The following is a 142,765-nucleotide window of genomic DNA, read 5'->3' as shown; positions in this document are numbered from 1 at the left end:
TAATTGCCTTGCTATAAGTTTCAATGTGTTGATGATGATGATGATAAGCCACTTTTTTGGAGCTCTCATTTTGTGTTGGCCGGGTCGAATCTAAACAACAGAGCTGCATAGCTCAGTCGGGCCTTAACCCGGTAAAATAAAAAGTTATTTTTGTTCGTTGGTGGCCGGGGGAACTCCTAAATCTTTGGCTGAGTTTTTTCGCTCGCCCAGTGACGAGCCACGGAGGCCACTGGGGGGGGGCCCTGGGTATAATACTCAATAATAACAATTTAAATTTCGATTTAAAGCTTTCGTGACTGCAGGGATTCATCTTCTTGGTTCTTTCTGAATGTTCAGACGCTGTCTTTCCGACAGACCTGTTCTTCACCTGAGGACGGCTGCTTGCGTTGTGGCCAAAACGTCGTGAGAATTGTATTATTTTATTATGTTTTATTTTTATTATTATATTATCTCCCTTCTACGTGACTTTACCGAAAGAACCAAGAAGAAGAAGAATTTACTTGTTTATCCAGGAAAGCCACAATACCAACCCGTGCCGTGCGTTATAACACACGGCAGCTCGTGGTGTGTTGACTCTGGCTGGGCGGGAGGGGGTTGGGCGGCTGATAACCGTTGGCGTGTTTCGTGTAACCCGCCCGCTCGCTCGCTCGCTCCACTTTAATAATTTTCTTATTCTGCCGACTTCCTGCCATTGAATGTTGGCCCCAAACGAGTGGGCGGGCCTCCAACGGGATAGTGGGGAGGCGTGGGTGGTGGGGGGGCTCTTTGTGTGTACGCGAGAGTTACAGATTAGCGGCGGTGCGATCGCTCTCTCCGGCTGCACTCGATGGACGCGACGCTAAGCAGTGGGGGAGGGGGGGGCCCCCGCGCTGGCGTCCCCCCGCGCCGGCGTCCCGGTGACTGCCGGAACCGGATGTAGAGCGAGAGAGAGCGAGAGGCCTTTCTTGCCATCCGCCGTTCGCCGTCGGCTCGTGCGACTCTCACTACTTTTGGACGCCCCCCCCCCCCACCATCTCCCGTCTCGATGCGCAAACTCCTGCAGCGGAATTGCGCTCACTTGGGTCTCGCGGTCGACGTTCAAAGTGTCGACGTGAGAGAGACTGCGGCCCTCGTAGGAACGGCGCCACCCTCACCCGTGGCCGCCCCCCCCCGCCCCCCCCCCCCCCCGACGTGATCCGCGGATCAAACAAAATCTCTCGAGACGCCGGCGTGTAGCAGCCCGGAGCGGTTCACGCGAAGGCCGTCGCAAGAGGTGGCGCGTTTTGGCGCAAAGCTCCTTCGCTGGACTACGCGTGACGAGCGAATGGCTTCTCCTGCTACCTGTCTGCCAACCTGCGTTCCAATTGATATGCCGACCTTACCCGGCACACGTGGAGTGGTAGGCCAACGTTGAGGCCAGCCGCGGGCCCGACATACCAATGAACCTACCCACCAATGTCGCTGCCCTCCAATGTACCTACCCGTACACTCATCTACGTTAACGACGTAGCCACCAACTTGCTGGCACGCTCGCACGCTAACCGCGCTGGTAAGCGCACGGCGCAGCGTTGCATTTTTTCGAACGCAAAACACAAACGGCCCATTGCGTGATGTTGTTATTTTTTGTGGAGGAGGAGGAGGAGGGAGTTCCGTTGCGTGCGTATCCACGTACACACGCGCACGTGGATATATGCGTGTGCACGCACGCACGTACGTACGTGAGCCTTTTGCCGGCCACCGCGGATCTATCGGACCCCGGCCCGGATATGTTCTCATGCGGTGTGTCCGGCCTGAAACTAAACAGACAGTTTCCATCTCGCGAGCGAGCTCCCTTTCGGCTTCTCCAAGTCCCCCGCCCTCAAAGCGAGACCCCCCCCCCACCCCCCCCACCCCACCCCCCCCCCACCCCCCCCAACAAACAGCAGCCCCCTGCCACACGGTGCCGGCCGCCCGCCCGATTGTTCCCACGCCACGACCCGTTTTCAAAATAAGAATAGTAAAAAAATTTTTAAAGTACCGGCGGTGAAAAATGAGCGAGGCCGACATTGGGAGGGGGACATCAAAGCGGCCCCGGGAGGCCGACGCCGCGGGAGACGGGAGGCGGGCAGCGAAGGGAGACGGGAGGCGGGCAGCGAAGGGCGTCGCGGTGCCGACGCGCCAGTGGCGGTGGCGGTAGCGGCCAGCGCTCTGACCGGATTAACGGAACCGCTGCCGCGGGTGGACGGGTCGCCGGGAACGGCTCCAGGACCTCGGAATCGCCGAGAATCTCATTTGGCGGGAGACTCGGGAGTGTCGAGTTTGGACGATACACGACAAGTGTGGGTGACCTCGCGGTCAAAATGTCAAACTTGGTCATCATCATCAATCACAATCATCATCAATCACAATCATCATCAATCACCATCATCATCATCAATCACCATCATCAATCACAATCATCATCATCAACCGTGCACCGTCCACCGCCGCGTGGATTCCTCCCCGAGCCGTCGCCATCTCTCATCGCGACGCGATGATCCACCGGGTTCCTGCGCCACGCGTGGATTAACTCGCTCCGCCTCCGTGGTGGACGTCCTCTGGAAGCGCGTTCCGTTCCTCCCCCCCCCTCGTCTCTCTCGCTCTCCGAGGCTCTGTGAGAACCCATCGCGAAAGCGGAAGCCCCGACTTCCGCACAGAAACAAAGTCGTGAATATATATTTTTTAAACGTTAAGGAAAGTCGAACGAAGAAGGAATGGCTCCTTCCTAAGGCCCTCCCTTGAAAGCTGCTTCCTTCCTTCCTCGCTCCGGCTTCCTGCCTCGGTGGCTCCGAGTGGAAACATCTCCAGCGCGCCTCTACGAGCGGCGATGCTACCGCGGGGGTCGCGGGGTCACGGGGTCGCGGCGTCATCGTTTTGGGGGGGCGGTCGTTGGGGGGGGTGGTTGGTCGGTGGTGTCGGTCGTCGGGCGATCGTTTGATGACCGCATCGCCTGACCTAAAGTCGTCGTCATCGCGCAGAGCCCGGCGCTGGGCACGCTGACGAAGTAACGACGATGGATCGATCCTCTGGCCCCTGCCCAGAGGATCGGTAAACGTTTCGTGCAATCGAACGAGATGCCGATTGTTTTACTTTGAGGCCGACAAGGCGAAGGAGACCCGTTGGCCACACGAGATGGCGCCGATGGGATCGGTTCTGTGAATGGCATCGCGATTCCGCCCCAAGCGGCTCATCACGTTGTACTGTACTGCTTCGCTCCCTGCCCCGACAAACTCTCGCACCGACCGGCATCATCAATTCTAGTCGACGACAACGGCCGCCCGTTCGCTACTAAGCGACTGTGACGTCACTGAGGCGTCTGTGCCAGGCTAGGTGCACGTTGAGGTCACGTGAAGTGTGGAAGGCTCGCTGCTGGCAGGAGGTCACGGGACAGACCCGGGTGCATGTGCGTTGAACTTTTTTCACACCATACATAGCCAACCGTGCTAATCGGAGGTGCAGTGTTGAGCCTATGGGCAGTGTTGAGTCTGTGGGCAGTGTTGAGTCTGTGGGCAGTGTTGAGTCTATGGGCAGTGTTGAGTCTATGGGCAGTGTTGAGTCTATGGGCAGTGTTGAGTCAAACAACGACCCACGCAGGAGCGGGGAGAGGGCCCCCCATCCATCCAGCAGTGGATTGACAATGAGTCTGGGGGGGGGTGGGGTTGGGTGGTGGGGTGGGGGTTTCTGTTCGACTCCCGTGGGGGTGCTGGCGATCTGAGTGGGTGGGGGTGGTTGGGGGTTGGGGCGGCCGTGCTATTGTGTTTGCCGCGGTCCATCCTGGCGCTCGCCTTCCTGCGCCGTCCATCGCGGGCCGAGCGAGAGTCCGCAGAGGAAGGGCGTGGGGGGGGTGGGGGGCGCAAACGCTCAGTCGGAGCTCCCCTCGGCTCGCAAGCCTCCACCGCACAACCACGGCCAGATGTTGCCCCCCCCCCCATCCCTACTTGTAGGTAGGCCCCGGGGGTGGGGGGCGGGGGGGGGACAGGGAATCTGCCGACTTATTCGGAGCCCGAATGACTTTTCAGCCACCTCCGCCACCTTGGCGTTGTTCAATTTTAACGCAGAATAAGAATCGGGGCTCGCCGACTTGCAGATGGCGGAGTTGCGCTAGAACTAGAAGCATCGGTGTTGCCCGGTCAAACTTATCCTCCTGCCTCCCAAACTCTCATCCCTGATTGTTGGGTGCCGTGGTGGCGAGATGTTAACTCCCTCGCCCGGTAAGCAGGAGGTCGTGGGTTCGAGCCCGGCCCTCTCTCTCTCCCCATGGTCGTGTGGATTCTTCTCCGGGTCCTCCAGTGTTTTCCCTCCATATTTAGAATCGACACGCGCGATAAATTTGCACGCGATAGCAAGCCACTTGGACGAGCTATCGTTTGTGATAGCCAGCGATACAGCTCAGTGGGGGCCTACCTTACCTGGTCAAATAAAAACAGTTGAGCTCTTAGTTTGGTCGATGAGCCTGGTGGCCGCGGAGTGGCGGCTCATCGCCGCCGTGGTGCCTCCTCCTCCTGCTTCGTTTCTTCCTCCTTCCCCCGCACCTGCGATTAGCACGGTCGGCTAGGCATGGCGCGAAAGAAGGTCTACGTGCGTACGTAGCCCTCAATCGGCCCGCGAGTCGTCTGTTCTGGGTGGGGACGACGGTCGCTGTCCACTGACCGGAGAGATTTTCAATTTCCGACGTGTGCATCAACGTCGTCGTCGTCGTTGTCGACCTCGTGTCCCGTATCGGCTGCGTGGATGATGCCGTTCACGGCTTTTGTGGCCTCCCGGAAGCTTCAGGAGGCGGGTTGATGGAAGCCCCGAGGGCGCCTCCCGCTTCGTCGTCCTCGTATCACGTCTCTCTCGCGACGACGGCGACGACGACGAGGAGGAGTTTGTTTGTTTGTGGCTCGGAATTCTCGACCGCTGGCCAGGAGCGACCTCCAAAACCGTCGCTGGCCCCTTCCCCTGCGCCGGCTCGTGTCGTGCCGGGTCGTGTTCCTTCGTCGGCACTGGGGAGACAAAGGTGGCCGGGGGGGGGGGGGGCGGTGCTGGCCACACGCCACCCCGCCACGCGCCGTCGCCGGCCTCCGTCGGTGCTGCTCGCTCACGGCACTTGCCCCGACGCTCCGTTGAGGCTACGCGGGGCACCTTTTGTCTCTTGTCACAGCACCTGCCCCAGCGGCCTGTAAGTCTACACAGATCGTTGTTCTCCGTCTTAACGCAGTTTCCTTAATGGAGGTTCCGCAGCGCTCGGGTAATAACTTTAAATGTAAATGTTTTATTTAATTATCGTGGCCGGGATCGAGTTAACAGCTTTAACTACTTATCGTTCCGCTCGCCGTTACGGGGTGACAGGTTCAGCTCTCGCTGTCGTCATTACCATCCCCACTCCGGGTTGGATAAAATACCAAGTACCAATTTGTGGGCCCGCGGTCGTCAAGTCAGCCGGAACGCATCCGATCCCCTCGGATGTCGGAGGCTAAGTGGGGTTGAGCCCGGTCAGGGCTTGGATGGGCCACTAACAGAGGGCGGTGCGGCAGAACCATCGTCGCGCTGTCGTACGTTCCTCGGCGTTCGCCAGCCCCCCCACGGTGACCAGCGTGGTGAAGTACGGCCGGGGGGGGGGGGGGGAGTCCCCCGACCGGCAGTGGATCGCCCGCAAAGTGCCCGCGTCGAATTCCGTTGACTCGCGTGTAGATGACATGAAGGGAAGTGCACCACCGAGTGTTGCTACCACTACTACCCCCGCTGCTGCCGCTGCTGCTGTTGTTGTCAATAACAAGGCAGGAAATGACTGTACAGGTCATTAGCAACAACAATGGGGGGAATGTTTTTGCTGAGAATTTGGGGCGGTGTTTGTGCCGACGACGTCGCTGTCGTTGTCTTTGTTGTTGTGACGCCAAAACAACAACAACAAGCACCACAACGCAACAGCGTACAACAGCACAACAACACCACCACATCACAACACCACCACAACAACACACCACAACAACACCACACAATAACACAACAGCACAACAACACCACCACATCACAACACCACCACAACAACACACCACAACAACACCACACAATAACACAACCGCACAACAATACCAATAACACCACAAAACAACAACCACCACACAATGCAACAGCGTACAACAACACAACACCACCACAACACCATCACAACACAACAGCGCACCACAACAACACCGCACCACAACAACACCAATAACACCACAACACAACAACGCCGCACAACGCAACAGCACCGACACCGCGCGCTAACACCACGGGAGAGAAGGCCTGGCGAGTTCCCCCCTTGACTCCGTGGCGGCGTTGGCGGCGGGGCTCACGGCTTCCTGCGCGCGGCGCTCGAGACGCACAGCAAGCTGGTGCAGCAGCGCGACGGGATGGACCGGCGCTACCGCGAACTGGGCCGCTTCTACGCCTTCGACATCGCCAAGGTGCCCCCCGAGGAGTTCTTCGCCGATCTCGAGGAGTTTCGCTCCGCCTTCCAGGTACGGGGTCGCGGGGGTGGCGGGGGTCGTGGGGGTCACGGGTTTTGTGGGGGAAGCGAGGGTCACGGGGTCGTGGGGTCGTGGGGGTTGCGTGGGACGTGGGGTCGCTGAAATTGTCGCCGCCATAGCCACCGTCAATATCACCATCGACAGCGGTGGTGGGAATCGAACTCGGTTCACCGAGTTTGTAGCGCAGGGGGCTAACCACTGCTCTGCCGCTCTCCACCACAATAAACATCACCACCACCACACCATCACCACCTCCACACCATCACCACCATCAACACCACCACCAACAACACTATCACCATCACCACCATGACACCATAATCACCATCAACACCACCAACGACAACAACACTATCACCTTCACCACCATGACACCATAACCACCATCAACACCACCACCAACAACACTATCACCATCACCACCATGACACCATAATCACCATCAACACCACCAACGACAACAACACTATCACCTTCACCACCATGACACCATAACCACCATCAACACCACCACCAACAACACTATCACCATCACCACCATGACACCATAATCACCATCAACACCACCAACGACAACAACACTATCACCTTCACCACCATGACACCATAATCACCATCAACACCACCACCAACAACACTATCACCATCACCACCATGACACCATAACCACCATCAACACCACCATCAACACCACCAACAGCACCACAATTTTCGCCTCCGCGGTCGCTGCGACGTCTCCTCAACTCGATCGCCCGCCCCCGCCTCCCCCTCCGCCCCCCCGTCCCTCGTGCCTCGCTCACCGCGCGGGGGGCAGGACGCTCTCCGCGACAACGCCAAGCGTCGCGAGACGGAGGAGAAGATTGGGCGTGCGCGCATCGCCAAGGAGGCGGCAGAGAAGGAGCGCTCGGAGCGGCGGCAGCGGCGCAAGCACCTGGCGGACATCGAGCGGCCCGGTACGCGGCGCCGGCGTGGGCCGTGGGCGGGTCGCGGCGCTCGGCGGGAGCGGCCCAGGGCCCCGGACTGGGCCGTCGGGCGAGCGGCACCAGCTGGGCCCGGCGGGCCGGTCCGCGTGGGGACATTGCAGATGCGACCGGAGGTTCATTAAACAGCCACGGCGAGATTTCTTCAAGTATTTGATTGCATCTTTTGCACGAAATGGCGCTATACAAATAAAGACGTGATTGATCGGTTGATCGCTTATTTACGCTCTCGGTTGGCATTAAGCCCCCGATATTCGGCAGCGCCCAAAAGTTCTTCCTCACCGGCGACCCGTTTGGTTTTTCTTGTTTGGACCCAGCCCCAAATTGGGGCCCGGTGAGGATAGCCCGGCAGTTGGAGCCCCGCTGTGAGATGGCCCGGCGTGGCTTACAAACGGCCTGCGCCGATTTTTATAGTCCCCCGGTCCGTCGCTGGGACCCGTCGACAATGCGGAGGCTAAGCGGGGTTGAGCCCGGACAGGGCTCGGATGGACCAGTAACGGATGGCCGTGCGGCAGAACCCATCGTCGCGCTGTCGCGCTTCTACGCTCCCGCGCCGTGCGTTCCTCGGCGTTCGCCAGCCATTCCCACGGTGACCAGGGCGGCGAAGTGCGGCTCGGAGCACACGTCCGCCGAGTTTCTTGGTTTGAAGCTGAGGTGGGGGGGGGGGGTTACGGAGGCAGTCGGGGTTAAGGGTTCTGAGGTCCTTGTGTGATGGTCATGTCGGAGAGAGCCCGGGGTTCAGGTCCTGAGCCTTGGGTGTGCGTGTTGTGTGTGTGTGCGTGTTGTGTGTGTGTGTGCGCGTGTTGTGTGTGGGTGTGCGTGTTGTGTGTGGGTGTGCGTGTTGTGTGTGGGTGTGCGTGTTGTGTGTGTGCGTGTTGTGTGTGTGCGTGTGTTGTCTGTGTGACAGGCAGCACCCGTGTGTCTGGAGGAGCGGTAGTGTAGCAGTTTGCGGGCTGCTCACGGTCACCAACACCAATGACGATTGTCTGAACCGGTCATGGGCCTCCCCTAGGTCGGCTCAGCCTCCGATGAGTACCCTGGTGCGGTGTGTAAACATCGCCACAGGGGAGACAAAGGCGTTGGCCACCCACCCACTCGTGTGCCACAACGCTGGCCTTCACGGGCGCTACTCACGGGACTATCTTGAGGATCTTAGTCTCGTGGAGTTCATAATGGCTGGGTCACGGTCACGGCGCCGGTGACATCCTGCGTCTGGATGTGGCACGCTGGGCACCGCAGGGGGTTTGCGATGGCCGTGTTGTGCGTCACCGATCACCACCGTGACTTGGAGTCTCGCCTTCTCCCACGTGTTTCACGATGGCCAGCTTGGAGACACTGAGCCGGCATCGCTGAGTTGTGTGGTTGTCATCTTGGAACATCCTTGTCACCATGTGCTCACGTTCCTCAATATCTGCGTGTCTCCGTGTCCTCACATACCCATGTTCCACTTTCCCTGTATTTGTGTCTCCGTGGGTCCCTCATGTCTCCCCGTGTCTCCCCGTGTCTCTCTCTGTGCCCCCCGCTTCCCCCCATGCCCCCCCCCGTGTCTCCTCATGTCTACCCTCTGTCCCTCCCGTGTCCACCCCCCGTGCTCCCTCCCCCCGTGTGTCCCCCCCCGTGTGTCCCCCCCCCCCTGTGTCTCCCCCCCCCACCGTGTCCCCCCCCCACCCCCCCGTGTCTCCCGGCGTCTCAGAGGGTGGTGAGACGGGAGTTATGGACACGCTGCTGGAGGCGCTGCAGTCCGGCGCTGCCTTCCGCGAGCGGCGCAAGCGGAGCCCCCCCCAGACAGGTACCGCTGCGCTGGAGCACCGGTGGCACGGGGGGCACGGGGAATACGGAGGGGGCATGGGGGGCACGAAGCACACGGGGAGAGAATGAGGGGGGGCACGGGGAGTACGGGGGTGGGGGGCACGGGGGGCGCGGACGCTCGGCGATCGCCGATGAAGGCGACGACGCCCGCCAGTGTTACTCTTGTTAACGACGTTCATGATGGAAATGTTCGACGGGAGTTTTTATTTTTTATTTAAACAAAACTATTAAAAATTACACTATTTTTTTATTTTACCAGGTTAGGGCCCACCGAGCCGATTTGGTCGCTCCATCTCCGCGGCCGCCGTAATCTCACCTCTCTCTCACCTCTCTCTCTCTCGCTCGCGAGTGATTCAATCTTGTTCCGTGACTCGTTGCAGGAGAGGAGAACTGCGCTCCGATTGGTGCAAAGAAGCAGGCAACGGAGAAAGCGGCAGCCAATGGTATCTGCCCGTTAGTGCTCTCAGCATCGCTCTTGTCACATAAGCAAAGTTTGTGGGGAGTAATTAAAGCCATTTTCTGTACTTTTGAGGCATAAGCCATTAAAAAATAACACTTCGTACACAGGAACAAAAATTGTGTTACACAAAATTACTCAAGAAATAATCGACTTAAATTGCGGTAACCTGGTACAAAAAAATTACACCTTTTAAACTGTTATTTTAACTTGATTTTAATTAAGAATTTTTTTTTTTTTACAAATATTGAGGCTTTAGGTGGGCTAACTGCCGCAGCCTGTTCTGTGAAAACCGTCGAACTCGTGATGGCGTCGTTACTTGGCCATCCCTCCCGTTTCACCAACATTTTTTTGTGTCCTCAGCGACGACGACGGCGACGAAGGGCGGTCAGAAAGCCCAGGATCGGAATCGCGCCACGCGGACTCCGGCATCGAATGCGGATCCGTCCGCTCGTCCCAATCGCAAGGCCGATCCGGTCGGGAACGCCGACTCCCTGCTGGCACGGCTGCGCAACCTGTGAGCCGCGGTGCATTCTGGGACGAACCCCGCGAGCGGACGCGTCGCGGGATCTCCCCGGGCGGTTGAATGATCCGTTCGGGGATGTCGCGGGAAGTGGCTCGGGAGGTGATGGGACAAAGACGCGGCCTGGGATGGACTTGCGACGAGATGCGGCCGCCTGCCGCTCCTCGCTGCCGTGGGCACAGTTGTACGAAGACAAAGAGACGCCTCGTCGCCTCCGGAGGCCGTCGGGCCGAGTGTCGTTAGCTGGCTGTGCGCGGCGCTGTATCATAGGACACGGTGATTGTAGGTCAAATTAACGTGGGTGAGTGGTGAGCTCGGTTCGGCGAGTTAATTAGCGGCTCGGGAGGCTAATTTATTAACGAAGGAATGTATCATTACCTGCCGAGTCGATTATATACAGTATAAATATATAGGATGATTAGTCCACTCGTGCTGACGAATTCACGGGACCAATTGCTTTGCAATATTCGGTTAACGCGTCTGCACGACGCGCAGATGCCACAAACGTTACTGCGGCTGCCACTTTTACAGCCTTCGAGGGGGTCACGGCCACAATTCTCTCCGCGCGTGTAACGATGCCGTGTGTGTATTGGAGGTGTAATGATGCTTCGGTCGTTATTATTACTACTGTTACTAAGATCGTGTTGCGTAAGAATCGGGGAGTCAGATTCGTGTGCGTCGACCGCTGGTGTTTTCAGAGAATGGGTTATAGAGTCGCGGCAATTCGTGGAATCAACCCCCCCCCCTCCCCCGTTACCACCGGTGCCGCTGGACGGGAGGTGATGGGTCGGTCCTGGGTGATGTCATCGTTGACCTCGTAGGGGGGGGGGGTTTCCCGCCTTTGGAGGGTGGCGGTTATTTGGCGGCCGCCATTTTTAAAGGGGCATCTCCGAGTAATCGCCGTCGATGAGCGGGAGTTGTTTACAAAAAAATGTTTTAGCTCGTCCGATTTTTATATTGTCATTTTTATTAAAGCTGCCAACACCAGATTGAGAGACCACCTTTTTGGAAAAGAATCGATGAAAACAGCTCGGAAGCCCACGCAACCCGGCTCCACTTGGCCTGGAGCTGACGTGGCATGAGCTCAACCGAAGCGACTTCCGTGGGAAGAAAAAAAATCGACTTTTAAAATCGTGGTCTGTGGTTTCGGCCGCAATTTTATTTTAAAGGTATCCCTCGATTAACGAACGTTAGGTTTACGAATTTCCGCTTGAAAGCAGTTGACATTATGGACGCCTTTTGATGAACGAGATTGAATTCTCGCGCGGGCCAAATCTCACGACGGCACGCCGGGCACTGTGAGATCATCAAACGCGTGGAGGCTGCGTCATCATCCATCGGATACAGCGTCACGGAGTCCCTGCAGTGCAAACGTGACGTCTCCACATCGCCTCAGCCTCACTCCAACGTGCAGCAGATCTTTTAGCGAGTTCCCTGAAAAGGCGAATTGTTATAATTGTTAGAAATTGTGATTCGATTGATTTAATGTCAACGTTCTTAATTACTATTTTTGGATTGCGAAACGTGATAGAGGTGGTGTATATTTTCAGGTTAGGAGTCCGAGTTGGAATGACTGTCCGAAACACATTCCGAATGTTCTTGTATTAAAGTCACGGGAAGAGCCATTCTGCGACATTTCCTGCTGCTCGTGGTTTTCGAAGGACGCGCGTCTCTTTCGTGAACCGAGGGATACCTGCAATTGTGTCTGTGCCGATAACACGGATTGAACCTTGGGGCGGATTATTATCAGACTCGCGGATTAACAACCCGCGTCCGTTCCGCACGGCGTACGCGTCCGTCCCGGTTCAATCTGTCGGTCGCTCCTCACTCGTCGCGGGCTCTGGAACCCGGTTTCCCACGTGGACCGGGCTCATCTGGCACTCGAATGATCGCCGCGAGCCGGGACCGGTGTGCGCTCGCCAGATCTCTGAGCCTAAATTTCGATTTAAAGCTTTCGTGACTGCAGGGATTCATCTTCTTGGTTCTTTCGGTAAAGTCACGTGACTTTACCGAAAGAACCAAGAAGATGAATCTCTGAGCCTCTCCTCGATTTGAGTTTCCCGGTGTTCCGCGGAATGGGCAGCGGCCGTCTCGCTCGCGATTGGCGGGGATCGGATCGTCGAGTCTTCTCGGCGAAGGGTTGACCACCTTGTCATTGGTCGATCGCAAGGGTGGATTTAAACCGAGATTGCCACCACGCGCTGCTGGGAGGACTTCACTAAGCGGGGAACGTGTCTCGGTTGTTTTTATGGAATTGCGTTTTTATTCAAACTGTTCTCAAACTTTGTCGTTTGTATTTGTTTTTATTACCTTATGTAGGTTCATGTGGCACCTAATTCCAAGGCGCTTTACAACAATGATGAAATTGTACGCAAGAGTAAACTTCCCATTCTACATTAGGCAGCCCCCCCCCTCTTCCTTAACCGCCTTCCGTTCCTCTCTTAAAGCCTCAACATCAACATCTTCTCCATCGCCCCGTCATCCCTCCCCACGTGATCCCTTTTCGTGATTTCCTAAGCAACCCCCTCTATCGCTGCTCTCACTCGTCCCTCAATGCCACGTGGCATGCCCCCCCCCTTGCATCACCCGCATCGTTCCAACTTGTGGCACAGAGAGAGGGGGGGGGCAGCTGGGATCGGCGTGGACTCGATGGGACAGAGCGGTGATGGACAATCCACTGCCCCGCTCTGTCGTTGAGGGTCCGTTTTGTATTTGGACCGGGGAGGATTTTGCGCTTACTGTTTTAAAGGCGGCCGCTCGCTTGTTTTGACACTGAAGTGCATTCGCGTGTGTACGTGCTTTTTTATTTTTAATAATATCGCAACAGTTTTAAAATCGCTTGTAAATTTAAGCGGTAATGGGCACGGCCATTGTCGTCATTTTACTACCAAGCCTAATCCTTCGCATTGCACTAGAATATTGTTTTTATTATTGGTAAAAAAATATATATTATAATGCAATACCTATAGCTATATTGTTATTGCTACGTGTCGGGTCCGATGCCAGGTTGAAGTCGCCAAAGTCGGGTTGAGTTGACCCGATGGGTTTTTGCGCATTGCCAGGCTCTCGCTGTGGATGGTTCAAAGCCATGGGTTTTCAACAAACCTGCACGTCCTGTCAGTTCTCCCAGCGGGACACGATACAATAAAACTTAACAATAAGCACGCAGACGCGTGTGTGAGAGAGCTTTGTTAAAACGGCGTGCATTGAAATTGTCTACACTACATGCTACACTATACACTACACACTACGCTACACGCTACACTATACATGCTACACTACATGCTACACTACACCAGTGGTTCTCGAGCTGGGGGGGGGAGCCCTGGGGGTCTCTGCTCCGCAAAAAAGTTCAACTTGGGTACAAAATAAGTGGCGGGATATCTTTTGTACATTTTTTTGTTTTTAATTAGTTTTTTCTTTGGCTGGCTGCACAAATGTTTCCATGAGGTACAAACTGTTTCTCACGCGACTGTGAAGCCTCTTTAAATCGCAACGTCCTTGCAGCCAACGGACAAAATGTCGTCTCAGGTGTAGGCCATTCCGTTTCAAACACGATTGCGGATGTTAGGATGATCAGAGCGTGTTTGTTTGCATGCTTTTTTATGCCACAAGTGCGACGATGTGTGGTTAATGCAGTAACTACGAGAACATTTAAATCCAGATCGTAGCCTATAACGATATAAAAGACCGTTCTAAATCATTGGTCGTAAACAACGCGCTTTCCAAGAGTAACCAGCGAGATGAGCAAATTACATGACGCATACAGTGTCCGTTGAATTGTAATTAATTTGCTTGCAATTACTTCCGCTAGTAGTTAGGACACACCTCGCTATAATGGACAGTTGGTAAACGCAATATTGACGTGCATTCATTGATAAGTTTATTTCCTCATTACCACGTCGCCAAAATCGCCATCACCCAATGACAGAGCATTGCAAAATAATTTTCGATAATAATAACAAACATGATGAATGCGTTAAAGCCTTGAAGTTAGCGGGCCGTGAAGTCGGTGCCGGATGAAGCCAGTGTGGGGCCTGTAGCATAAAGGGACCCTACATTTAAAAAACACAAATATCAAAACACACGCATTTTCAGCTTGCATAGTAAAGTAATTGTATTTTTTAATTTGCTATACAGCCAAATATTACGACAAATCTCTAACCTTAAACACCCGGTCGTTCATAAAAGTCGAAGGCGGTATAGTACTATAGTAATAGAACAAGTGCAGAATCACTGAACCGGAATTGATGGCTTTAAAGCATTTAGCGCGGGGCCCTTAGCTACATTTGTAGCCACTTTTGCCGCTGGGATAATGCGGCACTGAGATCAGCAAACACAGTCGCAGGGGGCAGAATCAATCCCACTGACGGAGTCAATCAGCGTGACCAAGAGGCTCACTTTATTGAGTGGCATGCCCAGCCTGCAAAAGCGGTCCAGTCACGTGGTGGTGCCCAAACACAACACGAAACTCGACACAAAACAGAAAATGTCAACAGGCAACGTTTCGGTCAACGGCCCTTCTTCACGGCGCACGAGAAGCGTTTGTTCGTGAGAAGAAACCGCCACCCTCGTCTGGCTGCTGTCGAGCCCCGTGAAGTCGCCTTTAATGGCACGGCATTTGGCCATGAAGTAGGCCCGTGTCCTGAAACGTTGCCCATTATATTGTTTCACTTTCAAGGCACCGTGGTTATTCAATCGCCCTCCGTTCGCGCTGCGGTTACAAAAAAAACGAAACAAAAATCACGGCGATATTTTAATCGGTGCGAGAGTAGGGGTATAAATACAGTGAGAATGTAAATAGGTGATTAAGTGATGTCGAAAAATACGAAGATATATATAAAAAATATATAAGTAATAAATTAGGGTTGGGAAGTTGACTTTATACAGCCATGCGAATGCAGGTCGTGCTAACGGGGAGCGGGGTAATGGACCACGTTTCTACAAGAGCCTTCAGTAGGCCTCAGGTTCACTTGTTGACACTTCGTGTGATAACGATGATGATGACGACGACGATGACAACGATGATGACGATGACAACGGCGATGACGATGATTATGACGACGACAATGATGACGATGACTACGGCGGCGACGATGATGATGACGATGAGCGAATGAGCGTGGAAGGAAGCCTCTGCGTCAAGGAGGCCGTCCCGTCCACACTTCAGATCCTCACCAACCCACCGCCGTCCACCTTTACAAGTTTGCCGATACTTTTTTCTCAAGCAAACGTAGCCGTTGTACACACACTGCACTTGCCCGATGATTGGTAAACACTTCCCCTGTGACGGTACATCATGTGGAATAAGGACAAAGATCTCCCCCCCACCCACCCTGTGTAGCCTTGCGCAGGCTGTTGGGGCAAGTGCTGTCCGCAAGCGCCTATGAAGGCCGGCACGGCATGCGAGGAGGTGGTGTGGCCAACACCACGCCCGGCCGCCTTTGTCTCCCTAGTGGTGATGTTTTACACGTAGCACCAGGTACTCATTTGATGCTGAGTCGACCTAGGGGAGGCCCAGAACCGATTCAGATAATGGTCTTCCTTAATGCGAACCGGCGCTCTCCACGTCACAGGTGCCGTGTTTCACCAATCATCAGGCGCGGTCGGCATGCGACTTCAGCCGTGTTTGAGCGGAGAGCCAAACCCAGTGTCGCCTGCTGCTGAAGGAGGAGCAGGTCACATGATGGCAGTACAGCAAGTGGGTTTTGTGAACCATCCCCTCACGGATGAACCTCGCAATCCCCATCGCCGTGGCGTTAGCTTTCTCCGGAATCTCCCAATCACCAACCACGCGGAAGCCAAACTTCAGCAAGTTGCCCCGTGTAGCAGGACCCTCCTGCACAACGAGTCTTGAGCCTCGGCGAGGCTGACCTGGATCTATATAAAGTTGCACCGAAGTGGTGTAATCGTCATCTGCAACTCGAACTGGACGTTACGCATATACGTGAAACCTCACTCCGTGCGCGGCTTCTTAAAGACTAAACCAGCATCATCGCCGGCACCGCAGCTCGCGTATGGAGACACCGAGACACCGAGCACCACTTACATTGAGCTAACCGCACAACAACTTAACAACAATTACGTTTGCAACCACAACGTTTAATTGCAGACCCGCGGCGATCCACTGCTGGATGAGGGCCTCCTTCCCCCGTGCCGGTCACGGGGATTGTTTGTTTGACCATACTTCACCACGCTGGTCGGTCTGACGATGGCTTCGAGGGAGAATGTCAGTCGTGCCCAGCGGGTGTGGGGGGGGGGGGGGTGTGCGCTAACCGCAGCGCCACCGCTCCCCGCGTCCAAATTGCGTGCAAAGATACCGTGAGTCATGTGGACATTACCGGAGCCATTTTTAACCAAGACGCGTTTCGCTTTACGCGAGTTGGGTGAGCGCTGTATATGCGGCTAACGCTGACGACAAAGGGGGGGATTGGTTTTCCACGTCCCGGTATTGAAGGAGGCGCTCGCTCGACTGGCCCTGAGCCAGCGGTTGAGCTTTCCACGTTCCCATGACAAGTGCTAGTCTATCCATAGGACAACACACACAAACAGTGAGCACTCCGCGCATTATACAATTTAATAAATAATCACCGGCACGTCAAATCTGTCTGTCCGTGTGGGAAATGTCGTTCTTTTTGCTCAGTCCATCATTGGCCATGTCGGCCTTCCAGACCAACACTGAACAGAGGCAGCAGCGTTCGTCTTCAGCGGACGATCACGTGAAGAGGTTTTCGACCGCTCTTAAGGCTCATCGGCAGAGCGCGGCAGGCTAAACCACACAAACAACAACAACAAATAACCCGACGCCAGCGTGCGCGGGCTGGAGAAATCGTCGCGGGGCTGGAGAAAACGTCGCGGCAACGTTGCTGCAACGTCGGATTGAACGTTGGACAAAAAGTGAACGCCTGAGGCGTGGCGGCCATTGCCGAGCGTCCCACATTGAAGCGACGACGACGACAAACATCAACAAACATCAACAAGCCGGCATTGCCACGCGACAGCAGCGAGCGAGCAAGCCGGCTCACAGCGCCAGCGCGTCCCTCGCCCCGCGCGCCGGGCCGCCTCCGGCCGCCCCCCGCACTCCGTCGACACCGGCGGCCACCCCGCAGCGGTAGAACCTCACGCTCCGGCCGCCCCTTCCGTCGTCTTCGCCGCCGCCGCCGCCCTCCTCGTCGGACGAAGAGGACGACGACGAAGAGGACGACGAGGTGCGCCGGGACGCGAGGGCCTTGCCCGTGCCGTCGGCGAGCGTGCCCGAGCTGTAGGCCTGCATGCACTCGCCGATGAAGCGGCTCATCTCCGGCACGGCGGGGTTGACGAGCGAGCGGCGCTGGGGCCCCGAGTTGGCGCGCTTCACGTGGTGGTAGCGCGCCGTCGCGTGGTGGCGCGGGATCGGCAGCTCGTCGTCTTGCAGTTGCTGCTGCTGGTAGTAGTTGTTGTTGTTGTGGTAGTTGTTGTTGTTGTTGTGGCGAGGGTTCGACGCGGACACGTCTTGGTGGGAGATTGCCATGCGGCGCCGCCGGCCGCCGTCCGCTTCCGCCGCGTGGCCGTGGTGGTGGTGGTTGTGGTGGTGGCGACGGCGCTGGGCGGGAGATCCGCCGGGAGTGGCGGCCGCCGAGGCGCTGGGCAGCGTCGGCGTGGGGCACAGGCAGCGGGCGTCACGGTGCGGCATGAGCTCCCACGTCGGCGTGGTCGCCTTGCGCCGCGCCAGGTCTGCCGGGGGAGAGACGCAGGAGGAGACGTTCAGACGAACGTCCGTTCAGTCCATCGCACGGACACACAAGACGCATGGACAAACGCACGGACGGACAGACGCACGGACGGATTGGCGAAAACCCCCTCGCTCGGCCACCACCCTCGTCACGTGGAGTCCACCTCGGGTCCCACTGGCGGCTCGCCGACGCTGCTGACCCCGGACGCCCCAGGCTGGCGGCCTCCCTCGCAGACTTTCCCCGCTGCCACACGCGAACCGCGCCGGTACGAGGCCATCGCGCGTTTCCCGCCGGCCCATCTCAGTGGAAGGAGGAGCTGGCGCCTGCCAAGCTGCGCTGTGCTGGCTCAGCACGGCCTCGGCCCAGATCGGTTGCGCAGTTTTTTGGGAGGTTAGATTGGGTAGGAATAAAGGTGTCGTGAAACCCGACACCACCCGACACAGCCAATTAGGAAGGTTTGTCACGTCAACAGAACGTGCCAATTCGTTACTGGTTCAGCACGCCGGTGTGTTGGAGAGTAAACCCACAACATTTACAATTGGTTGCAAAAGCCGATGTGTTGAACTAACTAAGCTCCATAAGCATCGCCGTCTAGCACCACTTTCGTCACTGCTGCCACCGCCGCAGCTACCACCACTACCACCACCACCACCGCTGCCACCACCGCTACCACCACCACCACTGCTACCACCACCGCTACCACCACCGCTACCACCACTACCACTGCCACCGCCACCACCACCGCTCTCAAGCGTTATCCCATTATCCGGGTCCACCACTCGGCCTTCTGTCACCGCACGTACCGGGGCGAAGTGGCCGCGACGAGCAGAGCGGCCCGGCGCCGAGTGCCACGCGGCGCCCTCCGGCGGCGCCGTCGGCGGCGGCGACCGGCGGCGGCGGCGGCGGTGGCGGCATCGCCGCCGCCGCGCGGATCCCGGCCGCGGCTCCCTCCGCGTCGCTGTCCGCGTCGCCGGGGTCGCTGTCCCGTGGGTCGCTCCCGCGGCCGCTGTCCTTGCCGCTGATGCCGTCCGCTTCGGTGCACACGCGCCTGGCTCGCGAGACACGGGGGGACGCGATGATGACGACGACGACTACGACAACTACGACGATGACGAGCTGCCTTAAACGAACCGTAGCAACAACTTCAACAACGACACCAGGGACGGCAGCCTTCTTTAGGGCCTCGTCAGACCAGAGAACGACGCCAAAAGGCGAACAGGACAAGGGCAATGCCACTATCAGGGCACTGAGAGCTCGGGGTGAGCAGCTACAACATGGGACCTCTTTTGCCAGTGTCGTTGTCTCATATCATTTGTCCCATCTGTATGGGATCGAGCGTTGCCTCCACGCATGCGTGGGGCTTCTACGGTTTGCTCCCGCGTGTATAAACGATGCTCGCTGACAGGCTGGAAACATCTTACTGTGTAGAGAACTGCAGAGCAAGGTATAGCAATCGGGTTTACCCTTCCTGGCAATAAAGCACTGGCAGGAAAGGTCCCACATTGCAGTTGATAGCGCACGCTCATCGCCTCGTAGCCTTCCAGCTTGGTCTGTGGCGATTGTGAGATGCAATTTTCACGAACGATGCCGCCGTTTAAAATTAATCACGAGTTTTTTTTTAAATCTTGATTTGAAGCTTTCGTGACTGCAGGAATCCATACTCTTTGGTTATTTCAGTAAAGTCACATATACATACGTGACTTTACCGAAAGAACGACCGTATATTCAACCATCACCAACATCACCATTGCCTTCATCATCGACATCACCAGCTTTATCACCGTTATCATCAATCGTCAAGATCATCATCACCACCACTGTTTTCAGCAGCAGCTGCGGTCGATGCGTTCCAGGCAATCTAAACTCGACTACGAACTAAAGTATTGAGGCGAGGCCCACAGAGTTGCTCTGTAGCTCTTGCTCAGAAGCGACCTGGCGGTCACAAATGACGGCACAACAACGATGACGACTCCCAATCACGTAGAAACTTATCGCAGCCAAATACTCTAAACGCGTGGTGACGTTGATTCCAGATGTGGAGGGAAAACCCGGAGGACCCCGATAAAAATCCACGCGATCACGGGGAGAGAGAGAGAGATGCAAACTCCAAATATACAGCAGCAGGGGTCAGGGTCGGGATTGAACCCTCGACCTCCTGTAGACCAGGCGAGGTAGTTAACATCTCACCACAGAGAGAGAGAGACACGCAAACTCCAAATATACAGCAGCAGGCGTCAGGGTCGGGATTGAACCCTCGACCTCCTGTAGACCAGGCGAGGTAGTTAACATCTCACCACCGTGGCGCACCCCGAAAGAGAGAGAGACACGAGAGAGGTAAAGGTACTGCTGTATGTTTGTTGGACTTCTTTCGCACCGTACGTAGTGGCCCTACCGTGCTGATCGGAGGTGCAGGGGCAAGCGCCGAGTCTTGAGTTCTCGAGTGGATACCCGCAAAGTACAACTTGACCATCGCAGTGCTAGTCCGAGACAAAACTACGACGGCTGCTACCCCGTGGTTGTTATGCCGTGATGCAGAACTCCGCTTAGCACGGCTCGCTACGTTCGGTGGGGGAGAGGTTGAACGTGCACACAAAAATATATAGAGACACACATACAACTCCGGCGCAATCACCTGAAGGCGTCGGTGGGAAACTTGAGGCGGTGTTCATTGCTGGGCATCAGCTGCTCACGCAGACACAGGGCGACAGCCGGGCGGGCGTCATGGCCACGCGGCGACACAACGGGGACACGGCGCAAAGGTCAAGGGGTCATCGTGGGGCCAATGCCGCCGCCTCCACAGCACAGGGTCAGGAGGCGTAGCGGTCAACTCACGGCCACCTCGCCTCGGACAACTCAGCTTCAAATGAGTACCTGGTGTTGCGGTGTGTGTGTCCCCCAATATCTATGATAATGACGGCCTTGTCATACGTCAATGATCGACGCCGCCTTACCAAGGCATACATGGCGGCGTTGTCTTTTCATTCTGATAAAGTCCAACGATGACGATGAGGACGATGTTGATATTGTCACTCAATGTGTGACATCACAGTTTATCGCTACACATCACCGCTACGAACGCGTGAGCAAGTTGTACCCCCACGCAACAGACGGAGCCAACCGTGCTAATCGGAGATAACATTGACACTGAACGTACGATACCATCATCACCATCATCACCATCATCATCACCATCAACATCACCACCATCATTATCACTATCATCATCATCATTGTCGTCATCACCTCGGTGCTACCTCTCCCCCGTATCTCTCACCGTCTCTCTCACCGTATCTCTCACCGTCTCTCTCACCATCTCTCTCACCCCGTATCTCTCACCGTCTCTCTCACCGTCTCTCACCCCATCTCTCTCTCACCGTATCTCTCACCGTCTCTCTCACCGTCTCTCACCCCATCTCTCTCTCACCGTATCTCTCACCGTCTCTCTCACCGTCTCTCTCACCGTCTCTCTCACCGTATCTCTCACCCCGTCTCTCTCTCACCGTATCTCACCCCATCTCTCTCACCGTATCTCTCACCGTCTCTCTCACCCCGTATCTCTCACCGTCTCTCTCACCGTATCTCTCACCGTATCTCTCACCGTCTCTCACCCCATCTCTCTCACCGTCTCTCTCACCGTATCTCTCACCCCGTCTCTCTCTCACCGTATCTCACCCCATTTCTCTCACCGTCTCTCTCACCCCGTCTCTCTCACCGTCTCTCTCACCGTATCTCTCAACGTATCTCTCACCCCGTATCTCTCACCACGTCTCTCTCACCCCGTATCTCTCACCGTCTCTCACGCCCTATCTCTCACCGTATCTATCTCACCATCTCTCTCACCCCGTATCTCTCACCGTTTCTCTCACCGTCTCTCTCACCGTCTCTCTCACCATCTCTCTCACCCTGTATCTCTCACCGTCCGTCTCACCGTTTCTCACCGTCTCTCTCTCACCCCCTTTCTCTCACCACGTCTCTCTCACCCCGTATCTCTCACCGTATCTCTCACCGTATCTCTCACCGGCGAGCCGTACCGCGCCGCAGCGCCAGCGGCCGCCGCCGCAGCGCTCGTGGCCTCGTCCCAGCAGCGGAAGGTCCGCATCGACCCGCGGGCCGCCCCTCCGAGCGCCGGGTAGCACGCCGGCAGCGACTCCGTCTCGTCGGCCATCCAGGCGTGCTCCCGCGCGATGTCGACCTGCGAGCCTCCCCCCCTCCCGCCCGACGTCTCGGCCAGCAGGCGGGACAGCCGCTCGAGCGAGGCCCTGGCCCCGAGGCCCAGCATGACGTCGGGCGGCGGGGCGCCGACGCCGCCCGGCTCGGACGACGAGGGGAGGCCGCGCTCCGCCTCGCCGCCACCGGCTCCGCCGCCGTTCTTCTCGGGCTTCCGGCAGTACGTGGTCTCGGCGGCGCGGCAGTTGTAGGTGCGCATCTCCTTGTTCTCGCGCTTGCACACGACGGCCACCACCACCATGGTGATGAGCAGCACCGAGCAGACGGCCGCGAGCGCCACGATGAGGATGAGCGGCAGCCCCATGAAGAGGCCGCCGTCGTCGTCGTCGTCGCCGTCGTCGCCGCCGTCCCGGTGGTAGTGCGCGGGGATGATGTCGGTGAGCACGACGTGGATGGTGGCGAGCGACGACAGCGACGGCTTGCCGTGGTCCCTCACCTCCACCAGCAGCTCGTGGCTGGCGCGGTCGCCCTCCGCGAAGTCGCGCGTCGTCGCCAGCTCGCCCGTGTCCCCGTCGAGCCGGAACAGGCCCCCGTCGTTGCCGCGCAGCAGCCGGAAGGCGAGCTTCCCGTTGTCGCCGGGGTCTTCGTCCACGGCCTGGATCCTGGCGAGCTGCGCCTCGGCGGGCGTGCTCCACAGCGCGTACACCGTCGCGTTGCCGCGCCGGAGACGCGGCCGGGAGACGGCGGGCGCGTTGTCGTTGCGGTCCAGCACGTCCACGGCAACGGTGGCCGTGGCGCTGAGCGCCGGCGAGCCGTGGTCCCGCGCCACCACCTCGAAGCTCAGCGACTGCAGCCTCTCGTGGTCGAAGGGGCGCAGCGCCCGCACCTCGCCGCTCCGCTCGTCCACCGACACCAGCGCCGCCGCGGGCAGCCCGCCAGCCTCGCCCGCGCCGATCGAGTAGCTCACGCGGCCGTTCTCGCCCTCGTCGGGGTCGCGGGCCGACACGGCGAGGATCGGCGCGTTGGCCGCGTTGTTCTCCGACAGGGACGCGCGGTACGACGGCGCGCCGAACCGCGGCGCGTTGTCGTTCTCGTCGGCGACGATCACCGCGATCTCCTTGGAGGACTCCAACGGCGGGTGCCCGGCGTCGCGCGCCACCACCGTCACGTTGAAGCGGCCGGCGCGCTCGCGGTCGAGGGCGTCGCTCGTGACGAGCGCGAAGCCATTCTCGAAGGACGGCCGCAGCGCGAAGGGCCCCGCGCCCCGCAGGACGCACTCCACCCGCCCGTTGTCGCCCGCGTCGCCGTCCGCCACGCGCACGAACGCCACGAACGAGCCGGACGGGCGCGACTCCCCGACGGTGACGACCGCCGGGGAAGACGGCGCGCCGGCTCCGGCTCCGCCGCCGTCGGTCGGCGCCGAGACGAATATCTCCGGCGCGTTGTCATTGTCGTCCAGCACGGCGACCGTCACCTTGCAGTGCGCCGCCACGCCGTCCGGGCCCATGTCGCGCGCCTCCACGTACAGCTCCTCGACGGCGCGCCGCTCGCGGTCCAGTGGCGCCGCAAGCCGCACGACGCCCGAGAGCGGCTCGACGGAGAAGAGGCGGCGCGCGCGCTCGCCCGCGTGCCGGCTCAGCGCGTACGCCACGCGCCCGTTGGTGCCCTCGTCCGGGTCGATAGCGCGCACGCGCGCCACCTCGGTGCCCAGCGGCGCGCCCTCCCGCACCTGGGACGACACGGAGGAAGGGGGGGGGGTACAGGAGGGCGACCGTCAATCGCCGGCATCGTATCGAGCCCCACGGATTTCCGCGAGGCTCAACCGGGACGCGTGCAACCGCGCCGAGGCTCGGCACGGCTAGGGGAGTCGTTTTTTTCCACCGCGCAAAACCGAGTCGTGCCACAACTTCACGAACTTCTTTCGCACCGTGCGTAGCCGACCGTGCTAATCGATGACACGGCATCTGTGCGTGATGCACCAACCATCGCTGCTGCTGCTGCTGCTGCTGCTGCCTGAGAGCGCTGGATCACTACAGGTGTAGCCACCACCACCACCTACCGCCGCCCGGTCACGTGCCCCCTTAACCAGTGACGAGTTAGAGAAAACAAATATTGAGCTATAAATTCCAGATGATGTTGTCGCAAGCCGAACGACGCTGGCTACCCCGGCGTGACACAGCGCCAGAGTAATTAATCACGACAGGAAGCCGTCTCTCGTGCGCGCATTTGTGGTGTTTTGTTTGCAGATAACGAACGTGACCTAGGAAGTAGGCGGAGTGATTCACATCTCCGAATGAGGATCGTGACGAAGGCCACGCGATTCATCATCGGCGCCCGATGGTTGGGGCGAAGTCGGGGGTGCGGGGTGTGTGTCATCACCGCGAGCGGATTCGCACGGCGCACGTTTCGAGGAACGAGACGCGAGTGGCAAGAAGGTCAAGGTCCGCGATGGCCAGCTGAGCGACGTGGCCGCTACGGCCCTCCCTTGGCGACCCTTGCTGCGCCCGCTATGGCTGCCCACCGCAGTGCTCCTGCATTGCGAGGCCCGCGGGGCCACTGGGCGGCCCCCGGTGACCTTTGTAATGCGGCCCCCGACGTGCGGCACCCCGACAATGCACAACATGTGCGGCGGCCCCTCGCACCGCTGATGTCTTATCTGCGAAAGTGCCCCCCCCCCCCCTCTGAAATTTAGTGTGGAACGCTGGCGCGCTCCGCAGTCCCCGGACTGGAGGACAAATTCGTCACTCTGGGAACTCCCTGGACGGCAGCAGCAGGCAGCAGCAGGCAGCAGCAGGCAGCTACCTGCTGCAACTTCCAGCGAGATGTCCGCACGGACCTGATCGTTCGACGCTCCAGCGGCATGAGCGAGAGGAGCTGCTGCTACCTGCTGCTACCTCCTTCTGCCTGCTGCTGTTGCTGCCAGTTGCTGCTGTTTGCCGCTGCCTGCTTCTGCCTGCTGCTGCCTGCTGCTGCTGCCTGCTGCCTGCTGCTTTTGCCTGCTGCTGCTGCCTGCTGCTGCTTGCTGCCTGCTGCTGCTGTTTGCTGCTGCTTCTGCCTGCTTCTGCCTGCTGCTGCCTGCTGCTGCTTGCTGCTGCCTGCTGCTTCTGCCTGCTGCTGCTGCCTGCTGAAGCAGTGATAGCTCGGCCGCATTTTTCTTCATCACGCGACAACTTCGCTGTCGTGGATTTGCGAATGGGTGTTACGAGACACACGCACGCACGCGCGCTACTGTTTGCTCGCTCCGCGGCGATCAGACCCAACCGAACAAAAGAATTACGAATCCGTTTGCAGTCGTTTGGTCAATCCGTTGCTGGCTGAAGGCCTCCCCCCCATGCCGTGCCGAACCAGGAATCCATCTCAGGCTTTAGGTCGGTCCCGCGCATTGCCTAGCGGCAGAACGGCCGCATCTCCGCGACGGATTCCTGCCAAGTTTGCTACGCTACCTTGCGAGCCTTCGTCTGACCCTGGGAGTGGCCCGCCGGGCCACGGCCACACCGAGAGATGAGGCTCGGCTGCGACGCAAGCAGCGTACGGATGAGTGGGATGAAGCGATAGATAAACAGCGTACGAGAGAGATGAGAGAGAGACCTCGAGGGGCCTAGATAGAGATCAGTGCGATGCACCGGAGATAAGAGGGAGAGAGATGGGGGAGAGACCTGGAGAGGAGAGATATAGATCAGTGAGATGAAACAACAGATAAACAAGAAAGAGAGGGAGGGGAGGGAGGGGGGCTGGTGAGCCGCAAGAGTCGAAGGCAAAATGAGAATGGAGACCGCGGCGTGCCCCAGCGTCGAGATGTCGCGACGCCGGCTCTCCGACGTGCCGCCTGCCGGCACGCGGCCGCTTTCTGTGACGCTGCCCGCCCCCCCGCCCACCGTACAATGAAGGGCGTGCGGTTAATTGTGTCGTAGCATCAACGGCACCGCCGCCCAACGCTGCCTCTGCTGTCCCCACCCCCTCCTGCCCGCGAGCGGCAGCCCCTTTATGAAGGCCGGCACGGCAGCAACACGACTGGGTGGCCTCCCTGGTGGCGATGTTTTACGACACACCGCCCCAGGGGAGGCCCACGGATCGGTTCAGCGAATCGTCACCGGTGCCGGTGGTGGCCAGCGATCGGGAATCGGACTTGGGTCTCTGCCGCGCCGCCGCTTCCCGCGCGCAGGGGTCAGAGATAGGGGTCATGGGGTCAGAGATAGGGGTCATGGGGTCAGAGATAGAGCTCATGGGGTCAGAGATAGGGCTCATTAGGTCAGAGATAGGGGTCATGGGGTCAGAGATATGGGTCACGGGGTCAGAGATAGGGGACATGGGGTCACGGTCAGCGAGCAGTGCCTCACCTCGACGCGGTAGTGCGGCCGCTCGAAGGCCGGCGCGTTGTCGTTGGCGTCCAGCACGCGCACCACCACGCCGCACACGCCCACCCGCGCCGGGGAGCCGCCGTCCGTGGCCGTGAGGCGCAGCCGGTGCTCGGCCTGCCGCTCGCGGTCCAGCGGCCTGCGCAGCACCAGCTCGGGGAACCCTCCTCCTCCTCCCCCTCTCTCTCCGTCGTCTCCGCCGTCGTCGTCGCCGTCTCCGCCGTCGTCGTCGTCGCCGCGAGACACCCTCAGGTAGAAGGCGTCGCTGGCGCTGGCGTTGAGGGCGTAGCGCAGGTGCGCGTTGGGCCCCACGTCAGCGTCGTGGGCCGCGGGCAGCGCGAAGCGCGTCCCGGGCCGCGCCGACTCGGACACGGCGACGCGGGCGCAGCCTTCTTCTTCTTCTTCTTCGCCGTCGTCGTCACCGTCGTCGCCGTCGTCGCGCCGCGAGCTAGCATCGAAACGCGGCGCGTTGTCGTTCACGTCCAGGATGTCGAGCACCACGCGCACCGCCGAGCGCCGCGGCCTCTCCAGCACGGCGTCAAGCACCACGGAGCACGCCGCCGGCTCTACCCGGCCGGCGGCGTCGGGGCCTCCGACGGCGGCCGCCGCCGCGCCGGCGGAGAGAGACGCCGGTGGCGGCGGCGGCGGCGGGGCGACTTGGGCGGCCGCGGCGGGGCAGAGTGCCTCGCGGTCGAGGCGGCCCAGCGACACGAGCTCGCCCGTGGCCTCGCGCAGGCGCACCAGGAGGCGCAGCGAGGAGGAGGCGGCGCCGCCGGGGCCCGGCGGTGGCAGCAGCCGGAACCCGCGGTCGCGAAGCTCTCGTGGCGTCAGCCCCAGGGCCTGGGCCAGGCTGCCCAGCACGGAGCCGGGCGGCTGCTCCTCCAGCACCTGGCGAGGGCGAGGCGAGGGGGAGGGCCGGCGGGGGGGTTGAGAGGCGCCAGACCACCACTGACCCAGCCGCTGGGTTCTAATCCAGGCATTGGATGGGGTGGGCTGTGCGAGTGGAGTCTAAACGTACCTCCTCTGGCCTATTGATTACCGTTGGGCAATCCAAATAAAATCTGCGATGCACGTCGGATTGCCTGTTGACATTTCCCCAGATTTTGCACGTAATTTGGATGATCAGTTTTTTTCATGTAGCTGCTGCTGCCCAAAAGTTTTTGGAACCCACCCGGTTTGTTTCTTGGCATCTCCATTCTGCTGCCATCTCTCTCCTCGTTTAAACCGACTCTACGGTTAAAATCACTAAAGTCTGAGCGTGAAAGTGATTTTACAACCAAATTGCTATTATTATTCTTCACTTGTTTTTTTAAATGTGTAAATTGTGGAATGATTTCATGTTGCCTGGCAGCCGAATCACCCTTCAAAAAAGAGACTCTGAGCTCAATGGGCTATCCAGGGCACCACAGTGGTGAGATGTTAACTACCTCGCCTGGTATGTGGGAGGTCGTGGGTCCGATCCCAACCCTTGACGCCTGCTGCTGTATATTTGGAGTTTGTGTGTCTCTCTCTCCCCGTGGTCGCGTGGATGTTTTTTCTCCGGGTCCTCCGGTTTTTCTCTCCACATTTAAAAACGTGCATTGACGTTGTTTTGATTATTTTGTCGCTTTAAATGTTCAAATGATGGGCCACTTCGTTCAAACTCTCATTTGTGGCCAGGTCGCTTCTGATAAATAAGCGAATACCTCAGTGGCCCTTATCTGGCAAATTAGACATCGTGAAAGAGTAATAGTCATAACATTTCTGATGCTGATGCATGTGCGTGGAACTTGGTTCAACGCCGTACGTAGCGGACCGTGATAGTCGGTGTGGGGGGAGTGGGGGGGGGGGGCGCCCGTGCTTAGAATCGAACCTGGAGCCGTAGTTCCGTGAGGCTGGCGTGGCAGCAGAGCAGCGTGGCGAGGCAGAGGGACACGAGGCGGAGTCCTCGGGCTGCTGCCATCGCTCTCCCTGGAGTCGAGAAAGAGAAATATGTCATTTAAACAGGAGGCGGGGGGGGCACATAAAGCAAAGCATTGAAAAAAAACAAAAAAAATCGAAATGATGAACGAAGCAAAGTGCCGACTACACCGAGCATCTTCTTGTTTCCTCTGATCGTACAAAAAAAGGAGAGAGGGAGGGAGCGAGGATGGGAGGGAGGGTGGGAGGGGGGAGGGAGGGTGGGAGGGAGCGAGGATGGGAGGGAGGGGAGGGGAGGGACGGGGGAGGGTGGGAGGGGGAGATGGAGAGCGAGAGGGGGGGGGAGATTTACTTGGACTAAGCCCCAACAATTCCAGCCCCTCCCCCCTCCCTCCCCGTGTGTGTTGTGACAACACCGCGCGCTCTGCAGCCGTCCGTCTCCGCGGAGTGAGAAGGAGCGAGAGCCGCCCCACCCTGCCCCATCCACCCACCCTGCCCCATCCACCCACCCTGCCCCATCCACCCACCCTGCCCCATCCACCCACCCTGCCCCATCCCATCCACCCACCTTATCCACCCACCCTGCCCCATCCACCCATCCCCCCATCCCATCCACCCACCCTGCCCCATCCACCCATCCCCCCATCCCATCCACCCACCCTGCCCCATCCACCCATCCCCCCATCACATCCACCCACCCTGCCCCATCCACCCATCCCATCCACCCATCCACCCTGCCCCATCCACCCATCCCATCCACCCACCCTGCCCCATCCACCCATCCCATCCGTCCATTCCTCTTTATTGGCGCATCGCCCCCAAGGTGGCGGGGCAAGCCACCGTGGAGTGGGTCGCGGGCGCGGTGCTAATCCGAGCAGGGAGCCGCGTCTGTGCGAGTCGTGGGAGGTGACCTGGGCAGGTGGGCACAGTGCCAGATTATCCCAGCAGCAAAAGTGGCTGCACGTGTAGTAGCTACTACACGTGTAGTAGTAGCTACTACACGTGTAGTAGCTACTATACTACATGGTAGCTACTACATGTGTAGTTCGTAAAAGTTGAAGGCAGTATAGTACTATAGTAATAGAGCAAGTGCAGAATCACTAAACCGGAATTGATGTGTAGTAGCTACATGTGTAATAACTACATATGTAGTAGTAGCTACTACACGTGTAGTAGCTACTACTACATGGTAGCTACTACATGTGTAGTTCGTAAAAGTTGAAGGCAGTATAGTACTATAGTAATAGAGCAAGTGCAGAATCACTGAACCGGAATTAATATGTGTAGTAGCTACGTATGTAGATATGTAGTAGCTACATATGTAGTAGCTACTACATATGTGGTACTACATGTGCAGTAGCTACAGGCCCCGCACTTTCAAGGGCCCCGCGCTAAATGCTTTCAAGCCATCAATTCCGGTTCAGTGATTCTGCACTTGCTATATTACTATAGTACTATACCGCCTTCAACTTTTACGAACGACTGGGTGTTTAAGGTTGGCGATTTGTCGTATTATCTGGCTGTATAGCAAATGAAAAAATACAATTACTTTACAATGCAAGTTAAATATTTGTGTTTTGAATATTTACGTGTTTTTTTTTATTTTATTTAGGGCCCCTTTATAACATCGTGCTACAGGCCCCGCACTAGCTTAATCCGACACTCGGTCGGCATGTGTTGATGGTTGCGTGTTGAATGTTGGAGGTGGGTGAGGTGACAGACGTGAAGGTGGGTGGGTGGGTGTCGAGATGGGCAGATAGGCAAGTTGACATGTAGGTGGGTGGCTACGTTGGTCAGTATGTAGGTGGGTGGCTTGGTTAATCCGTGGGTGGGTGGATAAGGGTGGGTTGGTAAGTGGACTGGTGAATGGATAGGTGTGTGGGTAGGTTGGGGCAAGTGCTGTTAGTAGCGAGTAGCAGTATCTATGAAGGCCGGCACGGCACCTTTGTCTCCCGGACCGCGATGTTTACTACACACAGCACCAGGTACTCATTTGAGGCTGAGTCGACCTAGGGGAGGCCCACGACCGGGTAAGATAATATAATCGTCACTTTGTGTTGGTGGCCGTGAGCGGGAATCGAACTCGGGTGGCCTAGTTAGTAGCGCTGACCGCTACCAGACCGCTCCACCCACGGCGTGCAGTGTCAAAGATCCCCCGTGTAGCCTTAACAGACTGTAGGGGCAAGTGCTGTTAGCGAGCACCTATGAAGGCCGGAACGGTACACGAACGAGGGGGTGGGTGGCCAGCACCACGCCCGACCGCCTTTGTCTCCCCAGTGGCGATGTTTACACACCGCACCAGGTACTCATTTAAGGCTGAGTCGACCTAGGGGAGGCCCAGTACCGGTTCAGATAATCGTCACTGGTGTTAGCCGTGAGCGGGAATCGAACCCGGGTCGCCAAGTTCATAGCGCAGCGCGCTAACCGCTACGCCACCGCTCCCCAGCGTCCCACACCGTGTCACAGACATGCCCATGATCAATAACAATAACAACCACAGCCATAATTCCCACACAATGACCCTCCGTCAGCACTGATTGAATTTGACGCAGCATTGTGCATTGTTCCCGTTCAAGAAAGCCACTAAATTTAAGCTCAAAGGTAAATGATTGTCGCGACGCGGCCCTTTGACTGGATTCTGTAATTGTGTTTCTCCCGCAGGAAGGAAAATAGATGAACTTGTGAGAAATACTCGTGAAGGTGAACTCTGCAGTTAGGGGATCACACCTCGACACTGTGCACAGATTTACTGTGTGTGTGTGACTGTGTGTGTGACTGTGTGTGTGTGACTGTGTGTGTGTGTGACTGTGTGTAGTGGTTAGCGCGCTGCGCTATGAACCTGGCGACTAGGGTTCGATTCCCGCTCACGGCCAACACCGCCAGTGACGATTATCTGAACCGGTCCTGGGCCTCCCCTAGGTCGACTCAGCCTGAAATGAGTACCCGGTGCGGTGTGTAAACATCGCCACTGGGGAGACAAAGGCGGTCGGGCGTGGTGCTGGCCACCCACCCCCTCGTGTACCGTTCCGGCCTTCATAGGTGCTCGCTAACAGCACTTGCCCCTACAGTCTGTTAAGGCTATACAGGGGATCTTTGTCTTGTGTGTGTGTGACTGTGTGTGTGACTGTGTGTGTGTGACTGTGTGTGTGTGTGTGTGACTGTGTGTGTGTGTGTGACTGGCCACCCACCCCCTCGTGTGCCGGTGTCCGACCTTCACAGGTGCGACTCGCCAACAGCACTTGCCCCAGCAGTCTGTTAAAGGCTACACGGGGGATCTTTGTCTTGGCTGACCGCGTGTGTGATGTGACAGCCGAGGGCTGGTGGATGTCACGTGGAGACGTTTGCTGTCTGCTGTAATTTAGACGTCAGTCACGAGCTCTTTGCAGCCAAGGCCTCGCTCACATCTCAACACTTCTTTTCTCAAAAGTGGAAAAGTGGCTCTGGGCTACGAACGATCTAATAACAATTATTATATCACGATAATGATGATCACGTGCTTCATGCGTCACAGAATGTGTGGATCGTCGCACTCGGGCGATGCCACGTCACGTGGTCATCGGCGTCGCCCGGTTTTTTTGTGTGAACGGCATTGAATGGCTTAGATCGTAATTGTCGCCGCTTGTTTAGCTACCAACAACAACAAGAACAAGAAAACAGACATGAAATTAAAAAAAATCCTGGCTAAATGTTTGTGAGATTTAAACAAACGACGATTAAAATCCGTGAATAAGTAGCTGTTACCGATTAGTCAGACTGTGTATTTATACGGCAGGAGGAATCCGATGAGCTATAAAGCTCGTTTTTCACAGATGTTCAGGCCAGGGACGAGTCAGAAAGTAACACCAACAAACAGTTTTTAAAAAAACACAAAAGTAGTTGCAAAGTAAAGGAGAGGTAAGCGCATCGCAATGTGTTTTTTTAGTGAACTACATTTTTATTTTACCAAGTAAAGCCGATTTCACCACTCCGACGAGCGCGGTTGGCTATGCATGGTGCTGAAAGAGGTTCAACCTTCATGCATCAGACTCAGGCGTTCATTAACTGTTATCACTATTTAACGATGTTTATTTTTGCCAGGCGTAAGGCCCCCAATGGGCTGTGCAGCTCAATCTTTTTTGCAGAAGCGACCCATCACAAGTGTTTTCTATTTATTTTATTTTATTATTTCCCTTCTACGTGACTTTACCGAAAGGACAAAGAATATGAATCCCTGCAGTCACGAAAGCTTTAAAACAAAATTTGACGTTTAAGTGATTATAAATGTATGTGTATGTATGTGTAGGTACAGCTGGTGGTGCATCTGCCAGTCATCTCAGTCAGCCAACCCATGGCACTTGCTGGGTCTGTCCCGAGACCTCCTGCACCTAGCCTGGCACAGTAGGGGGGTACAGCTGGTGGTGCATCTACCGGTCATTTCAATATCGCTCAAGTTAATATCGCTTCGATTTGCATTGCTTAGATTGATATCGTTTAGATTAATATCGCTTCGATTAATATCGCTTAGATTAATATTGCTTAGATTAATATTGCTTATATTGATATTTCTTAGACTAATATCGTTTAGATTAATATCGCTAAGCTTAAAATTGTTAAGCTTAATATCGCTTAGATTATTATAGTTGAGATTAAAATAGTTTAGATTAATATAGTCGAGATTAATATATTTTAGATTAAAATAGTTTAGATTAATATCGCTTAGATTAATATCGTATCGCGGAGAGAGAATGACATTGCAGAAACTCTCCCACCAAGCGAAGCCAAAAGTATCACGATGCTTTTTCCCCCAGGAATGGTTCTGTAATTTTTTCGGGTGTTTGACCAATTCATTGATCGAGTCTAACATTTAAGATAAATGTATACATAAGTCGAATGATAAACTAAACGCGCGGTTAGCAGACAGTCAAAAGGGTTCTTTTTGTTGCTTTTGAGCATTCCATGACCCACAGAAAACATTTCCCGACAAAAAGGTTTTGGGGATTAAAGCGGACCATTACCGAACGCTGCCCTATAATAATGCCGATGAAGAAATAGATGATGATGATGATGATGATAAACCCAAAATTACCGTTCGTGTGAATCTAAAGGTGCCGGGGGTCAATTGGCACCCGCTTTGTCACAGAAAGCCGCGTGACGGCACGTGCGGGGTGGTTACCGGCGATAATTGCCGTCAATTGCAGCCCGCGAGAGAGTGGCTCTTCATGCCGGGCTGACGCAAAGCAGAGTTGAGCCGTGGTGGCCAACCTCATCTGAGACATTCCACCAACCAGCGCTCCAAGGTTCTCTGTTTACACAAAGGCGGCTGATTGTTGCAGGCCGCCCCTGAGCGCGTGCACACAGCCAGTGTCGGATTATCCCAGTAGCAAAAGTAGCCACACGTGTGTAGTAGCTACTACTAGATATGCAGCTACTACACACGTAGATATGTGGTAGTAGCTACTACACGTGTAGTAGTAGCGACTACACATGTAGTAGCTACTACACATGTAGTAGTTACTACTACACATGTAGTAGCTACTACATATCTAGTAGCTACTAAACATGTAGCTACTACACATGTGTCTACGGGCCCCGCACTTTCAAGGGTCCCCGCGCTAAATGCTTTTCAAGCGATCAATTCCGGTTCAGTGATTCTGCACTTGCTCTATTACTATAGTACTATACCGCCTTCAACTTGTATGAACGACTGGGTGTTTAAGGTTAGCGATGTGTCGTATTATCCGGCTGTATAGCACAAATGAAAAAATACAATTACTTTACTGTGCAAGTAAATTTTGTATGTATTTTAACATTTGTGCTTTTTAAATGTAGGGCCGCTTTATAACAACATATGTTACACTAGCACACACACACACATAGATGGACTCTTGCACATCGACGTTGAGGCCACGCGTGGCAACATTCACGCCCCCGTACGGGGCACTCAACAGCAACAATCAACTGCGCAGAACCAACTATGCACAACTAACTATTCACAGCCGACTATTCACAATCAAGTGTTCAGAACCAACTAACTATTCACAGCCAACTATTCAAACCAACTATTCACAACTGACTGTGCACGCGCCTATTTACAAACTGGTCATCCGAAAATATATATATATTTTTTAATTGAATTATCATCAGCCGCTCGCCCCACACGGTGTAAACTATTAAGCGAAACTATTTTTACGATTGAAACAATTGTTTTTATTTTACCAGGTAAAGCCCACTGAACCACTCGGCTCTTTGTCAGAAGCGACCTGGTTACCACAAACAATGGCTCAATCAACTGGCTTATCACGTGGGGATCTATAGCAGTAGACAAACTATCTCAAGTCGCGATGTTGAGTCTAAATGTGGAGGGATAAAACCAGAGGACCCGGAGAAAAATCCACACGACCACAGAGAGAGAGAGAGACGCAAACTCCAAATATACAGCAGGCATCGTCAGGGTCGGGATTGAACCCACGACCTCCAGTAGACCAGGCGAGGTAGTTAACATCTCACCACGGGGAGAGAGACACGCAAACTCCAAATATACAGCAGGCATCGTCAGGGTCGGCATTGAACCCACGACCTCCAGTATACCAGGCGAGGTAGTTAACATCTCACCACGGGGAGAGAGACACGCAAACTTCAAATATACAGCAGGTATCGTCAGGGTCGGGATTGAACCCACGACCTCCTGTAGACCAGGCGAGGTAGTTAACATCTCACCACCGTGGCGCGCCCAGAGAGAGAGAGAGACGAGAGAGGTAAAGGTACTGCTGTATGTATGTTGGACTTCCTTCGCACCGTACGTAGTGGCCCTACCGTGCTGATCGGAGGTGCAAGCGCCTTCAGCTCGAGTCTTGAGTTCTCGAGTGGATACCCGCAAAGTACAACTTGACCATCGCAGTGCTAGTCCGATACAAAACTACGACGGCTGCTACCCTGTGGTTGTTATGCCGTGATGCAGAACTCCGCTTAGCACGGCTCGCTACGTTCGGTGCGGGAGAGGTTCAATGTGCACACAAATATATAGAGACACACATACAACTCCAGGGACAATTAGCACGCAAAGACAACGCAATTGGTTGATCACGCGTTGAACAAACCCAACGCGTTCGTCATTCACATCGCTGTGCGTGGCCTCAAAATAATACGATGATATAACATACGACGTTTCGGGAAATGTCCCTTCTTCATAGCACCCAGACTGCAGAGAGACTAGTGGAGAAACCGAGGGGATAATAGGAGTTGGAGACCGCTGGGGTGGTGAGATGCTAACTACCTCGCCTGGTCTACAGGAGGTCGCGGGTTCCATACCGACCCTGACGATGCCTGCTGCTGTATATTTGGAGGTTGCGTGTCTCTCTCTCTCCAGGGTCGTGCGGATTTGTCTCCGGGTCCTCCAGTTTTCCCCAACCTCCACGTTTAGAATCAACATCGCGCGTTCAGAGTATTTGACTGGCTCTCATTTTCTCCGTGATTGTTTTCTTGTAACAAGTCCGAGAAGTCGAACTAGCGCTGCTTGGCTTGAGTTGCACAACGATCTTTAAACCGCCTACCAAAGTCAACTCATGCACGGGTCTTTGTTAGTAACATTAAATAATAATCCTAATAACAACGACGTCTTAAACGCATCCGTCAGTGATACGTGGCTGCAGTTGCCCTTCTTCATCGCACGTGCACGCGAAGGGCCAGTGACCGAAACGTCACCCATTATTGTTGAGACTGCTTAAGCATCAAGTCCTGAAGCAGCAGCAGCAGCAAGTCTTCAGATGCTGCTTCTGCGGCCGTCTGGAACGCTCTCTTCCTTCCGACATTAGGAAGCCACAGGAGCTGGGCACTTGTAAATCATCATCATCGAGCTTTGACAAACTAATTCCTCTAGAGCTGCTTTTTGTTGTGGCCTTCCCCCGCACCTCCGATTAGCGCCGTTGGCTACGTACGGTGCAAACGAAGTTCAGCATACGGTACATACATAGTTGCAAAAGCCACTGTTTCCTAATCACCAGACATTTGGTGAGTGAATGACACCGCTGCAGACAGATTGACGCACAGGCGGACGGACGGACGGACGGGCAGAGCTAACAATGCATCGATGCCTTCACGAATTAATGTAAAAATGTAAAACAAAAACACACGCGCACACACATTACTTTACCTTGTCAGAGATCTTCGTAACCGCAGAGACACGGAGATGAACACGAAATGAATCTCACGCGAGGAGTGGGAGTTTAGAGGCGGGCCACGATCCGCGCAGGTATGCCGAGCATTCCTCCTTGCGGGCGAAATAAAAAAAACAATGAAATAAACAAAACTCTTAGAGGCAACTTTTCCTGTTCGACAACCCCACGCCGCAAGAGATCTCGGCGAGCGATTTGTGGAGGTGCAGCTCCCGTCCGGGGCTGTTGGAGGACCTCTCCGCTGCTGCCACTGCTGAGTTAGAACCACACTGACTGGGAGCGGCGTGGGCGCACGGAGGGACTTTGAGAAGGGGGTTGATGGCCAGTCACCCACCAAGCACCACCCCACGAGGAAGGAAACGACGAGCTGCAGGGCTGGGCTTGTTGCTGCTGGCGCTTTGCTGCTCGTGACGAATTGTCATTGTTCTTGTGTGCGTGTGCGCGTGTCTGTGTGTGTGTATGTGTGTATGTGTGTGCGTGTATGTGTGTATGTGCGTGTCTATGTGTGTATGTGTGCGTGTCTGTGTGTGTGTGTCTGTGTGTGCACGTGTGTGTGTTTCTGTGTGCGTGTCTGTGTGTGTGTCTGTGTGTGCGTGTATGTGTGTGTATGTGTGCGTGTATGTGTGTGTGTGTCTGTTTGTGCACGTGTGTGTGTTTCTGTGTGCGTGTCTGTGTGTGTGTCTGTGTGTGTGTCTGCGTGTGCGCGTGTGTGTGTGTGCCTGTGTGTCTGTGTGTGCGTGTCTGTGTGTGTGTCTGTGTGTGCACGTGTGTGTGTCTGTGTGTGCACGTGTGTGTGTTTCTGTGTGCGTGTCTGTGTGTGTGTCTGTGTGTGCGTGTATGTGTGTGTCTGTGTGTGTCTGTGCGTGCGTGTCTATGTGTGTGTGTCTGTGTGTGTGTGTCTGTGTGTGTGTCTGTGTGTGTGTGGGGAGCGGTGGTGCAACGGTTAGCGCCACGCTGCGCTACGAACCTGGCGATTCCCGCTCACGGCCAACACCGGTGGCGATTATCTGAACCGGTCCTGGACCTCCCCTAGGTCGACTCAGCCTCAAATGAGTACCTGGTGCGGTGTGTAGTAAACATCGTCACTGGGGAGACAAAGGCGGCTGGGCGTGGTGCTGGCCACCCACCCCCTCGCGTGCCGTTCCGACCTTCATAGGTGCTCGCTAACAGCACTTTCCCCTACAATCTGTTAAGGCTACATGGGGGATCTTTGTTGTGTGTGTGCGCACGTGCGTGTGTGTGCACGTGCGTGTGTGTGTGCACGTGCGTGTGTGTGTGTGCACGTGGTGGACTTCATAGGTGCTGCTCGCTAACAGCACTTGCCCCGACAGTCTGCTCAGGCTATACGGGGGGGAGCTTTTTGTCTTTTTTTTGGTGCGAAATAAGTTCAATCGCACAGAGCACGATCCAGCCAAAACCTGAATCAGCCACTCTGCAGGATAGCGACGATGCGAGAAGATAAGGAAGGAGGAGGGCAACCCCGCACAGGATCTGATGACACCCGGCAGATATAATCGACGAGGTCGCGATGCTTATGTCAGACAGACGGGTGCCCGCTTGCCATGCCGGAGACAGCTGCCAATGCCGCCCGTCTGAATCCGAGGTTGTCGTGACCCGTGGTGGGACCGGACGCCTTCAACTTGATGATGGTCCCAGAGAACGCGGCCACAAACTACAAGCATCACAACAACAACAGCAGCAGCATCAGCCCATTATCACGTGGGATTTAGTGTCTTTTGGTAGCAACAAGTAGACATGGAAGCATTACCCAGGCGTAGTCATCCTGCTCGGTTGTTTTCCGAGACCTGACGAGATCTGGTCCATTGGGGGGGGGGGTGATTTTTGGTGAATGTTCACAGACTCGTTCATAGGAACGTGGAATTTCCACCGCCGGCTCGGACGAGTGCCAACCCAGTGTGTGACAAAGTTTACAAACTTTCACCGGTACGCGGTGCACACGGTAACCACACACATTGCAAAAGTTCCTAGTTTGTTTGACGTTGTATTTGAAATGTGTTTCATGTTTATATGTACACACACACACACAGGCACGCGCACACACAGGCACACACACAGACACACACACATGCACGCACACACAGACACACACACACAGGCACGCACACACACACAGACACACACAGGCACGCACACACACAGGCACACACACACAGGCACGCACACACAGGCACACAGGCACGCACACACACAGACACACAGACACACACAGGCACGCACACACAGACACACACAGGCAGACACACAGACAGACACAGACACACACACAGACAGACACACACACAGACACACACACAGACACACACACACACAGACAGACACACACACAGACACACACACAGACACACACACACAGACACACACACAGACACACACACAGACACACACAGACAGACACACACACACACACAGACACACACACAGACAGACACACACACAGACACACACACAGACACACACAGGCACACACACAGACAGACACACACACAGACACACACACAGACACACACACAGACACACACAGACACACACACACAGGCACGCACAGGCACAGTTATTGCGGCTCTGCGGTGAAGGTTCACAGTATAGACAACATCGCACGCGCATTTTCTTTGTTGACATCGTCTCTCCTCGTGTGTACAAAACAACGAAAGTTGCAATGGTAGTGATTACATATTGTGCGCAGTGATTTGTTAGTCCACCTGGATGACGATGGCATCCTTACTCGACCTCGTGTGGGTCTTGCGAGTTGCATGGACATACTTCACCACGCTGGTCACAGCGGGTACGGCGAAGTGGCAGAAGGAATGGTGCAAACTTAATTAGGAGCTTTCGTGACTGCAGGAATTACTCTTTGGTTCTTTCGGTAAAGTCACGTATAAAAAATTAACCCGTAAAAACAAAGTTTTTCACTATAAATCCTTTATATGCATGGCGGCTAGAGTCTTCTCGTCCCCTGGCTTGAGATGGCTGCCACCTATGGGTCAGATGAGTGCCTGCCATCATTAAGCAATTGGTAATTAAATATAAAAATAATTTCCCTAAAAAGTGTAAAGTTAGGGAAAAAAGTTTCACGAAAATAAACTATCACGCACAACGAGTCTGTGTGCAAAATGTCAGCTCGATTGGATCACGGGAAGTGGGTTAAAAAACGACCGAAAGATTTGCACGGTCGTAAGCGCGCAAGCAAGCAAGTGAACTTAATATAAAGGATTTAAAAAGAGAAAGTAATAAATTAAATATGAATGTAGGACTTTTCTTTTCAAGATTGCAGCTGCTTTCTTTAGCATACAAATTGAACTCGTTCGCCTTTCGTAAAATGTTTTTAGTTTTTTAGATGTCATCTCGTGCTAATGGCAGTGTTCAAATCAACGGAATTATCCTGCGTGTCCTGAATTCTGGGCCACCCTCTGTGTGTGTGTTATACAATTGGAGGAGGCTCGTGAAGGACGCTGCTGCTGCTACTGGGCAGCTGGAGGCAGTCGCCCTCCAGCAACAACGGAGGGCAGAGGAGCGACGCTCACAACAACGAGCGGAGCGCCGGGCGATTAAAACGCAGCGAGTTGGCACAGTCTGGGGCACGGGTGGTGCATCGGCCACTCATCTCAGTCAGTGAACCCGTGGCACCTGCTGGGTCTGTCCCGTGACCTCCTGCCAGCGGGCGTTCGACACTGCACGTGACTGCCTCAACGTGCACCTAGCCTGGCACTTAGTGGCGAATGGCGGCTGTGGTTGTTGTCGTTGTGCTCGCTAACAGCACTTGCCCCAAAAGTGTGTGAAGGCTAATCGGGGATCTTTGTCTTTAGGGCCGTCCATAAATGACGTCACGCACCTGGGGGGGCGGGGTCAGACATTTGTGACGATGTGTGACGAGGGGGGGGGGGTGAGAAATGTGATGTCACATCAAAATGCGCAACTTTAAATAAATATAGACAACACGTTCTACTTAATTAAATAGACTTTGTAATAAATGTTTTCTCCTACAACATCAGAGTGCAGCGCCACATTAAATACGCACTACAATGACAATAGTTTAAAGCCATTTGAAGCATGTTTAATTTTTTTTTTGGGGGGGTGGGGCAGAGCTTTGTGACGTCATATTTGAGGGGGGGTCTGACTTTTTGTGACGCCGTGTGACGAGGGGGGGGGGTCAAAAATCGTCCAAAATCGCGTGACGTCATTTATGAACGGCCCCTTACCTGGTAAAATACAAACAGTTTAGTTGTATTGTTGTTCGTGGTTTGTTTACCTTTCCTATACTTTGCACTCCTGCCGTGTCATTGTGTTTATTGTTGTTGTTGTGACGTTCTGACCCCGTGCCCCGAACTGGACATCTGTGACAAAAAGAGCTTCACAGCTCATCGGATTCCAAACCTCCAGTCTCAGTATTCTCGTTCTGATCCTGACCACGTGTCGGAAACTACCCCCCCCCACGTCACGTGTCACCCCCACGTTGCCCCCCCCCCCCCCCCTGGTCACATCACGTGTCACCTTCACGTTGCCCCCCCCCCCCCCCGGTCACGTCACGTGTCACCCCCACGTTGCCCCCCCCCCCCCCGGTCACGTGTCACCTTCACGTTGTCCCCCCCCCCCCCCGGTCACGTCACGTGTCACCCTCACGCCCCAGTCACGTGACGCCGGCAAGCGCGTCCGTTGCCACGGCGACGTCTCCGAGGCGACGACTGTATGTACAGTGCGGTCGCTATGAAGTTGTGAGTGAATGTTTCTTGGTTCGGAGCGACTTTAGAGAAAGTCGCGAGGGAGGCGGGGAGGGAGGTGAGTGTCCCCTGGGAGGGTTTGCCTTCAAGCTGCCGAGTTGTTAACGTTTTGTCCACTAGCCATTGTAGATTAATGTATTGTAATCATTGTTATAATCATCATCATCATCGCTGCAATCAGCAGCTATTGTCACAGCGCTGCTGGGCGGTGGCGTCTCCCTCCCTCTCTCTCTGGGACGGAAGATCTCTCTCTCGGAATCGTGGCATTCGTTTAACGAAGCGTTCATGCTGCTCGGAATACGAAACTGTGCCATCGCTATATAGCAGCGCCTTATTCCAGGGCGGTTTGCAGCAATTGTAAAATTGTACATGAGGTGATAGTGGTTGAGATTAAGAGTGGGGTTATTAGAATGTGGTGGTTATGGTAACAGGAGAACAGGCGGGAGAGGTTAAGGAAGGGGAGTGATAGGGGACGTGATAGTGATAGTGGTATTGATAGTGGTATTGATAGGGGTATTGATAAGGGTTGGGGTAGTGATAGGGGTTGGGGTAGTGATAGGGGTTGGGGTAGTGATAGTGGTATTGATAGAGGCTGGGGTAGTGATAGGGGTAGTGATAGGGGTTGGGGTAGTGATAGTGATAGGGGTTGGAGTAGTGATTGGGTAGTGATAGGGGTTGGAGTAGTGATAGGGTAGTGATAGGGGTAGTGATAGGGGTAGTGAAAGGGGTTGGGGTAGTGGTAGGGTAGTGATAGGGGTTGAGGTAGTGATAGGGGTAGTGATAGGGGTTGGGGTAGTGATAGGGGTAGTGATAGGGGTTGGGGTAGTGGTAGGGGTAGTGATAGGGGTAGTGATAGGGGTTGGGGTAGTGATAGGGGTAGTGATAGGGGTTGGGGTAGTGATAGGGGTAGTGATAGGGGTAGTGAAAGGGGTTGGGGTAGTGGTAGGGGTAGTGATAGGGGTTGGGGTAGTGATAGGGGTTGTGATAGGGGTAGTGATAGGGGTTGGGGTAGTGATAGGGGTTGTGATAGGGGTAGGGGTTAAGCCTGGTCGTATCAGGAAGCAAGGTAGCAGTAACTTGCATGATAGGCTGGGCAGGGAACAGAGATGGGGGTTGTTCTAAGGGAGGAAGGCAAGCTGCAGGTTGTAGTTCTAGTGAAGATGGTTGCCCTGTGTGCCCGCACGGGCTGTTGATTCCAAGTGGAGGCGAGCGAGAAGGGAGTAGGAGCGTGACGAAGGGAGGTGCAGAGATATGGGGAGAGATTGGGAGCGCACAGGACGGGCCAGGGACATGAGGGGCGAGAGACGCGAGACTGCAGATACGAGCTACCGTCGGAGGCCGTAGGACTGCGAGAAGGGCTGGGTGCAGATGCAGCACTTGTCGTAGTAAACAAAACATCCATAGAAAACAGGGCGAACATAGACATGGCTTAGGGAGAGAGGGGGTAGAGAGAGAGGTGGGGTAGAGAGAGAGGGGAGGTAAGAAGGAGGAGAGAAGAGCGTGAAATATTTTCTGAAATCTTTCGTTTAAAAAGGGGGGTGGGGGGGCACATAAAGCAAAGCATTGAACAAAAAAAACCGAAATGATGAACGAAGCAAAGTGCCGACTACACCGAGCATCTTCTTGTTTCCTCTGATCGTAAAAAAAAAATGAGGGGCGAGAGAAGTTGGAGCAAGATCATCAAAAGGGATTTGTAGACTGGAGTGAGACGGTTTAAAGAGACGGCGATGATTTGTGTGTAGTAGGGGGCACGGGTGGGAATTGTGGGGGGGGGGGGTTAAAACGATTCGGGCTGAGGAGGCCTTTTTGCATCTGTTGGTCTTTAACCGTGTGGGAAGCGCCGTGTGGGAAGCGCCGTGTGGTTATCTGGGATTCGGGATAAGGGGCCGTCCATAAATGACGTCACGCGATTTTGGACGATTTTTTACCCCCCCCCCCTCGTCACGGTGTCACAGAAAGTCAGACCCCCCCCCCCTCAAATATGACGTCACAAAGCTCTGCCCCCCCCCCCAAAATGAAACATGCTTCAAATCGCTTTAAACTATTGTCATTGTAGTGCGTATTTAATGTGGCGCTGCACTGATGTTGTAGGAGAAAACATTTATTACAAAGTCTATTTAAGTAGAACGTGTTGTCTCTATTTAAAGTTCCGTCACACATCGTCACAAATGTCTGACCCCCCCCCCCCAGGTGCGTGACGTCATTTATGGACGGCCCCTTAACCCCTTGGCGTTGCAGACCTTGTGCTCGGCAACCGTGAATTAAAGACAATGTACAGTCATTGAATCGGAATATTTCTGAATATTTATTTAGACTGCTGGAGGAATCCGATGAGCTTTCAAGCGTCAGGCGTACGTGCGCAGGTGAGGGGGGGGGGGGAAAGTCCGCGTGCGTACAGGGAGGTGGGGAGCGGTCAAGTTTTGACAGATTTTTGCGTACGTACTAAATGGATGGCCCCTAACATCACACCACCGTGGCGCCCATTTAAATTGATGGCGTTTACTAACATCTCCTTTATTGCGGATTCCGGTGTTATTCGTCTTGTTAAGACTTAGCAGGTTCTACGTTTCAAAGAAAATAAAGCGACTTGGAAAAAAACCACACACAAGCGGTTGAAGATGGGGTCAAGTTCGGACGAGTGGAGTCTGCGGCCGCGTTCAAGGGCCTTCGTGCGGCAAGAGGGCGAGATGAAGGACCCCACGGGGACGCGCGAGTCGAGGCCCGGCAGCAGGGAGGGGGTGACCCCCGCGTGGAGCACCGAGGCCACGCTGCAGCTACCCTCGTCGGCCTGGATCGCTCAGCACGGCCTCAAGAGGCAGAGGCTGTCACTCCGGCACGTGCTGGCCAGGATCGGATTCAGACAGCGCGAGAGTGAGTCCTGCTTCTCGCAGAGATGTTAACTACCTCGCCTTGTATACATGAGATCGTGTGTTCGATCCCCTGACCCTGACACCTGTTGTATATTTGGAGTTTGCGTGTCTCTCGCCCTGTGGCCGCGTGGATTTTTCTCCATGTCTTTCGGTTTTCCACTGCATGTAAAAAATATGCCTTTAGAGTATTCTTTGGGTCTTTTGGTAAATTCACTTAAGTAAAGTAAAAAAAAAAAAGAAAAAACTACGATGTTTCGATTTTACTTTTTTTACCTATCTACGTGAATTTACCGAAAGACCCAAAGAATATGAATTCCTGCTGTCACGAAAGCTTTAAGTCAAGAGTATTTGGTTTCTATCCATTTCCACATGATAAGCCACTTCGTTGATCGATCATTTGTGGCTGGGTCGTTTTTGAAAAAGAACTGTTTAGCTCTTTGGGCCTTACCTGGTAAAATATATTTTTTTAGTTTAGTTTAGCCGATCGCTCAGGTGTGCCGATCCCTCCAGTCTGGCAGTGTGGAATAATCATTTACATTCCTGCGTTAATCCACTGCCAGATGAATGCCTCCCCGTTTGGTGTCAACGAGGTCAAGCTGTCAGACACTTCCAAAGTGCCGGTGAGCCTACGGGACGCAGAGTGTGACGTGTGAAGTGTCCCTGTTTCACGTTTGTGGGAGCCGCCTCCACCGTGGAGCCGGAGAGTTGCAGCTCCTCTGGGAGAGACGGCGAGCGAGCAGTGGAATAAACTTTCGTTGTTCACGACGCAGCAGAATCGACATCGGGTGGGTGTAGACTTCAGAGCAAAATTCCATTATAGTCTCATTGGCGCCGTGCGGTCGCTAAGACATTTTTACCTCTGAAAATATGTTGATGTTTATGCCACCGCTCGCTGTCTTACAGTGGAGCTGTCAGTCTCTTGGCCCACAGTGGAGGAAGCTCTCACGACGTGAAACGGGGAAACTTCAAACGTTACACACCTTGTCCGATAACCTAACCGGTTACTTTGGATGCGTCTGATAGTCTGGCTTCAGTTGTGGTTCTTGGGGGGGGTTGTTTTGACCATGCTGTCCGTTGCAATATGGCAGAGCTGGAAATGTCCGGTGATTCTAATTGTAACGCATAAAATAGCAGTTTTTTTTTTAAACGTGTTACTCAAAAAAGTTACGCTTAAGCGATGCGTATCATGTATGTGTATGTATGTTGAACTTCTTTCGCACCGTATACGTAGCTAACATCGCGCTAATCGAAGGTGCGGCAGAAGGACGGCGAAAAAGGACATTGACGCTGAAATTGCCATGACGGTGTTCCGTGTGCAGACTTTGAGCCGTCCCTTGGCCGGTTGGTGAGCTCGCGGTATGGCGAGGGTCGTTTTCTGGAGTACTGCCGGCGAGATGGGACTCTCTATAGGGTAAAATTCACACCACTATAAATTCTACAGATTCTCAATATGATAGATTATATATATTCTTACCACTGTAGATTCCAAAGATTCACACCACGTAAGATTCGACATTCTTCATAAAACTATAGGTGCTGTAGTTTCACAACACTATAGCTTGTAGTCATACTGCTACAGATTATCTAAATCGCACCATTGTAGCTGGTACAGGTTCTAGATTCATACACCTATAGATTCTATAAGGGAAAAACGTCAATCAATTCATGATCCAAACTCGTGACAATTTGATTGAATTATGCAACCCTATTCTTAGGTTTTCGGTAAAGTCACATAGGTAAAACATTTAAATTAATAAAAGTAAAATAAAAATCACGACGTTTCGGAGGCAACACGAGCTTCCGTCTTCAGGAGGAACCGTCACAGCACGATAGCTGTATCACTTTATTTTATTTGTATTTTACTTTTATTAATTTTAATTTTTCACCTACGTAACTTTACCGAAAAAACCTAAGAATATGAATCCTTGCAGTCACGAAAGCTTCAAATCTAGAATTATGCAACCCTATTCGCCGTCACTGCCGACCATATCGTACGGTGCCCGGAAGCAGCTTAGGCCAAGGCAATCCGTCGTGGCGCCGAACACATTAACAAGAGGTATTTGAAAGCTTGGAAGGTTGCGTTTCAAAGCGCTGGCCATTGTGAGGCTGCATTGCAACCGAAAATAGCATTGAGTGTAATGCCTGTCACGACAGCCCCCCACCAGAATCCTACATAATCTGGTTGTTGCATGGTGGTCACCCATCTGAGCCATGTTGAGACACAATCCTCCATCCGAGATGCGTGACAAACCAGACACGCTCCAAGTGTTTTGTACCGTGTTGGTTTTTTATTTCTCCCTTTGCTCTCATTTGTACCAAAAAAGAGACACGCTCCTGCAGAGGATTGTGTGCGGTTCTGCTATGGAGCTCACCGATGTGGTTTCGGGTTGTACCGCGGGGAGCTTCTCCGGGAGCGAAACGTCAGACGTCATGCCGGACAACACGCGAAAACGCACCGGAGAGCTATCGGGGAGACTGCCAGTCTCGCTGGACGACCCTCGCGTGGTGATTGATCGAATTAATGATCGATTGCACAGCGGGGCCGCTGACGGGGCCCGACCGCGTGTGGTTTGTCTTGCAAACACCAGCTGACGGTGAGCCGCGCGGAGCTGGAGAGCCTGGCCGAGGCGGTGTGGCGCTGCGAGCAGCTCTATCGCGAGCGTCTGCTGTGGCTCGGCTCAGGCTCGCGCCGGGCATTCGGCGTCTTTCACGAGCGTAGCATCGCGCTGGTGCTGTATGACGGCGGCGGCGGCGGTATCGACGTTGGTGGCACCGGAGATGCTGAGGGGGGCGCACACGAGGGACGATTCCGGGCCCTGCGCCAGGCGCTCGTTCTGCTGGTTCAAGAACAGCTGGCGCAAATGGAGCGGTTTAACGTGATCCGGTACGGATGGACGCGTCGTCGCATCGTGAAGTGAAAGGGGCGGCAGCGCTGTAATGATCCATGCTTTTCGTGGATGACATTAATCGTCTTGATATGTACGAGTACGGCCCCGTGTCAAGCCACTGCTGGATGGGAGCCTCTCCAGTCGTGGGATATATTGGACTACATTTCACCGCGCTGGTCAGTGCGGGCTAGTTAAGGTGGCTTGTACTGTTGACCGTGATTTATCATCCCAACACAATCCGGGCTCAAAACCTGCTTAGCTTCTGAGACCCGACAAGATTGGGCGCATTCAGGAAGATTTGGTTATAGGCTTTACACTACTCTCTCGTGATTCGGTGGCTTTGTCGTGAACCCAAGTAGTGATACGAATCAATATGAAGCTATGAATCACTACATCCCTTCGATCTGGCCAGTTGTGTTTCCCTGGCTGTGCGTGCGCGTGTGTGTGACACAGAGACAAAGAGGAGTGGTGGTACAATAGTCAGCGCAGTGCGCTACGAACCCGGCGACCCAAGTTCGATTCCCGCTCACGACAGCTAACAGTGGCGAATATTTGAACCGGTCCTGGGACTTCCCTAGGTCGACTCAGCCTCAAATGAGTACCTGGTGCAGTGTGTAAACATCGCCACCGGGGAGACAAAAGCGGCCAGGCGTGGTGCTGGCCTCCCACCCCCTCGTGTGCCGTGCCGGCCTTCACAGGTGCTACTCGCCAACAGCACTTGCCCCAACAGTCTGTGTAAGGCTCCACGGGGGGGGGATCTTTGTGCATGTGTGCGTGTGACACAGCGCGGGTGACACTCTGGAGGCGTGGCAGGAGCGTGCCGTGTCGGTGACGCCGCGGTCGCTGCTCTCCGCCTCGTCGTGGCTCCACTCGCTGGAGGCGCAGGCCATGCCCTGCGGCGGCACGGCCTGCGCGGAGGCGCTGACGCACGCGCTGGGGGACCCCTCGGTGAGAGGCGAGCACCACCAGGCTCTCACCGGTGTTCGCAGCGTGTGGTCGGTCAGCAGAGGCGATGCACGCGGGCGTACAGTCGGAGGTGCCGCGGAAGGGACAACAAACTGAAATGCTTTTTGCGTCCAGTCTGTTGTCCTTCCCCCTCCCACCCCGCACCTCCGATTAGCACGGTTGGCTACGTACGGTGCGAAAGAAGTTCAACGTACATACATACAAAGACGAAGATCCCCCACCTAACCATTTAGCCTATAGGGGCAAGTGCTGTTGAATAGGCGTTATTTTTTTAAACCGTGCTCCCAAGTCCCCCTGAATGCTTCGAAAGGGTTTCTGCCCTATGAGATAATAATTTGGGAAAATATGGCAAGACTAAACCAAACTAAACTATTTATATTTTACCAGGTAAGGCCCACCGAGCTACATAGCTCTTTTTCAGAAGCGACCTCGCTATCACAAATGTGGAAATTTATATCAGCCAAATACTCTAATCGCATGCTTCCAAACGTGGGGAGAAAAATCCACGCGACCACGGGGAGAGAAACACGCAAACTCCAAATATGCAACGGGCGTCACGGCCAGGATCGAACCCGTGACCTCCTGTATGCCAGGTGAGTTAGTTAACATCTGGCCACCGTGCCGCTCTGGGCCCCCCCTCCCCCGGCCCGCCAGGTTGAAGCGGTGTGCCTGGTGGTGGCCGGGCCCGTGGAGGGCGTGTTCCGTGAGCTGCTGAGGAAGGCGGTGCGGACGGCCGGGCGTCCCGTGCACGTCGCGTGCGTTGACGCTGCCGCCCCGTCGGCCTCGCGCGACTTCTTGCGGGAGATCGCGGACCTCACGGGGGGCAGGTGAGAGGCTCGTGGGAAGGTGGGCTTCACCTGGTCAGATACAAATATCTATGGGACCTTTGTTGCCAGTTTCAAAATGATTCTGGTCTAACACTGGTGAGACTATGCCGTGAAGAAGGCTGCTGGCTCTGGTGTAGGCCAATCAATTTAATTATCGGAGCATGTTTTGTTTGCATGGTTTTGCCACAAGTACTGTGTGTGGTTAATGCAGACTTGATGCCTTGCAAAAGTTATCGATTTGGTGTTTGAACATCTTAACACCTCCTGTTTTATTGCCAGAAAGGGTCAAACCTATTTTGATTGTTTAATAATTTTTGTTGTTGTATTTTTTAAAAGTTATTTCCTTACCATTTTCTCAATTTTGCACTCCTATCGTGTTTCTCTATTGTTGTTGTAACGTTCTGACCCGCTCCTGCTGGACATCTGTGAAAAATAACTTTATCGCTCATCGGATTTCCTCCAGTTAAATAAACATTCTTAATCTGATTCCACGTCAGGTTTGTTTTGGAGTTTTACCCCACGTCGTAGTGGGATAGAGGCGCTGATTAGCATCTCCGTCGGTACAACGTTGATGCCGTCCGTTGCCGCAGGTTCCACACGTGCGTGCTGACGTCTTGCGCCCAGTCTGTGTCCCTCGCCCGCGACACCGCCGTTTCAGCCTCCCGGCCGCGTTCTTCTCAGCAGTGCGGTAAGGGTGACTCGAGCGACAGGACAGCCCTTAGCGCTCGCGTATTTTTACCCTCCCCACCCAGCCCCTCCCCACCCTCCCCTCCCCACCCAGCCCCTCCCTGCACGACGGACGGACGGACACAATAATCTCCTGTGGGTTGGTGTAACCAGGAGGTTCCTACCAGTATGAGAAAAATAACGCAAACTGGAAGCTGATTGAAATTTGAAAATGGTAGCAGACTGTCACCACTAGTTAAGTGCCCATTGTGGGGGAGAGGGAAAAAAAATCTCATTTTAGTTTAGGGAGATCATTACACATTTGGTCATATTTTATATATATATGTGTGTGTGTATGTGGACGGGATTTTTCCAAATGTTGTAATGGTTCACGTACTGGACCTGCAATGCAGAGGTCTCCGGTTTGGTCTCCCTGGCATGGCAGTTGCAACAACGGTCGATCGACAGGTTGCACTTGGTGGACGGACGTGTAGGTTTCAGTTTCATTTATTAGGTGTAGCTCTGTGAGCCATTCGGCTCTTGAATCGGGTGCAACCGCAACAAACAAAAACCAAAACACGAACAAGAAAACATCTTAAAGTGACTATGTGACTAAGTGCATACAGAAAATCCAAGAAAAGACAGCAAAATATTGCAGAAAAAGCACCGTACACCAACGCTGTGCACCCCCATCTCTTCCAAGATGTCAGCCTCGTGTGGAAGAGTAATCCCAATACCCCCTGGAGGGGCTCTCGAGTGCTCGCTCTAGTGGGGGCTGCGCGTTGACCTTCTTAGTTAAAGAAAATAAATTAAAACTTTCCAACTGGTGTAAACTGAACAACCGCAGGTCGCTGCAAGTTGACCGTCGCATGGAACTAAGATAACGCTGGTGTCTTGCGACCCCCCCCCCCCCCGCCTCGCCTCGCAGTAGGCGTTCAGCAGGATGTGTGGGAGGTTTGGAAGGAGAAGGAGGAGGCATCGCAAATCCTCGGGGAGATCCGCCTCATCCTACGGGAGATCTCCGCTCCCTCCGCCACCTCTGGTCCGTCCACTACCTCCGCCGCTTCCCCACAACGTAAGGCGTCGTGACAATGCAGCATAGGCCTTTGTCCATTATCAAAACTTAACTATAAACTATTTTTATTTTACCAGGTAAGGCACACTGAGCTATGCAGCTCTTTTTCAGAAGTGACCTGGCTATCACAAATGATAGCCCAACGAAGTTGCTTATCACGTAGAAATTTCTAGCAGCCAAATACTCTAAACACATGTTTTTAAATACAGAGGGAAAAACCGGAGGACCGGGAGAAAAATCTACACGAGCACAGGGAGAAAGGCACACAAACTCTAAATATACAGCAGCATGCGTCAGGGATGGGATCGAATCCACGACCTCCCGCATACCAGGCGTGGTAGTTAACATCTCGGGGGAGCACGGCGGTGCTCCCACGGTGCCGATTTTGCCAGAATCACACGGTGACAAACCGCATGCCGCAGTCGCCGCGCGCCACGTCCACCACGCCATCCGCGTGGATGAAGGCGCAGCAACCAAGCGCCATGTGCAGTGATAAACAGAAGGGGGAAAAGGAAAGCCCTTCACCTGGACTTAAACGGGGGCCCGGGAGTCAACAGCACTGAAGGTTGGAGGAAGAAGAGCGAACGACGCGGCAACTGCCGCCTGCGGGCTTCTCGTTCCGCAGGTCCAAGCCGGAGCGTGTGCCAGAAGTCGTGGCCGTGCATCCCCTACAATCGGTGCGACGCCGCCACCACCTCCGCCGTCACCACCTACGCCACCGCCGCCGCCGCGGATGATGGCGATTCGTGGAGCGAGGACTGCGCGAGCGTGCGGAGCGATGAGGCCGAGCAGAGCTCGCGCGCGTGGCTCGCTCGCTACGGGCTGGAGGCGCGCGGCCTCGCGCTGCACACGGCACTGGGGCGCTGCGCGTTCCGCCACGCCGACGGCGTCGTGGACTCGGCACACGGCGACTACGTGAGTGTCCGGGGGAGGGGGGAACGCTCCCCCGTTGCCAAGCGGTTTGCCCCCTCGGCGATTCGGGCAAAATTGCCACTGTGACACCACCACGGTGGCGATGTTAACTACCTAACCTGGTATGCAGGAGGTCGTGGGTTTGAGCCTGACCCTGACGCCTGTATAGTTGGAGTTTGCGTGTTCTCCTTGTGGTTGCGTGGATTATTCCCTCCACATTTAGAATCGAAATCACGCGTTTAACAGAATTTGGCTGCTATAAACATTTTCACGTGATTAGCCACTTATTTTGTGGCCAGGTTGCTTCTGAAATATAAAAATAGTTTATAGTTTAGTTCAGATTACGAGTGAAGGCCCATGCTGATTTGTTTACCTTTCCTACACCTCGCCCTCCTATTGTGTTTTTTGCATTGTTTGTTGTAGCATTCTGACCTCATGCCTCCACTGGACACCTGTGAAAAAGAGCTTTACCGCTCATCGGTATTCCTCCTGCAGTGTAAATGAATATTGTGCTTGTGCCTGCACGCAGGGACGGCGGCGGCGCGTGCTTGTGAACGCGCGCTACTGCTCGTGCTTCGTGCACACGCTGTGGGCCGACGGGGCCCTGGTGCACGTCTATGTGCCCGAGCGCGTCTACCGAGACTACGCCGTGCGCCTCACCGCCGCCCTGCGCCTCATCCAGAGCAGGTGGAGTCCACCACGGCGCCGACAATCTGTGTGCGTGTGTGTGCGTGTGTGTGCGTGTGTGTGTACGTGTGTGCGTGTGTGTGTGTGTGCGTGTGTCGACTCAGCCTCAAATGAGTACCTGGTGCCGTGTGTAAACATCGCCACTAGGGAGACAAAGGCGGTCGGGCGTGGTGCTGGCCACCCACCCCCTCTTGTGCCGTGCCAGCATTCATAGGTGCTGCTCGCTTACAGAACTTGCCCCAACAGTCTGTTAAGGCTGTACAGGCGCTCTTTGTCTTTGTTTTATCATGTAGATTGTTGACTGCCTTGTGTTGTATAAAGTGTTGGCTTTTGTAAGGTGTTGGTTGGCTTGTGAAGCTGTTGATTTTCATACAGTGGTAAAAGATATATATAAAAAATATATTACTTATGATGAACAAAGCAGTGATAGTAGATAAAGGAAGAGATCCACACCGATTAGCTGACGGATTGTACGGACGATGGGTTGTGTATGCATGGGTTGGATTGTGTTTGTGTGTGTAGGTGTTGGGTTGTTTAGGGGTCGCTCTGTGTGGGCGCAGGTGAGTTGGTGCATGTGTTGCCTGGCCCTGGAAGGGTCCCGTGGTGGCCACGTCGCTGCCTGTGTGTCGCCACGTCGCTGCCTGTGTGTCGCCCAGGCTGGAGTGGCTGCAGAGAGGCAGCCGTGTTCTATTTGGCTCGATCGTGGAGGACCGTGTGTACGTCCTGATCGACACCTCCCTCTCGATGGAGGACAAACTGGACCTGCTCAAAGAAAAGCTCTATCTCCTCATCGACGTGAGTCAGTCGACGTTTTATGGCCACCAAAGTGTTTTGTGTTTTTCCCCCCCAGGTAAATGCTAATGGTGTTATCCGCATCACGTCACGAGTCAAGTTTGCATTTTTAACTCTCGGAGCAAGCAGTGCAACATCCCAATACTGATGATAATGATGATGATGATTTGATAATGATGATACCGATGAGGATTTGATGACGACGACGACGATGATGATGTGATCGATGAGAATGCTGAGCCTGAATGGACCCAACAGGAGCAGCTCCGGTACAAATCCGGCTTCAACCTGGTGAGGTTCGGTTCCCGCGCCGGGGCCTGGCGGCGCCAAATAGTGGACACCACCGAGAGCCACCTGGACGACGCCAGAGCGTGGGTGGAGAGTTTAGAGGTACACGAACCTTCGGCAACAACAGCTGCGTACCTTCTCATTCACTCGTGGAGTGTATATATACATACGGTAAATATTCTTGGTTCTTTCGGTAAAGTCACGTAGAAGGGAAACAATAAAATAACAAAAATATAAAACAATAAAATTATCACGACGTTTCGACTGCAACACACGCAATCATCGTCAGGTGTGAAAAACACGGCAAGAACATTTGAAAAAGTGGCGTTTTTTTCTTAACGTCAGCACCACGGACAGCGATTTTGGCAGTTGGCCAGATGGACGAGTCCATCTATGTTCGGAAAAGAGGAGGGGGGAGAAGAAGAGAATGGAATGCGGTCTGAAAGTCACCGTAAGCATGAACACAATCAATTAAGACCCGAAATGGTTGATCAAATCCTTCCAATGATTGCTAAGCCAGAATCCATCTTCTCGGTTGAAATTGTCTCTGTGTTTGTATATGTGGATAGCCTCATGAACGAATCTCTCATGGTAGCCACTTTTTTAAAATTTTCTTGCTGTGTTTTTCACACCTGATGATGATTGCTTGTGTTGCAGTCGAAACGTCGTGATAATTTTATTGTTTTATATTTTTTTTATTTTATTGTTTCCCTTCTACGTGACTTTACCGAAAGAACCAAGAATATGAATCCCTGCAGTCACGAAAGCTTTAAATCAAAACATACGGTAGATAATCCGAGGGGAAGGGGGTGCCGGATTTTCAAAAACGCCGGATAATCACCACATCATCATTATTTACAATAGCTTATTTTTGTACATTCTTGCATAGCATTACGTTTTCAGGTGTCGCACATACGTTTGTTTTCTTTAGTGTCTTAATTGTGTTTACAGTATAACATTGGCAACAAGAATAACATGCATGTAGACACAAATAAATATCCCAAAAGTTACTGTGTTTACTGTACTTACCGCTCCAATCTGGAAGGTTCTGTGTCATGGGGTGATGTGCGTAGAACTTCTCCGCTCTTGTTTCAACAACTTGATGTGTTTGACGATCACCAGCCTGATGCGAACACTTTTCGTCGAATCGCACCGTGCATTATCTGTTTTTATGACTGTAGTTATTAGTCATGTAATATACATACGTGTGCAGTATTTTCATTGTTTAAATTGTTGCATGCAGTTTATAATCTACCGTTTATAATATTTGACACTGAAATCAAGCACGGCTACTTTTTTTGTCACGAATGTGGTGCCGATCGCCTTTGTCTCCCTAGTGGCAATGTTTACACACCGCACCAGGTTCTCATTTGCGGCTGAGTCGACCTAGGGGAGGCCCAAGACCCATTCAGATGATCGTCACCGGCGTTGGCCGTGAGCGGGAATTGAACTAGGGACGCCGGGGTCGTAGTGCAGCCCTCTGACGCCAACACGACCGCTAACAGCACTTGTCCCAACATAATTTAAAGTAACAGGTTATTCTGGGGGGGGGGGGGGGGGGTGATCTTTGTCTTTTGTAGGCCGGAGGATCCACGGACACCTTGGGGGCGCTGAGGCTGGCCCTCGGAGACCCCGCCACTGAGGGGGTCTACCTGCTCAGCGATGGACGCCCAGATCAGGTGCCAAACGCCCATGAAAGAAATTGACCGAACATCGCGGTCCAGCAGGGCCCTCCTGAACAAAGTTCATTTCAAAGTTCATTTATTAGGTGTAGCCCTGTGAGCCATTCGGCTCTTGAATTGGGTGCAACCGCAACAAACAAAAAACATGAACAAGAAAACATTATAAAGTGTGGCCCCATACCATTATCTTAAAGTGACTATGTGCAAAGAGAAAATCCAAGAAAAGACAGCAAAATATTGCAGAAAAATCACCGTACACCAACCCTGTGCAAATATCCCAGTGGGATGCAAGTCAAACAACAACAACCACAAGACAACTTAGATTAAGGCCATCAGTCTATTGTAAACAACATGTACTACCAAAACTCTGCAGCCATAGCTGGCTGCATGAGTCACTCCACAACAGAACAAGGGTCTCGACACTGAGTGAGACCTTCCCGGGTGAACAGGTGGCAGCGTTATTGTTGCACATGTGATTGATCTGACTCTGCGATGGAAAATTAGAGCGTGGTTGTTGTGAGTGCATGCAGAGATTGCATTTGCATGTGAGGTTAGTCCCAGTGTGGCCCCATACCTGTCAACCCACACGGTTTATCCCGTATTCTTGTAGAGGGAAATTGAGTTTTCAGGTCCATACGGCGTACAGCCGTTTCTATACGGGCCAAAAAAAAGTCTCTTTGTTTGTGTTTCTCCCTTGTGATGGACTTTGTAGGATGAATGTTGACATTTATCAGGGTACAGGGTGACCAATAAGGTCTGACTTGGTCTGTAATAAGCTGGCACTGATAAGGGGTTGACAGCTACGTGGATCTCACCTCTTTCGTATGTATGGGATAGAGCGTTACCGCCTTGCACACCTGAAATTTGTGTTACTTCGGTTTCCTCCCACATATAAACACTCATTAATTGGCCGATTATTCCTTACTATTATTATTCCTCGCTATATGCTTGTGTGGCGATCGAAACGTCGTGATCTATGATTTTTTCTACCTACGTGACTTTACCGAAAGAAGGACAAAAGAGTTTGGGTAATTGTTGGTGACGGCTGACCACATGGCTTCCATTCCCACCTGTGAGTCATTCTCTCTCTTCAAGAGCTAGTGAATACTCTTCGCGTTACAAGTTGAAATTTGTGTTGTCTTTTTTGTGTAATGACTGTATTTGAATGGAGAAGGTTGGTAAACCCCTTGGGAACGTGTTGGAAGGAGGTGCTACTTCAACCCTATCCCTGCGTTTCACCGTTAACCCTGTGTTTAACCCTTACCTACTATTTTACCCTAACCCTGTACTTAACCCTGACCCTTTCCTGTTATTAAACCTAATCCAGCTTCCCACTGCAGTGCTCTCCCACGTGCGCTACGACGCTTAACCCCTGAACCCTCACCTCCACCCTACCCACATACCTTAACCCTGACCCTGCATTTAACTCTGAATGCCGTTTTGTGACCCTTGCATTTTTAACCCCCTTCAATCCAGCCTCCCAGGACGGTGCTTTCGCACGTGCGCTACGACCCGCCGGTGCCCGTGCACACGGTGAGCTTTTGCTGCGAGGACGCGACGGCGGCAGACTTCCTGCACAGCCTGGCGAGCGACACGGGCGGCCGCTACCACGTGTACCCGCCCGGCGGCGCTCCGCACACGCCCCCCCCCGCCGCCAACGGGGACTCTGACGATGACGAGCCGTACGCAGGCGAACCTGCGCAAGATGGGCTGCCGCGCCCCTACACGGTACGAGGGCCGGCTCATCAATATGATCTATTATAAAGGTCCATTGGGTTAGATGGTGTAAATATAAATGTGCCGTTAAACCCGCCACCACCCGACATCGCGTAAATATCTCACCGCCGATCTGCTTAATTTTTATATTCTACTGAGAAAACTTGTATCTGCTGATTCTGGACCACGATCCGTTATGGTTCCAAAGGCCAGACCTTATTCTATGGAAGATGGAGCTTTTTGCAGCCAGGCTCCGCGATTGTGGAATTGCCTTCCTCCTCGGTTCAATTGGGAATTTTTGAGTTCTGTTACACTTTTTAAATCGCGTTTTTAAAACTCACCTGTTGTTACAACAGGCTCTCTCCATCACTTAACCCTTTACCGTTCCGAGACGTCTGCAAGTTGCAGAGGGGGTGTCCACGTTCACTGCAGAATCTTGAACACGCACAAGCGACTTGGCGTTAGTTTTATTTCGAGAGGCGTAGTAGCGCCGTTGTTTTTAAAGACATTGCACTCACCGCAGAGAACTGTAGCGACACGACCGCACTCTATGATAGCTGGCGCAAAACTGTTGCCACACGCCCCTCTCGCATGGCCTTGTGGGAGCCCCGGTGCGCCTCCCGACTTGAAGACGTACGTGTACGCAGGGCAAGTAAGGCTGCCTTGTCTTCCAGAGCGAGGATGTGCGCCTGCTGGAGGAGGAGCTGGCGAGGGGGGGCGCGGGATCTGGAGCGAGCCGGAGCTCTCCGTGCGGAGTGCGTGCTGCTGGATTGTTACCACAACGGGCTGCGCACACGGTACAATGACAGCCGCCGCCCGTCACTTGTGCCAGGCTAGGTGTGCGTGGAGGGGCACGTGAATTGGCGAAGGCTTGTGAGCAGGGTGCCGCGCGACAGAGCCGGATGTTACAAAGTAAAATATTTTTTGACAATTTAGAAGATAAAAGTATATAACAGAGGTGGCTGTGTGGCTGCACAACTAAGGACGTCTCAAAGGAGTGAACGAGCACCATTGAGATCCTGGGTTCGAATCAAGGTTTTAGCCGCCCGTGATTAAATGGCAAGCCTAATGACTTGGCAGTCCCAGTCACCCAAGACTCCACAAAAAATGATGTGGTCTGTGATGGTGAGGAGTCTGACGAAGGAATTTGAATCGATCTGGAGTCTGGAGATGAGCGGAGAGAGTCGGCACGCGGAGTCGGGATGCGATCTGAGACGCGGTGGCCCCCGAGGGACCAGCCGATGTTGTTGACGACGAAGCTGGCGGCACTTTTTGTTACCCCCTCTGCTCGTTTTTTGTCCTCCCACAGTCCAGAGAATTCCCGCGGCTCCGCCAGCCCCGACTGCGGCCAGGGCAGGAACAGGCACCCCCAGGGCCATCCTCCCCATACCAGGGACACCATGTGTTGGGGCTCGGCCCCACCTCAACCCCCTCCGCGCCGCCCGTCACCCCAAGAGCTGGCGCACAGGAAGCACAAGTGGCGCAACTTTGCGTTGGAGGAGCTGGCGACCAACAGGGGATTGTACCCGGGTGGGTTTGTCACAACCGTCGCCCATTGGACGCCGGCTAGCCGGGATCTCGGTGTCAGGACTCGTACGAGTGATGTGATCATGATGGCGATGGAGGCGTTACCCAAATTGCTAGGTACCTTGTGGTAGAAGGAAGAGAGTCAGTCCGCAATTTTTTGTTATTATCTGTCACTGCGAGCATCTTGGCCACACTGATTGGTAATTGGAAGAGGATATTTGACCTGGCAGCGCCGTGTTTGTAATCTTAGCCTGTTCAGTCACTGCAAGGGGCCTCTCTGTACTCGGATTGCTGTTCCGTGACCGTGAGGGCTGCACCGTGTGTCGTGCGCATGCCTGTGGGGTGTGTGCGCACGCGCGTTGCACTTCAAACCGAATTGTTCTTGGACAATGCTATGGTTCGTGTTAATGTGGTTGTCCGCCAAAACGGTAGCGTAGCGGTTAGCGCGCTGCGCTACGAACCCGCAGCCCGAGTTCGAGTCCCGCTCAAGGCAAACACCAGTGATGATTATCTGAAATGGTCCTGGGCATCACGGAGGTTGACTCAGCCTCAAATGAGTACCTGGTGGTATGTAAACATCGCCACTAGGGAGATAAAGGCGGCCGGGCGTGGTGTTGGCCACCCACCCCCTTGTGTGCCTTGCTGACCTTCATAGGTGCTACTCTCAACAAAGTTTTACAATTTTTTTTTCTACCAGGTTAGGCTAACAGCACTTGCCCTAACAATCTGTTAAAGGCGATATGGGGGATCTTTGTCTGCCAAAGGCTTTTCTAAGTTATATTCAGCCCTCAGTAGGGAACTGGCTCCCCACCCCTGCACTCTGCGAGACCATCCTCCAAGGATGGCATTACTGGATTTGTCTGCGATCGTTCTGTCATTCCGACGCAGCCCACACACGCTCCAGCCTCTTGCGGGCCCTGCACGGAGCTGCCGGTGGCTCTGAGGTCAAGGCGGCTGGGTCACGGGCTGCCCTTCCCGAGCCACAGTGGTTGCTGCCAGAAAGTGGACGGCTGCTGGACACGAACCTCCGCAAGGAAGCTGTCGCGCTGGGCGGTCAGTAATCTACGCGTGGATTCGGGCGATTTTGTGTTTCGTAATGGAATGAAGTTGATGTTTGAACTTAAAAAAGGAAAAGTTGGAAGTGTTCCAGCTGGCTCGGTTTTTGGTCGAGCCTGGGTTTCAGCTGCCTTTGATTAACCTGAGTTCTCCATGGTGCTGCCTTTTGTCAATCCGCTGTTTGATGAAGGGCTGATCTCACGCCGTGTCGATCGTCGGAGGTTGTAGGATGATACTTCAAGCTGATCGGTACTGGGTTGATCAAGGGGGAGGCCCGGTTCAGATATCGCTCGCCGCTGACGTTCGCTGCGGACGAGAATCGAACACCGATCGCCGGGTTCATTGCGCAGCGCGTTAACTGCGGTGCTGCGCTGCACCGCACTGTTTCTCATTCTCCAGAGTTAATGGAAGAGAAGTCAACAACACCAAAATCCAAAAAGAAAACCTCAAAAGAGTGAGTTGATAGAAGTACGCCTTTATTTATTTATTTGATTCTCCATAATCAATATGTACGTGCGCTTAACGTGTTCAAGTATGTACGACATTGAACTTCTTTCACACCGTACGGAGCCAACCGTGCTAATCAGAGATGCAGGCGGAGGACAAGAAACTAAACACAAAAAGCAGTTCTCAAGAAATGAGTTCGTCAATCCAAATTATTTAAAAGTTCAGAGCTTTGGTGGCTTCCTAATATAGGCAGGAAGAGTCTTCCAGACAGCCGCAACAACGCACCTGAAAGCGTGCGATGCGGTAACCACCGTGTTTGTTTGATGGCCGAGCCAAAAGCCGCCGCTGCGAGAACGACGGGAGTTCGCGCGATGATGGTTTATGCTCTCGACGAGATCAGCGAGGTGTAGTGGTTCGTTTGTGGCGAGCACTCTGCGTGTGCGTGTAATGCGTGCGGCCTGATAACAACAACGCATTCGTTCAAGTCCCTTTCCCCCTCGGGTCACAGCTGGCTGGCACGCAACAGTTTGGTGGCCAAGAGGCTGACCATAATGGACGCTCTGCAGCCAACAGCCCTGCCCGTCTCGGCCACCTACGTTCCCATCCTGGGAAAGAACGTGCACTCCAAAGTGTTCAACGAGGTCTGTCAGATCTTCCCTCTCCTGCACTGTCAAACGAAGCGGTCAAAACATAGGGGGTTTTTTGTGGTGCTTTTTTTTGGGTTACGTGATCCAACCCAAAATTTGTTTTTTTATTATGGATGATGTTGGTCGCAAAAGCCTACGTGTTAAACTGAAAGCAGTCAAAGCGCGCGTCTCCCGACTCGCTAAAGTAAGCGACGGACAGTGGTAATGTTGACTGACGATCCAGAACTAGTGGGGAGGCAATCTGCCTGTTAGGACACGCGCTGATTTAGTTCAACGTACGGATGATGTATAGATGCAGCATCGCTTGCTGTGCTCACCGTACGTTGATGCATTATTTGGATTATGTGTGTGTTATCATCGTTTGTTTTCAATTCGTATATGTTGTATGTGTTTGATCCACATGACACCACAGAAATAATTCATCTTATTGCATAATGACTGCTTGGGGAGTTTGGTGAATCGATGCATGCCAAGTGATGATTATGACAACGATGTTGATTACGACGACGATGATTGCGTGTCCCAGATTATGCCACTGGCGTTTGAGTCTCACGGCGGCGCACGCGTGCAGCTGGTGAACCCGCTCGCTGTGAACCTCACCGCTTACGAGGCTCGGCTCACCAAGCAGATCGAAACTTACGAGAAGTGAGGGGCCCGCCTTACCGGCACCACTACTCCCATCGATCCGTCGTAATGTCAACATCTTCATAGAGAAGTAACATCCGACCGCTGGTCCAACCAGACTTTGGTTCAGCTCCCCAGCACCACCGCACTGAGTCGCTCTACGGGTTTATAAATTCTCCTCCTGGGTCGGTTGCATAGAAACAGATGACTGACATTTTCCCCCTTGATTTGAAAGTTTAAGAGAGTCTGTTGGTTGACAGGCATCCGTACAGAGTGCTTCGCAGGGTAACTCGAGTTCGTTTTACCAAATGTGGCGTGTCATCACGTGACTTCTAAAACCTTGCATAGCCATACATCATACTGATTACTTCTCACACGTGACCTAAACCAACAGAAGCCCTTTTTAACCCGAGTTAAAAACTAAATTGATTTATGATAATAGGTGTTTCCCCTTTTATCTGGCAACAAAACAAGTGTTAAGTTGTTAAAACACCAAACTGAAACCTTTTACAAGGAATCATGTCTGCATTAACCACAATACTTGTGGTCAAAATGCAAGCAAAAAACATACTCTGATAATTTATGCATTGTCTTTGAAACTAATTGGTCCACACCAGAGACAGCTTTCTTTTGAGCCTCGTCTCAAACGGTGTTAGACCAGAGGACGCCAAAAGGCGTACCGCACAAAGACAATGCACTATCAGAGTAATGAGGGCTCGGGGTGAGCAACTACATCATGGGATCTCCTTTGCCAGTACCCAAAAAAAAACCTATTATTATATTTTGGTACTTGCAAAGGAGGTCCCATGATGTAAATTGATTTAGTTCGTATTGTCACTAAACCATTTGTGGTAAACTGAACGATGGTGTTGTCCTATCAAGAGGCAAATACCCATACTGGAGTGCAGCGTAACATCACCGCGTGCAAAACAAAAGACCTCTTTGGAAGATGACATCACATTATTATTATGATGAGATTGCTTCAATGAAAGCTCGAGTTGTGATTTTACAACCGACTCATTTTATTTTTTGTAACACAGACACCTGGACGCGATGGTGTTCCAAGCTCTGCCCGAGAAGCAGAAAGAGAGGTGAGAGTGTGTGAGCGGGTAGCGGCGTGGTTACCAAGTGTGCAGTCGGTGCAACTGCACTCGCTGCCTCCGGGCTGCAGGGGCTCAGGTGCTGGCTACGTTGAAGGCGGGAAGGCGTGGGCCACTAGACATAGGCAACCCACGCGAGATGGTAACTACCTCACCTAGTATACAGGAGGTTGTGGGTTCGATCACCACCCTGACGCCTGCTGTATATTAGGAGTTTGTGTATCTCTCTCCCCGTGGTCGCGTGTTGTTTTCTCCGGGTCCTCTGGTTTTCCCTCCACATTTAGAATCAACGTCACGCGTTCGGAGTATTTGGCTGCGACAAATTTCCACGTGATAAGCCACCACTTGCTTCAGCTATCGTTTGTGACAGCCAGGTCACTTCTGAAAAAGAGCTACGAAGCTCAGTGGGGCCTTAACTGGTAAAATAATAAAAATGTTAATGAAAAAAGTTATTTAATGTAACGTTCTGCAGTAGGGTAGCCGTGATTGGTGTGCATGTCAAGTGCCCTGCGCACCACTGCAAACCTTAACGTCACCGAGCAATGGCGCGTTTTAATACCGACGGCGACAGCGACGACTACGATCACTGAATTGACGGCGACGATAACGAGCCCACGGGTGCCGATCACGTCGCAGGTTTGCGCAAGGCGGCCGCGCCCCCTCGTTCGTGGCGCGCCGGGGCGAGCTGCTGGCGGCGCTGGAGGCCGCCGGGTGGCCCGTGACGCAGGCCGCAATCGCTCGTGTGGAGCGAGAGGCGGAGGCGGCCCGCGCGCACCTGGAGAAAGCGCGGGAGCTGCGTCGCGCAGCCACGCAGCTGGCCAAGGGCGGGCCGCACCGCGCGAGGCCACGCACCTGCCCGAGGCTCGCCACCACAGCCACCGCCATGGCCCGCTAGGGAGGGGCCGCAGCAGCGGTGGCGGTGGTGGTGGCGGTGGAAGCAGGGTCAGCGCTGTAATCGACCTGCTGTGTCGTCTGGTGATGATAATGGTCATAACCATGATGATCCATAATAGAGGGGTTTTTTTTGGGGGGTTAGATCGCGTGAATATATAAATGTGTCGTTAAAACCCGCCACCACCCGACACAGACAACTAGTAAGGGTTGTCACGTAAACAGAACGTCCCAATTCGTCACTAGTACAGCACACCAATGCATTGGAGAGCCAAGCCAGAACATTTACAATCTGCGATGTTTTGCCAGTAATTACAACCAGCTTCATCAGGCGACAGCCAGATTTGTGGAGAAGTCCACCTGTTTCGTTCCTTATATAGAGGCGTAGATGTGGGGACCACACTTCTGCACTCTTGCGAAAAGTTTGTAGGGGGGGGGGGGATTAACGAGTCAACGTACACTATGCATGCACATTATTCGAGCCCTTTGATCTTGTTCTTCTTGTCCATTGCGTGTATTAAAATAGCTGTACCAACGGTAATCCCTATTGAAGTATGGTGCCCTGTATAGGCACGCATTTAAACAATGTATTATTTGATGATTCGCTTCCACGCAGCACTAAGCCGATAGCTATCCAAACGGTTAAAATTATTTTTATTTCTTTCAATTTCGATAGATTCTCTAATTAGTCTTGGCCAGTAGTAGTCGTACTCAGATTGTAAATGTTGAGGCTTTACTCTCCAAGACACCGGTTAGTGCTGTACTAGTGACGAATTGGCACGTTCTGTTTACATGACAACCCTTACTAGTTGGCTGTGTCGGGTGGTGGTGACGGGTTTAACGACACATTTATATATTTACGCGATCTAACCCAAAAAAAAAACTCTTATGGGATGATATTGGTCGCGAAAGCCTCCTACGTGTTAGACTAGCCATGATTGATGATTACCGTTATAACCGTGATGATGATGATCGAGATGATGACCCGTTGTGTTGTCTAGAACAGCTGCTGTTGGTGATGATAATCATGATCATAGCCATGATGATGATGATTGCCATTATGACAGGGGTAGTGGTGGTGATGGTAACCTAGACGATGGTGGCTGTGGTGGTAATGGTGATAACGCCCATGATGGTGATGATTACCCTGATGATGCAGGTGATAAATACCACGATGACCTGGGAGTCAATTGTAATTGTGTCGAGGTGGTCTGGTGACTCAGAGGTCAGAGCACACCTCACTAAAAACCCAGCAAGCCGAGTTTGATTCCTGGACAAATTACGGTTCAGTACCCGCAGGAAAGCAGTGCACCTCCTTGTGCAAGAGAACGGCTTTGGAAGATGTCCATTAGTTCTGACGTCGCTTTAGTTGGCAACTTTATTCGATCCAGCGGCACATGTTTTATCATGCCCTGAAAAGAGAGCATCGTCACGCGTGATACCACTTTATTTTTAATTCTCAGGTTGGTATGAGCAGAATTAAGTTAAAAATGTAATGTCATTAATGTTACGGGTGTTGTTGTTGTTGTGCAGTCATTGGTAACCGGACTGAGACCCTCAATTCATGATGCTTGAGAAGCCGGTTTGATCACAACTTAGTCTAAATGTGTTTATGGGTCTTTATGTGAGTCTATGTGTCTCTATGTGAGTCTATGGGTCTCTGTGTGTCTATGGGTCTCTATGTGAGGTCTGTGGGTTTACATGTGAATTTGAAAGTAATGAAATGGAGAGACAGGACAGTGTTTGACATGGATTGTACCTCCACACAGCAGTCGAGCAACGGCTTCTGCTGGGGTACAGCACCACCACTGGGACAAACCACACGCAGAACCGCAGTACACCTAATACTAGAAATAGTAGTAGTAATCATAATGGCAACTTGTTAAGTTTAGTTATGAGTCCAGTTGCTAATGATCATTTCGGGCGGTGGTGCGTAGTTGCCTGTCGTAGCATAGCAATGATTATTTGTTAAATATTTGTCATCAATATATTGGAGGGGGACATTTTGAGCATATTTGAATATTGGGGGGATGGTGATGATATATAATAATTACGGCCTTGAGTTTCACAAAATCTGCACAATCGACGGACCCTTCCAAAAGCACGAGATGCACAGGATTACCCAACCGTGCCAATGTGGCCATCTCGCCCCCCCGAACTGGCACCGTCTAAAAACTAAACTATAAATTAAAACTATAAAACTAAACTTTATTTTACCAGGCAAGGCCCACTGAGAAACGACCCGGCTATCACAGACGATAGCTCAATCGAAGGGGCTTATCACGTTCGAAAGGTATTGCAGACAAATACTCCATAAACGCGTGTCGAGTATAAATGTGGAGGGATAAAACCCGAAGGACCCGGAGAAAAATCCACGTGAAGAGAGACGCAGACTCCAAATATACAGCAGGCGTCGGGGTCGGGATCGAACCTACGACCTCCTGTATACCAGGTGAAGAAGTTAACATTGAGAATGGCAGCAGGCCACGCTTTCCCACCTGATGACGGACGCTTGTGTTGCGCCCGAAACGTCGTGATTTAATTTATTTTATACCTACGTGACTTTACCGAAAGAACCAAAGAGTATTGAGAATAGGTTTTCCCATTTTTTCTGGCAACAAAACAGGCGTTAAGATGTTAAAAAGCCAAACTGAAACCTTTTACAAGGAATCACGTCTGCATTAACAACAATACTTGTGGTCAGAATGCAAACTAAGTTAACATTTTTTTTGTTTTTGTGGCGCTCCCATCAGTGAATCTCTTCCACAACGAGAGAGGTGGCTTCTTCAATGTCCCGAACTCCCATTCCGTTATTGTCCCCTCTGCCGACTCCAATATCCTTGTTCAAGTATTTGTTTGAGTAACTATCGAGTGTGTGCAGGTTGTTGCTATTTGTGGCTGGAGGGGCCCACCCAAGCATTGGGCCTACAGAGAGGACCGGAAGTTGGTCACCCGTTTCAATATCTTCTGTCGTTCACAGCAGCATCGTGCAAGCTTTTATCTACTTCTTTGTACGTGTGTTGGACTTCTTTCGCACCGTGAACGTAGCCAACCGTGCTAAGACAACAAACTAAACAGTAAAAGCAGTTTCTAAATAAATTAGTTTGTCCATCTAGATCAGGGGTGGGGAACATTTTTTCTGCCAAGGTCCATTTGGATATTTATAACATCATTCGCGGGCCATACAAAATGATCAACTTAAAAATTAGCCTGTTATATTTGGTCAAACATTTAATTAACTCGCCCCTAATGCGATGGCTGGAACTGCTTCTCTTTGGCGAGGCGTGTGATGTTAGCTGGTGTTGATGATGTTGCTACTCGCAACTGCTTTTCCAGGTTTGCTCCTAGATTTGTTGAATTTCGAGTCCCGCCTGCGGTTACCTTGGCAGGGCCACACCAAATGATTTCGCGGGCCTTGTACGGCCCGTGGGCCGGACGTTCCCCACCCCTGCTCTAGATGCTTTAAAAGTGCGAAGCTCCAGTGGCTTCCTAAGATCGGAAGGAAGAGCGTTCCAGACGGCCGCAGAAGCAGCGCATCTGCAGTGACCGTCTTTGTTCGATGGCCAGCCAAATGTCGCCGCGAGGACGACCGGAGTTCGCTGAATGATGGTTCACGACGTGATCAGCGAGGTATGGTGGTGCACTTGTGGCGAGCGCTTTGTGTGCGGAACGAGCGTCATGTTCGTTGTTCACACCACCCCATCGTTCATTCACCTGTCTCACCACTCGTGTCCTCACACGTCGCATGTTGGACTCTTCGAGTGTTCTAATTGTACGATGTAATCGTGTGACGTGCATCTCTTCCCCCCCCAGGAGACTCGTGTGGATCCGTTCGTAAAAAGGTTGCCGTGACGTTTTGTTTTACACGATTTTTAGTAACTCACTCTGTCTGTTGTCGTATCCTCAAATCTTGTAACTCAATTTTAACCCACTTCACAATGCGGTTATCGACTGCAAACTTGGTATACGTATGTCATACTGATGACAATACTATATTCTATCATAAAAAAACGTATTTTAAAACATTTTTTATATGTTATGTTTCTGCTTGGCTCTAATTGCCCACGCTAAACTGACGTTGGCTGAAATTGGCAGCGGTCCCTTACGTTATGGCAAGCCTCGGGGCCACTTCCTGGAGTCGTGAAGTTCTTCCATCACTAGCACGGTACATTTCATTAACGCGTGTTTTTAAAAAAAAGTTTTTTTTTTATTACTTATTTTTAATTGCGACTGTGGCAGCGGGCGGGGGTGTGTGTCCTGCTTGATCGTCGTTTGCTTCACCCGCCTGCATTGCCGTGCTGCATTTGTGGATTTCTAGGCAAGTTTAGAAGATTCCACTCCGCCCCACGGGGTTTGTTTGTGGCCTCGCTCGCGTTCGGTTCCGTCACTCGGGGAAATCCGTGGATCGGGCGTCCGCCCCGAATCGAGCGTACGGCGATTGTTGATGAAGCGAAGGAGCGCTCCACGCCTCGTGAGATTTTAGAATCGTCGAACCAAGGGGGGCGGGCTAGGGAGACGGCCGATGGGAGAGAGAGAGAGGGGGCTGCAGGTATTGTGGTCTATGTAAACATGACTCCTTGTAAAAAAGGTGTCATTTTTGTTGCCAGATAGAAGGGTAGAAAACCAATTATCATATTTTTTACTGGCAAATGAGGTTCCAATGGTGTAAATGCTTACCCCGAGCTCTCATACTCTAATGGTGCATTGTCTTTGAGTTGTGTGCCTTTTGGCGTCATCTGGTCCAACCCATGTGAGACTAGGCTCTAAGGAAAGCTGTCTCGGGTGTGGACCAATCAACTTCAAGGACAGTGCATACATTATCAGTTATGTTTTTTGTTTGCATTATGACTGCAGGTATTGTGGTCTATGTAAACATGACTCCTTGTAAAAAAAGGTGTCAGTTTTGTTGCCAGATAGAAGGGTAGAAAACCAATGATCAGAGAGGGCTGTTCTGTGAAGCTGCCAAAGCGTGGAGAGAGAGGAGGGGTTCTACAATTTCCAGTGTTGGTACCTGTGAGAAGCGAATAACTGACAACTAGGAAGTGATTAATAGGAAAAAGTTTTTGGGTTAGATCGCGAAACGTCATACTACTCAAATAGTGAATGTTGTGGATTTACTCTCCCACACACCGGTGGGGCTGAAGTCAACTCATTGTCGCGTTCTGTTTACGTGACAACCTTTACTGGTTGTGTCGGCTGGTGGAGGGTTACGACGCATTTATACTCACGCGATCGAACCCCTAAAACCTCTACTGTGAGCAATATTGATCGCGACAGCCTCACCACGTGTTGAACTGACTAGGAAGTGGATCGGTGGCGGCTCGTGGCCCAGAGGTGAAGGAGGCAACACAGTCCACCTCGGATTTTGCGGTGGGGCTATGCAATGACGCACGTGGGTGGACGTGTGTTGATACTGGTAGGAACCTCCTGGTTACACCAGCCCACAGGGGATTATTGTGTCCGTCCATCGTGCAGGGAGGGGCTGGGTGGGGAAGGGCTGCGTGGGCAGGGAAGGGGCTGGGTGGGGAGGGGCTGGTCACCCCGTGGTGCCCTTATAAAACTCAACGTTTAACCTACTCACGCCGGCTTGTGCCCGCCCTCACAGTCGGGCATATTTGCGGAATACACCACGCCGCCGTTGACCCTGGCCATTGACCGAGCAATCCGACGTTCCTACCAAGCTCCCTCCGCAGGAATGTGTTATAATTGGAACGTAAAGGCAGCCAGTGCGGTGATGGTGATGCCCATGCGAGCCGGGGGCTCGCATCAGAGCAGTTACCCTGGGAAGCTTGCGCCATCTGCTGGAGACGGCTCTGATGACGAAGCCGCTGTCATCACAACAGTCCCGGTGGTCTCAACAGAGTTCCCCCCTCTGGCTCTTTTAAGTGAATCAGCTCCACCAGAACTTGGACTTGGGTGTCCAGCTATATGCCCCTGTCCACCAAGAGACACTTTATTTGAACAAACGTTCTGCCGAGTTAGCAGTCGGCTCCCATAACGCTCGACAAATCAATGCCCCCACACCTCCTCTTACCCCCCCCCCCACGACGACACCGTCGGCCCAGCCGTGTTCTCTCGCGTTCCTCGCCGCTCGACGTCTGATGGCGCTCACCCTTCCGTTGGCCCACGCGAATCGACGTTTCGGACTGATGCCACCACCACACCAAGCGTCGGAGCGCAGATACAACAATCACCATGGACTCGGTCATGCTTGCAAATATACTTTATTGCTGTATATATAACTCTTTTACCACCTCTTTATTTTATCCCCCACCCCCACCGAATCCCGCTCAATTATGCCTGCGATCACGGCAGTTAAATCAACGGCGTCAAATTCGCGCTCGGGCAAAACAACTAAAACGAACTAAAAACACACAAAAATCGACGAGAAAAAACGCCCTGACTGTATTAGATTAAAATTCGATTGGAATCGTGTCGGTGGCCCTAAGGAGGGGGGGCGGGGGGCTTGCTCGCGATGCGAAATGTACAACTGGAGGTCACGAGGTTGGTTTTTCTTCACTTGAGCATCAAGATCTGCTGCAGGGTGCTGTCCACGTGCATGGGATTGTTCGCTCCGCACTGCGACGCCTCGCACTTGCAGGCAGCGACCATCTCGAATCTGCACGACAGGAGGCGGCGGTGGTGGTGGGGGAGGGGGAGGGGGGGGGTCCGGCGTTAATAACGACGACAGCAATCGACGCGCGGGGGCGTTTTGTCGCTCGGATCGTTCCATTCAATGCCACCCGCCGATTTGGGCGCGGCCGGGCGACGTGCGGTGTGAAAGAGGTTCAACATCCGTGCATGTTGGTGGTGGGGATTGTTTGACCGTACTTTGCCGTGCGGGTCGAGTGTGGTGTTGCGAAGGAGGTTATTTAGAACAAAGAGTGGTGGCCTCGTCGTCGTCATCAGTCGTGAACAATCTACTGCTGCGTGAAGGCCTCCCCAAATTGCCTTACAGTCCCGTGATCCAATAACCCATCCATCTCTCGCACATCATCTGATTTCATCGTTCCATCTCCACGGTACACGTCATTTAGTTACTCTCCACCGTGGCTGCTTGCCCACTGCACCAATGGGAAATTAATCCTGTCCCGTTCCGAGATGTCTGCAAGTTGGGAGGGTGGTGGGTTTCCCGTTCACCGCTGAATCTCGGAATGTGCACGCGGCTCGCCGTTCATTCTATTTCGAGAGGTGTAGCTGCAACGCCGTTGTTTTTAAAGACGTCGTTACTCACCGCAGAGAACGGTAGCAACACAACCGCCACACTACTATAGCTTGTGGGAGCCTCCGTACCAAAAATATTTTACTCTAGTTTATCTTCCGATTCCGTTCCGATGACGAACACAAACATTCACCATCGGAATGGGAAAGGGTGAAGAATCCAGTGGGACCGCGTTCACCGATCTGAAACACCCATGGCGCACATCGTAACGCCGCTTGCCCGCTCGCATCGCCGCCATCGCGTCGGGTATCCACCAGGCTACCCCTGCCCACCAACTTGGACGCAGACGTAGAAATGTCACCGATCAACTCCAACCCACAATGCGGACGGAGGAGATAACTCGCTCCTTGTGCAGCCCGTGCACGCGCGCACTTTTCTGTCTGACGTGTGTCTCGCACGGGAGGTATACGCTGTTAAAGGGCGGATGGGGTAGGAGTCTCTGTCGGCATGAGCAGAGGCGGGCGCTCACCTGTCGATCCTCGCACTGCCGTCGGGGCAAACCATCTCCACCTCGACGGTGACGGTCTCCGTGGCGGAGCAGCAGGAGCACTGCTTGGTGTACACGTTGGTGGCGGCGTCGAGGACGGAGCGCGAGGAGCAGGCGCCCTCGCAGCCCGTCACGTTCACAGAGTCGCGGCTCAAGCAGCCGTCGGCCGACATCAGGGACTGGCGCGAGAGCGTCACGCCGCAGTCGCTCACCGGCGAAGGCCCTGGGTGGGGTGGGCGGGGGGGGGGAGAGAGACGGAGGAGGCGGAAGATCGCAGGGTGAGCGGGGGACCGACCGGCATGGCGAGTTGCGAGGCTGGCAAGGGGGTACAGGCCCGATGGGTCTCAGCGGCGTGCTGGGCTCTCTCCCCTCTGGGTTCGGTCGAGATACCCTCCCCTCTCTGTGGGGTCACGAGAGGCACTCGAATGACTGTCTCGGTAGGAGACACCAACAACAGGCAGACCGGTGGATAGGGTTGAGTTTGGGGGAACCCCTGTAAACACAAAGACCCCCGTATAGCCTTAACAGGCTGTTGGGGCAAGTGCTGTTAGCGAGTAGCAGCACCTATGAAGGCCGGCATGGCACACGAGGGGGTGGGTGGCCAGCGCCACGCCCCGAGTGGCCACGTTTATACACACCGCACCGAGCACTCATTCTTTTTGAGGCCGAGTCGACCAAGCTAGGGGAGGCTCGGGGAGGCCCAGGGACCGGTTCAGACGATCGTCGCCGGCGTCCGTGGCCGCGAGCGGCACTCGGACCCCGGGACGCACCGGTCCGCGTCCCCCGCCCGTCGCATTGCAACGGGAGACGCGGCGTCCGTCGCTACGGGGCTCACCTCTGTTGCAGAACTGGCAGCAGCCGTTGGCGGAGTAGGAGATGAGCTCGAGCGGGCAGCTGGGGTCGACGGGCGGGCACTGGGTGATGGCGCACTGCACGTAGGCGTACCCTCCGGCCAGCACGCACTCGCAGCGCGAGCAGCCCTTGGTGTCCAGGCTCCAAATCTGGCCGACCTGCGGTGGTGGTGGCGACGCCGCGGCGTTAGAGATCGGCGGGCGGCATTGCTTCACCGGTGAAGGTGAAATGCGATGCGACGTGATGCGTCGCGCCGGGGGGGCGACGCCCGGCACCGCCGTCTCCTGCCCACTCCTCGCGGCCCCCACGCCTGCGACGCCTCCAAAACCCCGGGGTGGTCGCCCCGCTTCGTTACCAGAGATCGGGTGAGATTGGGCGCGTTGAGGGCGATCTTTTTGCAGGTAGTCGGTTACCGAATGGACAGAAACAGCGGCGTAGCTGATCGAGTGTGCAGGGGGTGCACGGTGCTGAGCCGCCCCTAACGGACGTCCGTTCAAAGAGCATCATCGTAGGCTCATCCGATTCCTCCTGAAGTCTCATTGAGGATTCTATATCTGAACTGCACCGGGGCGCTCTGGGCCGGAGTGGCCCAGGTGCCGAGCTACACAGAGGGGTGGGTGGTGTGGGTGGGTGGGTGGTGTGGGTGGGTGGGTGGGTGGTGTGGGTGGGTGGGTGGTGTGGGTGGGTGGGTGGTGTGGGTGGGTGGGTGGGTGGGTGGGTGGTGTGGGTGGGTGGGTGGTGTGGGTGGGTGGGTGGTGTGGGTGGGTGGGTGGTGTGGGTGGGTGGGTGGTGTGGGTGGGTGGGTGGGGGGGGAAAGGTGAACAGAGCAGAAGTCCCGTTGCATTCTGGGCGCCAGGACGTGTGGTGACCGTCCGCGTGACGCCATGGGCCACGGAAAGAAAAGCCGGCCGGTTGTCGTTTGCCGTCGCGACGCTTCGCCGTACCTCGTAGGTGGTGCCGTCGTCAGCGACGCAGCTCGTCCTGACGCACGTTCCACAGCACTGGCCCTCGACGGGGATGTAACTCTCTCCCTGGGGGACCGAGGAGGGATGGAGAACGGTACGAGTTAGAAAACTCCGGCTCTGTGCGCACCAAAGTATTTCATCGTCGTCGTTGATTTCTCGATGTTACAGCTCACATGAGTAGAGAGCGAGCACAGAGTCGCTATTCAAGCAAGAGACAAGGGTCAAAAAAACACACAGCTCCTGACAAGATTGAAATTCATTTGCGTTTTAGTTTATATGTATCCTGCCACCAGCAAGTACCTTGTGATCGCCAGCACACAGCGTGGCGACGGTTATTCACGTCGCGATTGCTGCACACTTGTAGGCAAAGGTAAAGGTGCAGCCCTGCAATCGCTGTGCTCTTGCCGCTGGCGGCGAAACGGCCTTCGCTCGAGGGATCTCAAGGGAGCGCCTCTGGGGGGGTATTTTGGCCTAATCTTCCACGCTGGCAAAGCTCGTCTCAGAAGAGGTGGGAGTGCTACCCGCTCTCTACAGCGCCACACGCTGGGACCTGCCGATCAACGAACTCTGGCGGAGACCCATTTACACTGCCGGGTGGTCACAGAGACGGCGGGGGCAGGATTTGAGAAACCCGCGCCGTCGTTTCGACCGCCGTGCCGGGAGATGGAATGGAACCGGCGATCTCAGGATTGCAAGTCCAGCGCGCCGCGAACCGCTGTGCCGCTGACGATCCTTTAGTCCCAAAGCCTTGACCGACGGATGAATGGGCGGATTGACCGATCGACGGACGGACGTACGAACGGACGGACGGATGCAGGGAGGGGATCATCGTGCCGACTCACCGGCAGGCAGTTGGGGCACGACGTGTGCTGGCACAGGACCTCGTACTTGCCAGGGCCGCCCTCGGAGGCCATCACACAGCTGCAATCCGTGCACAGGCCGTCTTTCCACGTGTCCCCAAACTGGTACTGGACGCCGTTGTACGTGCAGAATTCATCGGAGACTGCACCCGGGCAAAGGAGGCAAGGGCAGGCGAGGAGGGGGCGGGGGGCAGGGAAGAATCGTCGCAATCAGAATCTGGAGGAATCTGATGAGCTATGAAGCTCTTTGTGTGGAGGTGCCCAGTATGGGCGGGCCAAGAAAGTTACAACGGCAAACATAAATATAATAAAACGTAAGCGAGTCACTAGATATCGATATAGTGGGCAAAATAGGGACGGACAAGAGACCCTTTTGATTAATTAAATACAACCCAACATCGACTTTCATCGAGACCCACTCATACAGAGACACCCAAAGAACTGCTGAGTTACGTAGAGACCCATAGACTCCGATCCTTATACACTTATTTGGACTTGCATAGAGACTTGGATTTTTATAGTCTTACTCACACAGAAAACCATGGGCTTACTCAGAATTACACACAGACTCATATAGACGTACGTAGGCTTACATAGAGGGCCATAGATATGTAAAGATGTGTAAACTCCTTTGTCAAGCCGCTCTGCTCCTCCCACCCAGCTCAAAATACGCTGCCAAGCTGAGCGGTGTTCATTAGGACGCTGTCTTTACGACAGCCCTGTTCTTCACCTGAGGACGGCTGCTTGTGTTGTGGCCGAAACTTCGTGAGAATTTTATGTTTGATTTTTATTATTTTATTATTTCCCTTCTACGTGACTTTACCGAAAGAACCAAGAATAGAAAAATGACCTAGAGTTTATTGTCCTTCCCCCGCACCTCCGATTAGCACGGTTTGGCTACGTACGGTGCGAAAGAAGTTCAACATGTACATCGACATCCACACAATTAGCCACAGCTCGGCATTTGCCGTGCCGTAAACTCACCGCATGTACGGACGGTGCAGTTGCAGGAGTCTTGGTAATCCACGGGGTGGGTTCCAAGTGGGCATGGCTTGGGCTCCACGCACGGACGGCACACTGCACAACGACAAAGATACAGCGCCCCCCACGACCTTATAGCCTCCACAAACTCTTGGGGCAAGTGCTGTTAACGAGCGCACGCAGGGACGCAGGTCACGACCTTGCCGCCTTCCCACAGGCTGTTGGGGAGAGGGGTGCTGTCACCAGAGCACCTGTTAAGACAGGCAGCCAGTGCCCAGCCACCTTTGTCTTCCCAGTACAGTAGAACCCCTCTGAACGACCACCCCAATGTGTAGTGTATAATGTAGTGTATAGTAGTGTATAGTGTAGTGTATAGTAGTGTATAGGGAATCGAACTCGGGTCGCCAGGTTCGTAGCGCAGCGTAGCGATAACCGCTACAATACCGCTCCCCACACACACAGACACACACACAGACACACACAGACACGTACACAGACACACACAGACACGTACAGACACACACACACAGACACACACACACAAACAGACACACACACACGTACACACACAGACACACACGTACACACACACACACGTACACACACACAGACACACACACGTACACACACAGACACACACACGTACACACGCACAAATCCAGCACTGCCCCCTGCACTTGCACGGTGGACGTCGCCGCCGCGTGTGCCACTTACCGCACTCGCACCGGCGGCAGCACTCGTTCACCTGCACCTGGACGAGCTGCTCGTTGGAGGCGCAAGACGTCACTCCGGAGTCACACAGGTTGTAGTCACACTCTGCGTGGGCACACACACGCACACACACACACACAAAAGTCTTGCTCAGCCACCAACGCCGCGGGTCGGTAACTCTGCTATTTATGCACGACTTTGTAACTTCGGGTATTCCTACGCGCTTGCAGATTTCAAGAGACGCGTTGAAACTCTCCGTCTATTGCGACAATAGTGCTGTCTGGGGCTGGCCGCTTGGCGCTTCGGCCCTTTGCCTATGCGGGCGTGAGCGCTTGTGCGAACGTGTGCGCGTGCATACAGACCCTGTGCGCGACTGCGCGTACGTGTGCCGTGTGTGACCGCGTGTGTGACCGCGTGCAAGTGTGCGAGTGAGCGAGCGTGGAACTATTTAGAGTGGATCGGTGGCTATCGCTACACCAGCTGCCACCACCGTCGGGCATTTCATTATCACCACCACCACCCGTGGGCAGATGGCACGTCGTAGGTGTCCACTGCACATTTCATCATTTCTTTCCGCTTCCCACTGTCTTGTGCCAATATGCTCAAGTAGTGGCCACATCGTGTGTGTGCCACCAATCTCTTGCGATGTCGCCATCAAGCCATTCTCTGTGAGGTCCTCTCTTTCCGGCTCCTTCCATTTTTCCCGAACAATACAGTTTCAAATGTCCTGTTATCCATCCCACATGTGTCCAAGTAGTGCCAGTTTCCTGCTCAACACTGCCTGCACACCAGGCATGTATGTTGTATGCACGTTGAACTTCTTTTGCGCCGTACGTCACCAACCGCAATCATAGTAGGTGCGGGAGTGTGGTGGCAGTACAACAAACTAAACGCAAAAAGCAGTTCTATAAAGAAAAAAAAATAGAATTTTTTTTTGCAACGTTGGCCACTCTTTTGGACTCGGCAGTGAATCCCCCTCTGCACTTACCGCACTGATACTCGGAGCAGCAGTCGCCCGGGTTGACCAGGGCCAGCTTCTGGTAGTCGGCGCACACGGGAATGACGGGCGCCGGGCACTTGTCTGGGCTGCACACTGGACGCGGGAGGGCGAAGAGGGGGTGGACGACGTCAAAATGAGGCCGCACGGGAGGCTGGGCCCACTGCTAGACCCGATGGGGGGCAGCAGCACTGTCGGTATGACGTCACGTGACCCTGAACCAGACTCGAACGCCAAGCAAAGCTCGGTATGACGTCACGTGACCCTGACCCTGATCCCGGCCCAAACTGTGAGCACAACTCTTTAACTATGACTGAGAATCAGACGCAACCTCGAGGCATACATGCTAACCCTAATACAAACTACAACTCTACGCATAACCCAAACTCCAATCCAAACCCGAGTTCCAAAGAAAACTCGAACTCTTCACCCAAACCCTCTCCATGGGCGGAGTTTGCGGGGGGGGGGGGGCACATTTATGAATGTATTTTCAGTAGTTTACGGTTAACATAAATAGATGTCATCATTATATGCGCCCGCCCAAATGTAAGAGCCCAAACTCCGCCTGTGACCCTAGACCCAAGCGGTGGCGCGATCGAGGCGAGCGGTTGGCATGCGACGCTCTTACCACAGATGTACTTCTTGCAGCACTCCCCTGGGTTGGTCACCACCAGCTCCTCGTAGGCGGTGCACACGGGCAGTGCCACCACGGGGCACAGGGATTCGTCGCACACTGGGGGGGGAGGGTTTGGGGGTTTGCGGGAGGGTGGCACGGGAGAGCGGACACAGCACAACGGTTTATTGTTGCCATCGTCGATGCGGCACGGCGGTTCCGCGTTTAACCGCACGCCATAGATGCGTTCCCGGAGGGAAAAGCGCCGCGTCAAGCGAGGAATTGCCGAGTCGCTGAAGCACATTTGAACACTTTAAACTTGGCCTGCAGTCACCACCGTACGGCGGGGACCGTATCATTCCGCGTGCGGTATCACAGTAGCGCTCAAGAAAGTAGTTCGTTGACCGTTGAGAAACTGCTTTACAACGGCGCTCGTTACGCGCTGTGCGGAAAGTGTTCCTTCCGATTCAAGAGCCGAATGGCTCACAGGGCTATACCTAATAAATGAATTTGAACTTGAATGGAAGAACTGCGTCGTAGCGAAACCCGCATTATCGTGTGAAGTGAACGTCGCCGCGCTATGCGAGGAGTCACCGTAGCCGGGAAAGCTTCGGTGAGTCGGGACTCTTCAGGAGGGTCGTGCTTTATTTTCGCAGTGTGGGGGGTGGGGGTGACAATTGTCGTGTGTGTGTGAATTGGCGTTGGGCTTCGGTTATGATGCGCGCATTGCGTCGTTCAATACGTGCGTCGAGAAATTGCGTACGAGCTCCCGGACCAGGATAGGGAGCGAGTAGATCGGCGAGAGGGGCGGCAGTTTGCAGCACATCAGCTGGGGCACCCCGGGCCGTACCTACCAGGCACTTGTTTCCGTGTTACCTGACGCTCAACTAACACCATCACCTTGGCGAAACGGACGGTCGTTTATTCGAAATCCTGCCCCGGGGACGACATCGGTTATAACCCGCTCCCCCCCCCCGGCGGTCGTCTCGTGCGTGCCGAGTTGCCGCTCACCGCACTGGTAGACCTGGCAGCAGTCCTGCACGACGGTGAGGAGGTTCTCGTAGGAGCGGCACACGGGCTGCCTGACGGCCGGGCACTCCTTCGCCTTGCACACGACGCCGTGGTCGCACGTGCACGTGCACACGCTGCACACGTCCTCGGGGTTCACAAACACCTCGCCAACCTGGGGGGCAGGGGGGGCGTGGGGTGTCGTCACTGCAGCCCTGCAATCGATTTGTTCATGCCGCTGTTTGCGGGATGGGTCTTCTCTTTTTATATATATAGCGACGTTCATGCAAATTTCATCTCACAACACCGAGGAACCCACAGGCAGGCTGGAAGGCTGCTGGAGGGTGTTGCCGGCACCAACAATTGCTCCGCAGTTTTCGATTCGTTAAGACGTCTTAAGCCAATTAGCTGTCACGATACATGTGGGAGGTAAACCGGAGCACCCGGAGAAACCCCACGGGTGCGAGGGAGCAACACACTATCCCGCACAGAACCGATAGATTATATCAGCCCTACAGCGCTTTGCCGTCCTGCGCTCTGGTGGCGAGCCAAGGCATTGCACCACGATGCCCATGGCGAAGGGAGTCTCTCTCGCAGCATCTTGTCATCCGTGTGGTGACACACCAACCCTCGCTGCTGCCTCTTGGGTTACATTCCACGTGCACCAACACCGCTCATCTTAACTGCAGAGGGAGCTCTAGAGAACCAAATGTCTTGTGAGTGGAATTGCACACACTTTATCTTTCCAGATTTGAAGTTTTCGTGACTGCAAGGATCCATATACTCTTTGGCTTTTTCGGCAAAGTCACGTGGGTAAAAAATATAAAATAAATAAACATGAAAAATAAATAAATTACTTTTATTTTATTTGATATTTTTTACCTACGTGACTTTACCGAAAAAACCAAAGAGTACACTTTATCCTGACCCTAGTGCAGCCGGGTATGGGTAAGGAATCAAAACCCGTTTGCGACCTCTGCCACCGCTGGAAGAAGAAAAACAACTCGGAATGAAGGAGGTCCTGGCTGTCACGCGCCCCGTGTGTTGGGTGCTGTGCGTTAGACGTACGTAGCGCGACAGTCCCAGCGCGTCGTAGCACGCGGGAGGCTGAGCGACGCAGTAGCCACAGCATTCGCCGTCGGGAATGAAGAGGAATTCGCCCTGGTGAAAAATGACGACGTAAGAATCGCAACGAATCGCCAACATTCGCGTTATCAACATTCACGAGATCTAACCCAACAAGCCCGCAGCACTGTGGACGATGTTGTTCGCGAAAGCCTCACGTGTTTAAATTTACAAGAGGCTCAACCGGTGCAAAGGGGTGAGCTAAAAGCATTTGCTTCTACGAGCCCTGCCCACTTTGCGTCGCCATGCCCACTCGACCACTAGCCCCACCCACACCGTGAGTGGCTCTTTCCAATATTGCTTTTTATATTCATGAACGTGTTTAATCGTGTCTTTAAACCACGTTCACTGGCTAATCCGTGCGATCTTCTGTCTCCAAGCGTCCACCTCTCCGTGATTATTTGCGAACTTTGCTGTTTTTGTTCCATTTACTTTGTTCGAGACCACATTGTTTTACTTTGTCATAGCGGGGCACAGCGGCGGGGCATTTTTATATCGTCGTCTCAATCATCGCTCGAAGCTGCACAATCCGTAACACAAAGGGGAACCGTCATAGGTTCTGGTGTTTTCAGCCAATGGTGTTTGCATTATGTATGCATGTGGGAAGAGTCCTGGAGACAACCCACGTGTGCAAATGGGGCAACGCTCAATCTGAGGATATTATATTTCGACGCTCATGAGAAGGAAGTTGTGCAACATTTGTGTGTGTGTGATCCGCCAACCCTCGCCGTCTCCACAGTGCTGGATTACAGCCGCCGGCATACACACCGATTTTAAGTGAGTACAGCAAGAGAATAAAGCATAGCCCCTTATTTACGTGCAAATACATTGTAGATACAATCCATGTGTCGAGTGTTGTATGCATTATGTAAAAAAAGAAGCATTTTAAATCCATGATATTTTTTTAAACAGAAATAAATAACAACACCGCTCTGCACCCTTAATGAGCGAAAGAACAGTGATCCAGCCAAAGATTTCTTGGCATTCAAAAAAAAGTGCTGTCAAGCTACCGTGAAGAAAAATTCTGCAACTTTGATGGAAACGTGAAGTTTGGCTTACCGGTGGGCAGGAGGAAACAGCGCACACTTTTGGTGTACATTCAGCAATGCCTTCTATGCAATGGCAGTCAGTGCATCCAGCATCTTCGGTCCAATACGATCCGGGCTGTGAAAGTAGACGCAAGTTGTTAAATGTCTGAAACGATATATGTTTTATTTTACCAGGTAAAGCCCACTAAGCTCTATAGCTAAACGAAGTGAATCATCACGTGGACATTTATCGCAGCCAAATACTCTAAACCGGAGGACCCGGAGAAAAATCCAAGTAACCGCGGGGAGAAAGACACACAAACTCCAAATACACAGCAGCAGGCGTCTGGGTCGAACCCACGACCTCCTGTACACTACGAGAAGTTGTACAAATCAGAATTCGGTGCAAACATGATTAGCAAAGACAATGATGAATTCCATCAAAATACATAATGTAATGTAAAAGATGTTTGTTGCAGTTACCGATTTGAATTTTCCGTTGACAATGCAGGGGCAATCCGCAGGGTAGACACATGTTGTGCCGTCGCAGATTTGGCCAGCTGGACAGGATGCAGGACATCCACTTAAATCGGTAATTCCAGGACAGGCAACAGGGCAGGATTCATTGTAAGTTGTGTAAATTGTAGAAATCTTCTTCACGACAGAAGATGTCTGTGACCAAGATGAACAAACTCCCGCAGTGCACACTGTGAGCACAGCTGGGGATTTCGTCGTTGTTGTCAAATAAATAGGGCCGATGGTGTCACACGGGGCTACGATGCCGCAGGACTGGCAGATCGTGGAACCTTTGCAGACTGAGATGTCGCAAGGAGGAGGCGGCGCACTGGGACCCACGCATGGCACGGTGGTCTTGCATATCGCCTTGTCGTACACGACGGTAGAGCAAGGGACGATGCCAGAGGTGGAGGTCTTGCAAATGTCGCTCCATTGGCATGGAGCCGGTACGGTGATCACGCTGCCTCCGCTGGTGCAGGTGGTGATGACGCCCTGGCCGCCTGGCACGACGCTGCACTTTTCGATCAGTGTGGGGCATGTGGACTTGACGATGTCGCAAGGCTGGTACTGGATGGCTCCGGCGCTGGCGCTGCCGCTTCCGACGGCGATGGTGTCACACGGGGCTACGATGCCGCAGGGCTGGTAGATCGTGGAACCTTTGCAGACTGAGATGTCGCAAGGAGGAGGCGGGGCACTGGGACCGACGCATGGCACGGTGGTCTTGCAAATCGCCTTGTCGTACAGAACGGTAGAGCAAGGGACGATGCCAGAGGTGGAGGTCTTGCAAATGTCGCTCCATTGGCATGGAGACGGTACAGTGATCACGCTGCCTCCGCTGGTGCAGGTGGTGATGACGCCCTGGCCGCCTGGCACGACGCTGCACTTTTCGATCAGTGTGGGGCATGTGGACTTGACGATGTCGCAAGGCTGGTACTGGATGGCTCCGGCGCTGGCGCTGCCGCTTCCGACGGCGATGGTGTCACACGGGGCTACGATGCCGCAGGGCTGGCAGATCGTGGAACCTTTGCAGACTGAGATGTCGCAAGGAGGAGGCGGGGCACTGGGACCGACGCATGGCACGGTGGTCTTGCAAATCGCCTTGTCGTACAGAACGGTAGAGCAAGGGACGATGCCAGAGGTGGAGGTCTTGCAAATGTCGCTCCATTGGCATGGAGCCGGTACGGTGATCACGCTGCCTCCGCTGGTGCAGGTGGTGATGACGCCCTGGCCGCCTGGCACGACGCTGCACTTTTCGATCAGTGTGGGGCATGTGGACTTGACGATGTCGCAAGGCTGGTACTGGATGGCTCCGGCGCTGGCGCTGCCGCTTCCGACGGCGATGGTGTCACACGGGGCTACGATGCCGCAGGGCTGGCAGATCGTGGAACCTTTGCAGACTGAGATGTCGCAAGGAGGAGGCGGGGCACTGGGACCGACGCATGGCACGGTGGTCTTGCAAATCGCCTTGTCGTACAGAACGGTAGAGCAAGGGACGATGCCAGAGGTGGAGGTCTTGCAAATGTCGCTCCATTGGCATGGAGCCGGTACGGTGATCACGCTGCCTCCGCTGGTGCAGGTGGTGATGACGCCCTGGCCGCCTGGCACGACGCTGCACTTTTCGATCAGTGTGGGGCATGTGGACTTGACGATGTCGCAAGGCTGGTACTGGATGGCTCCGGCGCTGGCGCTGCCGCTTCCGACGGCGATGGTGTCACACGGGGCTACGATGCCGCAGGGCTGGCAGATCGTGGAACCTTTGCAGACTGAGATGTCGCAAGGAGGAGGCGGCGCACTGGGACCCACGCATGGCACGGTGGTCTTGCATATTGCCTTGTCGTACAGAACGGTAGAGCAAGGGACGATGCCAGAGGTGGAGGTCTTGCAAATGTCGCTCCATTGGCATGGAGACGGTACAGTGATCACGCTGCCTCCGCTGGTGCAGGTGGTGATGACGCCCTGGCCGCCTGGCACGACGCTGCACTTTTCGATCACTGTGGGGCATGTGGACTTGACGATGTCGCAAGGCTGGTACTGGATGGCTCCGGCGCTGGCGCTGCCGCTTCCGACGGCGATGGTGTCACACGGGGCTACGATGCCGCAGGGCTGGTAGATCGTGGAACCTTTGCAGACTGAGATGTCGCAAGGAGGAGGCGGGGCACTGGGACCGACGCATGGCACGGTGGTCTTGCATATCGCCTTGTCGTACACAACAGTAGAGCAAGGTACGATGCCAGAGGTGGAGGTCTTGCAAATGTCGCTCCATTGGCATGGAGCCGGTACGGTGATCACGCTGCCTCCGCTGGTGCAGGTGGTGATGACGCCCTGGCCGCCTGGCACGACGCTGCACTTTTCGATCAGTGTGGGGCATGTGGACTTGACGATGTCGCAAGGCTGGTACTGGATGGCTCCAGCGCTGGCGCTGCCGCTTCCGACGGCGATGGTGTCACACGGGGCTACGATGCCGCAGGGCTGGCAGATCGTGGAACCTTTGCAGACTGAGATGTCGCAAGGAGGAGGTGGGGCACTGGGACCGACGCATGGCACGGTGGTCTTGCATATCGCCTTGTCGTACACAACGGTAGAGCAAGGTACGATGCCAGAGGTGGAGGTCTTGCAAATGTCGCTCCATTGGCATGGAGACGGTACGGTGATCACGCTGCCTCCGCTGGTGCAGGTGGTGATGACGCCCTGGCCGCCTGGCACGACGCTGCACTTTTCGATCAGTGTGGGGCATGTGGACTTGACGATGTCGCAAGGCTGGTACTGGATGGCTCCAGCGCTGGCGCTGCCGCTTCCGACGGCGATGGTGTCACACGGGGCTACGATGCCGCAGGGCTGGCAGATCGTGGAACCTTTGCAGACTGAGATGTCGCAAGGAGGAGGCGGCGCACTGGGACCCACGCATGGCACGGTGGTCTTGCATATCGCCTTGTCGTACACAACAGTAGAGCAAGGTACGATGCCAGAGGTGGAGGTCTTGCAAATGTCACTCCATTGGCATGGAGCCGGTACGGTGATCACGCTGCCTCCGCTGGTGCAGGTGGTGATGACGCCCTGGCCGCCTGGCACGACGCTGCACTTTTCGATCAGTGTGGGGCATGTGGACTTGACGATGTCGCAAGGCTGGTACTGGATGGCTCCGGCGCTGGCGCTGCCGCTTCCGACGGCGATGGTGTCACACGGGGCTACGATGCCGCAGGGCTGGTAGATCGTGGAACCTTTGCAGACTGAGATGTCGCAAGGAGGAGGCGGGGCACTGGGACCGACGCATGGCACGGTGGTCTTGCAAATCGCCTTGTCGTACAGAACGGTAGAGCAAGGGACGATGCCAGAGGTGGAGGTCTTGCAAATGTCGCTCCATTGGCATGGAGACGGTACGGTGATCACGCTGCCTCCGCTGGTGCAGGTGGTGATGACGCCCTGGCCGCCTGGCACGACGCTGCACTTTTCGATCAGTGTGGGGCATGTGGACTTGACGATGTCGCAAGGCTGGTACTGGATGGCTCCGGCGCTGGCGCTGCCGCTTCCGACGGCGATGGTGTCACACGGGGCTACGATGCCGCAGGGCTGGTAGATCGTGGAACCTTTGCAGACTGAGATGTCGCAAGGAGGAGGCGGGGCACTGGGACCGACGCATGGCACGGTGGTCTTGCAAATCGCCTTGTCGTACAGAACGGTAGAGCAAGGGACGATGCCAGAGGTGGAGGTCTTGCAAATGTCGCTCCATTGGCATGGAGACGGTACGGTGATCACGCTGCCTCCGCTGGTGCAGGTGGTGATGACGCCCTGGCCGCCTGGCACGACGCTGCACTTTTCGATCAGTGTGGGGCATGTGGACTTGACGATGTCGCAAGGCTGGTACTGGATGGCTCCGGCGCTGGCGCTGCCGCTTCCGACGGCGATGGTGTCACACGGGGCTACGATGCCGAAGGGCTGGCAGATCGTGGAACCTTTGCAGACTGAGATGTCGCAAGGAGGAGGCGGCGCACTGGGACCCACGCATGGCACGGTGGTCTTGCAAATCGCCTTGTCGTACAGAACGGTAGAGCAAGGGACGATGCCAGAGGTGGAGGTCTTGCAAATGTCGCTCCATTGGCATGGAGCCGGTACGGTGATCACGCTGCCTCCGCTGGTGCAGGTGGTGATGACGCCCTGGCCGCCTGGCACGACGCTGCACTTTTCGATCAGTGTGGGGCATGTGGACTTGACGATGTCGCAAGGCTGGTACTGGATGGCTCCGGCGCTGGCGCTGCCGCTTCCGACGGCGATGGTGTCACACGGGGCTACGATGCCGCAGGGCTGGCAGATCGTGGAACCTTTGCAGACTGAGATGTCGCAAGGAGGAGGCGGCGCACTGGGACCCACGCATGGCACGGTGGTCTTGCAAATCGCCTTGTCGTACAGAACGGTAGAGCAAGGGACGATGCCAGAGGTGGAGGTCTTGCAAATGTCGCTCCATTGGCATGGAGACGGTACGGTGATCACGCTGCCTCCGCTGGTGCAGGTGGTGATGACGCCCTGGCCGCCTGGCACGACGCTGCACTTTTCGATCAGTGTGGGGCATGTAGACTTGACGATGTCGCAAGGCTGGTACTGGATGGCTCCGGCGCTGGCGCTGCCGCTTCCGACGGCGATGGTGTCACACGGCGCTACGATGCCGCAGGGCTGGTAGATCGTGGAACCTTTGCAGACTGAGATGTCGCAAGGAGGAGGCGGGGCACTGGGACCCACGCATGGCACGGTGGTCTTGCAAATCGCCTTGTCGTACAAAACGGTAGAGCAAGGGACGATGCCAGAGGTGGAGGTCTTGCAAATGTCGCTCCATTGGCATGGAGACGGTACGGTGATCACGCTGCCTCCGCTGGTGCAGGTGGTGATGACGCCCTGGCCGCCTGGCACGACGCTGCACTTTTCGATCAGTGTGGGGCATGTGGACTTGACGATGTCGCAAGGCTGGTACTGGATGGCTCCGGCGCTGGCGCTGCCGCTTCCGACGGCGATGGTGTCACACGGGGCTACGATGCCGCAGGGCTGGCAGATCGTGGAACCTTTGCAGACTGAGATGTCGCAAGGAGGAGGCGGGGCACTGGGACCGACGCATGGCACGGTGGTCTTGCAAATCGCCTTGTCGTACAGAACGGTAGAGCAAGGGACGATGCCAGAGGTGGAGGTCTTGCAAATGTCGCTCCATTGGCATGGAGCCGGTACGGTGATCACGCTGCCTCCGCTGGTGCAGGTGGTGATGACGCCCTGGCCGCCTGGCACGACGCTGCACTTTTCGATCAGTGTGGGGCATGTGGACTTGACGATGTCGCAAGGCTGGTACTGGATGGCTCCGGCGCTGGCGCTGCCGCTTCCGACGGCGATGGTGTCACACGGGGCTACGATGCCGCAGGGCTGGCAGATCGTGGAACCTTTGCAGACTGAGATGTCGCAAGGAGGAGGCGGGGCACTGGGACCCACGCATGGCACGGTGGTCTTGCAAATCGCCTTGTCGTACAAAACGGTAGAGCAAGGGACGATGCCAGAGGTGGAGGTCTTGCAAATGTCGCTCCATTGGCATGAAGCCGGTACGGTGATCACGCTGCCTCCGCTGGTGCAGGTGGTGATGACGCCCTGGCCGCCTGGCACGACGCTGCACTTTTCTATCAGTGTGGGGCATGTGGACTTGACGATGTCGCAAGGCTGGTACTGGATGGCTCCGGCGCTGGCGCTGCCGCTTCCGACGGCGATGGTGTCACACGGGGCTACGATGCCGCAGGGCTGGCAGATCGTGGAACCTTTGCAGACTGAGATGTCGCAAGGAGGAGGCGGGGCACTGGGACCGACGCATGGCACGGTGGTCTTGCAAATCGCCTTGTCGTACAGAACGGTAGAGCAAGGGACGATGCCAGAGGTGGAGGTCTTGCAAATGTCGCTCCATTGGCATGGAGCCGGTACGGTGATCACGCTGCCTCCGCTGGTGCAGGTGGTGATGACGCCCTGGCCGCCTGGCACGACGCTGCACTTTTCGATCAGTGTGGGGCATGTGGACTTGACGATGTCGCAAGGCTGGTACTGGATGGCTCCGGCGCTGGCGCTGCCGCTTCCGACGGCGATGGTGTCACACGGGGCTACGATGCCGCAGGGCTGGTAGATCGTGGAACCTTTGCAGACTGAGATGTCGCAAGGAGGAGGCGGGGCACTGGGACCGACGCATGGCACGGTGGTCTTGCAAATCGCCTTGTCGTACAGAACGGTAGAGCAAGGGACGATGCCAGAGGTGGAGGTCTTGCAAATGTCGCTCCATTGGCATGGAGCTGGTACGGTGATCACGCTGCCTCCGCTGGTGCAGGTGGTGATGACGCCCTGGCCGCCTGGCACGACGCTGCACTTTTCGATCAGTGTGGGGCATGTGGACTTGACGATGTCGCAAGGCTGGTACTGGATGGCTCCGGCGCTGGCGCTGCCGCTTCCGACGGCGATGGTGTCACACGGCGCTACGATGCCGCAGGGCTGGCAGATCGTGGAACCTTTGCAGACTGAGATGTCGCAAGGAGGAGGCGGGGCACTGGGACCGACGCATGGCACGGTGGTCTTGCAAATCGCCTTGTCGTACAGAACGGTAGAGCAAGGGACGATGCCAGAGGTGGAGGTCTTGCAAATGTCGCTCCATTGGCATGGAGCCGGTACGGTGATCACGCTGCCTCCGCTGGTGCAGGTGGTGATGACGCCCTGGCCGCCTGGCACGACGCTGCACTTTTCGATCAGTGTGGGGCATGTGGACTTGACGATGTCGCAAGGCTGGTACTGGATGGCTCCGGCGCTGGCGCTGCCGCTTCCGACGGCGATGGTGTCACACGGGGCTGCGATGCCGCAGGGCTGGCAGATCGTGGAACCTTTGCAGACTGAGATGTCGCAAGGAGGAGGCGGGGCACTGGGACCCACGCATGGCACGGTGGTCTTGCAAATCGCCTCGTCGTACAGAACGGTAGAGCAAGGGACGATGCCAGAGGTGGAGGTCTTGCAAATGTCGCTCCATTGGCATGGAGCCGGTACAGTGATCACGCTGCCTCCGCTGGTACAGGTGGTGATGACGCCCTGGCCGCCTGGCACGACGCTTAACTTTTCGATCAATGTGGGGCATGTGGACTTGACGATGTCGCAAGGCTGGTACTGGATGGCTCCTGCGCTGGCGCTGCCGCTTCCGACGGCGATGGTGTCACACGGGGCTACGATGCCGCAGGGCTGGTAGATCGTGGAACCTTTGCAGACTGAGATGTCGCAAGGAGGAGGCGGGGCACTGGGACCCACGCATGGCACGGTGGTCTTGCAAATCGCCTTGTCGTACAGAACGGTAGAGCAAGGGACGATGCCAGAGGTGGAGGTCTTGCAAATGTCGCTCCATTGGCATGGAGCCGGTACGGTGATCACGCTGCCTCCGCTGGTGCAGGTGGTGATGACGCCCTGGCCGCCTGGCACGACGCTGCACTTTTCGATCAGTGTGGGGCATGTGGACTTGACGATGTCGCAAGGCTGGTACTGGATGGCTCCGGCGCTGGCGCTGCCGCTTCCGACGGCGATGGTGTCACACGGCGCTACGATGCTGCAGGGCTGGCAGATCGTGGAACCTTTGCAGACTGAGATGTCGCAAGGAGGAGGCGGGGCACTGGGACCGACGCATGGCACGGTGGTCTTGCAAATCGCCTTGTCGTACAGAACGGTAGAGCAAGGGACGATGCCAGAGGTGGAGGTCTTGCAAATGTCGCTCCATTGGCATGGAGCCGGTACGGTGATCACGCTGCCTCCGCTGGTGCAGGTGGTGATGACGCCCTGGCCGCCTGGCACGACGCTGCACTTTTCGATCAGTGTGGGGCATGTGGACTTGACGATGTCGCAAGGCTGGTACTGGATGGCTCCGGCGCTGGCGCTGCCGCTTCCGACGGCGATGGTGTCACACGGGGCTACGATGCCGCAGGGCTGGCAGATCGTGGAACCTTTGCAGACTGAGATGTCGCAAGGAGGAGGCGGGGCACTGGGACCCACGCATGGCACGGTGGTCTTGCAAATCGCCTTGTCGTACAAAACGGTAGAGCAAGGGACGATGCCAGAGGTGGAGGTCTTGCAAATGTCGCTCCATTGGCATGAAGCCGGTACGGTGATCACGCTGCCTCCGCTGGTGCAGGTGGTGATGACGCCCTGGCCGCCTGGCACGACGCTGCACTTTTCTATCAGTGTGGGGCATGTGGACTTGACGATGTCGCAAGGCTGGTACTGGATGGCTCCGGCGCTGGCGCTGCCGCTTCCGACGGCGATGGTGTCACACGGCGCTACGATGCCGCAGGGCTGGCAGATCGTGGAACCTTTGCAGACTGAGATGTCGCAAGGAGGAGGCGGGGCACTGGGACCGACGCATGGCACGGTGGTCTTGCAAATCGCCTTGTCGTACAGAACGGTAGAGCAAGGGACGATGCCAGAGGTGGAGGTCTTGCAAATGTCGCTCCATTGGCATGGAGCCGGTACGGTGATCACGCTGCCTCCGCTGGTGCAGGTGGTGATGACGCCCTGGCCGCCTGGCACGACGCTGCACTTTTCGATCAGTGTGGGGCATGTGGACTTGACGATGTCGCAAGGCTGGTACTGGATGGCTCCGGCGCTGGCGCTGCCGCTTCCGACGGCGATGGTGTCACACGGGGCTACGATGCCGCAGGGCTGGTAGATCGTGGAACCTTTGCAGACTGAGATGTCGCAAGGAGGAGGCGGGGCACTGGGACCGACGCATGGCACGGTGGTCTTGCAAATCGCCTTGTCGTACAGAACGGTAGAGCAAGGGACGATGCCAGAGGTGGAGGTCTTGCAAATGTCGCTCCATTGGCATGGAGCTGGTACGGTGATCACGCTGCCTCCGCTGGTGCAGGTGGTGATGACGCCCTGGCCGCCTGGCACGACGCTGCACTTTTCGATCAGTGTGGGGCATGTGGACTTGACGATGTCGCAAGGCTGGTACTGGATGGCTCCGGCGCTGGCGCTGCCGCTTCCGACGGCGATGGTGTCACACGGCGCTACGATGCCGCAGGGCTGGCAGATCGTGGAACCTTTGCAGACTGAGATGTCGCAAGGAGGAGGCGGGGCACTGGGACCGACGCATGGCACGGTGGTCTTGCAAATCGCCTTGTCGTACAGAACGGTAGAGCAAGGGACGATGCCAGAGGTGGAGGTCTTGCAAATGTCGCTCCATTGGCATGGAGCCGGTACGGTGATCACGCTGCCTCCGCTGGTGCAGGTGGTGATGACGCCCTGGCCGCCTGGCACGACGCTGCACTTTTCGATCAGTGTGGGGCATGTGGACTTGACGATGTCGCAAGGCTGGTACTGGATGGCTCCGGCGCTGGCGCTGCCGCTTCCGACGGCGATGGTGTCACACGGGGCTGCGATGCCGCAGGGCTGGCAGATCGTGGAACCTTTGCAGACTGAGATGTCGCAAGGAGGAGGCGGGGCACTGGGACCGACGCATGGCACGGTGGTCTTGCAAATCGCCTTGTCGTACAGAACGGTAGAGCAAGGGACGATGCCAGAGGTGGAGGTCTTGCAAATGTCGCTCCATTGGCATGGAGCCGGTACAGTGATCACGCTGCCTCCGCTGGTACAGGTGGTGATGACGCCCTGGCCGCCTGGCACGACGCTTAACTTTTCGATCAGTGTGGGGCATGTGGACTTGACGATGTCGCAAGGCTGGTACTGGATGGCTCCGGCGCTGGCGCTGCCGCTTCCGACGGCGATGGTGTCACACGGCGCTACGATGCCGCAAGGCTGGTAGATCGTGGAACCTTTGCAGACTGAGATGTCGCAAGGAGGAGGCGGGGCACTGGGACCGACGCATGGCACGGTGGTCTTGCATATCGCCTTGTCGTACACGACGGTAGAGCAAGGGACGATGCCAGAAGTGGAGGTCTTGCAAATGTCGCTCCATTGGCATGGAGACGGTACGGTGATCACGCTGCCTCCGCTGGTGCAGGTGGTGATGACGCCCTGGCCGCCTGGCACGACGCTGCACTTTTCGATCAGTGTGGGGCATGTGGACTTGACGATGTCGCAAGGCTGGTACTGGATGGCTCCGGCGCTGGCGCTGCCGCTTCCGACGGCGATGGTGTCACACGGCGCTACGATGCCGCAGGGCTGGTAGATCGTGGAACCTTTGCAGACTGAGATGTCGCAAGGAGGAGGCGGGGCACTGGGACCGACGCATGGCACGGTGGTCTTGCATATCGCCTTGTCGTACACGACGGTAGAGCAAGGGACGATGCCAGAAGTGGAGGTCTTGCAAATGTCGCTCCATTGGCATGGAGACGGTACGGTGATCACGCTGCCTCCGCTGGTGCAGGTGGTGATGACGCCCTGGCCGCCTGGCACGACGCTGCACTTTTCGATCAGTGTGGGGCATGTGGACTTGACGATGTCGCAAGGCTGGTACTGGATGGCTCCGGCGCTGGCGCTGCCGCTTCCGACGGCGATGGTGTCACACGGCGCTATGATGCCGCAGGGCTGGTAGATCGTGGAACCTTTGCAGACTGAGATGTCGCAAGGAGGAGGCGGGGCACTGGGACCCACGCATGGCACGGTGGTCTTGCAAATCGCCTTGTCGTACAGAACGGTAGAGCAAGGGACGATGCCAGAGGTGGAGGTCTTGCAAATGTCGCTCCATTGGCATGGAGACGGTACGGTGATCACGCTGCCTCCGCTGGTGCAGGTGGTGATGACGCCCTGGCCGCCTGGCACGACGCTGCACTTTTCGATCAGTGTGGGGCATGTGGACTTGACGATGTCGCAAGGCTGGTACTGGATGGCTCCGGCGCTGGCGCTGCCGCTTCCGACGGCGATGGTGTCACACGGCGCTACGATGCCGCAGGGCTGGTAGATCGTGGAACCTTTGCAGACTGAGATGTCGCAAGGAGGAGGCGGGGCACTGGGACCCACGCATGGCACGGTGGTCTTGCAAATCGCCTTGTCGTACAGAACGGTAGAGCAAGGGACGATGCCAGAGGTGGAGGTCTTGCAAATGTCGCTCCATTGGCATGGAGCCGGTACGGTGATCACGCTGCCTCCGCTGGTGCAGGTGGTGATGACGCCCTGGCCGCCTGGCACGACGCTGCACTTTTCGATCAGTGTGGGGCATGTGGACTTGACGATGTCGCAAGGCTGGTACTGGATGGCTCCGGCGCTGGCGCTGCCGCTTCCGACGGCGATGGTGTCACACGGCGCTACGATGCCGCAGGGCTGGTAGATCGTGGAACCTTTGCAGACTGAGATGTCGCAAGGAGGAGGCGGGGCACTGGGACCGATGCATGGCACGGTGGTCTTGCATATCGCCTTGTCGTACACGACGGTAGAGCAAGGGACGATGCCAGAAGTGGAGGTCTTGCAAATGTCGCTCCATTGGCATGGAGACGGTACGGTGATCACGCTGCCTCCGCTGGTGCAGGTGGTGATGACGCCCTGGCCGCCTGGCACGACGCTGCACTTTTCGATCAGTGTGGGGCATGTGGACTTGACGATGTCGCAAGGCTGGTACTGGATGGCTCCGGCGCTGGCGCTGCCGCTTCCGACGGCGATGGTGTCACACGGCGCTACGATGCCGCAGGGCTGGTAGATCGTGGAACCTTTGCAGACTGAGATGTCGCAAGGAGGAGGCGGGGCACTGGGACCGACGCATGGCACGGTGGTCTTGCATATCGCCTTGTCGTACACGACGGTAGAGCAAGGGACGATGCCAGAAGTGGAGGTCTTGCAAATGTCGCTCCATTGGCATGGAGACGGTACGGTGATCACGCTGCCTCCGCTGGTGCAGGTGGTGATGACGCCCTGGCCGCCTGGCACGACGCTGCACTTTTCGATCAGTGTGGGGCATGTGGACTTGACGATGTCGCAAGGCTGGTACTGGATGGCTCCGGCGCTGGCGCTGCCGCTTCCGACGGCGATGGTGTCACACGGCGCTACGATGCCGCAGGGCTGGTAGATCGTGGAACCTTTGCAGACTGAGATGTCGCAAGGAGGAGGCGGGGCACTGGGACCCACGCATGGCACGGTGGTCTTGCAAATCGCCTTGTCGTACAGAACGGTAGAGCAAGGGACGATGCCAGAGGTGGAGGTCTTGCAAATGTCGCTCCATTGGCATGGAGACGGTACGGTGATCACGCTGCCTCCGCTGGTGCAGGTGGTGATGACGCCCTGGCCGCCTGGCACGACGCTGCACTTTTCGATCAGTGTGGGGCATGTGGACTTGACGATGTCGCAAGGCTGGTACTGGATGGCTCCGGCGCTGGCGCTGCCGCTTCCGACGGCGATGGTGTCACACGGCGCTACGATGCCGCAGGGCTGGTAGATCGTGGAACCTTTGCAGACTGAGATGTCGCAAGGAGGAGGCGGGGCACTGGGACCGACGCATGGCACGGTGGTCTTGCATATCGCCTTGTCGTACACGACGGTAGAGCAAGGGACGATGCCAGAAGTGGAGGTCTTGCAAATGTCGCTCCATTGGCATGGAGACGGTACGGTGATCACGCTGCCTCCGCTGGTGCAGGTGGTGATGACGCCCTGGCCGCCTGGCACGACGCTGCACTTTTCGATCAGTGTGGGGCATGTGGACTTGACGATGTCGCAAGGCTGGTACTGGATGGCTCCGGCGCTGGCGCTGCCGCTTCCGACGGCGATGGTGTCACACGGCGCTATGATGCCGCAGGGCTGGTAGATCGTGGAACCTTTGCAGACTGAGATGTCGCAAGGAGGAGGCGGGGCACTGGGACCCACGCATGGCACGGTGGTCTTGCAAATCGCCTTGTCGTACAGAACGGTAGAGCAAGGGACGATGCCAGAGGTGGAGGTCTTGCAAATGTCGCTCCATTGGCATGGAGACGGTACGGTGATCACGCTGCCTCCGCTGGTGCAGGTGGTGATGACGCCCTGGCCGCCTGGCACGACGCTGCACTTTTCGATCAGTGTGGGGCATGTGGACTTGACGATGTCGCAAGGCTGGTACTGGATGGCTCCGGCGCTGGCGCTGCCGCTTCCGACGGCGATGGTGTCACACGGCGCTACGATGCCGCAGGGCTGGTAGATCGTGGAACCTTTGCAGACTGAGATGTCGCAAGGAGGAGGCGGGGCACTGGGACCCACGCATGGCACGGTGGTCTTGCAAATCGCCTTGTCGTACAGAACGGTAGAGCAAGGGACGATGCCAGAGGTGGAGGTCTTGCAAATGTCGCTCCATTGGCATGGAGCCGGTACGGTGATCACGCTGCCTCCGCTGGTGCAGGTGGTGATGACGCCCTGGCCGCCTGGCACGACGCTGCACTTTTCGATCAGTGTGGGGCATGTGGACTTGACGATGTCGCAAGGCTGGTACTGGATGGCTCCGGCGCTGGCGCTGCCGCTTCCGACGGCGATGGTGTCACACGGCGCTACGATGCCGCAGGGCTGGTAGATCGTGGAACCTTTGCAGACTGAGATGTCGCAAGGAGGAGGCGGGGCACTGGGACCGATGCATGGCACGGTGGTCTTGCATATCGCCTTGTCGTACACGACGGTAGAGCAAGGGACGATGCCAGAAGTGGAGGTCTTGCAAATGTCGCTCCATTGGCATGGAGACGGTACGGTGATCACGCTGCCTCCGCTGGTGCAGGTGGTGATGACGCCCTGGCCGCCTGGCACGACGCTGCACTTTTCGATCAGTGTGGGGCATGTGGACTTGACGATGTCGCAAGGCTGGTACTGGATGGCTCCGGCGCTGGCGCTGCCGCTTCCGACGGCGATGGTGTCACACGGCGCTACGATGCCGCAGGGCTGGTAGATCGTGGAACCTTTGCAGACTGAGATGTCGCAAGGAGGAGGCGGGGCACTGGGACCGACGCATGGCACGGTGGTCTTGCATATCGCCTTGTCGTACACGACGGTAGAGCAAGGGACGATGCCAGAAGTGGAGGTCTTGCAAATGTCGCTCCATTGGCATGGAGACGGTACGGTGATCACGCTGCCTCCGCTGGTGCAGGTGGTGATGACGCCCTGGCCGCCTGGCACGACGCTGCACTTTTCGATCAGTGTGGGGCATGTGGACTTGACGATGTCGCAAGGCTGGTACTGGATGGCTCCGGCGCTGGCGCTGCCGCTTCCGACGGCGATGGTGTCACACGGCGCTACGATGCCGCAGGGCTGGTAGATCGTGGAACCTTTGCAGACTGAGATGTCGCAAGGAGGAGGCGGGGCACTGGGACCCACGCATGGCACGGTGGTCTTGCAAATCGCCTTGTCGTACAGAACGGTAGAGCAAGGGACGATGCCAGAGGTGGAGGTCTTGCAAATGTCGCTCCATTGGCATGGAGACGGTACGGTGATCACGCTGCCTCCGCTGGTGCAGGTGGTGATGACGCCCTGGCCGCCTGGCACGACGCTGCACTTTTCGATCAGTGTGGGGCATGTGGACTTGACGATGTCGCAAGGCTGGTACTGGATGGCTCCGGCGCTGGCGCTGCCGCTTCCGACGGCGATGGTGTCACACGGCGCTACGATGCCGCAGGGCTGGTAGATCGTGGAACCTTTGCAGACTGAGATGTCGCAAGGAGGAGGCGGGGCACTGGGACCCACGCATGGCACGGTGGTCTTGCAAATCGCCTTGTCGTACAGAACGGTAGAGCAAGGGACGATGCCAGAGGTGGAGGTCTTGCAAATGTCGCTCCATTGGCATGGAGCCGGTACGGTGATCACGCTGCCTCCGCTGGTGCAGGTGGTGATGACGCCCTGGCCGCCTGGCACGACGCTGCACTTTTCGATCAGTGTGGGGCATGTGGACTTGACGATGTCGCAAGGCTGGTACTGGATGGCTCCGGCGCTGGCGCTGCCGCTTCCGACGGCGATGGTGTCACACGGCGCTACGATGCCGCAGGGCTGGTAGATCGTGGAACCTTTGCAGACTGAGATGTCGCAAGGAGGAGGCGGGGCACTGGGACCGACGCATGGCACGGTGGTCTTGCATATCGCCTTGTCGTACACGACGGTAGAGCAAGGGACGATGCCAGAAGTGGAGGTCTTGCAAATGTCGCTCCATTGGCATGGAGACGGTACGGTGATCACGCTGCCTCCGCTGGTGCAGGTGGTGATGACGCCCTGGCCGCCTGGCACGACGCTGCACTTTTCGATCAGTGTGGGGCATGTGGACTTGACGATGTCGCAAGGCTGGTACTGGATGGCTCCGGCGCTGGCGCTGCCGCTTCCGACGGCGATGGTGTCACACGGCGCTACGATGCCGCAGGGCTGGTAGATCGTGGAACCTTTGCAGACTGAGATGTCGCAAGGAGGAGGCGGGGCACTGGGACCGACGCATGGCACGGTGGTCTTGCATATCGCCTTGTCGTACACGACGGTAGAGCAAGGGACGATGCCAGAAGTGGAGGTCTTGCAAATGTCGCTCCATTGGCATGGAGACGGTACGGTGATCACGCTGCCTCCGCTGGTGCAGGTGGTGATGACGCCCTGGCCGCCTGGCACGACGCTGCACTTTTCGATCAGTGTGGGGCATGTGGACTTGACGATGTCGCAAGGCTGGTACTGGATGGCTCCGGCGCTGGCGCTGCCGCTTCCGACGGCGATGGTGTCACACGGCGCTACGATGCCGCAGGGCTGGTAGATCGTGGAACCTTTGCAGACTGAGATGTCGCAAGGAGGAGGCGGGGCACTGGGACCGACGCATGGCACGGTGGTCTTGCAAATCGCCTTGTCGTACAGAACGGTAGAGCAAGGGACGATGCCAGAGGTGGAGGTCTTGCAAATGTCGCTCCATTGGCATGGAGACGGTACGGTGATCACGCTGCCTCCGCTGGTGCAGGTGGTGATGACGCCCTGGCCGCCTGGCACGACGCTGCACTTTTCGATCAGTGTGGGGCATGTGGACTTGACGATGTCGCAAGGCTGGTACTGGATGGCTCCGGCGCTGGCGCTGCCGCTTCCGACGGCGATGGTGTCACACGGCGCTACGATGCCGCAGGGCTGGCAGATCGTGGAACCTTTGCAGACTGAGATGTCGCAAGGAGGAGGCGGGGCACTGGGACCGACGCATGGCACGGTGGTCTTGCAAATCGCCTTGTCGTACAGAATGGTAGAGCAAGGGACGATGCCAGAGGTGGAGGTCTTGCAAATGTCGCTCCATTGGCATGGAGCCGGTACGGTGATCACGCTGCCTCCGCTGGTGCAGGTGGTGATGACGCCCTGGCCGCCTGGCACGACGCTGCACTTTTCGATCAGTGTGGGGCATGTGGACTTGACGATGTCGCAAGGCTGGTACTGGATGGCTCCGGCGCTGGCGCTACCGCTTCCGACGGCGATGGTGTCACACGGGGCTACGATGCCGCAGGGCTGGCAGATCGTGGAACCTTTGCAGACTGAGATGTCGCAAGGAGGAGGCGGGGCACTGGGACCCACGCATGGCACGGTGGTCTTGCAAATCGCCTTGTCGTACAGAACGGTAGAGCAAGGGACGATGCCAGAGGTGGAGGTCTTGCAAATGTCGCTCCATTGGCATGGAGACGGTACGGTGATCACGCTGCCTCCGCTGGTGCAGGTGGTGATGACGCCCTGGCCGCCTGGCACGACGCTGCACTTTTCGATCAGTGTGGGGCATGTGGACTTGACGATGTCGCAAGGCTGGTACTGGATGGCTCCGGCGCTGGCGCTGCCGCTTCCGACGGCGATGGTGTCACACGGCGCTACGATGCCGCAGGGCTGGCAGATCGTGGAACCTTTGCAGACTGAGATGTCGCAAGGAGGAGGCGGGGCACTGGGACCGACGCATGGCACGGTGGTCTTGCAAATCGCCTTGTCGTACAGAACGGTAGAGCAAGGGACGATGCCAGACGTGGAGGTCTTGCAAATGTCGCTCCATTGGCATGGAGCCGGTACGGTGATCACGCTGCCTCCGCTGGTGCAGGTGGTGATGACGCCCTGGCCGCCTGGCACGACGCTGCACTTTTCGATCAGTGTGGGGCATGTGGACTTGACGATGTCGCAAGGCTGGTACTGGATGGCTCCGGCGCTGGCGCTGCCGCTTCCGACGGCGATGGTGTCACACGGGGCTACGATGCCGCAGGGCTGGCAGATCGTGGAACCTTTGCAGACTGAGATGTCGCAAGGAGGAGGCGGGGCACTGGGACCCACGCATGGCACGGTGGTCTTGCAAATCGCCTTGTCGTACAGAACGGTAGAGCAAGGGACGATGCCAGAGGTGGAGGTCTTGCAAATGTCGCTCCATTGGCATGGAGACGGTACGGTGATCACGCTGCCTCCGCTGGTGCAGGTGGTGATGACGCCCTGGCCGCCTGGCACGACGCTGCACTTTTCGATCAGTGTGGGGCATGTGGACTTGACGATGTCGCAAGGCTGGTACTGGATGGCTCCGGCGCTGGCGCTGCCGCTTCCGACGGCGATGGTGTCACACGGCGCTACGATGCCGCAGGGCTGGCAGATCGTGGAACCTTTGCAGACTGAGATGTCGCAAGGAGGAGGCGGGGCACTGGGACCGACGCATGGCACGGTGGTCTTGCAAATCGCCTTGTCGTACAGAACGGTAGAGCAAGGGACGATGCCAGAGGTGGAGGTCTTGCAAATGTCGCTCCATTGGCATGGAGCCGGTACGGTGATCACGCTGCCTCCGCTGGTGCAGGTGGTGATGACGCCCTGGCCGCCTGGCACGACGCTGCACTTTTCGATCAGTGTGGGGCATGTGGACTTGACGATGTCGCAAGGCTGGTACTGGATGGCTCCGGCGCTGGCGCTACCGCTTCCGACGGCGATGGTGTCACACGGGGCTACGATGCCGCAGGGCTGGCAGATCGTGGAACCTTTGCAGACTGAGATGTCGCAAGGAGGAGGCGGGGCACTGGGACCCACGCATGGCACGGTGGTCTTGCAAATCGCCTTGTCGTACAGAACGGTAGAGCAAGGGACGATGCCAGAGGTGGAGGTCTTGCAAATGTCGCTCCATTGGCATGGAGACGGTACGGTGATCACGCTGCCTCCGCTGGTGCAGGTGGTGATGACGCCCTGGCCGCCTGGCACGACGCTGCACTTTTCGATCAGTGTGGGGCATGTGGACTTGACGATGTCGCAAGGCTGGTACTGGATGGCTCCGGCGCTGGCGCTGCCGCTTCCGACGGCGATGGTGTCACACGGCGCTACGATGCCGCAGGGCTGGCAGATCGTGGAACCTTTGCAGACTGAGATGTCGCAAGGAGGAGGCGGGGCACTGGGACCGACGCATGGCACGGTGGTCTTGCAAATCGCCTTGTCGTACAGAACGGTAGAGCAAGGGACGATGCCAGACGTGGAGGTCTTGCAAATGTCGCTCCATTGGCATGGAGCCGGTACGGTGATCACGCTGCCTCCGCTGGTGCAGGTGGTGATGACGCCCTGGCCGCCTGGCACGACGCTGCACTTTTCGATCAGTGTGGGGCATGTGGACTTGACGATGTCGCAAGGCTGGTACTGGATGGCTCCGGCGCTGGCGCTGCCGCTTCCGACGGCGATGGTGTCACACGGGGCTACGATGCCGCAGGGCTGGCAGATCGTGGAACCTTTGCAGACTGAGATGTCGCAAGGAGGAGGCGGGGCACTGGGACCCACGCATGGCACGGTGGTCTTGCAAATCGCCTTGTCGTACAGAACGGTAGAGCAAGGGACGATGCCAGAGGTGGAGGTCTTGCAAATGTCGCTCCATTGGCATGGAGACGGTACGGTGATCACGCTGCCTCCGCTGGTGCAGGTGGTGATGACGCCCTGGCCGCCTGGCACGACGCTGCACTTTTCGATCAGTGTGGGGCATGTGGACTTGACGATGTCGCAAGGCTGGTACTGGATGGCTCCGGCGCTGGCGCTGCCGCTTCCGACGGCGATGGTGTCACACGGCGCTACGATGCCGCAGGGCTGGCAGATCGTGGAACCTTTGCAGACTGAGATGTCGCAAGGAGGAGGCGGGGCACTGGGACCGACGCATGGCACGGTGGTCTTGCAAATCGCCTTGTCGTACAGAACGGTAGAGCAAGGGACGATGCCAGACGTGGAGGTCTTGCAAATGTCGCTCCATTGGCATGGAGCCGGTACGGTGATCACGCTGCCTCCGCTGGTGCAGGTGGTGATGACGCCCTGGCCGCCTGGCACGACGCTGCACTTTTCGATCAGTGTGGGGCATGTGGACTTGACGATGTCGCAAGGCTGGTACTGGATGGCTCCGGCGCTGGCGCTGCCGCTTCCGACGGCGATGGTGTCACACGGGGCTACGATGCCGCAGGGCTGGCAGATCGTGGAACCTTTGCAGACTGAGATGTCGCAAGGAGGAGGCGGGGCACTGGGACCGACGCATGGCACGGTGGTCTTGCAAATCGCCTTGTCGTACAGAACGGTAGAGCAAGGGACGATGCCAGAGGTGGAGGTCTTGCAAATGTCGCTCCATTGGCATGGAGCCGGTACGGTGATCACGCTGCCTCCGCTGGTGCAGGTGGTGATGACGCCCTGGCCGCCTGGCACGACGCTGCACTTTTCGATCAGTGTGGGGCATGTGGACTTGACGATGTCGCAAGGCTGGTACTGGATGGCTCCGGCGCTGGCGCTGCCGCTTCCGACGGCGATGGTGTCACACGGGGCTACGATGCCGCAGGGCTGGCAGATCGTGGAACCTTTGCAGACTGAGATGTCGCAAGGAGGAGGCGGGGCACTGGGACCCACGCATGGCATGGTGGTCTTGCAAATCGCCTTGTCGTACAGAACGGTAGAGCAAGGGACGATGCCAGAGGTGGAGGTCTTGCAAATGTCGCTCCATTGGCATGGAGACGGTACGGTGATCACGCTGCCTCCGCTGGTGCAGGTGGTGATGACGCCCTGGCCACCTGGCACGACGCTGCACTTTTCGATCAGTGTGGGGCATGTGGACTTGACGATGTCGCAAGGCTGGTACTGGATGGCTCCGGCGCTGGCGCTGCCGCTTCCGACGGCGATGGTGTCACACGGCGCTACGATGCCGCAGGGCTGGTAGATCGTGGAACCTTTGCAGACTGAGATGTCGCAAGGAGGAGGCGGGGCACTGGGACCCACGCATGGCACGGTGGTCTTGCATATCGCCTTGTCGTACACGACGGTAGAGCAAGGGACGATGCCAGAGGTGGAGGTCTTGCAAATGTCGCTCCATTGGCATGGAGCCGGTACGGTGATCACGCTCCCTCCGCTGGTGCAGGTGGTGATGACGCCCTGGCCGCCTGGCACGACGCTGCACTTTTCGATCAGTGTGGGGCATGTGGACTTGACGATGTCGCAAGGCTGGTACTGGATGGCTCCGGCGCTGGCGCTGCCGCTTCCGACGGCGATGGTGTCACACGGGGCTACGATGCCGCAGGGCTGGCAGATCGTTGAACCTTTGCAGACTGAGATGTCGCAAGGAGGAGGCGGGGCACTGGGACCGACGCATGGCACGGTGGTCTTGCAAATCGCCTTGTCGTACAGAACGGTAGAGCAAGGGACGATGCCAGAGGTGGAGGTCTTGCAAATGTCGCTCCATTGGCATGGAGCCGGTACGGTGATCACGCTGCCTCCGCTGGTGCAGGTGGTGATGACGCCCTGGCCGCCTGGCACGACGCTGCACTTTTCGATCAGTGTGGGGCATGTGGACTTGACGATGTCGCAAGGCTGGTACTGGATGGCTCCGGCGCTGGCGCTGCCGCTTCCGACGGCGATGGTGTCACACGGGGCTACGATGCCGCAGGGCTGGTAGATCGTGGAACCTTTGCAGACTGAGATGTCGCAAGGAGGAGGCGGGGCACTGGGACCGACGCATGGCACGGTGGTCTTGCAAATCGCTTTGTCGTACAGAACGGTAGAGCAAGGGACGATGCCAGAGGTGGAGGTCTTGCAAATGTCGCTCCATTGGCATGGAGCCGGTACGGTGATCACGCTGCCTCCGCTGGTGCAGGTGGTGATGACGCCCTGGCCGCCTGGCACGACGCTGCACTTTTCGATCAGTGTGGGGCATGTGGACTTGACGATGTCGCAAGGCTGGTACTGGATGGCTCCGGCGCTGGCGCTGCCGCTTCCGACGGCGATGGTGTCACACGGCGCTACGATGCCGCAGGGCTGGCAGATCGTGGAACCTTTGCAGACTGAGATGTCGCAAGGAGCAGGCGGGGCACTGGGACCGACGCATGGCACGGTGGTCTTGCAAATCGCCTTGTCGTACAGAACGGTAGAGCAAGGGACGATGCCAGAGGTGGAGGTCTTGCAAATGTCGCTCCATTGGCATGGAGCCGGTACGGTGATCACGCTGCCTCCGCTGGTGCAGGTGGTGATGACGCCCTGGCCGCCTGGCACGACGCTGCACTTTTCGATCAGTGTGGGGCATGTGGACTTGACGATGTCGCAAGGCTGGTACTGGATGGCTCCGGCGCTGGCGCTGCCGCTTCCGACGGCGATGGTGTCACACGGGGCTACGATGCCGCAGGGCTGGCAGATCGTGGAACCTTTGCAGACTGAGATGTCGCAAGGAGGAGGCGGGGCACTGGGACCGACGCATGGCACGGTGGTCTTGCAAATCGCCTTGTCGTACAGAACGGTAGAGCAAGGGACGATGCCAGAGGTGGAGGTCTTGCAAATGTCGCTCCATTGGCATGGAGCCGGTACGGTGATCACGCTGCCTCCGCTGGTGCAGGTGGTGATGACGCCCTGGCCGCCTGGCACGACGCTGCACTTTTCGATCAGTGTGGGGCATGTGGACTTGACGATGTCGCAAGGCTGGTACTGGATGGCTCCGGCGCTGGCGCTGCCGCTTCCGACGGCGATGGTGTCACACGGCGCTACGATGCCGCAGGGCTGGTAGATCGTGGAACCTTTGCAGACTGAGATGTCGCAAGGAGGAGGCGGGGCACTGGGACCCACGCATGGCACGGTGGTCTTGCATATCGCCTTGTCGTACACGACGGTAGAGCAAGGGACGATGCCAGAGGTGGAGGTCTTGCAAATGTCGCTCCATTGGCATGGAGCCGGTACGGTGATCACGCTGCCTCCGCTGGTGCAGGTGGTGATGACGCCCTGGCCGCCTGGCACGACGCTGCACTTTTCGATCAGTGTGGGGCATGTGGACTTGACGATGTCGCAAGGCTGGTACTGGATGGCTCCGGCGCTGGCGCTGCCGCTTCCGACGGCGATGGTGTCACACGGCGCTACGATGCCGCAGGGCTGGCAGATCGTGGAACCTTTGCAGACTGAGATGTCGCAAGGAGCAGGCGGGGCACTGGGACCGACGCATGGCACGGTGGTCTTGCAAATCGCCTTGTCGTACAGAACGGTAGAGCAAGGGACGATGCCAGAGGTGGAGGTCTTGCAAATGTCGCTCCATTGGCATGGAGCCGGTACGGTGATCACGCTGCCTCCGCTGGTGCAGGTGGTGATGACGCCCTGGCCGCCTGGCACGACGCTGCACTTTTCGATCAGTGTGGGGCATGTGGACTTGACGATGTCGCAAGGCTGGTACTGGATGGCTCCGGCGCTGGCGCTGCCGCTTCCGACGGCGATGGTGTCACACGGGGCTACGATGCCGCAGGGCTGGCAGATCGTGGAACCTTTGCAGACTGAGATGTCGCAAGGAGGAGGCGGGGCACTGGGACCGACGCATGGCACGGTGGTCTTGCAACTCGCCTTGTCGTACAGAACGGTAGAGCAAGGGACGATGCCAGAGGTGGAGGTCTTGCAAATGTCGCTCCATTGGCATGGAGCCGGTACGGTGATCACGCTGCCTCCGCTGGTGCAGGTGGTGATGACGCCCTGGCCGCCTGGCACGACGCTGCACTTTTCGATCAGTGTGGGGCATGTGGACTTGACGATGTCGCAAGGCTGGTACTGGATGGCTCCGGCGCTGGCGCTGCCGCTTCCGACGGCGATGGTGTCACACGGCGCTACGATGCCGCAGGGCTGGTAGATCGTGGAACCTTTGCAGACTGAGATGTCGCAAGGAGGAGGCGGGGCACTGGGACCCACGCATGGCACGGTGGTCTTGCATATCGCCTTGTCGTACACGACGGTAGAGCAAGGGACGATGCCAGAGGTGGAGGTCTTGCAAATGTCGCTCCATTGGCATGGAGCCGGTACGGTGATCACGCTCCCTCCGCTGGTGCAGGTGGTGATGACGCCCTGGCCGCCTGGCACGACGCTGCAGTTTTCGATCAGTGTGGGGCATGTGGACTTGACGATGTCGCAAGGCTGGTACTGGATGGCTCCGGCGCTGGCGCTGCCGCTTCCGACGGCGATGGTGTCACACGGGGCTACGATGCTGCAGGGCTGGTAGATCGTGGAACCTTTGCAGACTGAGATGTCGCAAGGAGGAGGCGGGGCACTGGGACCGACGCATGGCACGGTGGTCTTGCAAATCGCCTTGTCGTACAGAACGGTAGAGCAAGGGACGATGCCAGAGGTGGAGGTCTTGCAAATGTCGCTCCATTGGCATGGAGCCGGTACGGTGATCACGCTGCCTCCGCTGGTGCAGGTGGTGATGACGCCCTGGCCGCCTGGCACGACGCTGCACTTTTCGATCAGTGTGGGGCATGTGGACTTGACGATGTCGCAAGGCTGGTACTGGATGGCTCCGGCGCTGGCGCTGCCGCTTCCGACGGCGATGGTGTCACACGGCGCTACGATGCCGCAGGGCTGGCAGATCGTGGAACCTTTGCAGACTGAGATGTCGCAAGGAGCAGGCGGGGCACTGGGACCGACGCATGGCACGGTGGTCTTGCAAATCGCCTTGTCGTACAGAACGGTAGAGCAAGGGACGATGCCAGAGGTGGAGGTCTTGCAAATGTCGCTCCATTGGCATGGAGCCGGTACGGTGATCACGCTGCCTCCGCTGGTGCAGGTGGTGATGACGCCCTGGCCGCCTGGCACGACGCTGCACTTTTCGATCAGTGTGGGGCATGTGGACTTGACGATGTCGCAAGGCTGGTACTGGATGGCTCCGGCGCTGGCGCTGCCGCTTCCGACGGCGATGGTGTCACACGGCGCTACGATGCCACAGGGCTGGTAGATCGTGGAACCTTTGCAGACTGAGATGTCGCAAGGAGGAGGCGGGGCACTGGGACCCACACATGGCACGGTGGTCTTGCATATCGCCTTGTCGTACACGACGGTAGAGCAAGGGACGATGCCAGAGGTGGAGGTCTTGCAAATGTCGCTCCATTGGCATGGAGCCGGTACGGTGATCATGCTCCCTCCGCTGGTGCAGGTGGTGATGACGCCCTGGCCGCCTGGCACGACGCTGCACTTTTCGATCAGTGTGGGGCATGTGGACTTGACGATGTCGCAAGGCTGGTACTGGATGGCTCCGGCGCTGGCGCTGCCGCTTCCGACGGCGATGGTGTCACACGGGGCTACGATGCCGCAGGGCTGGCAGATCGTGGAACCTTTGCAGACTGAGATGTCGCAAGGAGGAGGCGGGGCACTGGGACCCACGCATGGCACGGTGGTCTTGCAAATCGCCTTGTCGTACAGAACGGTAGAGCAAGGGACGATGCCAGAGGTGGAGGTCTTGCAAATGTCGCTCCATTGGCATGGAGACGGTACGGTGATCACGCTGCCTCCGCTGGTGCAGGTGGTGATGACGCCCTGGCCGCCTGGCACGATGCTGCACTTTTCGATCAGTGTGGGGCATGTGGACTTGATGATGTCGCAAGGCTGGTACTGGATGGCTCCGGCGCTGGCGCTGCCGCTTCCGACGGCGATGGTGTCACACGGCGCTACGATGCCGCAGGGCTGGTAGATCGTGGAACCTTTGCAGACTGAGATGTCGCAAGGAGGAGGCGGGGCACTGGGACCCACGCATGGCACGGTGGTCTTGCAAATCGCCTTGTCGTACAGAACGGTAGAGCAAGGGACGATGCCAGAGGTGGAGGTCTTGCAAATGTCGCTCCATTGGCATGGAGACGGTACGGTGATCACGCTGCCTCCGCTGGTGCAGGTGGTGATGACGCCCTGGCCGCCTGGCACGACGCTGCACTTTTCGATCAGTGTGGGGCACGTGGACTTGACGATGTCGCAAGGCTGGTACTGGATGGCTCCGGCGCTGGCGCTGCCGCTTCCGACGGCGATGGTGTCACACGGCGCTACGATGCCGCAGGGCTGGTAGATCGTGGAACCTTTGCAGACTGAGATGTCGCAAGGAGGAGGCGGGGCACTGGGACCGACGCATGGCACGGTGGTCTTGCATATCGCCTTGTCGTACACGACGGTAGAGCAAGGGACGATGCCAGAAGTGGAGGTCTTGCAAATGTCGCTCCATTGGCATGGAGACGGTACGGTGATCACGCTGCCTCCGCTGGTGCAGGTGGTGATGACGCCCTGGCCGCCTGGCACGACGCTGCACTTTTCGATCAGTGTGGGGCATGTGGACTTGACGATGTCGCAAGGCTGGTACTGGATGGCTCCGGCGCTGGCGCTGCCGCTTCCGACGGCGATGGTGTCACACGGCGCTACGATGCCGCAGGGCTGGTAGATCGTGGAACCTTTGCAGACTGAGATGTCGCAAGGAGGAGGCGGGGCACTGGGACCCACGCATGGCACGGTGGTCTTGCAAATCGCCTTGTCGTACAGAACGGTAGAGCAAGGGACGATGCCAGAGGTGGAGGTCTTGCAAATGTCGCTCCATTGGCATGGAGACGGTACGGTGATCACGCTGCCTCCGCTGGTGCAGGTGGTGATGACGCCCTGGCCGCCTGGCACGACGCTGCACTTTTCGATCAGTGTGGGGCATGTGGACTTGACGATGTCGCAAGGCTGGTACTGGATGGCTCCGGCGCTGGCGCTGCCGCTTCCGACGGCGATGGTGTCACACGGCGCTACGATGCCGCAGGGCTGGTAGATCGTGGAACCTTTGCAGACTGAGATGTCGCAAGGAGGAGGCGGGGCACTGGGACCCACACATGGCACGGTGGTCTTGCATATCGCCTTGTCGTACACGACGGTAGAGCAAGGGACGATGCCAGAGGTGGAGGTCTTGCAAATGTCGCTCCATTGGCATGGAGCCGGTACGGTGATCACGCTGCCTCCGCTGGTGCAGGTGGTGATGACGCCCTGGCCGCCTGGCACGACGCTACACTTTTCGATCAGTGTGGGGCATGAGGACTTGACGATGTCGCAAGGCTGGTACTGGATGGCTCCGGCGCTGGCGCTGCCGCTTCCGACGGCGATGGTGTCACACGGCGCTACGATGCCGCAGGGCTGGTAGATCGTGGAACCTTTGCAGACTGAGATGTCGCAAGGAGGAGGCGGGGCACTGGGACCCACGCATGGCACGGTGGTCTTGCAAATCGCCTTGTCGTACAGAACGGTAGAGCAAGGGACGATGCCAGAGGTGGAGGTCTTGCAAATGTCGCTCCATTGGCATGGAGACGGTACGGTGATCACGCTGCCTCCGCTGGTGCAGGTGGTGATGACGCCCTGGCCGCCTGGCACGACGCTGCACTTTTCGATCAGTGTGGGGCATGTGGACTTGACGATGTCGCAAGGCTGGTACTGGATGGCTCCGGCGCTGGCGCTGCCGCTTCCGACGGCGATGGTGTCACACGGCGCTACGATGCCGCAGGGCTGGTAGATCGTGGAACCTTTGCAGACTGAGATGTCGCAAGGAGGAGGCGGGGCACTGGGACCCACACATGGCACGGTGGTCTTGCATATCGCCTTGTCGTACACGACGGTAGAGCAAGGGACGATGCCAGAGGTGGAGGTCTTGCAAATGTCGCTCCATTGGCATGGAGCCGGTACGGTGATCACGCTGCCTCCGCTGGTGCAGGTGGTGATGACGCCCTGGCCGCCTGGCACGACGCTACACTTTTCGATCAGTGTGGGGCATGAGGACTTGACGATGTCGCAAGGCTGGTACTGGATGGCTCCGGCGCTGGCGCTGCCGCTTCCGACGGCGATGGTGTCACACGGCGCTACGATGCCGCAGGGCTGGTAGATCGTGGAACCTTTGCAGACTGAGATGTCGCAAGGAGGAGGCGGGGCACTGGGACCCACACATGGCACGGTGGTCTTGCATATCGCCTTGTCGTACACGACGGTAGAGCAAGGGACGATGCCAGAGGTGGAGGTCTTGCAAATGTCGCTCCATTGGCATGGAGCCGGTACGGTGATCACGCTCCCTCCGCTGGTGCAGGTGGTGATGACGCCCTGGCCGCCTGGCACGACGCTGCACTTTTCGATCAGTGTGGGGCATGTGGACTTGACGATGTCGCAAGGCTGGTACTGGATGGCTCCGGCGCTGGCGCTGCCGCTTCCGACGGCGATGGTGTCACACGGGGCTACGATGCCGCAGGGCTGGCAGATCGTGGAACCTTTGCAGACTGAGATGTCGCAAGGAGGAGGCGGGGCACTGGGACCCACGCATGGCACGGTGGTCTTGCAAATCGCCTTGTCGTACAGAACGGTAGAGCAAGGGACGATGCCAGAGGTGGAGGTCTTGCAAATGTCGCTCCATTGGCATGGAGACGGTACGGTGATCACGCTGCCTCCGCTGGTGCAGGTGGTGATGACGCCCTGGCCGCCTGGCACGACGCTGCACTTTTCGATCAGTGTGGGGCATGTGGACTTGACGATGTCGCAAGGCTGGTACTGGATGGCTCCGGCGCTGGCGCTGCCGCTTCCGACGGCGATGGTGTCACACGGCGCTACGATGCCGCAGGGCTGGTAGATCGTGGAACCTTTGCAGACTGAGATGTCGCAAGGAGGAGGCGGGGCACTGGGACCGACGCATGGCACGGTGGTCTTGCATATCGCCTTGTCGTACACGACGGTAGAGCAAGGGACGATGCCAGTAGTGGAGGTCTTGCAAATGTCGCTCCATTGGCATGGAGATGGTACGGTGATCACGCTGCCTCCGCTGGTGCAGGTGGTGATGACGCCCTGGCCGCCTGGCACGACGCTGCACTTTTCGATCAGTGTGGGGCATGTGGACTTGACGATGTCGCAAGGCTGGTACTGGATGGCTCCGGCGCTGGCGCTGCCGCTTCCGACGGCGATGGTGTCACACGGGGCTACGATGCCGCAGGGCTGGCAGATCGTGGAACCTTTGCAGACTGAGATGTCGCAAGGAGGAGGCGGGGCACTGGGACCCACGCATGGCACGGTGGTCTTGCAAATCGCCTTGTCGTACAGAACGGTAGAGCAAGGGACGATGCCAGAGGTGGAGGTCTTGCAAATGTCGCTCCATTGGCATGGAGCCGGTACGGTGATCACGCTGCCTCCGCTGGTGCAGGTGGTGATGACGCCCTGGCCGCCTGGCACGACGCTGCACTTTTCGATCAGTGTGGGGCATGTGGACTTGACGATGTCGCAAGGCTGGTACTGGATGGCTCCGGCGCTGGCGCTGCCGCTTCCGACGGCGATGGTGTCACACGGGGCTACGATGCCGCAGGGCTGGCAGATCGTGGAACCTTTGCAGACTGAGATGTCGCAAGGAGGAGGCGGGGCACTGGGACCCACGCATGGCACGGTGGTCTTGCAAATCGCCTTGTCGTACAGAACGGTAGAGCAAGGGACGATGCCAGAGGTGGAGGTCTTGCAAATGTCGCTCCATTGGCATGGAGACGGTACGGTGATCACGCTGCCTCCGCTGGTGCAGGTGGTGATGACGCCCTGGCCGCCTGGCACGACGCTGCACTTTTCGATCAGTGTGGGGCATGTGGACTTGACGATGTCGCAAGGCTGGTACTGGATGGCTCCGGCGCTGGCGCTGCCGCTTCCGACGGCGATGGTGTCACACGGCGCTACGATGCCGCAGGGCTGGTAGATCGTGGAACCTTTGCAGACTGAGATGTCGCAAGGAGGAGGCGGGGCACTGGGACCGACGCATGGCACGGTGGTCTTGCATATCGCCTTGTCGTACACGACGGTAGAGCAAGGGACGATGCCAGAAGTGGAGGTCTTGCAAATGTCGCTCCATTGGCATGGAGACGGTACGGTGATCACGCTGCCTCCGCTGGTGCAGGTGGTGATGACGCCCTGGCCGCCTGGCACGACGCTGCACTTTTCGATCAGTGTGGGGCATGTGGACTTGACGATGTCGCAAGGCTGGTACTGGATGGCTCCGGCGCTGGCGCTGCCGCTTCCGACGGCGATGGTGTCACACGGCGCTACGATGCCGCAGGGCTGGTAGATCGTGGAACCTTTGCAGACTGAGATGTCGCAAGGAGGAGGCGGGGCACTGGGACCGACGCATGGCACGGTGGTCTTGCATATCGCCTTGTCGTACACGACGGTAGAGCAAGGGACGATGCCAGAAGTGGAGGTCTTGCAAATGTCGCTCCATTGGCATGGAGACGGTACGGTGATCACGCTGCCTCCGCTGGTGCAGGTGGTGATGACGCCCTGGCCGCCTGGCACGACGCTGCACTTTTCGATCAGTGTGGGGCATGTGGACTTGACGATGTCGCAAGGCTGGTACTGGATGGCTCCGGCGCTGGCGCTGCCGCTTCCGACGGCGATGGTGTCACACGGCGCTACGATGCCGCAGGGCTGGTAGATCGTGGAACCTTTGCAGACTGAGATGTCGCAAGGAGGAGGCGGGGCACTGGGACCGACGCATGGCACGGTGGTCTTGCATATCGCCTTGTCGTACACGACGGTAGAGCAAGGGACGATGCCAGAAGTGGAGGTCTTGCAAATGTCGCTCCATTGGCATGGAGACGGTACGGTGATCACGCTGCCTCCGCTGGTGCAGGTGGTGATGACGCCCTGGCCGCCTGGCACGACGCTGCACTTTTCGATCAGTGTGGGGCATGTGGACTTGACGATGTCGCAAGGCTGGTACTGGATGGCTCCGGCGCTGGCGCTGCCGCTTCCGACGGCGATGGTGTCACACGGCGCTACGATGCCGCAGGGCTGGTAGATCGTGGAACCTTTGCAGACTGAGATGTCGCAAGGAGGAGGCGGGGCACTGGGACCGACGCATGGCACGGTGGTCTTGCATATCGCCTTGTCGTACACGACGGTAGAGCAAGGGACGATGCCAGAAGTGGAGGTCTTGCAAATGTCGCTCCATTGGCATGGAGCCGGTACGGTGATCACGCTCCCTCCGCTGGTGCAGGTGGTGATGACGCCCTGGCTGCCTGGCACGACGCTGCACTTTTCGATCAGTGTTGGGCATGTGGACTTGACGATGTCGCAAGGCTGGTACTGGATGGCTCCGGCGCTGGCGCTGCCGCTTCCGACGGCGATGGTGTCACACGGCGCTACGATGCCGCAGGGCTGGTAGATCGTGGAACCTTTGCAGACTGAGATGTCGCAAGGAGGAGGCGGGGCACTGGGACCGACGCATGGCACGGTGGTCTTGCATATCGCCTTGTCGTACACGACGGTAGAGCAAGGGACGATGCCAGTAGTGGAGGTCTTGCAAATGTCGCTCCATTGGCATGGAGACGGTACGGTGATCACGCTGCCTCCGCTGGTGCAGGTGGTGATGACGCCCTGGCCGCCTGGCACGACGCTGCACTTTTCGATCAGTGTGGGGCATGTGGACTTGACGATGTCGCAAGGCTGGTACTGGATGGCTCCGGCGCTGGCGCTGCCGCTTCCGACGGCGATGGTGTCACACGGCGCTACGATGCCGCAGGGCTGGTAGATCGTGGAACCTTTGCAGACTGAGATGTCGCAAGGAGGAGGCGGGGCACTGGGACCGACGCATGGCACGGTGGTCTTGCATATCGCCTTGTCGTACACGACGGTAGAGCAAGGGACGATGCCAGAAGTGGAGGTCTTGCAAATGTCGCTCCATTGGCATGGAGACGGTACGGTGATCACGCTGCCTCCGCTGGTGCAGGTGGTGATGACGCCCTGGCCGCCTGGCACGACGCTGAACTTTTCAATCAGTGTGGGGCATGTGGACTTGACGATGTCGCAAGGCTGGTACTGGATGGCTCCGGCGCTGGCGCTGCCGCTTCCGACGGCGATGGTGTCACACGGCGCTACGATGCCGCAGGGCTGGTAGATCGTGGAACCTTTGCAGACTGAGATGTCGCAAGGAGGAGGCGGGGCACTGGGACCGACGCATGGCACGGTGGTCTTGCATATCGCCTTGTCGTACACGACGGTAGAGCAAGGGACGATGCCAGAAGTGGAGGTCTTGCAAATGTCGCTCCATTGGCATGGAGACGGTACGGTGATCACGCTGCCTCCGCTGGTGCAGGTGGTGATGACGCCCTGGCCGCCTGGCACGACGCTGCACTTTTCGATCAGTGTGGGGCATGTGGACTTGACGATGTCGCAAGGCTGGTACTGGATGGCTCCGGCGCTGGCGCTGCCGCTTCCGACGGCGATGGTGTCACACGGCGCTACGATGCCGCAGGGCTGGTAGATCGTGGAACCTTTGCAGACTGAGATGTCGCAAGGAGGAGGCGGGGCACTGGGACCGACGCATGGCACGGTGGTCTTGCATATCGCCTTGTCGTACACGACGGTAGAGCAAGGGACGATGCCAGAAGTGGAGGTCTTGCAAATGTCGCTCCATTGGCATGGAGACGGTACGGTGATCACGCTCCCTCCGCTGGTGCAGGTGGTGATGACGCCCTGGCCGCCTGGCACGACGCTGCACTTTTCGATCAGTGTGGGGCATGTGGACTTGACGATGTCGCAAGGCTGGTACTGGATGGCTCCGGCGCTGGCGCTGCCGCTTCCGACGGCGATGGTGTCACACGGCGCTACGATGCCGCAGGGCTGGTAGATCGTGGAACCTTTGCAGACTGAGATGTCGCAAGGAGGAGGCGGGGCACTGGGACCGACGCATGGCACGGTGGTCTTGCATATCGCCTTGTCGTACACGACGGTAGAGCAAGGGACGATGCCAGAAGTGGAGGTCTTGCAAATGTCGCTCCATTGGCATGGAGCCGGTACGGTGATCACGCTCCCTCCGCTGGTGCAGGTGGTGATGACGCCCTGGCCGCCTGGCACGACGCTGCACTTTTCGATCAGTGTGGGGCATGTGGACTTGACGATGTCGCAAGGCTGGTACTGGATGGCTCCGGCGCTGGCGCTGCCGCTTCCGACGGCGATGGTGTCACACGGCGCTACGATGCCACAGGGCTGGTAGATCGTGGAACCTTTGCAGACTGAGATGTCGCAAGGAGGAGGCGGGGCACTGGGACCGACGCATGGCACGGTGGTCTTGCAAATCGCCTTGTCGTACAGAACGGTAGAGCAAGGGACGATGCCAGAGGTGGAGGTCTTGCAAATGTCGCTCCATTGGCATGGAGCCGGTACGGTGATCACGCTGCCTCCGCTGGTGCAGGTGGTGATGACGCCCTGGCCGCCTGGCACGACGCTGCACTTTTCGATCAGTGTGGGGCATGTGGACTTGACGATGTCGCAAGGCTGGTACTGGATGGCTCCGGCGCTGGCGCTGCCGCTTCCGACGGCGATGGTGTCACACGGCGCTACGATGCCGCAGGGCTGGTAGATCGTGGAACCTTTGCAGACTGAGATGTCGCAAGGAGGAGGCGGGGCACTGGGACCGACGCATGGCACGGTGGTCTTGCATATCGCCTTGTCGTACACGACGGTAGAGCAAGGGACGATGCCAGAAGTGGAGGTCTTGCAAATGTCGCTCCATTGGCATGGAGCCGGTACGGTGATCACGCTCCCTCCGCTGGTGCAGGTGGTGATGACGCCCTGGCCGCCTGGCACGACGCTGCACTTTTCGATCAGTGTGGGGCATGTGGACTTGACGATGTCGCAAGGCTGGTACTGGATGGCTCCGGCGCTGGCGCTGCCGCTTCCGACGGCGATGGTGTCACACGGCGCTACGATGCCACAGGGCTGGTAGATCGTGGAACCTTTGCAGACTGAGATGTCGCAAGGAGGAGGCGGGGCACTGGGACCGACGCATGGCACGGTGGTCTTGCAAATCGCCTTGTCGTACAGAACGGTAGAGCAAGGGACGATGCCAGAGGTGGAGGTCTTGCAAATGTCGCTCCATTGGCATGGAGCCGGTACGGTGATCACGCTGCCTCCGCTGGTGCAGGTGGTGATGACGCCCTGGCCGCCTGGCACGACGCTGCACTTTTCGATCAGTGTGGGGCATGTGGACTTGACGATGTCGCAAGGCTGGTACTGGATGGCTCCGGCGCTGGCGCTGCCGCTTCCGACGGCGATGGTGTCACACGGGGCTACGATGCCGCAGGGCTGGTAGATCGTGGAACCTTTGCAGACTGAGATGTCGCAAGGAGGAGGCGGGGCACTGGGACCGACGCATGGCACGGTGGTCTTGCAAATCGCCTTGTCGTACAGAACGGTAGAGCAAGGGACGATGCCAGAGGTGGAGGTCTTGCAAATGTCGCTCCATTGGCATGGAGCCGGTACAGTGATCACGCTGCCTCCGCTGGTGCAGGTGGTGATGACGCCCTGGCCGCCTGGCACGACGCTGCACTTTTCGATCAGTGTGGGGCATGTGGACTTGACGATGTCGCAAGGCTGGTACTGGATGGCTCCGGCGCTGGCGCTGCCGCTTCCGACGGCGATGGTGTCACACGGGGCTACGATGCCGCAGGGCTGGTAGATCGTGGAACCTTTGCAGACTGAGATGTCGCAAGGAGGAGGCGGGGCACTGGGACCGACGCATGGCACGGTGGTCTTGCAAATCGCCTTGTCGTACAGAACGGTAGAGCAAGGGACGATGCCAGAGGTGGAGGTCTTGCAAATGTCGCTCCATTGGCATGGAGCCGGTACGGTGATCACGCTGCCTCCGCTGGTGCAGGTGGTGATGACGCCCTGGCCGCCTGGCACGACGCTGCACTTTTCGATCAGTGTGGGGCATGTGGACTTGACGATGTCGCAAGGTTGGTACTGGATGGCTCCGGCGCTGGCGCTGCCGCTTCCGACGGCGATGGTGTCACACGGGGCTACGATGCCGCAGGGCTGGTAGATCGTGGAACCTTTGCAGACTGAGATGTCGCAAGGAGGAGGTGGGGCACTGGGACCGACGCATGGCACGGTGGTCTTGCAAATCGCCTTGTCGTACAGAACGGTAGAGCAAGGGACGATGCCAGAGGTGGAGGTCTTGCAAATGTCGCTCCATTGGCATGGAGCCGGTACGGTGATCACGCTGCCTCCGCTGGTGCAGGTGGTGATGACGCCCTGGCCGCCTGGCACGACGCTGCACTTTTCGATCAGTGTGGGGCATGTGGACTTGACGATGTCGCAAGGCTGGTACTGGATGGCTCCGGCGCTGTCGCTGCCGCTTCCGACGGCGATGGTGTCACACGGCGCTACGATGCCGCAGGGCTGGCAGATCGTGGAACCTTTGCAGACTGAGATGTCGCAAGGAGGAGGCGGGGCACTGGGACCGACGCATGGCACGGTGGTCTTGCAAATCGCCTTGTCGTACAGAACAGTAGAGCAAGGGACGATGCCAGAGGTGGAGGTCTTGCAAATGTCGCTCCATTGGCATGGAGCCGGTACGGTGATCACGCTCCCTCCGCTGGTGCAGGTGGTGATGACGCCCTGGCCGCCTGGCACGACGCTGCACTTTTCGATCAGTGTGGGGCATGTGGACTTGACGATGTCGCAAGGCTGGTACTGGATGGCTCCGGCGCTGGCGCTGCCGCTTCCGACGGCGATGGTGTCACACGGCGCTACGATGCCGCAGGGCTGGTAGATCGTGGAACCTTTGCAGACTGAGATGTCGCAAGGAGGAGGCGGGGCACTGGGACCGACGCATGGCACGGTGGTCTTGCAAATCGCCTTGTCGTACAGAACGGTAGAGCAAGGGACGATGCCAGAGGTGGAGGTCTTGCAAATGTCGCTCCATTGGCATGGAGCCGGTACGGTGATCACGCTGCCTCCGCTGGTGCAGGTGGTGATGACGCCCTGGCCGCCTGGCACGACGCTGCACTTTTCGATCAGTGTGGGGCATGTGGACTTGACGATGTCGCAAGGCTGGTACTGGATGGCTCCGGCGCTGGCGCTGCCGCTTCCGACGGCGATGGTGTCACACGGGGCTACGATGCCGCAGGGCTGGCAGATCGTGGAACCTTTGCAGACTGAGATGTCGCAAGGAGGAGGCGGGGCACTGGGACCGACGCATGGCACGGTGGTCTTGCAAATCGCCTTGTCGTACAGAACGGTAGAGCAAGGGACGATGCCAGAGGTGGAGGTCTTGCAAATGTCGCTCCATTGGCATGGAGCCGGTACGGTGATCACGCTGCCTCCGCTGGTGCAGGTGGTGATGACGCCCTGGCCGCCTGGCACGACGCTGCACTTTTCGATCAGTGTGGGGCATGTGGACTTGACGATGTCGCAAGGCTGGTACTGGATGGCTCCGGCGCTGGCGCTGCCGCTTCCGACGGCGATGGTGTCATACGGCGCTACGATGCCGCAGGGCTGGTAGATCGTGGAACCTTTGCAGACTGAGATGTCGCAAGGAGGAGGCGGGGCACTGGGACCCACGCATGGCACGGTGGTCTTGCATATCGCCTTGTCGTACACGACGGTAGAGCAAGGGACGATGCCAGAGGTGGAGGTCTTGCAAATGTCGCTCCATTGGCATGGAGCCGGTACGGTGATCACGCTCCCTCCACTGGTGCAGGTGGTGATGACGCCCTGGCCGCCTGGCACGACGCTGCACTTTTCGATCAGTGTGGGGCATGTGGACTTGACGATGTCACAAGGCTGGTACTGGATGGCTCCGGCGCTGGCGCTGCCGCTTCCGACGGCGATGGTGTCACACGGCGCTACGATGCCACAGGGCTGGTAGATCGTGGAACCTTTGCAGACTGAGATGTCGCAAGGAGGAGGCGGGGCACTGGGACCGACGCATGGCACGGTGGTCTTGCATATCGCCTTGTCGTACACGACGGTAGAGCAAGGGACGATGCCAGAGGTGGAGGTCTTGCAAATGTCGCTCCATTGGCATGGAGCCGGTACGGTGATCACGCTCCCTCCGCTGGTGCAGGTGGTGATGACGCCCTGGCCGCCTGGCACGACGCTGCACTTTTCGATCAGTGTGGGGCATGTGGACTTGACGATGTCGCAAGGCTGGTACTGGATGGCTCCGGCGCTGGCGCTGCCGCTTCCGACGGCGATGGTGTCACACGGGGCTACGATGCCGCAGGGCTGGCAGATCGTGGAACCTTTGCAGACTGAGATGTCGCAAGGAGGAGGCGGGGCACTGGGACCCACGCATGGCACGGTGGTCTTGCAAATCGCCTTGTCGTACAGAACGGTAGAGCAAGGGACGATGCCAGAGGTGGAGGTCTTGCAAATGTCGCTCCATTGGCATGGAGACGGTACGGTGATCACGCTGCCTCCGCTGGTGCAGGTGGTGATGACGCCCTGGCCGCCTGGCACGACGCTGCACTTTTCGATCAGTGTGGGGCATGTGGACTTGACGATGTCGCAAGGCTGGTACTGGATGGCTCCGGCGCTGGCGCTGCCGCTTCCAACGGCGATGGTGTCACACGGGGCTACGATGCCGCAGGGCTGGTAGATCGTGGAACCTTTGCAGACTGAGATGTCGCAAGGAGGAGGCGGGGCACTGGGACCGACGCATGGCACGGTGGTCTTGCATATCGCCTTGTTGTACACGACGGTAGAGCAAGGGACGATGCCAGAAGTGGAGGTCTTGCAAATGTCGCTCCATTGGCATGGAGCCGGTACGGTGATCACGCTCCCTCCACTGGTGCAGGTGGTGATGACGCCCTGGCCGCCTGGCACGACGCTGCACTTTTCGATCAGTGTGGGGCATGTGGACTTGACGATGTCGCAAGGCTGGTACTGGATGGCTCCGGCGCTGGCGCTGCCGCTTCCGACGGCGATGGTGTCACACGGCGCTACGATGCCACAGGGCTGGCAGATCGTGGAACCTTTGCAGACTGAGATGTCGCAAGGAGGAGGCGGGGCACTGGGACCGACGCATGGCACGGTGGTCTTGCAAATCGCCTTGTCGTACAGAACGGTAGAGCAAGGGACGATGCCAGAGGTGGAGGTCTTGCAAATGTCGCTCCATTGGCATGGAGCCGGTACGGTGATCACGCTGCCTCCGCTGGTGCAGGTGGTGATGACGCCCTGGCCGCCTGGCACGACGCTGCACTTTTCGATCAGTGTGGGGCATGTGGACTTGACGATGTCGCAAGGCTGGTACTGGATGGCTCCGGCGCTGGCGCTGCCGCTTCCGACGGCGATGGTGTCACACGGGGCTACGATGCCGCAGGGCTGGCAGATCGTGGAACCTTTGCAGACTGAGATGTCGCAAGGAGGAGGCGGGGCACTGGGACCCACGCATGGCACGGTGGTCTTGCATATCGCTTTGTCGTACACGACGGGAGAGCAAGGGATGATGCCAGAAGTGGAGGTCTTGCAAATGTCGCTCCATTGGCATGGAGCCGGTACGGTGATCACGCTGCCTCCGCTGGTGCAGGTGGTCGTTTCATATTGTACTGAACATGGAATATTAAGTTCAGCTTGAGTGCATATCGTTGTTGCTGGTAGTAACCCTTTTTCATTCTGTATGGCCTGTGATGAATCACACACTGTGATTGTTGTTGGTTGAGGAATAACCACTGCTGGGTTGTAGGGTGAACACTGTGATATGCATGCAATGTCTGTTATCTTGGTTAACAGACTTGGAGATATTGCTTCCGTGCACGTCGTGTTTATGCCTGGAATGCACCCTTGAATGTCATACTCCTTAAGTTCATTGTTCCAACAGTAATATCTTCTGCACGTATCCCAGTCAGACACCATTCCTGAGGGCTAAATAGAAATCCAGCGTTATACAATCAGTCAGTATCACAAATAAATATGCTCTCTATGCCCCGTCTCCTTTGTTAAAGACGCAGCAGATCATGACCTTCCCTGCCTTTTGGTCTGTCCATGATATTTCCGCAAGAACATGCCGTTAGATACTCCCATTTGCATCCAAATGTTCTCATTGCTTACATTCTTCGTTGGCTGTCTTTCCCCAGCTTCTTGTTCCAGACAAAACACATTTCATATTAAGTCTTGTTTTCTCATTGCGTGTCCAAGAAATCTAACTTCTCCTTTCTCTAATTATTCTCATAAATGTTCTCGTTCTGAACCCTGCTATTATCCGTAACAAATTCACGTCACTTAACATGTCATTTAACATCCTATTTCTTAAAAAAAAACACACACATTTTTGTTGCTACTATTTAGCAAATATTATTTTAAACATAAAATCTACAAGAGGTTAAATGTGCTACTTTAACAAAACTGTTAAATGTGTATGTATGCTTTAATTGTTGATATATTTTAGAAACAAGTGTAATTTTACTGTAGGATTAAGGTGTATGATATTAATGATGTAAATGTTTTGATCCATAATAGAGGTTTTTTGAGTAAGATCGCGTAAATATAAATGCGTCGTTCAAACCGCCACCACTCGACACAGCCAATTGTCATTTAAACAGAACGTGCCAATTCGTCACTAGTTGAGTACACCGGTGTGTTGGAGAGTAAACCCACAACATTTTCAATTGTTGGTACTCGAATTGTACAGAATTTAGCCACTTCATTGAGCTATCATTTGTGGCCAGGTCACTTCTGAAAAAGAGCTACATAGCTCAAGTGGGCTTTACCTGATTAATAATAACAACAATGTATCTCAGTTTCTTCTTTTCATTTCTAGAAAAGTGTTGCTTTCTCAGAGGTCCTAGAGCGCTGAGCCGGAAGTGGTGAATTTTCTTGGTTGGAACTGAGTTTCAGCCACCTGCAATTAAACCAGGTTCTCAAGTACAGCGAATTGATGGCCTCAGCCAGATCACCAATGACTTACATAGACACCTAAAGGCTCTAAATAGAGGGACCAGAGACTCACAAAAGACAAGAGCCACGATGAAACCGGGTTTCTCGACTGCTGATGGTCTAAGCCTTACCGGGATCACGGTCCCGTTGGGCAGGCGGCATTGGCAGTCGATGGGGTCCACGCACTGCGCGTCGACCGTCAGGAGCTGCCCAGCGTCACACTTGGTGTAGTTGCCGCAAACGTCGATGCACGTGGAGCAGTCTCCGCCCAGGCAGCCCGGCACAAGCAGCTGGTACGCCTGGCAGATGCCGCCGCACGTGTAGGCGCAAGGCACCAGCTGGTCGGGCGGGCAGTCGGCTGCGAGTGGAAGGGGGGGTTGAATTCGGGTTAGTTCGCATTAATGATGATGATGATAGTTTGGGGCTCGTAATGCGCGCATCGCTCGCTCGCGTAGAGGGCGGGAACGACTCGAAGGCTCAAGAAACCACAGATGAGCGGGAAGGCGGCCGCCTGGTGAGCTGGCGCCAACAATTGCCCAAGCTCTGCGATCGTTCTTTATATCAAGGTGCTACCGGCCAAAACCCATACGAGCTAGGGGGCAAACGCTCAATGCCATACAGACAAAGCAGGTGAGGTCCACATTTGCTGTCTACGCGCTGTGCGTGGCCGACGATGGGCAAACTGCAGTGAAGGTCTCCATCTCAATGCGGATCGGCACTCTCTGCGTTTCGGAGGGACGTCTTTACCAAACCATCAGGCCTCGTGCAGCGTAGAATCAGTTGATTTATTTTGGGACACGGATGATTGGTTGACAATGGTGGTTCAGAAGGAATTAACTTTGGGGAGGCCTGAAATAATACACCGCATGAGAGGTCTATCCCATACAGATGGAACAGGTGGATTCAAAAAAATCTATTCCTTTGTGAACGCCCTCCAAACGAGTTTGAAAAAACGAGGATGCAAGCGTGAGTCGGCAACCCGTGTGGCACCAGAGCCGCGTGCGACTCTTTCAGGGCCGCTTCAAGACTTTATTTTTTATTAAGGACCCACCGTCTCGTATACACCACGGTGCATTGCGGCTCGTGAAATATTGAGGGTTTCTTTGAGTAATTTCGGACGAAAATGGCCATTGTTGTTATTCTGTTAGCCGACCCCTGCTCCAAGACATAAGCTAAAGTAGCATTACAATTAATGGCATTACGCTAAACTCTGAGGTGTCACTTCCTGCCACGCTGATGACATCGTCGCCACCTATTTCAGGCCCAAGACTGGAGGGAATTTTCACAATTCTGGCAACCACCTGATGATGCCGGTTGCAACTATCGGCAAAACGTCCGCACCCACCTGTTAAACAAGCGTGTGTGGATCACTCATCACAACCACCGCCACTGCCCTGTGGTGCTTCTGAAGCAGTCATAAATTGGCACTTTTGTTCCCGTGACAACTTTTATTTATTGGTTTGTGTCAGGTGGATGAGGGTGTACAACGCACATTTCAAATACGAATCGTCAATAAGCTGTCCGTAAAGGGAGGTCACTATATCTCTCGTAAAGATGAACCAATCGCGATGCAATTTCACTACATAGCTGTGTTGTACGTATGTATGTTGAACTTTTTTCGCAATGCACGGAGCCAACCGTGCTAATAGCAGGTGCGGGTGAAGGACAACAAACTAAACACAAAGCCGTTCTAAAGAAATTAGTTCTCAATCTAGATGATTTTAAAGTGCATAGCTCACAGTGGCTGCCTAATTCGGAAGGAAGAGCATTCCAGACAGCCGCAGAAGCGCGTCTGAAAGCGCCGCGCAATGCGGCGACCGTCTTTGTTTGACGGTTAGCCTTCAAGCCGCTGTGACAATGACCGAAGTTCGCGATTTTTCGATGCGTGCTTCGTAATCACAGGTCTCAATTTCAGCCGTCGCTTTGTTTCCGATGCCGGTGCCGTCCACTCACCGTTGGGAGCGATGAACGGGACGCCAAGGAGGCCGCTGGCCACAGCGCTGAGCGGCTGGCTGGCCGGCGCGTCCCACAGCAGGCCCTGGGGCCTGGCTCCACCATACAGGTCGCCGGGCAAGCCGTACAACAGATCCACTGTCGGCAGAGGGGGAGGAGGAGAAGAAGGTCACGTTAATTCGTTTCGACGTCGTCCCAAATCCAAAGTATCTTCGTGCACGACCGCGTTCGTTTTTGTTTGCGGTCGCGCTGGACGGTTTCTCCGATGTGTTTAATGCTGAAGGTGCTGAAGGTGCTGAAGGTGCTGAAGGTGCTGAAGGTGCTGAAGGTGCTGAAGGTGCTGAAGGTGCTGAAGGTGCCGAAGGGCTTCTTCAGGAAGTGAACTGAGCAGCTCACTTATGCGCTCGGTTACATCGCCTCGGTGGCTCGTGCTGGCGCTATTTGGTCTGAACCAACCGGCGCTTCGGGAACTGGCAGCGCCAGGTAGCAACCGGCAACACCACGCGATCGAGGGAGAGAAAAGGGAAGCCCCTCGATTAAGTTCCTGAAGCCGAAGCTCCCAGGCACGTGCTACGAAACGTCGGACGTTGTGCAGGACAGCGCGTGATCCAGCCAGATTGGTGAGAACCAGATTGGTGAGCTCCGAAAGGCATGGTCGTGTTAGCGGGGCCAGCTGCGATTAACCGACTGTTCACGATGATCGGACGCCGCGTATAGTACGGACGTATGTTCAACTTCTCTCGCGCCGTACGTGGCCAACCGCGCTGATCAGAGGTGCGGAGTGTACCTACCGAACGCAGGGGGAATGCTCAATTCACCGAACACGTCATCGGCAACACTCGCCGGACTCGTGAGATGTTGCTCTTCTTCACGCAGGCGACCCTGGTGTCACTGACACTACTAAATGCTAAGGATCCTAGAGGTGCCCGATTCCAGCCAGGCCGAGCCCTTCAGAGCTTCAACTTCCTGGGTTCGCACGTGTCTTGGCTACCCAGAGTATGTATATGTATGTACGTCGAACTCATTTCGCACGGTACGTAGCCAACCGTGCTAACCGGAGGTGCAGAGTGGCAACATCGGCGGCCGTACCTGCGTCTGGAGCTTTGCCGAATCCGGGCAGACCGATGCACTGCACCTCATTGTCGATGCAGTAGCTGTTGGTGAGACACGACACGAGAAAAATTCAAGTCGCCGTGACAAAAAATAAACACGGAAGGTCAAACGTTTAAATTCACTCTGGAGATTGCCAGCGCCACTACCGTTGCACTGCGACGCAGAGAAGCGAGAATCGCGTGATCGGGGTCCTCTATTGAAGGGCTAGGGTGGCCTGAGTTCCTCGAGAGGTGCCCGCACGTTTTAGTATTCTCTGCAGTCGTCAGGGCTTGGCCAGAGCACAGCCCGGGTGTCCCAAAACTATCGGGATTTTGTCGCGAGTTAAGAATGTTCCGGCTTCACGACTCGACTCAAGAAACGGGGGCAAGATTCGGGGGCCACCTGAGCAGAGGTCGCAACCGGGTACCCGATACCCGTACCCTACCCGATACCCGTACCCTACCCGATACCCGGCTACTCGGCCGGGTACGGGTACCTGTTTGCAACCCTGGTGCGGCCGGGTACGGGTAAGGGTAAGGAATCAAAACCCGTTTGCCACCTCTGCACCTGAGTAGTGGGTCTGAGTTGCCAAATGAGTAGGCGGGGCCTATGAGCAGTAGGCGTAGAGTGAGGTAGGCGTGGCTATGTAAAGGTGGGCGGGGCTGATGGAGGGAGGGGCTGCCGGCCGACCACGTGTCTCAGTTGACCTTCCTGGAAATTTGGCAGCTTTATTTGTGCCCACCACGTAGGACGTTATACGTTTGCCGTCGGCTGACATGCGGGCTGGTAACTCACCAGCTTCGGTACTGGTCGGACAGAATCTGGATTTTGTCTCCGTCCATGAAGGCAACTCCATCGATGTACTTGCACACGCAGTCGACGGGGTCGATGCACTTTTGCGAGTACTCATCCAGAACCTGCATATCACAGCCGTGAGAGAGGTACACACATAGCAAGGGATCAGCGTTCATTTTGTTAACAAAGTTTTGTCTTTCTTATCGTGACCCTCTAAAAATAAACTCTCGCACTCAGTTGTCCCCCCGACGACCGTGAGCGTACGAGCATCGTCACGACAACTACGTGCGTACGTATGTACACGTGTCGAACTTATTTCGCGCCGTACGTAGCCAACCGTGGTCATCGGAGGTGCGAATACAACGACTGCCACTTCCCACTGGTGATCTCATCGTCACTGGCCATGGCAAGACGACATCAAGGAGTCTGACCGAAGGCGCGGATCCGAGATACTCACGGCAGTCGACATTGCGGTGGCTACATACGAACATTAAGAGATTGACTAGGGTTGGCGAGACTAAGAGAATTAAAAACTCCCAACCTTAACCCATAACCACAATCCTACTCCTAACCAGTAACCCTTTAACCTGATCATAACTCCACCAAACCCAAACTCCAAACCTTAACCCTAGTCCCAAAGCTAACCCTAATTTATAAACGTCAACCCTCACCCTCGTTCCGAATCGAAGCCTCGTCTCGAGCCAAACACTCCCGACTGCTAAAACGCTGACACTAGTGCCGAGTCCGAGTTGACGTGCATGTGCACGCATGCGTGTACGTGCGTGTGCACACATGCGTGTGCGTGCGTGTACGTGCGCATGCGCGTCCTCACAAAGTCGTGCAGGCAGGAGCAGCCTTCCACGCAGGTGTCGTTGCAGTTGGCGAGGACCTCGTTGTAGTTGTGGATGTTCCGGCACGTCATGGGGCACGCGGACACGCACGGGTTGTACTCCATGCAGCCGTCGCACTGCATGGCTACGCATGGAACAAAGACAAAGGTCCCCCGTATAAACTTTGCAGACTTTCGGGGCAAGTGCTGTTGGCGAGCATTTATTAAGGCCGGCCAAGCACACGAGGAGGTGGGAGGCCAGCACCGCACCCGACCGCCTTTGTCTCCCCAGTGGCAATGTTTACACACTGCACCAGGTACTCATTTGAGGCTGAGTCGACCTAGGGGAGGCCCAGGACCGGTTCAGATAACGTCGGCGTTGGCCGTGATCTCGGGTCGCCAGGTTAGTAGCTAATCGCTGCACCGCCCCCTGACGCACCCACACACATGCAAGACACATACCAAACGTACGCAAACTCGCGAACGCAAAACGATGTGGTCAAGTCCCAGTAAACGAGGAAACGCCGAGGCAAACGTCGGCTCGGCGGTTTTTGCGCCTAAGTCGGCCAAACGTTGCGTGGATACTGGGGTGTGCGGCGGCGTCACTCACGGCAGAACTCCTGGTTCCTCCAGTAGATGTAGACGCCCTTGCGGTTGCACTCCTGTCCATAGGCCGCCACGGCCGTGCACAGGCACTCGCAGTCGCCGCCCGTGTCGCACGAGCACGCGTCCTGCACGCAGTTCTCGTAGAACGACTCCCAGCTCACCTGGGGGAGGCAGTGGGGGAGGTGGGCGGGGGGGGGGCGGAGGGTCAAGGAGGGAGACGCGGGGTCACGTGGCGTCGCGGTCGACCCGCGCCGTGCCCACGGACGGATCTGCCGGAGTGACGACCGCGACTACGACCCGAGTCTCGTCGGGGTCGGCGACCCCTGGAGAATAGCGTCCGACACCCAGCACGCACAACGTCAAGCACGGCTCTCGCTACGGCCGCGGCCGCTACTCCTCAACGCGCCATCTTACTGCCCCGGCCTACCAGTGACTCGGAAACAAACCCAGAAAGCGATCAGATTATTAAAACAATAAAAATACCATTTATCTCAGGAGTAACTGACAAATTAGCCCGTGTTTTGCAAAAGCAAAACATTACAGTAAGATTTGGTACAGTACACAAAATTCAACAACTAGTAACGTGCACTAAAGACGAATTACCTAAATTATCAACAGAAGGTGTATATCGGATTAATTGTGTATGTGGCAGATGCTATATTGGACAGACAGGGCGTAACGTTAGTGTAAGACTAAAAGAACACCAGAGAAATATTAAACTATCGCAAACACAACTGTCGGCAGTGGCAGAACATGCTTGTCAACAGGGACACTCAATTGATTTTGACAACGTTGAAGTGTTGTGTAAAACTAGTTACTACTGGCAAAGACTAATTAAAGAATCCATTGAGATTGAGAGAAACAGAAATAACTTTAATCGCTCAGACAGCTACAGGCTTAGTGCGGCCTGGAAGCGTATTATTAAATAAGATGCATTACAATTCCTTATAAGGGAAACAAGCACTAACTGATTATTAATGTAGCATAATCACAATAGAACATGATAGTAGGTTTTTACCCTTTTAACTGGTACAAAACTGACACCTTTATTCAAGGCATCATGTTTGCAATGACCACAACACAAGTAGTCAAAAAAGCAAACAAAAAGAAGCAACTCTGATAAGGATGATAATATGCACTGTCCTTGAAGTTGATTGGCCCACACCCGAGACGGCTTTCTTTAGAGCCTAGTCCCCATTGGTGTAGGGCCAGATGACACCAGAAGGCGTACAACTCAAACACAGTGCAATATCAGAGTATTGAGAGCTCGGGGTAAGCATTTACACTATGAGATCTCTTTTACCAGTGGCAAAATATGATAGTAGGTTTTTACCCTTTTAACTGGTACAAAACTGACACCTTTATTCAAGGCATCATGTTTGCAATGACCACAACACAAGTAGTCAAAAAAGCAAACAAAAAGAAGCAACTCTGATAAGGATGATAATATGCACTGTCCTTGAAGTTGATTGGCCCACACCCGAGACGGCTTTCTTTAGAGCCTAGTCCCCATTGGTGTAGGGCCAGATGACACCAGAAGGCGTACAACTCAAACACAGTGCAATATCAGAGTATTGAGAGCTCGGGGTAAGCATTTACACTATGAGATCTCTTTTACCAGTGGCAAAATATGATAGTAGGTTTTTACCCTTTTAACTGGTACAAAACTGACACCTTTATTCAAGGCATCATGTTTGCAATGACCACAACACAAGTAGTCAAAAAAGCAAGCAAAAAGAAGCAACTCTGATAAGGATGATAATATGCACTGTCCTTGAAGTTGATTGGCCCACACCCGAGACGGCTTTCTTTAGAGCCTAGTCCCCATTGGTGTAGGGCCAGATGACACCAGAAGGCGTACAACTCAAACACAGTGCAATATCAGAGTGTAAATGCTTACCCCGAGCTCTCAATACTCTGATATTGCACTGTGTTTGAGTTGTACGCCTTCTGGTGTCATCTGGCCCTACACCAATGGGGACTAGGCTCTAAAGAAAGCCGTCTCGGGTGTGGGCCAATCAACTTCAAGGACAGTGCATATTATCATCCTTATCAGAGTTGCTTTTTTTTGTTTGCTTTTTTGACTACTTGTGTTGTGGTCATTGCAAACATGATGCCTTGAATAAAGGTGTCAGTTTTGTACCAGTTAAAAGGGTAAAAACCTACTATCATATTTTGCCACTGGTAAAAGAGATCTCATAGTGTAAATGCTTACCCCGAGCTCTCAATACTCTGATATTGCACTGTGTTTGAGTTGTACGCCTTCTGGTGTCATCTGGCCCTACACCAATGGGGACTAGGCTCTAAAGAAAGCCGTCTCGGGTGTGGGCCAATCAACTTCAAGGACAGTGCATATTATCATCCTTATCAGAGTTGCTTCTTTTTGTTTGCTTTTTTGACTACTTGTGTTGTGGTCATTGCAAACATGATGCCTTGAATAAAGGTGTCAGTTTTGTACCAGTTAAAAGGGTAAAAACCTACTATCATATTTTGCCACTGGTAAAAGAGATCTCATAGTGTAAATGCTTACCCCGAGCTCTCAATACTCTGATATTGCACTGTGTTTGAGTTGTACGCCTTCTGGTGTCATCTGGCCCTACACCAATGGGGACTAGGCTCTAAAGAAAGCCGTCTCGGGTGTGGGCCAATCAACTTCAAGGACAGTGCATATTATCATCCTTATCAGAGTTGCTTCTTTTTGTTTGCTTTTTTGACTACTTGTGTTGTGGTCATTGCAAACATGATGCCTTGAATAAAGGTGTCAGTTTTGTACCAGTTAAAAGGGTAAAAACCTACTATCATATTTTGCCACTGGTAAAAGAGATCTCATAGTGTAAACACAATAGAACACATTCCAAATGATTACTAACCTACAACTCGCATCGTAACAATAGCCTTATTACTAATCAAGTATATAATTACAATAACCCCCCCCTCAAATCTTTGCACCTGATGAGTTAATGAGTTAATGATGACGTCACCCTGCTGCTGCTCTATATAAGAACGGGAGACACAGCAGAGCCTCACCATTCTGGCGAATTGCCCGATGATGCTGGATGCAATTACCAGCGAAACGTCGTACTCAAATTGTAAATGTTGTGGTTTCACGCTTCAACACACCGGTGGGCTAAAGCAGTGAACTATTTGTCTTTTGTCAACGTGACACTTTTTTTACTGATTGGCCGTGTCGGGTGGTGGAGGGTTACGACACATTTATAAATAACGCGATCTAAACCCAAAAATCGTTGATTATAAACCCAGCCTGTGACTAAATCACCGTGTGATCACGCATTGAACTTCTTTTGCACCGTACGTAGCCTACCGTGCTAATCGGAGGTTCGGGGAAGGACAACAAACACTAAACAGAAAAAAGCAGCAAGTGCTCGCACCGCACGTGGGCCTCCCCTGGGCTGACTCCATCTAACATGATAAGCCGGTTCAAGTGTGCAATCGTCGGGGCACTGCGGCATGGTAGCTGCCGGCCTTGGTTAGGCGCTGCTACTCGCTACTAACGCCACTTGCCCCGATATATTTTCTTTTATAGATTTTTTTTCTCTACACAGAACGTTGGGCGGCATAAAACAACTCGGAGAAGGCGGAGGGAGAGAACCTATCAGCACACTTACGAAGAAAAATCGCGACGATAGAACGTTGGTTATTTTTTGTAATGGGCGAGGATAGTTGCGTGTCTTTGTCACTGCGCGCTCACGTGGTCGTGGCAGGGCTTGAAGGTCTCTGACTGGATGATCCCGCACTTGCGCTGGGCCCACGCCTGCCTCAGCGGGTTGGTGCACGTGTCTCCCAACACGTACGAGTCCGCGCAGTAGTCGCGTACCTGCGGGGGGAGGGGGGAGGGGTCAGCGGCAGGGAGAGGGCGGCAGCGAGGGCGGCATCCATCAACGTCAGAATCGGCATGTTTTAGTTAATACTGCAGGAGGAATCTGATGAGCTATAAAGCTCTTGTTTTCACAGATGTCCAGTTGGGGCACGAGGTCAGAGCGTTACGACAAACAAACGTCAGATCTGGCGGTCGGCAAGACCGCCGGCGTGGACGCTGCCACCACGCGCCATCACTTCCTTCCCTCTGCCACGAACCCCACGAAATATTAGTTACGACGGATGTGAGCAGAATAATTATTGATGACAACTTGTCACGCTGCACCGCCACCGCCACGATCTTTGCTCAATTCTCGTACAAAGAGAGAGAGAAGAGGGGATGACTCAGGGGCGCGAGGAGGAACTATGGACGACCGGCACCAAATTCCCCTCAAGCTCTGCGGTCCTCTGTACATTGAGGTGTTCTCGGCCAATTGGTGAGCGTTTACTTGTGGGAGGAAACCGATTCACCCGTAGAGAAAACCCACGCGTGCGAAGGGGCAACGCTCTATCCCGTACAGAGGGAACAGGTGGAGTCCACATTCTCCTGGCGAGCCAGGGCCACGGGCGCCTCCTCAACGCACACGGGAAGGGAGTTTCATAACATTTGTGCGAGAGATCTGCCAACCCTCAATGCTGCCCCCCCCCCCCCCAGAGTGCCGGGTTACGGGACCACGGTTGCGTAGACACTGCCGCCCGGCTGCTTTACGGCGGATGGCGCAGATCCCGTGCGACAACAACGCTTGCTGGCAGACCACTGGACATCTGTGAAGCTACTGGACATCTTCGTAGTGTAGGTTTTGGGTTAGAATAATATTGGTCGCGAAAGCCGACGTGTTATACTGGACATCTGTAAGAAAGAGCTTCACAGCCCATCAGATTCCTCCAGGATAGATAAAGATTCTGATCCTGGCGATACCTGCCTGTGAAACGCAGGCACCTATATGAACGGCTTGAATGCGAAATGCACTTATTATTATTTTTATTACTCGGACGACAACGACGATGATGTTAATGCGAGAGACGGCGGCATGCGCATGTGGGTGCGGGCGGGCAGGCGGGCGGGTGGACGTTTGTGTTGTCACCTTCCAGCTGTTCCCGAACGTGGATTCTCCCTGCACGACGAATCCCTGTGGCGTGCGGAAGTCGTTTATCTGGTCGCCATCAAAGTTTCCGCACAGACCTTCAGCCTGTATGGGGTGGGGGAGGCGGGGGGGGGGAATGGACGACAATCAGAGCGAGCGACCGGCCGATCGATCGGAGTCAGCGGGCGGGACCCGGGGCTCCGTGTTTCGCGTACAACGGCGTGCCGTCTACAACCCGCGGAGGAGGTCAAACAAACGATCCCGCGGCCAGCCGCCGCTCTTCCGATTGGCATTCGTGCATGGGCGGCGCCGCTGACTTCGGATCACGGGGCCGTGACCCCAATTCCACGACACGACACGGCTGCGGGATGATCACGCGTCTCTCACTCTCTATCCATTCGAACGAATCACGTGCGTAACTTTTAATAACCAGCGCTTAATTTCAACCGGGTACAAGTGCGAAAAAACGCTGCTCCGCGAACAAATTTGGCGCGCAACGTCCATCTCCCCATGTTTCGTGCTCGTAAAATCATAGAAGCTGCTACAGTCATATCGGATTACTACGGAGAGGCGTAGCTCGTTCTCTCGCGAGCGTGCATTATGCCACGGTGGCCAGGAGATGTTAACTACCTCGCCTGGTATGCAGGAGGCCGTGGGTTCGATCCCAACCCTGGCACCTGCTGTATATTTGGAGTCTGCGTGTCTCTCTCCCTGTGGTCACGTGGCTTTTTCTCCGGATCCTCCGGTTTTTTTCGTCCGCATTTAGAAACGTGCCTTTTAGAGTATTTGGCTGTTAGAAATATCCACGTGGTAAGCCACTTCGTTGAACATTTGTGGCCAGGTTGCTTCTGAAAAAACGCTATAACATAGCTCAGTGGGCCTTACCTGGTAAAATAAACAAAAAATTTGTTATAAAAATATTGAAAACTCGACCCTGAGCCAGCCGCCAGAGCGGCGTTCCACAAAAAACATCGAGCGAGCAGCGAATCCCGAGCCCTAGGGGGTCTCCGTCCGTGTCCCATCTCAGCTGCCGTTGCTCACCATGCCCCTCCACTGGGGCTCCACGCGCAGCCTCAGGCTGGTGCCCTTGTCCCACGACAGCACGACGCCCAGCGGCGTGTCCACGAACACCCAGAGTCCCGCGTAGCGGACGCCAAAGGGGGAGCCGCGCTCCATCATGATCGGTTGCCCGCGCACCATGCGCAGGGACCAGTCCTGCACGCGCGGACACACGCACGGAGAATTCAACACCCCCCTCGCCCTCGATTGGTCGGCTGGCAAGCCGGCCCGGCGAGTTCCGTCAAGGCAGGGGTGGCGTCGCGTAGGGGTGGCATGTATGTACGTTAAAGGGCCCAAGACTGGAGGGGATTTTCACAATTCTGGCAGCCGACTGATGACGCCGGTTGCAACCATCGGCGAAACGTCCGCACCCGCCTGTTTGAATCGCGCGCGTGCGGATCGCTCAGCACCACCACCACCGCCGCCGCCACTCCCCCGTGGTGCTTTTGAAGCAGTCACAAATTGGCACTTCTGTTCACGGCTGTCAGGGCAAGTACTGTTCGCCAGCACCTGTAAAGGCCGGCGCCGCGTTCGACGGGCGTGGCGTGGCCAACACCGCTACCGGACGCCTTTGTCTCCCTAACACTGATGTTGGCACCCTGCGTAATCATCATCGGGTACTCAGTTTGTTTTGACTAAGGGACCTGGCTGGTGATGCTCGCCAGGCACGCGCCTTCATCCGGCATCGGCTCGGCAAAGGAGCACCGCGAGGTCACCGCTCTTGCTGCCCGGCGCCACCGGCCTGTGCGGCACAACCGGCGGCACAACCGGCGGCACCGGCAGCGACGTGGCCAGCATTGGAAATGGGGCCGGATCGACCCGGAAATGCGTGGTGGTGGCGGCGATCGTGGTGGTGGGAGTGAACGTTCGAACGCGTCTGCGTCGTTCCGGAAGGAAAGCGTAGTCGTGGCGGGCGGTGTGTGTGTGTGTGTTTACAGGGTAGCACAAAAGTCAGGACACGTTGGGTTCTTGTTATTAGTCTCTGCCGACCCCCTCCATCGAATGCCCAGCCCCGGTCACCGCACCTTGCCGCGCGAGTCGGTGGCACGGAAGGTGATGGCCTTGGTGCAGGTGGTTCCCATGGAGCCGCAGGGCACGTTCTCGATGGTGACGCTCCACGCGGGCGCGGCGCCGGTGGCCGCGGCGCCGACGCCGCGCGCCAGCACGTACTCGCACGAGCCCTGGAAGCGGTAGAGGCGCCCGTCGAAGGTGGTGACGTGCGAGGCGCCGTACGCGCTGCACACCGCCGCACACTCCTTCGACTCGCACTGCCACTGCTGGGAGAGGCACATGCTGTGGGGGGGGGGAGCGGGCGGGGGAAAGGGAGAGGAGAGGTTTGTTTTGTTAAAGTTCCGAGTGGAGTTGCCGCCACCATAGAGGACGAAGCCTCGCGCTCCCGCAAGGCGCCGGACCACGGGAGGGAGACGGCAACACCACATGGGGTCCCTCCCTCCCTCACCCCCTCCCTCCCTCACCTCCCTCCCTCCCTCTCTCTCTGCGTGACCAACAGCAGCAGCAGCGGAGGCAGACGTCAAACAACGGCTTTGTGCGTTTTTGCGTCGTTTTCCGTCCCCCCCCCCCCCCGTACCTCCGATTAGCAAAGTTCAACGTGCGTGTGTGTGTGCGTGCGTGCATGCGTGTGTGTGTGCGTGCGTGTGTGCGTGCGTGTGCGAGCGTCGCGTGCGTGCGTGTGTGCGTGCATGCGTGCGTGTGTGCGTGTGTGCGAGCGTCGCGTGCGTCGCCACTCTGGCGACAGAGCGGACCAGGGGTGCCGTGCCGCTCACCAGGTGTTGCAGTCGATGGACATGGTCTCGCCCTCATTATAGCTCTTCCCGCCGTGGTAGCAGGGGCAGTGCTCCGGGAGGACGCACAGCCGGTTGTAGGTGTCCCACACCGTGCCGTTCGCACACCTGCATCAGGACACGGACACGGGGGGGGGGGGGGGGGGGGTGGCGGGGGGAGGGGGAAGAGCGGTGCAGCAAGCTTCGCGTCATCTCCGGGATAAATGAATATTATGATTATGACAACAACAACAAGAACGTCGATCATTTCACAAATGGAACATTAAAGACAGAAGGCGCGGAAGTGTGGCCACGAAACCCAAACAGTGGACAGTTCATTGGCCCGCCATAGTTCTCGTGCCCGATTCCACAGGGTGCCCTTTAAACATTCTGGCCGCCCCCCGAAGGCGAGAAGCCTCCAAACGAGTCGCGCCCAGCGCGGCGCAGCCACCGACGACGACGACGTCACCAAGACCGCCCCCCTCCCCGTTAACTCCCCCCTATTTTGGTGATATCTGATTTCCCATGATATCTGATTTCCCGTGAGATCTGATTTCCCGTGAGATCTGATTTCCCGAGCAAACCAAGCGATGGCCGGTCGAGCGAGCGAGCGAGTTAGCGAGCGACCGCGTGAGCAATCAGCACCGCAGCCCGGCGACAGTCCGCGGTGAGCGAGCGACGCGACACGTGTGTGTGTGTGCGATCGTGCGTGCGTCGTGCTCACTGGCAGCCGGAGTAGCATCGCTCGACGGGGTAGACTTTGCGTGGCAGGTGCATGTTGTCGCACGTCACCACGTTGGGGTCCAGGCAGGACACGAACTCCTGGTTGGGGCCGCACGTCATGTTGGCGCTGCAGTCGTTCTCCGTGCACACCCATTGGCCCAGGTGGCACTCGCTGTGGCGGGCACGCGGCGAGAGGGAGGCAGAGGGAGGGAGAGGGAGGGAGGGTCATTGCTCTGCGTGTCATGCGTTTGTAGGCGAGTGCGCGGGTGAGCGAGCGAGTGAGTGGGTGAGCGGACAATCAAGCGGGTCATCAGTGAGTGGGTGAATGGGTGAACTGGTAAGTGAGCCTGCGAGTGTGTGAGCGGGCGAATAGGCGAAAGAATGAACATGCAAGTGAGCGAGTGTGCAAGTGAATGAGTGGGTGAACAGTCGAGCAAAATAGATGAGCGTGTGGGTGAGCATCCAAGTCAAGAGGTGAGCGAGCAGGCAGACGACCGAGTGGGTGAACGAGCGAGCGGGTGGGCAGGCGAGCGAGTAGGAAAACAAGCGTGCGAGTGATCGTGAAAGGTTTAGCGGGCGAGCGAGCGAGCGAGCAGGCAGACGGGCGCTCGCACCAGACGTTGCAGTCTTGGAAGCGCGCGTCTCCGGCGGGGAAGACCTCTCCGCGCCACACGCACGGGCACTCCTCGGGTGGCACGCAGAAGCCGCTGTAGTCCTGCACGAGCCCCGCGGGGCAGGTGCAGCCCTCCACGCACTGCTCCGTGCAGTTCGCGAGCGACGGGTCGGCCAGCGAGCCGCACGACGCCTGGCACGCCGGCGCGCACTCCGAGAACACCTTGTCCGCCGGACACGTCACCGCTGCGCGGGCGGCGGACAGGGTTAGGGGGTCAGGGGCGGAGAGTTTGGGTTAGGGTTCAGGATTAGGTTAGAGCGGTTGGGTATAGGGTTAGGGAGTTGCGGTAGGGGGTTAGGATAAGGGTAAGGGTTCGGGTAGAGGGGTAGGGTAGAGGGTTAGGGTTAGGGTAGGGGGTTAGGGTGAAGGGTTAGGATAGACAGAGTTCGAGGTGCACCATGAGGACACCTTGACCAGTGGGCATGAGACCACTGCACCGGAGCAGGGTCAGGGTTCGGGTTTGGCTTGGGGGGAACCTCAAGGGTGCAAGCCCTGCAATGGCTTCCTGATTACGAGCTCGGTGTCAGATCGCGTCGCGAGGTTCCGGGGAGAACTCGGTTAAACGTCGAGCTCTAGAGATGCGCCTTTTAGGCGGGTTTTGAATGAAGAAAACGATTGATCGTTACGGACGTGAACAGGGGACGGCGTTCCAAATGACGTGGGGGGCCGTGACGGAGAAACGGCGACAAGCAATGACGATCCTTGCTCGGGGAGTTTCGAGGAGGTTCTGCGATGCACTGCGAGGATTTCTACGATAAATTGAAGCGTTTGAGGCGCCGACAGAGAACTTAGGTACGGTGGGTTGCCGCATTTTAGGGCGCGGTAGGGAGGCAAGCGATCTTGAAGGTAGTCCAGGTCGAAATGGGCAGCCAAAGAGACTGCTTAGCCACCGTGTGGCCGGGGGGGGGGGGGGCCCTCACCGCACTCAGGGATGGAGCTCCTCCAGCTGTCGAGCAGGACGCCGGCCTTGGCGCAGAGGAAGGAGTAGGTGGAGAAGGCGTCGCACATCCGCTGGACGGGCTTCATGAGGTCGGAGCAGACTTCGACGAGGCACGACTCGTAGTGCGCCGCGTAGCTCACCGCCTCGTGACACTCTGCGCACAGGCGGAGGAGAGGGGGGGGGGGGAGGAGAGGGGAATGGGTGGGTGGCGTGAGTGAGTGATTAGGCGCGGCGAGGAGTGGGGCGGAGAGAGTGGGGGAGCAGCAGAGAAGGGAGATGGGCAGGAGACGGGGAGAAGAGGGGAGGAGAGGGGAAGAGGAAGAGAGGGGAGTAGGAGAGAGAAGGGGAGGAGAGGGGAGGAGGCGAGAGGGGACGTCCCGAGACAAGGCGAGGAGAGGGGAGAGGAGGAGGAAGGCAAAGAGGGAGAGAGTGGAGAGGAGCAAAGGCCACGTGGGAAGAGGCAGGGAGGAGAGCAAAGTGGAGAAATCACGCAACCCATTGGCAGTCATGTGACCTTTGACTGTGATCCGATTGGAAGTTGTCATCCCAATAACGCTCACGGAAAAGCAGCGATCAGACAGCGTATATATATATATTTAGCTGTTCTACAAGATGTGTGCAGCCACGAACATTCCGTTGTAACAACAAAAACCACGGTCCACTTGGCGACGATTCCCGGCCACGATCGCCCTGAAGTTTGTTCGAGCAGCATCGCCGCCGCCCTGGGCTTGCCCGCCCCACCGGCCTGCGTGCCGCTTGTACTCCCGCTGTCGGGTGGACACTTCCTCACCCTTCCCACGGTCCCGAGGTCGCACGCACGCACGCACCGGGGCCCCCGCGGCTTCCCGGATCGCCGGCCACCACTTACTAGTGAACGGCGCCAGCAGAATCTTGCCGCACTGGGAGTGCGCGTAGGCGCGGCTCTGGGAGTTGAGGTCGCACGGGTGGCTGTACGGCTCGATGCCGACGTTGGCGCACGACGCCAGCGCCTTCCAGCGGTTGCCGAAGTTCACCGAGTTGCTCTCGATGTCGCCTGCGCGCGCGGAGGGAGAGACGCGACGCCGTGAGCGGGCGAGTGTGTGCGCCGCCGACAAGCTCGGAGAGCACGCGTGTAACCTTTGAGACTTTTTTTGGGTTTCGTACGGCTGCTGATGCAGAGCAACGATAACGACAATTTCACATTCAGGTGGTTAAGCCCAGATAACCGCGTCAGCAGGAGCAGCGGAGTAGCGTATCGTCATCGCTGCGATGTTTCCTTCGAATTTGTGGATCGGGGCATTGGATCGTTTCCACCAGGGGTGGGGAACGTCCGGCCTGCGGGCCTTATCATTTGGTCTGGCCCTACCAAGGCAACCGCAGGCGGGACTCGAAATTCAACAAATCTAGGAGCAAACCTGGAAAAGCAGTTGCGAGTAGCAACATCGTCAACACCAGCTAACATCACACGCCTCGCCAAAGAGAAGCAGTTCCAGCCATCGCATTAGGGGTGAGTTAATTAAATGTTTGACCAAATATAACAGGCTAATTTTTAAGTTGATAATTTTGTATGGCCCGCGAATGATGTTATAAGTATCCAAATGGCCCTTGGCAGAGAAAAGGTTCCCCACCCCTCGTTTACACGTTGCACGGCCTCTGTTCTGAATAATCACAGGGTGTCCGCATCCGCTGATACCATGGTTGGTGCAGTGGATGTGGCTAGATGTTAACTACCTCGCCTGGTCTACAGGAGATCGTGGGTTCGATCCCGACCCTGACGACGCCTGCTGTATATTTGGAGTTTGCGTGTCTCTCTCTCCCCGTGGTCGCGTGGATTTCTCTCCGGGTCCTCCAGTTTTTCCCTCCACATTTAGAATCAATGTCACGCGTTTAGAGTATTTGGCTGCTATAAATCTCCACGCGATGATACAGCCACTTCGTCCGGCTATCATTTGTGATGGCCAGGCGGAGCTACACAGCTCAGCGGGCACCTTACCTGGTCAAATAAAAATAGTTTCTAATTTCGTTTTGGTTTGAGCGATCCCCGTTTTGTCTACGCCCCTCCCCCCCCCACACACACACGCGGCCGATCTCGGACACCTTCGGGGGTGAGGAAGTCGTCCATCTGCACGCGGTTGAACGTTCCGCACAGGCCGAGGACGCGTCCCATCATGACGCTGGGCGCGGTGATGTAGAGGGTGGAGCGGCCGTCCCACAGCATGAACACGCCGTTGTCGAGGGTCACCTGGGATATACGCCGCGCACAGAGGGGGGTGGGGGAGAGATGTACGTATGTACATCGGACTTCTTTCGCGCCGTACGTTAGCAACAGCGCTTATCGGGCGAGCGGGGCGAGCGGGCGGGCGAGCGGGGCACACCTTCTGGAACTGCTGCGTGACCGACTCCACGTAGATGGAGCCGCTGCGGAAGGGCAGATAGTTGGGGTAGTCGGCGGCCGTGATGATGAGGTCCTGTGTGAGCGTCACCGTCTTATCTCCCGCCGTCACGTGCACCGCATTCAGCCGCTTGGCTCCCGAGCTGGGGCGGCAACGGGTTAGAGTCTCGGTCATCATCGCCGCCATGGCCACCACCACCGCGATGGTCGTCATTATTATCGCAGCGCGAGAGTCCTTGCCGAGTCTGGAGATGCTATCTATAGGGGACCTTCTTTGCCGGTATCAAAGTGTGAAAAATAAGAAGAGGTTTTTACCCCTTTATGACTATAAAACAGGAGTTGTGCTAAGACGTCCAAACGCCCAGTAAGATGCCTTTTGCAAGGGAATCGAGCCTGCATTAGCCGCACGTACTTGTGGCAAAAACATGCAAACGAGCACGCTCCGAAAATAATAATAATATAGATGCGTTGTCTTTGAAACTGATTGATCAACACTGCCCGTGGTGGACACTGCCCGTGGTTGACACGGGTCATGATGAACACTGGTCATGGTTGACTCTACCCACGGTGGACACTCGTAGCATTTTCCACCCCTAGTGGTCCCGACCAGTAGAAGTACGCACGCACACACAAACACACACACACACGCACGCACGTTGAACTTCTTCCGCACCGTACGCAGTCCCCCGTGCTCACCTGCACTGGTAGTACTCCACGTCGATGTTGAAGGCCAGGTCGTCGGGCGCCAGGTTCCTCACGGCCGTGTACGTGCAGTCGCCGAAGAAGTCGTACGTGCGCCCGTCGAACGTCAGGTAGTGGCCTCCGCCGGTCACCGAGCAGACAGCTGCGTGGGCGGAGGAGGCGGCGGAGGAGGTGGTGGAGGTGGTAATGGAGGAGGTGGCGGAGGTGGGAGGAGGTGCAGGAGGTGGGAGGAGGTGGGGGTGGGAGGAGGAGGTGGGAGGAGGTGCAGGAGGTGGGAGGAAGTGGGAGGAGGTGAGGGTTTAAGGAGGTGGAAGGAGGAGGTGGGAGGAGGAAGTGGAGGAGGCAGGAGGAGGAAGTGGAGGAGGTGGGAGGAGATGGAGGAGCTGCTTAGCTTGTGCGAGATCCGACACCATCGGGGAACACTCAAGGGGAGTTTCTAATTGACGCTGACGTAGTCGCGAGTTAAAATCCCCCCCCCCCCCTGGTGCCTGGCGCGCTCCTACGAATTACGATGAACACTCATAGTAGTAGTAGCCATCATAGTAGTAGAAGTAGTCATCGAAGAAGCACTCGAAATAGTCATAGTAGTAGTCGTAGTAGAGTAGTCGTAGGCTTTCGCGACCAATGTTATTCGTAATATGTGGGTTAGATCGCGTAAATACAAATGTGTCCGTTATCACACCGGTAGCTGATTGGCACGTTTTGTTCACGTGACAAACCTTCACTCATTGGCTGCGTCGGGTGGTGGCGGGTGAAGGACACATTTACATTAACGCTCTCTAACCAACAACAAAATACTTGATTACGGACGATGTGTTCAGATTAATCACTCTCCACTCACCGTCGCAGATGTTTTGGGTGCAGTGCCAAATTCCGTACATGCACACGCTGCGGGGACACACGCACACGCACACACACGAACACACACACGCACACACACGAACGAACGCACACGAACCCAAGTTAGTGCATATTTCTCCGGCTCCAACTTCGCACATTAGTTTGCCGTTGTTCTTGTCTTACATAGATCAAGGGCTGTAGGCCACACGTGCACATAGCCTGGCGCACGCGCCGTGTTGACATCGCCTAATGGCGCTTGTTGTTGATGGTTTACGCTCCGTGACTAGATCAGCAAGGTGGAGTGGGGGGAGGTGGGGAACTCACCACTCGTTGCAGTCCTGCGTGACGCGTGAGCCGGGCTGGTACTCGGTGCGCATGAGCAGGCAGGGGCAGGACTCGCGCACCACGCAGGCGCCGTCGTACAGGAAGGTGCCGTTGGGGCAGTGGCAGCCGTCCACGCAGTGGTCGTCCTCGCAGTCGTACACCGTGTCGAAGCAGGTCCGCGGGCACGCCGAGCCGCACATGTCGTACACCATGTCGGCCGGGCACACCATGGCTGGACATGGGGGGGGGGGCGAGGGTGGGAGAGGTTCGCGCATGAGGACACGGGCGGTGGCGGCAGGCTCGTGGTCTCGCCTGGCCGGACCTCCAGTGTAAATAGATATTCTGATTTTGATGATTCTCACGGCCTGGCGGTTGGGTGGTTTGTTGGAGGAGGTGGGGGGGGTCACGATTGCTGTGGTTGTCGGAGACACTGAGCCAGCACCGCTAGGAGCCTGGGTTTAAGCCCTGAGACTGGCCGTCTCTCTCTCTCAGGAAGTTCATAGAGGCCATGTTGGAGGCAGTGAGCAATCGTGGCCGAGACCGTGAGATATAATCTCTTGGACTCGGTTGTGTTCCACCTCTGTCCAGGGGGGGTTCACGATGCCCGTGTGGGCCACCACTGCTGAGACGCTGGGTTTAAAACTCTGAAAACCGGGCATCTCTCAAGTCTTTGTTTGCCGGGGCTCATGGTGACCGCGTCGTAGCAGCGGGGCGCGACAAATACGACCGAGGCTCCTCGTTTCAAAACTCTGGTTCTCAGAAGAGGCTCACAAATAGCCGCGTCCGAGACGCCGAAACCGTAACCGCTGAGCACCCGGCTCCGGATCACAAGAACGGCGAGGAGCGCAGAGCGGGGCAACTTAAGGGACAGTGTACGGGACAGCGAGTGGGACAGCGAGTGGGACACCATATGGGACAGCGTACGGGGCAGCGAGTGGGACAGCGAGCGGGACACCATATGGGACACTGTATGGGACACCGCACGGGACAGCGTGTGGGACAGCGTGCGGGTCACCGTACAGGACAGCGTACGGGACAGCGAGCGGGTAAGGCGAGGACGGTGCGGGGAAGGTGGGGGGTAATCCGAGAGGCGCCGATCGGCACTCACGGCATCGATCGGTCGCCCTCCAGTCGATGTAGACGCCGAAGCGCGTGCACTCCTGGAAGTAGGCAGCCATGGAGGCGCAGGCGCACGGCTGGTTGCCGGAGCACGCGCACACGTCGTCCAGACACGCGTCGTAGTACGGGATCGAGTCCACCACCTGGGCCACGCACGTGGACACACGCACGGATGAACACACTTGGGAATGGATCGTTTTTTTTACTTTTTTTACTTTACTGGGACCAGCGTCATTAGCTTAGAGCCAACATGAGACTGGGGCCAGTGGCATAATACCAAGAGGAACGCAAGACGCTGACGAGAATCGGACGGGGACCAGTGTTAGCCTGTAAGCAGCGTGAAGACTGAGACCAACGTGAAGCTTGGACCGCAGTCAGACTGAGACTGCCATAATAATGCAACGACCGGGACTAGTGCTGGACTGGGATCAGTTTTACACAGGAACCAGCTTTAGCCTAGAACCAGCATAAGAGTTGGGGATCAATGTTAGGCCGTGGCCGCGTGGATTTTTTACTCCGGGTCCTCCCCCTCCGCATTTCGAATCAACGTCGCACGTTTAGAGTATTTGGCTGCTGAAAATGTTCACGTGATGATGACGATGAGCCACTGAAAAAGAAGCCAATAGCTCAGTGGAGCTTCACCTGCCAAAATGAAAAAATAGTTTAATTTGTATATTCTTTTCGTGATTCACTTGCCTTTCCTGTACTTTGCACTCCTATCGCGCTTGTGTCCTGTTTATTGTCGTGACGTTTGGACCCCGTGCCCTTGACTGGCAAAAATAGAGCTTCGTAGCTCATCGGATTCCTCCGGCAGTCTGAATAAATATTCTGATTCCGTTCCGCATCGGGCTCTTACTGGACCGGACCGGGGCAGCGGGGGGCAGCATGGGGGCAGCGGGGTAGGAGGGGGCAGGGTAGGCCCCGCGCCGTCTCACCTCCTGGCAGGGCGTGTTGAGCAGGTAGAGGCAGTGATTGACAGCGCTCCTCGCCAACTCGGCCGACTGGACGCTCAGTCCCGTGTTGCAGGAGCTGAAGCCGCAGTAGTTGGTCTCACGCCCGGCCATGCACACCTCTGCACGCGCAGACGACACGGGCACGACACGGAGATGACACGGAGATGACACGGAGACACCAGAGGTCCCTCCCGTCAAGGCCAGAGCGGCGCGCGTGCGGACGACGATGACAACGACGATGATGACGACGATGACGACGCGGAAGAGGTGGGGGGGGAGGAGGAGCGCGAGATCTGAGCGGACGTCAAGCGGTGGTACAGGACGGTCGCAAGGCGCGATGACGGGCAGGCAGCCACGGGGAGACATCGCAAGGAGTTACCGGTGAATAAAACAGTTATCGGTGTATGAAACTGAGTTGTCGGTGAATGAAACTGAGTTATCCGTAAAGGAAACTGAGTTACAGGTGAAGTAAACAGAGTTATCGGTGAATGAAACAGAGTTATCGGTGAATGAAACTGAGTTATTGGTGAATGAGACTGAGTTATCGGTGAATTAAACTGAGTTATCGGTGAAGGAAACTGAGTTATCGGTGAAGGAAACTGAGTTATCGGTGAATGAGACGGAGTGAAGGAAACGACCTAAGAAGAAAGCGACGAGGGGAAAAGGAGTGGGTAGGGGCGGTGGGGGGCCACCGCGCGGAGTGAGGTGGGGGGCAGGCCTCACCGCCCACGAAGGGCTCGATCCACGCGTTGGCGAAGGTGATGACGGACTGCAGCGTGAGGCCATGGCGCGTCGAGAAGTCGTCGGCCTGGTCGCGGTCGAACTTGCCGCAGAGGCCGCACGTCTTGCCGTACATTTCCTCGCCGACCTGCGCTCACGGACCCAGCGCAGCGGCAGCGGCGGCAAGGCGAAACTTTTGAGATCCTGCGCCCTCTGTGTACGCGTGTGCGTCGACCTTCTTTCGCCACCGAACGTAGCCGACCGTGCCCGTCGGAAGTGAAGGGAGAAGGTGCGGGGGACGACACCGCCGTGCGGAAAGGCGGCGGTTCGATTCCATCTCCCGGAGCGGCAGTTGTGACAATGGGCGGGTGGGGGGGGGGGCGGTGGGGGAGCAGGGGGGGCGGGGTGGGGGACTACGACCCAGTTTCTCAGTTTTTTTTACCCGCGGTAATAACCACACAGAGCTGCCCGCGTGGCCGACGGTGAGAACAATGAGGAAAGGTGATGACGATGGCAACGACGACGATAAAATTGATGACATGACAATGACGGACTGTGACGAGTTTCGGCCTAGGACCAGCGTTAGCCTGGAAGACTGAGACCAACGTGAAACTTGGATTGCCATAATAATGGAACGACCATTAGACCGGGACTAGTGGTGGACATTTTTATACATGAACCAGCTTTAGCCTGGAACCAACATAAGAGTGGGGACCCACGTTAATCCGTGTTCGCGTGGATTATTTCTCTCCGGGTTCTCCGGTTTTTCCCTCCGCATTTAGAATCAACGTCGCGCGTTTCGAGTATATGGCTCCTGCTATAAATTTCCACGCGATAAGCCACTTCGTTGAGCTGTCATTTGTGGCCGGGTCGCTTCTGAAAAAAAGAAGCCAATAGCTCGGTCGGCTTCATGGCCAACGATGAGAACAATGACGACGATGGCGATGACGATGATATTGATGATATTGATGATATTGATGATGACCGCGACAATGGCCACGACACAACGACGATCACGACGACGATGGCGGCGCCGCCGACGATGGGCGGCTACCTTGAGGTAGATCGCCTCCGAGCCGTCCCACTTGAGGTCGAAGCCCAGGGAGGAGCGCACCATGATGTAGCTGCTGGACTGCTGGAACACGAACCCGTAGATGGTGGAGGGCAGCGCCACCACCTCGCCGTTGGACATCACCGAGGGGACGCCGTTGGGCTGGCGCCGGAGCTCG

General features: G+C 56.1%; 4 protein-coding genes across 4 annotated transcripts in view; 2 read left to right on the top strand and 2 right to left on the bottom strand.

Annotated features, from left to right (window-relative positions):
* Window positions 1-13,428, top strand: part of LOC144736292 (protein diaphanous homolog 2-like) — a 45,035-nt gene extending 31,607 nt beyond the window's left edge. The window contains exons 20-24 of the mRNA XM_078618941.1: window positions 6,318-6,482; window positions 7,306-7,444; window positions 9,165-9,260; window positions 9,661-9,723; window positions 10,101-13,428. Coding sequence (XP_078475067.1) covers window positions 6,318-6,482; window positions 7,306-7,444; window positions 9,165-9,260; window positions 9,661-9,723; window positions 10,101-10,258 — 621 coding nt within the window. The 3' untranslated portion in view covers window positions 10,259-13,428. The remainder of the gene's footprint in view (window positions 1-6,317; window positions 6,483-7,305; window positions 7,445-9,164; window positions 9,261-9,660; window positions 9,724-10,100) is intronic.
* Window positions 13,429-17,281: 3,853 nt separating this feature from the next.
* Window positions 17,282-36,839, bottom strand: LOC144736291 (protocadherin gamma-A4-like). Its single transcript, XM_078618940.1, has 9 exons — window positions 36,522-36,839; window positions 28,347-28,444; window positions 26,477-27,382; window positions 21,979-23,868; window positions 20,605-20,654; window positions 18,776-19,020; window positions 18,159-18,215; window positions 17,768-17,973; window positions 17,282-17,611 (listed from the first exon to the last, which is right to left on the bottom strand). Exons 2-9 carry the CDS (start codon window positions 28,434-28,436, stop codon window positions 17,282-17,284), a joined length of 3,774 nt encoding a protein of 1,257 aa, XP_078475066.1. The 5' UTR covers window positions 28,437-28,444; window positions 36,522-36,839.
* Window positions 36,840-41,211: 4,372 nt separating this feature from the next.
* VWA3B (von Willebrand factor A domain containing 3B) lies at window positions 41,212-66,965 on the top strand. The gene is given in 23 exon segments (XM_078618902.1): window positions 41,212-41,337; window positions 43,829-44,150; window positions 45,469-45,560; window positions 46,738-47,033; window positions 47,823-47,985; window positions 48,658-48,830; window positions 49,421-49,518; window positions 50,425-50,571; window positions 51,197-51,486; window positions 52,013-52,170; window positions 52,827-52,965; window positions 53,221-53,352; window positions 54,831-54,929; window positions 56,409-56,660; window positions 57,323-57,361; window positions 57,363-57,445; window positions 57,958-58,178; window positions 59,064-59,228; window positions 59,631-59,685; window positions 60,187-60,319; window positions 60,852-60,970; window positions 61,990-62,040; window positions 62,686-66,965. Coding segments are annotated over 22 exon segments (3,417 nt in total). The 5' UTR covers window positions 41,212-41,337; window positions 43,829-43,897; the 3' UTR covers window positions 62,945-66,965.
* A 2,183-nt stretch (window positions 66,966-69,148) lies between these two features.
* LOC144736290 (uncharacterized) lies at window positions 69,149-131,188 on the bottom strand. The gene is made up of 24 exons (XM_078618939.1): window positions 131,096-131,188; window positions 130,373-130,546; window positions 129,332-129,436; window positions 128,080-128,205; window positions 124,375-124,531; window positions 123,768-123,910; window positions 122,936-123,057; window positions 122,138-122,202; window positions 121,291-121,431; window positions 121,049-121,186; window positions 119,227-119,453; window positions 80,273-81,310; window positions 79,821-79,925; window positions 78,705-78,797; window positions 77,640-77,811; window positions 76,644-76,748; window positions 76,007-76,111; window positions 75,022-75,123; window positions 74,311-74,403; window positions 73,309-73,469; window positions 72,446-72,532; window positions 71,485-71,659; window positions 70,632-70,872; window positions 69,149-69,559 (listed from the first exon to the last, which is right to left on the bottom strand). Exons 1-24 carry the CDS (start codon window positions 131,186-131,188, stop codon window positions 69,457-69,459), a joined length of 4,071 nt encoding a protein of 1,356 aa, XP_078475065.1. The 3' UTR covers window positions 69,149-69,456.
* Between the last annotated feature and the right edge of the window lie 11,577 nt (window positions 131,189-142,765).

Source organism: Lampetra planeri, chromosome 60 (genome assembly GCF_965212315.1).
Source record: "Lampetra planeri chromosome 60, kcLamPlan1.2.h2, whole genome shotgun sequence".
Taxonomy (NCBI): Eukaryota; Metazoa; Chordata; class Hyperoartia; order Petromyzontiformes; family Petromyzontidae; genus Lampetra; species Lampetra planeri.
This window is presented reverse-complemented; position numbering and strand designations above follow the sequence as displayed.

Bases quoted from the DNA above. Each gene is read 5' to 3' on its own strand.
- LOC144736291 (XM_078618940.1), bottom strand. From the start codon at position 28,436: ATGGCAGCAGCCCGAGGACTCCGCCTCGTGTCCCTCTGCCTCGCCACG. The intron at 23,869-26,476 runs GTGAGGCACTGC...GTGTCGTCCCAG, and splicing joins GGCCGCACTACCGCGTCGAG to GTGCGGGAGGGCGCGCCGCT. The intron at 18,216-18,775 runs GTACGTGCGGTG...CGCGTGTGGCAG, and splicing joins GTCGCGGCCACTTCGCCCCG to CGGGGAAAGTCTGCGAGGGA.
- LOC144736290 (XM_078618939.1), bottom strand. From the start codon at position 131,188: ATGCTGGCCACGTCGCTGCCGGTGCCGCCGGTTGTGCCGCCGGTTGTG. The intron at 123,058-123,767 runs GTGAGGACGCGC...TGTGATATGCAG, and splicing joins GCTCCTGCCTGCACGACTTT to GTTCTGGATGAGTACTCGCA. The intron at 74,404-75,021 runs GTAAGTGGCACA...GTCGTTGTGCAG, and splicing joins CTGCCGCCGGTGCGAGTGCG to TGTGCCGTCCGTGCGTGGAG.